Source organism: Astyanax mexicanus, chromosome 21, assembly GCF_023375975.1.
Source record: "Astyanax mexicanus isolate ESR-SI-001 chromosome 21, AstMex3_surface, whole genome shotgun sequence".
Classification (NCBI taxonomy): Eukaryota; Metazoa; Chordata; class Actinopteri; order Characiformes; family Acestrorhamphidae; genus Astyanax; species Astyanax mexicanus.
The window spans coordinates 40,673,662-40,817,840 of NC_064428.1; the positions used below are offsets into that span (position 1 = coordinate 40,673,662).

A 144,179-nucleotide genomic window follows, 5' to 3' on the forward strand; every position below is an offset into this window, starting at 1 on the left:
ACAGAACCAGGTAAAATAATCCACATTTGAAGATCAATAATTATAGTTTAAAGAGTTTCATTCACCTTCTAACACCTTCTTCTGAAATTTGCTGATTGTCTTTTTCTGCTGTTATATCCTCAACGTTTGACTCAAAAACTGGGTATTTACATGGTATTTACATGTTGAAAAAAGTACTGAAATGTTTAACTGAATACTCCGACAGTTTAGCTTGGTTTGATTGTTACTTTCATTTATTTACAACTTACAATTATTTACAATTAAGTTCAGTATGTCCAACTTAACTTACGTAACAAAACAAACCATGATACTGTGGTGGCTCTGGGTTGTGTGTGTGGCTGCCTGTAGGCATGTTTCTGTTCTCCTGTGTGCGAGGATGACAGGGGTGGGGCATCTCCCTTGGGAGGGGTTATGCAGAGAGGGTGGGCACCACTCTGGATCTGCCATCTGGGAGACACACAGCTGGGTTGGTGGCCTTTGGGCTGTTTGAGCTCTGTGGGGAATGGTTTTAGCTCTCCTAGTCTTGTTAAAGACTGTAAGTGAGTGGCAAGCCTGTTAAATAAAGGAGCTATTGAGCATTCAGCATGAGTCTCACGGGTCTTCCTTCGTCTTCCACACCGCATTTGGTGTCAGAAGTGACCCTGCTGGAAGATATTGAGCTGCTGGCAGGGGAAATCAAACGGCTGAGGAGGAAGACAGCGGACCAACGGACTAGAGGCAAGGCTCTCCAGCGGAGTGGACTCGGACCTGACGGCGCCAGCGGGCTGTTCGGAGGTCGTGGCCGGGGAGAGGATGACGCGAGCACGGCGGCGCTGGTTCCCAGAGCGGATGGGGTGAGGACGGCGGCGCTGGCTCCCAGTGCGGACGGCGCGAGGACGGCGGCGCTGGCTCCCAGTGCGGACGGCGCGAGGACGGCGGCACTGGCTCACGGAGCGGATGGTGCGAGGACAGCGGCGCCGACTCGAGGAACGGACGGCGCGATGATGGCGGCGCAAGCCTCTGGGATGGCGGGCTTGACGGCTCAACCCCGCCTTACCCCCTACGACGGCAGCGCTGACTGGACAGACTTCGAAGCTCAGCTTGAGATCGTGGCAGGCGGTGCGGGCTGGACGGACGCCGAGACAGCAGCCAACCTCTGCCTGGCGCTGCAGGGCGACGCGCTGAGGGTACTGATCGAGCTCCCCGCTGAGTGCCGCTGCGAGCTGCCTGAACTGACGCGGGCGCTGAGAACACGTTTCAGCCGCCAACCGTCGGAGGCGGCCGCCAAAATGCTAGTGCCGGACAGATGCAGAGACAGCAGCCAACCTCTGCCTGGCGCTGCAGGGCGACGCGCTGAGGGTACTGATCGAGCTCCCCGCCGAGTGCCGCTGCGAGCTGCCTGAACTGACGCGGGCGCTGAGAACACGTTTCAGCCGGCAACCGTTGGAGGCGGCCGCCAAAATGCTAGTGGCGGACAGACGCCGACAGCAGGGAGAGACACTGGGCGTGCTGGCATCGGAGATGGCCCTGCTAACCCGCCAAGCTTACCCAACGTTTCCGCGAGCGGCCCAGAGGAGGCTCGCGTTGGATCACTTTCTGCGCGCCCTCGAGCCGAGCGAGCTGCGCAAACACGTGAGGCTGGCCGACCCGCAGACCCTGGAGTCCGCGGTGGAGGTGGCGGAGCGGTCCGAACTCATCCTCTCAAGCCATCCTGGACCGTGGGGGGCGTCGCCGGTTGCCCGTGATTCACAGAGGTGGGGTCGGAGCCGGTCTGATGCCCAACTGGAGTGCTGGCGCTGCGGGGGGCATGGCTACAAGCGAGCGCACTGCAGCCGGCCGGGAAACGGAGCCGGGACCACCCAGTGAGGGTTACGGTGTCCCCAGGAACGCTATGCTTACCCTCAGGATCTGTTTCCGGAACTGCCGGACTCAGCGGCTACTTCCTGAGATGCACATTGAATGGAGTGACGGTGAACGCGCTGGTGGACACGGGCTCGTCAGTCTCACTGATACGGCCCGAGCTCGCGACGGAGGTGGCGGGCGAGTTTGTGACTGACGACAGCCAACGCATCGCTCTCTCTTCAGTCACCGGGGATCCTATAGGTCTCCTAGGATTAACGGAGTTGACGATTGATGTCGGCAAGGGGCCCTTTCAACAACAGTTCTGGGTAGGACGCATCAACGACCCGTGCATTCTGGGCAAGGACCTGCTCTCACGCGTTGGAGCTATCATTGACTGTGCACGGGGCTCGGTGCTGGTGACTGGACTCCCCGTAGAGATACGCGACGAGTTAGGGGTAAGTGAACTGGTGGGAGGGAATGTGTGTGATTCGGTGTGTGATACGGTAGAGGGTCCGCTGGATGCGGGGTTGAGTGTAGATCCGATAGAGGAGATGCTGGATCGCAGTTGTGTGGGTTTATCTGGTCCCCAACAACTCCGTTTGCGCAAAATGATCGGCCGTTTTCGCACGAGTTTCGCTGTGTCTGAGCGCGAGTGTACTAAAACTAACCTTGCGGTTCATTCGATAAACACGGGTGATGCCCAGCCCATCAGGCTGAGGCCGCACCGTCTGGCGTTAGCAAAGCGTGTAGCGGCAGAGCAGTTAGTCCGCGAGATGGCGAGTACGGGCATTATTGAGCCTTCGAGCAGCCCGTGGTCGGCCCCGGTGGTCCTTGCGAAAAAGAAGGATGGAAATTGGCGCTTTTGCGTGGATTATTGGCGACTTAACGCTGTCACGAAGCTTGACTCCTACCCGCTCCCCAGGATCGACGATACGCTGGACCAGCTGTCTGGCTCAGCCTGGTTCACCTCGTTAGACCTGAGGAGCGGATATTGGCAGGTGCCCCTCGCGGCGGGGGATAGGGAGAAAACCGCTTTCTCGCTCGGCTCAGCCCTATGGCATTTCACGGTGCTTCCGTTCGGATTGTGTAACTCGCCGGCTACTTTTGAGCGTCTTATGGAGCGTGTTTTATGCGGGGTTCCGCGGTCGTGCTGCGTCGTTTATTTGGATGATGTCTTGGCGCACGGAACCGACTTTGACTCCGCACTGTCTCACCTTGAAATGGTGCGCGGCGCGATTCAGGCGGCTAACCTGAAGCTCAATCCGGCGAAGTGTAATCTGCTAAGGCAGCGCGTGAGCTTCCTGGGCCACGTAGTGAGCGGTGCTGGCGTGGAAACCGATCCCAAAAAGACGGAGGCGGTCCGTGACTGGCCCACACCGCGAGACGCAAAAATGGTTCGCAGCTTCGTGGGGCTCGCCTCGTATTACAGGCGGTTTATTAGGGGGTTCGTGGACGTGGCAGCGCCGCTTCATGCTCTGACTAAGCCTAGTGTGAAATTCCGCTGGTCTGACAAGGCGGAGTGGGCATTCGAGGAGCTAAAAAGCCGCCTGTGCAATGCTCTGATTCTAGCGTATCCAAAGGTGTCTGAGAGTTTCATTGTGGATACTGATGCGAGCGACCACGGCCTTGGAGCAGTCCTGTCGCAGGTTCAGGACGGCTCCGAGCGCGTAATAGCGTACTATGTTACACCGTCGTGTGGGGAGGTGGTGCCGCTGGGCCCGATTGCTAAGGCGTTGCGCTCCAACTGGGCTAGTTTTAGTTTGTCCGACGGCGTGCTGTGCCATACCTGGGAGGATCTGGCGAACGGGCGGCGCGGCGAGAAGATTCAAATCTGTAATTCAATTAAAAATGTTTAAATGTGTGAAGTGTTTCTGCTAGGTTATTACTCTTAAAACTTTTAAATAAATACAACTTTTGAAACTCTTAAACCAATAATGTTTTTTAGCAATTATTATCATCATTTCCTAAACAAATGTGGTCTAACTTTATATTGCTGTATAGTGAAAACACAATGTTTTATTATGTAAATCAAAATATGTCCTTTTCATCACGTTTACGTGCATTAATCTATTTTTGATTAGTTTAGCAATTAGTGGTATTGCTTAGGGTTGGGGAAGTTGGTGGATCCAAGTGCAGAGCAGATGGGAAGATTCAATTTTCCTCATATATGTTTTTAATAAATATATATTTATGTGTATACATGGAAAATGAAGAGGTGTAAAGATACATCACTACTTACTTTTTTCTCTTCTCTTTTTTGTTTTGTTTTCTTTTTTTATTTATTACTGTTATCTTGTCTTGTCTTCTCTTCTATTCTCTTTTACTCACTGTTACTGGTCAACCCTCTACAAAGGTGCGATAGAGTGGAGTCTGGTTTGACTGTGGTTTATATAGAATGCTGCACAGGTGCCACTGGTTGGTGCTAATCACGGCTGGGGAGTCTGGGAGTTGGAGTTTGGAGATCCAACTCTACCATTTACCATGTTGTCACCTCAACTTGTGACTCACAAATGGCTAAAATAATTCAGAATCATGTTATTTAATGGTATTTACATGTTGAAAAAGTATTGAAAGGTTTAGCTAATTACTCCAGCACTTTAGCCTGGTTTGATTGTTGCTTTCATTTATTCACAACCCAACAGGTTCAATACAAAAAATGTCCATAACAAAACAAACCAAGATACAAATAAAAACTCTTAAAAACTCTAAAAACTCTTAAAACTCAGAAAACTCTAAAAAACAAACTGCACTCTCTGCAGTAGATGTGAAGTAATGGGTAATGAAAGTGGTGAATGTCATGGTTTAACTTTCTATGGCATGAATTTTACATTTTTGGAGGAAAATAATAATAACCACTGCTTTATTAGCATATTGTTGCCCTGAGCAGACAAATGACAAAAGTAAGTCAATCAAAATACATGTGAGTAAATATCGACAAATAAACAGAGGTGGAAAAAATTTAAATTAAGTAAAAGTACCTTTACTTTGCTAAGATTCTACTCAAGTAAAAGTAAAAGTACCCATCTAAAAATCTACTCGAGCAAAAGTAAAAAGTACTCAATTTAAAATGTACTTTGAGTAAAAGTTACATAGTTACAAATCATAAATTTATTTTTTTACACATGTTTTTTTTTTATTCAGACACATTTTTTTTCCCCAGCATTTTATTTTTACTCAGTAACGGGGAGTTTTCCAATGTAGCAAAGTAAATTACTTGTGTCAAAATGTACTTGAGTAAAAGTAAAATTACCTATTTTAGAAACTACTTAAAAAATTACAAATTACTCAAAATCTAAAATCTGCTCAATTACAGTAAGTTGAGTAAATGTAATTAATTACTTTCCACCTCTGCAAATAAAGCATGATCATTTTTATAGATTCATTTAGAAATCAGTAATATTTGCTGGGGTTTGTTAAGGTTAGTTTAGAGCAGATGAGAAGATTGTATTTAGATTATATATGTTTATATATTTATGTGTATGGATATTATGGACATATTTAGTAGATTCAACAATATACCCATTCCTTAGTCAAAAGAAATTATCTCAGCTGGATAGATGGTGGCGCAATAGAGTAATGTTTTGTGTTTGGGTGAATATCTCAGTAACTGTGATATCTAGCGTGAAAATTCTTTTTGAATCTTATTCTGCATCAAAGACTCGTTATAAGTTGTTGCCCCAACCACATTCACTACTGCCATATTTAGCAAAATCCACAAAAGTCATTTTTTTCTACTGCTTGTGAAAAACATAGTTAAGTTGGATATTTGATGAGTGATTTACTAAGGACAGCTTAATAGTTAAAAAAATTGGATGCAGTTGATAAAATATTGAAAAACAATACATTTTAAACTAGTCTCTGGGTTTTTATTAAAGGTTTGCAAATCAAGTCTGAAAACAATATTTGAAATGTCTACAAACGTATTGCTGCTTCCAGCTATATTACTTATTTACTTCTAATAATATTTCTAAAATAGTGAGGTTTTAAAACTGACTGTGCAACTGATTCTCCACAAAGGAGGCTGGAGAAAAGGAGGAATAACAAACATGGCAGAAGAGGTGTAAAAAAAAGGCAGGAACCAGAACAAAGTAAATGCCACAAAATGATGCATACAAACAAAAAACGGCTTTCAGCTACTAATAATCCAATAAACTAAACAAACTAAAACACAACCAATAAACCAATAGGGTGTTGGAATAGTATATCTTTATACTCCTCATCCAATCACAATCAGATTCACTCTATCTGGATGAAGAGTTTTATCTGGATTGGGGTTTTATTGAAAAATAAAGGTGAATCTTGGCTTCTGTTACAGAATATGATTGTCCGAATCTAATTATCATATTTAACAGACTGGAAATTTTTGATTGGTGTTTGGGCTCAAGCTCTTACCTTCATTCTTTCTTTGGTTGTAATTTCTACAACCGAAGGTTTTCTTTATTATCTTAGATTACAGTCCAAAAACTGGAGTTATTGGGTAACAATGCAGGTCAGAGCTCAAATTAAGTGTTTAAATTATTTGTTATTGGACAAATCTCAGAAACCTCAAGTATCCAACCAAGTCTTCACCACTACCACCAAACCAAAGCTGGATTATTCCTTTTTTTAATTCAGGACAATGAACAGGATTGGTGGATATTGTTCTAAAGGACTCTCAGAGAAAACTCATATGGGTTTAGTCTCTCACAGAATGAATCTGATTGGTTGGTGTTGGGGTTTATTCCCTCACAGACTGAATCTGATTGGTTGGTTTTGAGGTTTAGTCTCTCACAGACTGAATCTGATTTGTTGCTATTGAGGTTTAGTCTCTCACAGACTGAATCTGATTGGTTGGTGTTGAGGTTTATTCTCTCACAGACTGAATCTGATTTGTTGGTGTTGGGGTTTAGTCTCTCGCAGACTGAATCTGATTGGTTGGTGTTGGGATTTAGTCTCTCACATACTGAATCTGATTGGTGTTGGGATGTAGAGTGTGGTAGATTGAATTTGAATCTCTGCTTCTGGGATCCAGGTCCTGATAGACTGAATCTGATTGGTTAGAATTGTGTTCAATGTTCTGGTGAATCGGACCCATCCTGATGTTCCTCTGGTTTCCTGGCAGATTATTTTCATAAACCTAAAATTAGAGAATGAAACTTTTATGAATACATCTCTATACATTCCATGATCTACAATGGATAGAATTGTATTCGCATAATATTTAGAAGATAAGCATGATTAAACAAGATATTTTAATAATTATCTGATCACTTACTATTTCATTAGTTTCTGATCTTCTAATGGTGATTGGAGAGTCTGCAAATAAGAGAAACCGTCAGTAGTAAACAAGATATTTTAATTTATTCTATTCTTTTTCTATTCTATATCATTTTTCTCTGTAGTTAAGAGAATCTGTGTAATCATTAATTTTTGAGAACCCATTGGTGTTACATTAGACTGAAAGGCCCTGCCTTCTGTTTTAAAACAGAATCTCTCTCTCTCTCTGTCTCTCTCTCTCTCTCTCTCTCTCTCTATATATATATATATATATATATATATATATATATATATATATATATATATATATTATTTTTTTTTTTTTTAAGTCTAACAACATAAACTTGCATTTGCACTCTTCTGTTGTGGATTGTGTTTTAAAAAAAAAAAACATATTGAATTAATTATTGCTGAGCACAAAAAATGGTTAAGTCAACCTTAATTGTAGTAATGTTCTACTAAAACCATTTCATTGCAGTGATAATATAGTCCATTATCTAAAAATGTATAAATTAACAACAGTAACACTTTTTTATTTTGAGTGTCCATTGTTTAACCTGCATAGACCTTGAACTTACATTCAGTTGAATGTCTATTGGATGTAACTTTAAACCCAACTCTAATCTTAAAAAATTAAGGCTAGGTTTAGGTTTGGATTTAAATTTTAAGTTAAGGGTTGGATTAGGATGCAGAATAAGTTAAGATTTATGGTTCATATTAGGCTTAGTAGAATGGAGAATCTTTTCTATATGTAACTTTGGTTCCAGTTCCGTTGAACAGAAGTGCAGTTAAATGCTTTTTGAGCATCTATGAGGCATCTATTTGGACCATATAAAAATGTTACCTGAATAATGAATTCCTGGGAAATTAGAATACATTTCTTGGTGAGTTACTCTTTTTGTTGAGTGAAACAATGAAAAATTAGTCAAGAATACAGATTAATATAATGTATCAGATTATAGTAACATCAGTACCTTTAGTCTTGAAGCATCTCCGTTTGTAGATCAGTGTTAATCCTCCAATCAGCAGCAGAGCCACACAGATACTCACAGAGATGATGATGATGGTAGAGGAACCTGGAGCTGAGAGACAGAAAAGATCAATACCAGTTTAACCAGTTACCCTCCAGCTTCACATCTGTTCCAGTTCCTGCTGTGGAGCCTAGAGTTCTGAAGTTCTGCCTAAAATCAAACCCTACACCTAACCCTAACCTTAACCCTTAATCAACCCTAAAATCTAACCCTACACCTAATTCTAACCTTAACCATTAATCAACCCTAAAATCAAACCCTACACCTAATCCTTACCTTAACCCTTAATCAACCCTAAAATCTAACCATACACCTAACCCTAACCTTAACCCTTAATCAACCCTAAAATCTAAACCTACACCTAACCCTAACCTTAACCCTTAATCAACCCTAAAATCAAACCCTACACCTAACCCTAACCTTAACCCTTAATCAACCCTAAAATCTAACCCTACACCTAACCCTAACCTTAACCCTTAATCAACCCTAAAATCTAACCCTACACCTAACCCTAACCTTAACCCTTAATCAACCCTAAAATCTAACCCTACACCTAAACCTAACCTTAACCCTTAATCAACCCTAAAATCTAACCCTACTCCTAACCCTAACCTTAACCCTTAATCAACCCTAAAATCTAAACCTACACCTAACCCTAACCTTAACCCTTAATCAACCCTAAAATCTAACCCTACACCTAACCCTAACCCTTAATCAACCCTAAAATCTAACCTACACCTAACCCTAACCTTAACCCTTAATCAACCCTAAAATCTAACCCTACACCTAACCCTAACCCTAAATCAACCATAAAATCTAACCCTACTCCTAACCCTAACCTTAACCCTTAATCAACCCTAAAATCTAACCCTACTCCTAACCCTAACCTTAACCCTTAATCAACCCTAAAATCTAATCCTACACCTAACCCTAACCCTTAATCAACCCTAAAATCTAATCCTACACCTAACCCTAACCCTTAATCAACCCTAAAATCTAACCCTACACCGAGCCCTAACCTTAACCCTTAATCAACCCTAAAATCTAACCCTACACCTAACCCTAACCTTAACCCTTAATCTACCCTAAAATCTAACCCTACTCCTAACCCTAACCCTTAATCAACCCTAAAATCTAACCCTACACCTAACCCTAACCTTAACCCTTAATCAACCCTAAAATCTAACCCTACACCTAACCCTAACCTTAACCCTTAATCAACCCTAAAATCTAACCCTACTCCTAACCCTAACCTTAACCCTTAATCAACCCTAAAATCTAACCCTACACCTAACCCTAACCCTAAATCAACCCTAAAATCTAACCCTACACCTAACCCTAACCTTAACCCTTAATCAACCCTAAAATCTAACCCTACACCTAACCCTAACCCTAAATCAACCCTAAAATCTAACCTACACCTAACCCTAACCTTAACCCTTAATCAACCCTAAAATCTAACCCTACACCTAACCCTAACCTTAACCCTTAATCAACCCTAAAATCTAACCCTACACCTAAACCTAACCCTAACCCTGAATCAACCTTAAAATCTAACCTTAACCTTAACCCTTAATCAACCCTAAAATACCCTAAAATAACCCTAACTCTAATCTTAACCTAAACTTTAAATCTAACTCTAAACCCAATCTTCAAATGTTAAGATTAGATTTTGGGTTAAAGTTGGATGTTGTGTTACATTCAATAGAGAATCATTTACTTTCACATTTCAGTTCAATTATTTAATAGACATGAAGTTACTTGAGCATCAAATGGACCATCCAAATAAAGTGTTACTGAAGTTTTATACATATAAAAAATATATTATATCAACTATAATTTTGAGTTGGCCTAAAAACTCAATCTAGTTCTCTCAACTTTTTGTAAACAGTGTATCTGAACAGTGAGAAGAGCTGATGTAACTCACCTTTAACCTGTAGCTGAATCCCTGTGAACAGGATGTCAAAACTCACTGGTCCATTGTCCACTGCTCCATTCCATGCTGCACAGTAATAAACTCCTCCATCATCTTCTCTCACATCACTGATTCTCACACTGACAACATTAGATCTACTGTTATCAGACATGGAGAATCTGTCTATCTGAGACGTTGTAGAAAGGAAACTTCGAGGAATATAGTCATCATCCCATTTGTAGATGGTCTTGGTGTTTGTCTGAAACTCCTCTGGATAGGAACAGTTGATGGTGACGGTCTCTCCCAGATAACCAATCACAGTCTTTGGTCTTAAACAACATGGATCTGTCAATCAGAGACAATAATTTATGTCAAAAACTTCACAAGAGCCCATCAGTCTATTTTCACTCCTTCCTCCTGTCTGGTTTAAATAGCAGCAGAGCTTCTGAATATATCTACACTGATGGGCGTGGTGTTCTGGAAATGAGGTGTGTTCAGGTACATTTCTGGAGTTTTGCTTGTTTATCTTGGTAACAAAAAACACAGGAGCTCCACTGACTGAATACAACCTAGACAGACGCCAACAGTCAGACGTTCATCGCTATCTTGGCAACAGCATTAACAATAAACAGAATAGTAAATAAAATAACATTGCTGAAATAGCACAGCGTCAACCAGCAGCTCAGTTTCCTCTGCTGAGAAGAGTTTGTTGAACATGTCCAGGTAGCTGCACCGTTACAATAGCAATCCACCAAAGTCAGAGCTCACCTGATCTACTGTTAAAGAGAATGATGAGCAAAAGAGACGCTCTGATTGGTTTATTTCACATTACGCCCAAAATAAACCACACCCATTATTAATTAAGAGAATTAGTACATGCCTTTTGTGCTTGAGTTTCGAGCCGCACAAGGTGTACTTTTCACATCATTATGATAGCAAAGACACACTGACACGCCCTAATTAAGGTAGAGTAGATGGTTTTAGCTCAATTACAGATCATATTATATATAGTATTTAATGTTCTTCACCTGTTTTCACGCTCAGATTCACTGTGTAGTTCCACAATCCAGTTTCTCCACACAGATATAATCCAGCATCTTCTAACCTCAGATCTCTGTAGAAAACTCTAAGAGCATCAGTAGAGTAATATAGATAAACTCTGTCTTCACGGACCCATGAATGCTCTGTTTCTGCATGGAAACATTGCTTTGGTTCCTTTCTACAAAAATACTTAGCAGACCGTCCATTCTGTTGTTGATTACAGAAGATTTTGATGCTGCCTCCCGAGTAGCCAATAACATCGAAGCAGCCCACTGAACCTGCCAATACATAATCAATGAAAATCAATACAAAAACCAAATCAGTGGCGGCTCCTGACAAATCACTTAATGGGCAAATGTTATGATGATATGGTGTTATGGTAAGCGTTCAATAGTTAACTTAATTCCAAAAAAATAGACCAACTTAACCAGATAACACAGATGTTTATTATCTTACCATTTATCTTATTATCTTACCATTAATTCAGATGTAAGGATTCATTTAGGTAACAGGACAGAGTGTTAAGATTGAGCTACTCAGTAATAGTTACAATACGATCAAATATACAGAAAAACTAATGAGGGAACTTAATTTTTGTCTTCCCATGATCTTCAGAAGAACCAGCTGATGTCACTTCCTGTTGTAGATGTGACTCGTAGAATGTTCCAGATGTTTCAGATGATCAGGGTAATGTATTACAGTAACAGGACTGAGTGAAACCCAGGAACATAACTAAAATGCGTATTTTAACTTAAACATGATGGATTTATTATAGAAAACATTTTTTAAGCATAGATAAATATAAAGCATAAAAAACACACTTCTGAGGGATTTTAATAATTATATTTCATGGTAAAGTTTATAGTAAGAGAGTGGGGACAGTGTTCTAAGTATGGATGTTTTAATGAATGTTTTTATTACATATCTTACTTTTTGCAAATATATCAATATTTGAACACAAAACAAGACATGCTTCTTAATAAAATGTATTTTAAAGTTATTTTGTGTGCACATTTATACATGGGGGCCAAAATGGTACTGATTTGGTGGAATGGAACATAAAGCTTCACACTAACCATTTATCTCAGACTTTATCAGACAGTACTTTAATTATAGGTGCAGCAGATACAGAATATAGATTAGCATCAGGGCTGATAAATATGTGAAATAAATGAAATATGTACAATTAAATGATTGAGGAGATACATCACTCATTCAAAACCTACATCACTCAATCACTTGTATTATTATTATTAAATTAGAATTTGGCTTGTCTGTGTTTTAAAGTATTCAAGAGATTAAAGCATGGTATGTGCATTCAATCTGTGTGTTTATGTGTAATGCTAACCGGTAGCCAGGTTAGCGGTGAATGGTAACAGGCTAACTTTGAAATCAGGACAGGAATGTGCGATCGCTCTTTCTAACAGTAGCAAGTATAGTCTTATCTAAAGTATTATGAGATGCCTCCCAGTCCTAATCTGAGATATTTAGAGGCAGGACTGGCTGTCCAGAATAGTCACAGCTAATTTAACACTTGGTTTAGTGTTCTCTAAACTCTTTCCTCTCTCATCCTTTAAAACATGATGAAACACATGAACCTCAATCTGTACTGTAGATAAGATCTAAGATCTTCAGAGTTAAGTAGAATAAATTACCTGAGATCATGCAGATGATGAAGCTGAGAAGGATCTTCATCCTGAACTGAATAAGCTTCTCTGAAGTTCGCTGAACTCCACTCCACCAAATTTACAAACTCTAAAGTTAGCTATTTCTCGTCTCTCTGTGTTTAAGAGTCTCTGACTTCTCTTCTCTTTGATTTGGTTTGTTCCTCTTTGTCTGGAAGAGTCAGAGTTGCTCAATGTTCCTCCCCCACCCCCTGAACACATGGCTGGTGAGGATGTTGTGTCATTTACTGAGAATTTACATGCAGACGGTTACAAATGTATTTTCTCAAAATAACCCGCTATTTAAAGAGCATCTTGTTTTCTGGACTGCATATGTTTCAATGTCTTAACTTTCTAATATTGAATAGAAATTCAGGTTATTCAGCATATACAATATGTTCTTGCAGCTTAAGGGCGTTTTCACACCAGCACTATTTGGTCCGGTTAAAAGGAACTCTGGTCCGTTTGTAACTTTAGTGTGGTTTGATTGAGCAGGTGTGAGAACAGTAATCGCACTCGGGTGCGGATCAAAAGAACCGGACCGAGACCAGCTAGAGGTCTCGGTCTCGCTTGTGGTGAGAATGTGATCCGGTCTCGATCCGACCCAGCTATTAAATATAGTCCATTTATTTGAGCTAAATGGCTGATAAGAAGCAGTCTAAACTGATATATTAGCCAGATAACGCTAATTACCACAGCTAAGAATAAACGCTGTGTCCATGCGCGCGGTCGTGCTGCATTCACTGCTCACAGCCGTGTAACTCTGTTTACTATGTTTACATCTGCGCTGCACATAGACACACTGTGTTCAAAAGCACAGCGTTCAGTGTAAAAACACATATATGCGCTGGAATACAGAATCTTCTTGCTATATTTACTTTTTTGTATATGTTATTTACTTCCACGCCAGACCACGCTCTGACCAATCACAGCACACAGCCTGCTTGCGTGTTTATTGGTGCGCATTTTGGTGCGTTTACATTTATGCCTGTGTGAAACCAGACTAAACAGAGGCAGCATTTCGTTGGGTATAAAAATATATTTTAATATACTGTACTACAATTTTTGGCTTGTTACAAATTTATCTTATTTTTTTATTAATTAGTAGTAGTAATAATTACTACTTCTAATAATAATTTATTAGGTCCCACTTTATAATAAGTGTCCCTAAGTACTATGTAGTTACATGGTAACAATCCATGTAACTACAGTGTAACTACTGATGAAGTACACATTGTTACAGATTAACTACATAGGTACAGGTTATGTAATTACACATGTGTATTAAGGTTAATTTTGACTTGTGTAAGTACACATGTGTACCAGGGGGAGTGTACTTACACAAGTAATAGAGCACATGTACTTACACTTGTGTAACAATGTGTATGTACTTACACATGTGTAATAGTGTGTGTGATAAGTTGAGTGTAAACTTATCCAACAGATATTGTCTGATATGTAATTAGGGCTGATTGAGTGTTTTGAAAACTAAAATATTTTTTTAGATTTGATCATGGGAAGAAAAGGATGTCAGCATATCATCCCCTCAGGGGGAAAGTACTCATTGATATCCAGCACATTACCTTACTTTGTTAGCTCACCTAAAGACTCCACTTATGTTCATTCAGAACAAAAACCTACAGGTTTCCATCTTATAAATCAAATCATTAAACACTCCTTCTTTTAATATTTAATGTAATGTTTAACTATACTTAAAATGTAATATAATTAAAATGTTTCTAACCTTTATCTAGTTTTAATGGTATGATTATGTTGCCATCACATTATCAGGGATCAACCCCTCTATAACCTTGCAGATCTATAACAGCAAGTTTCAGCAAACTGAATTGTAAAGATAAAACTCCTAAATATCCTATTTATTACACTATCCCAAAAGCAGTACTCTGATTAACAACCTGTAATTTACCAGTACTTACATAATAACTACACAGGAACATTTTAAAGTGTAACATTAAAATGCTATATAATAAATATTTTTAACTTTGGTACATGTATATCATATTTAACAGCAATGTACATACACAGTACTTACACAATAACTACACAGGAACATTTTAAATTGTAACATTAAAATCCTATATAATAAATATGTTTAACTTTGGTACACATATTTCATATGTAACAACAATGTACTTACACAGTACTTACACAATAACTACACAGGAACTGTCCACTTATTTTAAAGTGTAACATTTAAAATACTTATTTTCGAATAAATGTATTTAGGTTTGGTACACATATATCATATGTAACAGCAATGTACTTACACTGTACTTACACAATAACTACACAGGAACATTTTAAATTGTAACATTAAAATCCTATATAAGAAATGTTTAACTTTGGTACACATATATCATATGTAACAACAATGTACTTACACAGTACTTACACAATAACTACACAGGAACTGTCCACTTATTTTAAAGTGTAACATTTAATGTACTTACTGTGGGATACATATTTTTAACTTTGGTACACATATTTCATATGTAACAGCAATGTACGTACACAGTACTTACACAATAACTACACAGGAACTGTCCACTTATTTTAAAGTGTAACATTTAAAATACTTATTTTCGAATAAATGTATTTAGGTTTGGTACGCATATATCATATGTAACAGCAATGTACTTACACTGTACTTACACAATAACTACACAGGAACTGTCCACTTATTTTAAAGTGTAACACTTACTCTGACAGATCTGCGTTGGATTATAGTATCCTAAATAGTAATTTAACAGTCACTACCTAATAGATCACTTTATGAAAGTACACAATCACAAACATACAGAACACAATAGAAATGTTTATCCAATGTTTTAACAATAAAATTATCATGATAAAATAAAACATTTCCAATGAACCTCTATTTCCCTACAGCAAAAACAAACAAAAAAAAGCTCATGAATTCATGAGGCATGAATAAAAGTTCAGCATCCCTGCTTGAAGAAGCTATCTTATCATTGGAGACAATACACCTCCCACTTGTCCAACACCTGTAACACAAAGGAAAAGAGAAGTTAGAGATGATGCAAAAAAAATAAACATTTTTTGGACAATAATGCACAATTATTCATGAATTTTACCTGTCAGGTATTAAGGATCAGTAAACTCAAGTGGTGTACAGCGTTACAAAGGAGTTTATAAAGGAGCAGTATCAGCATTAGCTAACTGTAGCACTAGTTTTTTCGCTGTGCAAAGGTGCGTCATTGCTGTTTTAAAACAAGCTACATGAGATGACCTGGTAACTAATATCGGCCCGGCCTACCGAAACATGCAAGTAAAGGTGACATTAAAAAAACTAGACAAATAAAACTAATGAAACTAAAGGTTTGGAGGACATGACCTGTTTGATTTGTATTCAGGAACATGTGGATTTTAAAATGAAGTTCAGGAAAGAGACAATTTTATAATTTTATTTGTTATATTTTGACATTAGCAGATTATTATTTTTTTATTTTCTATTACAATTACAATTACATTTTTCAGTAATGTTCCTTATCAAACATGAAAGCTTTTTATGTAATGACTAAATAGAAATCCACGAGATTTAGTGGTGTAATGCTAGGCAAACAATTAACAAAAATCCCGGCCTGTTAATCTACATAAAAGTATAAAATTGCAAAATTTTCAAAACATGAACTACATCTCACATCATCTTTTGTGCACATTAATTAGATCAATTTGATAAAGGAGAGATCACTTGAAGTAGAGAAATGTCACATCTGGTGCTGTAGGCGCTTCTGTTCCTTCCACACTGAGCTCCAACGGAGGTTTTCAGTCTAACAACTACACTACCCAGAACGCACCACCCGCTGACATCACACACACACCCACTCACGTGACACCTCACCTGCTTCCTCCAGGAGGCCCGTAGTATTGATTACCTACCCTATTTAAGGACACTGCGCGCACACACCTGTGTCGCGTATTGCCTGGTTTCTACCACTTTACAAAGCGTTATTATTCTGTGATTGTTTTCCGTGAATGACCTTGCTTTTTGTTCTCGACTTCACTGTGGATTATCTCGTGTATTACCTCCCGACTCTGATATGGTCTTAGCCTCCAGGTATCTGTTTGCTGGCGTTATATGCTTTCTGTTTTGACTATCCCTGGACCCTGTGGATTTTTAATAAAATCTCAAAACTGGTTCCGTGAGTGTCTGTATTCCGTCCCCATCATGACAAGAAAGCTCAATTAAGTAGAAACATCCACTAGATCAAGTTTTTAGTTTGGACAAATATGAATCTGAAAAACTACAAATAAATGCTTTTTTATATAAAAAAAATACACTTAAGTCTAGTTTGCTTCTAAAAAGAAATGGTGAACAGGGCTGGACAATATGGCAAAATGTAGTTATTGTATTGTGGTGGATATGTTTTCGATAGCTGGTTATAAAGGCAGGTCTCTGAATGAAAACACACAGATCAAACCCACACTGCAGCTTGAGTCAGTTAGCTTAATTTTGGAATTGGCTAGATAGGGAGTCCAGGTTTAAGAAAAAATAAACTATATCTATATATATATATATATATATATATATATATATATATATATATATAATGTTCAACTTGCCCTGATGTGCCTGATCATTTAATTTTCAAATTGTGTTTATTAATTTGGAATTGCAGGACTGTGATCTATAATGAACGAAAATTAATTTAGCTAACTAGTTAGCTAGAAGCTGGATGTAGTGGATAGCCATAATTTAGTACAACACTGTATGTTGGTAGTTTAAAGCAGTTTTTAAACCCTGGACACTGCCCTAAACTGATTAGCTAAAAAAAACAGTCCTTTACTGAGTTTACCTGTTATCCCTTAGCCCCCTATGGAGCTTCATGTTTCTCCAGCAGTGTGTTAGACACATCATACCACCACTTACCTTATTAAGTGCATTTATAGAAAGCTCTATAATATGTTGTATAATACAATGCTGTAATCTGACTTCTGTTCATTTGTAGTTCACAGTAAGACCACATGTCCTGACTTCTGCCAAAAATCTCTATGAAACGAAAAGTTACTTTCTTTTACATAAAAGGACACCATCGTAAGAAGTGCACTTAGAATAAACAAATTAAAAGCATAGGACCCAATGCTTCTAAGTATTTTTTAAGAGTGAAGAAAATGTAAATATACAACATATATTGTTATATTATTTTAAATATTAGGTGATAACTGATCAATTTTAATAATATTAATATAAACATATTTTTTTCTATGTAAATGTAATGTGGAGTAACATAGAGTAACTTAGGTTGTTAAGTCACCGTTACTTGCATGTAACTAATAATAAACAGAATACAGAAAAAAAAAATATTTTTTGTGATTAAAAGTAATTGGGTGTCTGCCAAACCCCCCCCCCCCCCCCCAAAAAAAAAAAATCAAGCCCGCTCCTATGCCCTTGTGTATTTGTGTGCCAGCAATGAAGTAGCTAATTACATTCATTAGAATTAATGTCCACAAAATTAATATATAGCGAGTATTTTATGTAAACATTATATATTTAAAAAAATGTTTGGGGTTATATTACACCAGCCAACTAGTCCAGTGTTTTAATGTTTTGTGTGGGCTGATTAACTCACCTTTTTCCTCAGCTGCTCTGGCAGGCATCTTTTTCCTTGCTGGTCTTGGAGGGGCCATTTTATGAAGCATTAGCAGCAGCAATCTAATGTAAACATGCAGGAACATTTACTCTTATTTCAGACAAAGTTCCAGACTCAAACACTGCAGCTTCTCTCCTCCACCGTCAGCGCGCGTGCACACACACGCACACACACACACACACAAGCGCGCCCGCGCGCGGCTCTGCTCGCAAAAACCGGGGAAATATCGCGTTGCCTCAACAGCCAATCAAATCCGTCCGTGCTCATCCAATCAGTGGAAAATACCGGGAAATTCAAAATCCAAGTCCTCCACTAAGGCGCGCGGATCGTCAGAAAAAAGCGAAAATAACAGAGTTAACGCGGATAATGCTGATATATTTTAAAGTACAGCATACGATGGTTTGTTTAATTCACTGCTTTAAAAACGGTAAAGGAAACAGACGACTAATTAATTGGTTTTGTAAGTCAGGACTGCTGTACAGAGATCCGCCCTGCTCCTGCTGCTGCTGCTGCTGCTGTGGGAGGAAGATGAAGCTTCAGCACACTGCAGATCAGACGGGCTTAAACGGTAAGATCTTTCATACACTATCACAATTACACATTACAGCATTCTACACAAAATACTGCTTTTAGAACTGCAAGATGTCTTCTTCTTTTTTTTTACTGGCTAAATTATGCTATAACATAGTTAATATATTGACTGAATGAAAGTGTATAAATTTAAAGTTACAAAGTTATAAAGGTACAGCGTATTATTATTATTATTATTATTATTATTATTATTATATTGTTTTATTGTTTTATTATTACATTTTTATGGAAACAAAAAAGGCAACAACAGTCACATTTTCCATGAACAATGCACTGTACTAAATGGCTCTAACTAACTTTCTAACTACTAAAGATTTCCTCCATAAAAGTAAATCTGCTAATGTCAAAATATAACAAATAAAATTATAAAATTGTCTATTTCCTGAACTTCATTTTAAAATCAACATGTTCCTGAATACAAATCAAACAGGTCATGTCCTCCAAACCTTTAGTTGTATTAGTTTTATTTGTGTAGTTTTTTTGTCTATTTTTAAACCTGCAGAAATTGGGTTGATTCCTGTTACTGATTTGGAATTATTAAGTTGAGTAGAGAGAAAACAAACCCTCACATTTTCACAATATAAATAACTTACTTCACTGCAAAAATCACCTACACCTTTAGCCCGTATACGGGACAAGGCATTATAAGGGGTTATTTTACACTAAAGCCATGTTCTTGCATAAAGTTTAATGTCTAAAGCAAAGTTCTCTTTCTCCAATAGAAAAACCTGACAGCTATCTGGACAGCTATCTGGACAAAAATATAAAATACAGAAAAGAGTGAATATTAATATAAATGAGAATGGGTGTGCAAACCTATATGTATATAGAGCTCTGGAATAAAATTAAAAATGAATTTAATAATAAAAAAAAAATTCTGAATCAGTTTCTGAGTAAAATGAACATTGTTGTTTTATTCTATAAACTACAGACAACATTTCTCCCAAATTCCAAATAAAAATATTATCATTTAGAGCATTTATTTACAGAAAATGAGAAATGGCTGAAATAAAAAAAAAAGATGCAGAGCTTTCAGACCTCAAATAATGCAAAGAAAACAAGTTCATATTCATAAAGTTTTAAGAGTTCAGAATCAATCAATATTTGGTGGAATAACCCTTACTTTTAATTACAGTTTTTATGCATCTTGGCATGTTCTCCTCCACCAGTCTTACACACTGCTTTTGGATAACTTTATGCCACTCCTGCTGCAAAAAATCAAGCAATTGATTATATTCCATAGGTTTTCATTTTCTTTCTCTTATTTCTTTCCAGAGCTGTATATAGTACCAGTCAAACGTTTGGACACACATTCTCATTAATGTTTGTTCTTTATTTGAACTATTTACTGCATTTTAGATTAATATCAAACACGTTTGCAGGTAGTTATTAGACAAAAAAGTGTTTGGTTTTCACAAACGCTTGATACAAAAACTCAACCCAAGTGGTTTGGGATGAATTGGAGCTCAGATTGTGTGAGTGAGTAGAACTAAATGAAAAAATTACATTTTCAGGGCTTTCAGAAAACAAAGCATGGTTCAGCATTATTTATTTGTAATATATTTTATTATTATTTTTAGTAAGAAACATGTAATTCAGCATGTATTGCTGCTGGGAGCGATTCTGCGAGAATTAAAAAATGCTTTTTTTAATTCTTAAAAAAAGCATTTTCTTTTAAAGTCAAACGAGTGCTGGATGTTAATGTACACAGATTTCTCTCCTGAAATTTGTTTTTTAAACGTAGGTTCTAACATTTACTAGCACTAAGCGCTACTAACGACTGCTGAGTGTTTCGGTAGGCCGGGCCGATATTAGTTACCAGGTCATCTCATGTAGCTTGTTTTAAAACAGCAATGACGCACCTTTGCACAGCGAAAAAACTAGTGCTACAGTTAGCTAATGCTGATACTGCTCCTTTATAAACTCCTTTGTAACGCTGTACACCACTTGAGTTTACTGATCCTTAATACCTGACAGGTAAAATTCATGAATAATTGTGCATTATTGTCCAAAAAATGTTTATTTTTTTTGCATCATCTCTAACTTCTCTTTTCCTTTGTGTTACAGGTGTTGGACAAGTGGGAGGTGTATTGTCTCCAATGATAAGATAGCTTCTTCAAGCAGGGATGCTGAACTTTTATTCATGCCTCATGAATTCATGAGCTTTTTTTTGTTTGTTTTTGCTGTAGGGAAATAGAGGTTCATTGGAAATGTTTTATTTTATCATGATAATTTTATTGTTAAAACATTGGATAAACATTTCTATTGTGTTCTGTATGTTTGTGATTGTGTACTTTCATAAAGTGATCTATTAGGTAGTGACTGTTAAATTACTATTTAGGATACTATAATCCAACGCAGATCTGTCAGAGTAAGTGTTACACTTTAAAATAAGTGGACAGTTCCTGTGTAGTTATTGTGTAAGTACAGTGTAAGTACATTGCTGTTACATATGATATATGCGTACCAAACCTAAATACATTTATTCGAAAATAAGTATTTTAAATGTTACACTTTAAAATAAGTGGACAGTTCCTGTGTAGTTATTGTGTAAGTACAGTGTAAGTACATTGCTGTTACATATGAAATATGTGTACCAAAGTTAAAAATATGTATCCCACAGTAAGTACATTAAATGTTACACTTTAAAATAAGTGGACAGTTCCTGTGTAGTTATTGTGTAAGTACAGTGTAAGTACATTGTTGTTACATATGATATATGTGTACCAAAGTTAAACATTTCTTATATAGGATTTTAATGTTACAATTTAAAATGTTCCTGTGAAGTTATTGTGTAAGTACTGTGTAAGTACATTGCTGTTACATATGAAATATGTGTACCAAAGTTAAACATATATATCCCACAGTAAGTACATTAAATGTTACACTTTAAAATAAGTGGACAGTTCCTGTGTAGTTATTGTGTAAGTACTGTGTAAGTACATTGTTGTTACATATGAAATATGTGTACCAAAGTTAAACATATTTATTATATAGGATTTTAATGTTACACTTTAAAATGTTCCTGTGTAGTTATTATGTAAGTACTGGTAAATTACAGGTTGTTAATCAGAGTACTGCTTTTGGGATAGTGTAATAAATAGGATATTTAGGAGTTTTATCTTTACAATTCAGTTTGCTGAAACTTGCTGTTATAGATCTGCAAGGTTATAGAGGGGTTGATCCCTGATAATGTGATGGCAACATAATCATACCATTAAAACTAGATAAAGGTTAGAAACATTTTAATTATATTACATTTTAAGTATAGTTAAACATTACATTAAATATTAAAAGAAGGAGTGTTTAATGATTTGATTTATAAGATGGAAACCTGTAGGTTTTTGTTCTGAATGAACATAAGTGGAGTCTTTAGGTGAGCTAACAAAGTAAGGTAATGTGCTGGATATCAATGAGTACTTTCCCCCTGAGGGGATGATATGCTGACATCCTTTTCTTCCCATGATCAAATCTAAAAAAATATTTTAGTTTTCAAAACACTCAATCAGCCCTAATTACATATCAGACAATATCTGTTGGATAAGTTTACACTCAACTTATCACACACACTATTACACATGTGTAAGTACATACACATTGTTACACAAGTGTAAGTACATGTGCTCTATTACTTGTGTAAGTACACTCCCCCTGGTACACATGTGTACTTACACAAGTCAAAATTAACCTTAATACACATGTGTAATTACATAACCTGTACCTATGTAGTTAATCTGTAACAATGTGTACTTCATCAGTAGTTACACTGTAGTTACATGGATTGTTACCATGTAACTACATAGTACTTAGGGACACTTATTATAAAGTGGGACCATTTATTATATTTATATATACAATCCACAGACCACCTCCAAAGAGCTGCAGCATCATCTTGCTGCAGATGGTGTCACTGTGCATCGGTCAACAATACAGCGCACTTTACACAAGAAGAAGCTGTATGGGAAAGTGATGCAAAAGAAGCCATTTCTGCAAGCACACCACAAACAGAGTCGCCTGAGGTATGCTTTTGCACTTTCCCATACGGCTTCTCCTTGTGTAAAGTGCGCTGTATTGTTGACCGATGCACAGTGACACCATCTGCAGCAAGATGATGCTGCAGCTCTTTGGAGGTGGTCTGTGGATTGTCCTTGACTGTTCTCACCATTCTTCTTCTCTGCCTTTCTGATATTTTTCTTGTTCTGCCACTTCTGGGCTTAACAAGAACTGTCCCTGTGCTCTTCCATTTCCTTACTATGTTCCTCACAGTGGAAACTGACAGGTTAAATCTCTGAGACAACTTTTTGTATTCTTCCCCTGAACAACTATGTTGAACAATCTTTGTTTTTAGATCATTTGAGAGTTGTTTTGATGAGCCCATGAAGCCACTCTTCAGAGGAGATTCAAATAGGAGAACAACTTGCAATTGGCCACCTTAAATACCTTTTCTCATGATTGGATACACCTGGCTATGAAGCTCAAAGCTCAATGAGGTTACCAAACCAATTCTGTGCTTCAGTAAGTCAGTAAAAAGTAGTTAGGAGTATTCAAATCAATAAAATGATAAGGGTGCCCATTCGTTTGAACCGGTCAAATTTTGGTTTAATGCATATTACACTTTATATATTAGTACAATAAAATTCATTTGAATCCTGAAATATTACTGTGTCCATCAGTTATTGGATATATCAAACTGAAATGGCTGTTGCAAACACACAAATATTTAGAACTAATATATATATATATATATATATATATATATATATATATATATATATATATATATATAATAAACTAAGTAAATAAATAAAGAGCATTGTTTATTGTGAACTGTCTCATTGGCGCCGCCTAGTGTTTATCAGAAATGTTCATGCCACACCTTTAGGAATAGGAAGTGGACAGATTCCTCTTTTAGACCAAACCCAGGTTGGAGTGTTGGAGATCTGAGGAAAGTGTTTTTTTTTAGTGAATGATCTGCATGATCAGCAAATACATTAAAATAAATTAAATTACATACTGGTGAACAGCAAAACATGGAGTTTGGATCCTGTGACAAAAAGGAACTAAAGAAAACTGAAGGTAACTATTGATAAACTGTGGTGATTCACTGTGTTTTTGTTTATTACAGGGCTTATTAATATTATGCAGTATTTCTACACACACACACACACACATATATATATATATATATATATATATATATATATATATATATATATATATATATATATATATATATATATGTGTGTGTGTGTGTGTGTGTGTAGAATATATATATATATATATATATGTTATTGAATATATATATATATATATATATATATATATATATATATATATATATATATATATATATATTCAATAACAACAAGTATCTTTACAGGAGAGAAAAAAACCTTCTAAACTTTAAATGGTAGTCAATGTAAAAAGATTTTTGAAGTTTTTATTTTTGGCACTCTTTTAAAAGTGGAAGATCAAATCCCTCAAATGGGAAATAAAAACAGATAAAGTCATAAAATTAAGATAATATTGGATGAATAGTTCACAAAATAAAATACAATAAAATATAACAGTCACAATTTAACATATTGTATGGAATTTGGATAGTTTGAAACCTTCCTTAACATGTGCCATTATTTTTGTGTATTGAAAAAAAGTCATATTTAACCAATTTAGGGAATATAAATGATTAGTACCTGCAAAAAATGTACTACAATAAACAATGTGAGTTCAGTTCAGTTTAGAAGTATCACATGTGACCATTCAGACCAAGATTAGCCATTACATTACATTCTCTCTGACAGTGATATAATTACTATATAATTATCAGCTGCTCTTCAATATCCCAATATTGCGAAATCTTTTATAAGGATATGTTTTCTGTTGAGAACACAGTTAACTGAGGTTACACCCAGTGGATCTGCAAGTTTGTTTGGTTGTAAGAAGGTGTTGGCTCTCCTTAGTCTTCTGAGTTTCATTCATTCTTCTGTACATCTGCATTAATTCTGTGTTTTGGGTTCATTGCTTTGGAACTGTGTTCTGTGGAATTATATTTTTGGATGGGTAGTGATAATCATCTAACAAAATCTAATAGCAGTGCTTTAAAATATAGTATTTAATTTCTAATTCTAGTATAGAAGAGATCCTAAACTTTTGGGGCCATATCTTAAACACTGCACAAAGTGTGCTGTGATGCTCATCGCTATCTTATACCCCGCCAACAGTCTATTTTCACTCCTTCCTCCTGCCTGGTTTAAACAGCAGCAGTGCTTCTGAATATATCTATACTGATGGGCGTGGTGTTCTGGAAATGAGGTGTGTTCAGGTACATTTCTGGCATATTGCTATCTTGGCATACAACCTAGACAAATGGTAACAGTCAGACGTTCATTGTTATCTTGGTAACACAGAACTCAAGGCAGCACAAATGCCAACTTTTTCATCAACAATAAACAGAATAGTAAATAAAATAACATTGCTGTTCCCGTAAATGAGCTGCTGGAGCTCCTTCACAGCGTCAACCAGCAGCTCAGTTTCCTCTGCTGAGAAGAGTTTGTTGGACACGTCCAGGTAGCTGCACCGTTACAATAGCAATCCACCAAAGACAGAGCTCACCTGATCTACTCTTAAAGAGAATGATGAGCAAGAGACACTCTGATTGGTTTATTTCACATTAAGCCCAAAATTAACCAAGCAAGGTGTATTTTTCCCATCGTTACGATAGCAAAGACACATTGACACACCCTAAATCAAGCGGTGGGGATAATGACTCGCCCATAGATTGCTAAAATAAGACTTTTAGTCTTTAAAGAAACAATGAAGAGGCTGGAGACTCTCAGCCTTTCTCTAACACTCACACAGCATTTCCTTGTTCCTTGTTGGAATATGCAAAAATGTGCAATATTGTATACGCTAATGCACTAGTGGTTATTTCATCCATTAAAGCTTAGTAACTCTCTCTTTTTCTCTCTCTCTTTTTATCTCTCTTTCTCTCAATCTCTTTCCAGTAAAAAGCTGATGAGAAGATGACATCCCCTTCCAGTCCTATGGAAGCCAACATCACTGCTCAGGGTGAAGGACAAGCGTTTGCTCCAGTGATAGTTAGAAGTGTGTTTAATGGTCCAGTCACCTTCAGTTCTGACTCAAAACGCCAAGGTAACCAGTGTGGAAGCTTCATCAGACCTTCTACAAACTTACTGTCAGGTAGTTTTTTTTATTTCTGCAATAATACAGTATATCACTACAGTATGTACGTCTAATCCATCAGTTTTCACCAGGCATCTGAGATATTTTCATGTTTAAACAGCAGTTCTCGCTCTAATAGTTTTCTCGGATATTCTTTGAGAAGTTACAAAAACATCTGCAGAAACTGGGGAAAGTCATCTGTCTTCATTACAGTGTTTATTATGAACTCATTTATATAAACTTTATTATATGGATCAATTAAGGATTAATACTAGTCTTGTCTTGAACTACACAGCATTTTAAATGGGAATTTTCCATTATAAAGGAGAATATAGTACACGACTATAGTCATAATCCCTGTTTGGAAAAACAACCCTTTCAGTTTACATTAGTATTTAATAGAAATGCTCATTATTTTGCCATAAAATGATTGTTTAACATATTTTTGTCATAAGACTGTTGTCAAGTTACATGTGAATAATACATTGTAATAATATTACATATATATATATATATATATATATATATATATATATATATATATATATATATATATATATATAACATAATAATATTGTCCAGCCCTATTTTTTGGAAAGTATTATCTGCAAAGTTATAGCCATTAATATTAACATTTAGTTCAGGTAATTTATGAAGTATCACATGTGACCATTAGACCTCCTACTTGTTTAATGCTGTTATTTCCCTGTATTGTTGGGCGGAAGACTAATCATTTTTGCAGCATGGTTTAAACCTGACAGATTAGATTTAGACTCATATTTCAATATTCTCATATAAATATATATCTATATTTGCTCTATATTATATTAATGTTTGGATGATTTTTAAATGAGAATATTGTATTGTGCTGAGTAACTGAGTTAAACTGAGAGCTTTAATGGAAGAAAATAAATGCTAGTGTAGCAGGATGTAGTTCCTTTTTTGCATATTTCAAGAGGAAATGGTTTACCTGCACACATTTGTAAAAGCAGACCAGGCCATTTGGATGAATGTTCTAAATTTAGCTGCTTTAACCACAGAGGCAGCTCCTGTTCATTTGCATTTTAAGTTCCACAATACTTTGATGTTGTGTTGTGTTTAAAGGTTAGTTAACTGTGGCATAAACAGCTTAAAATAATGATAACAGGCATGCTGGAATGTTGGGTAGACATACCCAGGAACTTTATGATCACCACTGCTGTCTACGTCTGTAGATACTGGACTACAGTGCATTCAGGAAATTCTGACAAACTATTGAAAGTATGAATTCATTTACAATTGCAGTTTGTGTCATTGTTTGTAAATTTTATATCTAAGCTGATAAACTCTCCTTTGTTACACAGTAATACCTGATGGAGGTGCTCCTTCCACGCCAGTCCAGTCTGCTGGGCTTCAACTCACTTTTGCGAGGAGTACTAGACAAAGAGAATGTATGTGCTTTGTTTATTATATTGTATTATGCATTTTATGTTTTTGTTTCTGGAGAAATATTTAAGATCATTATCAGCCATTACACCATAATTTTTTGATGCTCCCTGTCTATTGATTAGGTGATTATACGGATGTAAGCAGCAAGCTAAAAGACAGTCTGAAAGAAGAATTTGAGCGCATACTTGATGGGAATTCACTGACTGGCCACAGAAGATACCTGAATGAAGTCTACACAGAGCTCTACATAGTGGAGAATGAAACTGGTGGAGTTATTCAGGGGCACGAGGTGAGGCAGATGGAAGCAGTCTCCAGCAGATCTGCAGGGAAGGATGTTCCAATCGAGTGCAATAATATTTTCAAAGTTCAAGCTGATGGGAAAAGAAACAAAAAAGTTCTAACCATGGGGATCGCAGGAGTGGGCAAAACTGTCTCAGTCAACAAATTTATACTGGACTGGTCTGAGGGAAAAGACAACAAGGACATTGCCTTTATTTTTCCTCTTCCCTTCTGTGAACTGAACCTTAGAAAAGAGGAAAAGCTAAGTTTAATAGAACTCCTACAGGAGTGTCTCCCAGGTTCTACAATGGTTGACTCTCTTCCTCAGGGTGATGGAAAAATCTTGTTTGTTTTTGATGGACTGGATGAATGTCGCTTTCATTTGAACTTTAATGACAGTGACAAGCTAAAGGATGTAAACCAGGAAGCGTCAGTGGGCTCAATCATCACAAACCTCATCAGGAGAGATCTCCTTCCTTCGGCTCTGGTTTGGATAACCTCTCGACCAGCTGCAGCCCATCAGATCCCCCGAGATCATATTGACCAGGTGACAGAAGTGAGAGGGTTCAATGACAATCAAAAGGAAGAATACTTCAAAAAATACTGTGGCACAGATGTTGGGAGTACAATATTCACTCACATCAGAAAGTCCAGGAGCCTCTTTATCATGTGCCACATTCCGGTCTTCTGTTGGATCTCGGCCACAGCACTTCATTCGCTATCCCAAGAGGAAGATTCGAAAACCCCCACAACTCTCACTGGAATGTATATACACTTCCTAGTTCAGCAGGCAAACCAGGTGAAAAAGAAGTACGATGGCTCACCTCAAGACATCATTCTGAAGCTTGCAGAACTTGCATTTTACCAGCTGGAAAAGGGAAACCTGATATTCTACAAGGAGGACCTTGAAGCATGTGGGATTGATGTCAATGAAGGGTCTGTCTACTCTGGACTGTGCACTCAGATCTTTAAAATGGAAAAAAAGTCCTCTGAACGAATGGTGTTCAGCTTTGTACATCTGAGCGTTCAGGAAGCCCTCGCCGCCATCTATGTGTTTTACTGTCACAAACATTACAAAAAGAATGTGTTCATTCAGGACCTGAAACACAAGTTTAAGTGGCTCTTGAGACGTTCCAGCTACAAACTTCACAAATCTGCAGTAGAAAGGGCTTTACAGAGTAAGAACGGGCACCTGGACCTCTTCCTCCGCTTCCTGCTTGGACTTTCAGTGAAGTCCAATGAAAGAAGCCTGGAGGAACTCCTCCCTGGACTGAGGAGAACATCTGGGAGAGTGCAGAAAACGATCAACTACATCAAGGACAAAATTAGGTTGTCTGAATCATCAGAGAGGACCTTCAATCTCTTCCACTGTCTGAGCGAACTGGAAGATGATTCCATTATAAGTGAGGTCCAGAACTTCCTGAACTCAGGAGATCTGTCAATGATGGAACTCTCATCCACACAGTGGTCGGCTCTGGTGTTTGTGCTGCTGATGTCAGATGAGACACAGGAGATGTTTGAGCTGAGGAAATACAGAGAATCAGATGATGGACTGAGGAGACTGTTACCAGTGGTGAAGAACACAAAAAGAGCACTGTAAGTAAAGTCAAGCCTCATTGCTAAAAAAAATCTGTTGTTCCTCCCAAGCTTTGTTCCTTATTTTGCTTCAGCTTGTTCACTAGGAGTTTTAAGTTGTGTGTTTTGTTTGATCCTTTGTCCTGCTTATGGTGAACAATGTAGGAACATTGAATGCCTAAAAAATGATAAACAAAGCTGAAGAAAATTATAGTATTATAATATTGCCTAAAACTTCCAAAGTAACTTTTGTTCATGATCTTGATTAATCCCACAAGTTCATGTGTGCTGTAGATATTTGGCAGTCAGTGAATCAGAAGTACATAGTATGCCATTATTTTTGGTTGAATTACCCACAATTCCTTTACTGTGCACACTGATTTTATATTTAACATGCACTAGATTTTATAATATACAGCATATATTGCAGTATTCTTAATGGTCTTAGTATCTTCTACACAGGCTTGATTGCTGCCATATCACTGAGGTGAGCTGTGAATTACTAGCTTCAGTCCTTAAATCACACTCTTCATACCTGCTAGAGCTGGACTTGAGTAACAACAACCTGCAGGATTCAGGAGTGGAGCTGCTCTCAGAGGGACTGAGGAGTTCGCAGTGTAAACTGCAGATACTGAAGTATGTAGTTCTGTATTGATCAGCACAAAAAATGTTCTGTACTTCACAAAAATATATCCTGTCCATTTCAATGTTTAAAGCTATTGTTTTGTAGCTCAGTTGGTATACAATGTATACTCATGTATAGCTAATTAATTAGTAATATTTTGTGGATAGTACCAGTATGAGTTAGGTTAACCATGTCATACTAATTGTAGTACAAAGTGAAAGATTTAACAGATTGTTATATTATGAAGTCTGTCCTGCCTTATCTGTGCAATATGGTAAAAATGTGCAGTTAGGCCTTGCAAGCTTTCTTTTTTTTTCTTCAGCTGTATTGTTGAAATTACCTAAATAAACCTAAAGCAATGAAACAGTAGTTACTAACATAGGATATTATGCTAACTTAAGTATCTGGCGATGTCTGAATCCACTGGACATTTTGCTTAACATATCAATCAGATGTTTAATTAAAAGCCTTAAGCTACAATTAGTATTCCTTAATAGTGTATTTTTATAGACATTTTAAGAAAAGTCATCAACACAATAAAAGCGTTCCATAAAAACGTGTCTAGCCTAGCAAACATAGCTATATGTTGACAGACTTTCAGTGGGTCAGTTGCTTTTGTTTACTTCATTGAAAGTAAATAGACATTGTCATATTTTCACTGCAGACTTTGTATTGTTACAGAGGAAGGCTGTTTTTTTTCTGGCTTTAGCCTAAAAAGCTGTTGTTCATCCCAAGCTTTCTTCCTTTAGATGTGTTGCGTCCGCTGTTTCACTAGCGGGTTTAAGTTGTATGTTTAGTTTGATTCTTTGTCCTGCTTATGGTGAACAATGTAGAAACATAGGGTGCTTACAAAAGGATGAATAAAACCGAAGAAGATGATGGTAAAATGACTGATTGACACCATAATCAACTTCTTGGCAAACATATCAAGTCAAGTCAAGAGGCTTTTATTGTCATTACATCTGAGTACAGGTACACAGTGTAATGAAATTACGTTCCTCCGGAACCATGGTGCAACATGGAACAACAAGCAATAGACGACATAACGTGCAGGAGTGACGACAGTGCAACACAAAATTATAAAATTATAAAATTATTATAAAATATATTATATATTATAAAAAAAACATATGCATTAAATATTATAATATTGCCTAAAACGTCCAAAATAACATTTTGTGGAAAACAAAAACATGATCTTGATTCATTACTTAAAGCTAATTTGTGCTGTTGATATGTGGCAGTCAGTGATTCAGAAGGTACAACAGAATTACCTAGGGCTTAACTGTGCTATACCAGTCCATTGATACAGGTCCATGCATGCCATGTAACAGAATGTAGGTTAGAGAAAGTTTCCACTGCATCTCTTTCATCTCCCAAATATATTGGTAAAACTTTGTTTGGATATGACACTTTAGATGCCTTGTCAACATACCGTTTACTTACATTTAGTTATTGGAGTAAACCTCCTAGTGGAAATATCTACAATCCCTTTAATATGTACACTGATTTTATATTTAACATGCACTAGTCTTTATATTATACAGCATATCTTGCAGTCTTCTTAATGGTCTTAGTATCTTCTACACAGGCTTGATTGCTGCCATATCACTGAAGTGAGCTGTGGAATACTGGCTTTAGTCCTTAAATCACACTCTTCATACCTGATAGAGCTGGACTTGAGTAACAACGACCTGCAGGACTCAGGGGTGGAGCTGCTCTCAGAGGGACTGAAGAGTTCACACTGTAAACTGCAGATACTAAAGTATGTAGTTCTGAATTGATCAGTACATAAAATGTTATGTAGTTCACAAAAATGTATCCTGTCCATTTTAATGTCTAAAGATATTGTTTTGTAGCTCAGTTGGTTTACAGTGTATACTCATGTATAGCTAAATAAATAGTTATATTATGTGGTTAGTACCATTATGAGTTAGGTTAACCATATTGTACTATCTGTAGTACAAAGTGAAATATTTAACAGATTGTTATATTATGAAGTCTGTCCTGCCTTATCTGTGTAATATGGTGAAAATGTGCAGTTAGGCCTTGCAAGCTTTCTTTTCTTTTCTTCAGCTGTATTGTTGAAATTACCTAAATAAACCTAAAGCAATGAAACAGTAGTTACCAATATAGTCATCTAAGACAAATAATATTCATCTACTGTAATACAATATATTTAGTGAATAATGGGACATACAGCTGTAACACAGATGTGTAAATAACACCAAACATTATTTTTAATTAAATATATATAATGTAATTATATATATTTATATATAAGATGTATAAATTATAGCTCAGATCCAGCTCTCTCATTGGAGATCCTCATGTATGTGTCAAGTTTATATTTTATTTGTGGTTTTACAAATGTTTCTATTATGAATGGAAATATATACATTATATATATATATATATATATATTTATATTTATTATATACATCTGGCAATGTCTGAATCCACTGGACATGCTGCCCAACATATCAATCAGATGTTTAAATAAAAGCCTTAAACTACAATGAATATTCCTTAATAGTGTATTTATATAGATATTTTGAGAAAAGTCATAAACAAAATAAAAGAGTTCTGTAAAAACCTGTGTAACCTAGCAGAAGTAGCAGTATATGTATTCAGAGTTTTGGTGGGTCAGTTGCTTTTGTTTACTCCAGTGAATTTAAATAGCATTTTCATATTTTCTCTGCAGGCTTTCTGGTTGTATGGTTACAGAGAAAGGCTGTTTTTCTCTGGCTTTAGCCCTGAGCTCGAACCCCTCACACCTGAAAGAGCTGGATCTGAGCTATAATCATCCAGGAGAATCAGGAAGAGGAGAACTTAATGAGAGACTAGAGACTGCAAATTTCAAATTGCAGATCCTCACGTATGTATCAAGTGTATATTTTATTTGTGTTTTTACAAATGTTTCTATTATGAATGGAAATATGTCAGTCCTTACATTTAAGTTAATTAATTAACTAAGACTAGAAATACCTAAATAATAAAATACCCCAAAAGACCAGAATGGAAATCTTCTTCTATTCTGAGTTTAGGTTTGTAACCTAGTTAATCTAAGACAAATAATATTCATCTACTGTAATAAAATATATTTAGTGAATAATAGGACATATAGCTGTAACACAGATGTGTAAATAACACCAAACATTATTTTTTATTATTATTTTTTGTTTTTTAGTTAGTAACCACTTATTTAATTGTAAATTCATGATCAAAGTATATTATATGGTATATTTAAATTGTATAAACATTGTTTAATTGCATTTTCTGATTTTGGTTTCTTTCAGCCTTGATCATGCAGGAAAGGAAAGAATCAAACCAGGACTACAGAAATGTATGTAAAAAATTATGAAATAAATTAATATTGTGAAAAACCCTGAATTTAAAAATATATATTTAACTGCTGTTTAACTCTATTGAGTTACAAATCAAGATAGTTTTTGTTATCTGTTTCAGCCCTGGTTTGAGCAGATTGGGGATGTTAAAAAGTTACTATTTCTTAAATATATTATAATTATTTATTTATTACTGTTTTTGAACCTGTTTTTGAACCTGTATTTGAACCTTTTCCCACAGGTTTTACAATAATGTTTTTTGTTGTTCTTGCTCTAACAACTTATCAGTGTAATGATGAGCATGATGTTTTTCAATTTGTAGATGCCCGTAAACTCACACTGGATCCCAACACTGCACATGTAGATCTGTCCTTGTCTAAAAGGAACAGGACGGTGAAATGGACAAAAGCGGTGAAAGAAAATCCACAGTCTCCAGATCATCCTGAGCGTTTCGATACCTGGTGCCAGGTTCTGTGCAGAGAGAGCCTGTCTGGACGCTGTTACTGGGAGGTGCAGTGGAGTGATATGGGCGTTCATATTGGAGTGACGTACAGAGGAATCGGCAGGAAAGGTGGAGGTAACGAGTGCTGGTTCGGTCAGAACGATCAGTCGTGGAGTCTGGACTGCACGAAGGTGAACTACACAGCCAGACATAACAGCGCTAAGACCGTTATTTCAGCTGAAGGTCGCTGCTCCTATAAGATTGGAGTTTACCTGGACTGTTCGGCTGGAAGACTTTCCTTCTACGACGTCTCGTCCAACAATGAACAGCAGAAACTTGCTCACCTCCACACGTTTAACGCCACGTTCACCGAACCTCTCTACACTGGCTTTATGGTGACCGATGCTACTGTTACTCTGTGTAACCTGGACTATCCCTTAGTTTGCTTTAACCCATGGGAGTCTAGAGTACAAAAAAAAACTTAATATCTAACAAAAATAAATTCTGTAAAAAACTTGTGGAGAAAAGTGACTCTTGCTGACTTAAAGAGTCACTTTTTGTTTACTCGGTTTTCTACATAGTTTTATTTTATTAATTTCCTTACAGAAACATTTCATAATTTATTTGCTTACAGTGCTGAGGGGGAACATACTGTAAGAGAGTGCCTTACTCTTTTTTTACCTTTAAATCAAAACAGCCATTAAATACTTTTAGGTAAAATGGAAATATGTTCATATACTAAGCTTTAACATGTTCCATGTTATATTAAAATTTGTGTATGTTGTGTTTTATATCCATTTTGGGCTAGCACATGCATTATTTTCACGTCACTGTGGTATTTGAGGTGTTTGATAATGTTTTCCTCATAGGTTCCTTCTGAGCTCTCATCTAAAAACACATGGCAGATGAATTGCCAATACTAAATTGTTTATGTTGTTGGTACTGTGCAATGGACTGTTGGACTCATGCCCTGTCATGGGATATTCGTTGGATGAATGAGATTTTGAGCTACTTTAAGGCCATAATTTTAACCACTAACTGACTTTTTTTCGCTACATTTTAGTTTTTACTTGCTTTTTATTTTTATTTATTTGTTTGCTTGTTTTATTGTTAGTTTTTATTGGACATGTTTGGGAATGTTAGGCCCAAAACACACACAGTTGTATTCGATATTTTTAACACAATTAAACTATGTAAAACATTAGTCCTAAAATTATTCTATTTATTTTTAAACAGCTAAAGGCTTAAAGGTCATTTACACACAGGCCTTATAAAAGAATGTGCTTACTATGTATATGTGTATATATAAAATATATCATACATATCATGCTACAACTTTTTTTCTATTTAATACAAATTTAAATGTATACTGTTCTAATTTTTCGTATATTGCAATTTCTTGCATCATTAATTTCTGGTAAAATCAATATATTGCAAAGACATTTATATCAAGTTCTACTTTCTTTAGAATTGAAGATCAGGAATACAAAGACAAAAAAGTATATGCATTTAGTCTAAGGGTGAGTGCTGCCACCTTGTGGCCATAATGCACATAGTTCAAAAACACTTAAATGCTCTCCTCAGTTGTTTTTATACCAACCAATCTGCACGCATCAGTAGCTATAATTTCATCCAATTAGCAAATTAGATAAACAGACAGAAATACAGACAGACAAACAGACAGATAGACAGAAAGGATACTTTGGCAGATAGATACAAATATAACAATAACATGAACATCAAAAACAAAGAAGAATATTGTGTATCTTGTGTAATGTGCAAAGAGCAAATATGATAAAGTGCATTTTTTCTACAGTATACAGCAATGCAGATAAAGTGTCAGACCAAGATACCAGTAGATAAGAAACTGCTCAATTTTTATTGATTTTAATTCCAATTGAGCTTTTTTATTGTGAACTGGCTCACTGGCGCCTACTACTGTTCAACAGTCTATTTTTTTCTAAACTTGGAGAAAAAGGAAGTGGTCATCTTCCTCTTTTAAAACACCGCCCCCACCCAAACCCAGGGTCCGCTAGTTCTGCTGGAGTTGGTGTTAGAGATGTTTGGGCGATGGTTTTAGAGGGAATTAGCGGCATAATTGTTAAATACAATGAAATCCCGTGTTTGGTGTTTTTAAGAGGAGCAGCAGAAGACTGAGTTTGGACCACATGAAACCGAAAGTAAACGCAGGTAAGGAAAACTTCTGATCAGTTTTCCGATCTACTCATATACATATGTACAGTAGAAGTTCTTCATCCTGTACAATCATTCTCAGCAGAGGTTTCTGCTGGTAACTGCTGGATTTAGATGGTATAAGCTGGACTTTGAGAACTTGCTCTTCCAGAGGAAAACCTCTGTTTAGTAAACCAAGTTTACTATAGTGCCACACTAACTGTTTTACCAACTCTGGACCGGTGTTCTGTTGGGTTTGGCCACCTTCAGACTGTCACTTTAGTTTACTTAAGTTAGATGACTTTGGACAAACTCAACTACAGTGATCTAAACTACCTGTGATACTGCCACATTTTGGGACCAGTGATAATGGTTATTAGTAAATACAAAAGTTACATGTAAAGTTCTGGATCAACTATGACTAATAGAACTACTCATTGACATACTGGAAGTTTTTTTTTGCCTGATATTCATAAATAATTTATGAAGTTTTCTTTTCTGAATTTTGCTGTCATTTCCTTTTTGTCTGGTGGTTTCTTTTGAAATTTATTTAAGACCAGCATTTTTAAAACATCTTTAGCCAATTGTTAGGGATATTGGGCATTTTGGTCTTTGATTATTTTGATTAGTATTTTTTAGAACTTAGATTCATGCTCTTTCTTGGGTTGTGGTGGAAGAAATGCATATTGTGTACTAGTATTGCCAATTTGTATCCATATAAAAACTGTATTTACTTCTCCAGCAGTGTTAGTTTTTTAATCTCATTTGCATGTAAAGATATAGTTAGGTAACTTGGCAGAGCTTGAGATTTATAGATTAGTGTAGTAACTAAGCCTAAGGCAAAGCCTCTTGTAATTCTGTGACCTTTAGAATAGAGATTAATCACATGGGTAAATAAGTACTTAGATTTTATGCCATTTGTATTCAGACTAATATTTAGGTGCAAGTAAGTATGGTAAACATGGTATCCTAATTTTGTTGTCTTTCCTTTTTGCATAATTTTAATTTGTTCTTTTAATTGTGTCAAAATGTGGAATGAGAAATTAACCTTTTGTAAAAAGACATGACTTACCCCCATGTAAAGATTTTTTTGTTGTAGTAAACACTGTAACTTGTATCTGGGTTCTAATAGCATGTGCCTTTTATTTATAGGTTAAAATGTGATAAAACATAATAAAACATCTGCTCCTGGCAGAAGTATCAAAAGTTTGGATACACCTTCTCATTCAATGTTTTTCTTTATTTTATTTCTTTTCTACACTGTAGATTAATGTTTAAGACATGAAAACAATAAATGGGACACATAGAATTACGTAGTGAACAGTAAAAAAGTGTTACAGGTTAGATAAACTCCATAAAGCTATTGAGATTTACTCTATAAAAATGTGGACCTATCATCTATGGTTTCCCCTAGACAGTTAAGACCGTTACTTACTTTTAGCATAATTGACTTTGAAAGAAATTATGAATTGTATTTTTTTCTGTACAGTTTGTGTAATTGTCTACTTCTCTACCCAACCTCCTTCTTTCTCCAGTAATAAGCTGATGAGAAGATGAACCCCCTGCCAGGCACCGTGCACGCCAACATCAATGCTCAGGGTCAATCAAAAGCGTTTGTTCCCACGATTGTTGGAAATGTGATTAACGGTCCAGTCACCATCACTTCTGTCACAAAATGCCAAGGCAACCTATGTGAAAGCTCCATCAGACCTTCAGCAAACATAACATCAGGTAGTTTGTTATTTTTGCAGTAATAAACAAGTGCCATGCAGTAGCAGATCATTACACTGGTGCCAATATCTCACCTTACTGCACACATGTATTATTACATTTATACCACAGTTGTTTTCCTGATATTTAAGTCGTTAGATTTGCTTGTGATTTTATCCCAATATCTTGTATGTGAATGGTGTAATGTAGACATTTAAGGTTAAGGCTAATTTATACTTCTACATCGAACATACGCCGTAGATAAGGCTAACCCTATAAGTAGATTGTGTCACTATCGCTTCTTGCTCCTGAACAACTAGACCAGCTACAATGGTTTGCAGTGAAAAATCTACTAGTCTTTTTGTTTGGCAGCTGGAAACAATCAGAATCAGATGCAAAATGCAAACATTGGAAAAAGATATTGGAAAAGGACTATTATTGGTGCAACTGTGGTATAACTAGTATAGATAAACTTGCCATTTGTTTTCTTTTTCGTTTATACAATTTTGTGTAAGTTTAATTTCATGTCTAAGCTGTTCAACTCTATTTTGTTTCACATGAACAGAAATCCCTGATGCCTGTGTTGGTTCCACTCCAGTCCAACATGTTCCTGCCAGCTCTATCACACAAAGTAAATGTATGCCCATTGTATTTATTCTTTATTATTATGGATCATTTATGGTTGTTGCTTTTGTAGTAATATTACACTTAATATTTTTATTAATAGTATTGGCAACCTAAGAAAAAAAATCCAATATTATGTTACCATAACCCAACCAGTTCTGTAGTCTCAGATTTATGATAATTATTCAGAATGAGAGTGATTATATTTTTATTCGTATTTTGTTTTTCAACCATTCATTTTTCTATTCCATTTCTATTGACTAGGTGATTATACAGATGTAAGCCACAAGCTAAAAGACAGTCTGAAGGAAGAATTTGAGCGCATACTTGATGGGAATTCACTGACTGGCCACAGAAGATACCTGAATGAAGTCTACACAGAGCTCTACATAGTGGAGAATGAAACTGGTGGAGTTATTCAGGGGCACGAGGTGAGGCAGATGGAAGCAGTCTCCAACAGACCTGCGAGGAAGGATGTTCCAATCGAGTGCAATAATATTTTTAAAGTTCAAGCTGATGGGAAAAGAAACAAAAAAGTACTAACCATGGGGATTGCAGGAGTGGGCAAAACCGTCTCCGTCAACAAATTTATACTGGACTGGTCTGAGGGAAATGACAACAAGGACATTGTCTTTATTTTTCCTCTTCCCTTTCGTGAACTGAACCTTAGGAATGACGAGAACCTTAAGAAAGACGAGAAGCTCAGTTTATTAGAACTCCTACAGGAGTGTCTTCCAGGTTCTACTAAGGTTGACTCTCTTCCTCAGGGTAAAGGTAAAGTCTTGTTCATTTTCGATGGACTGGATGAATGTCGCTTTCGTTTGTACTTTGATGACAGTGAAAAGCTTAAGGATGTAAACCAGAAAGCATCAGTGGGCGCAATCATCACAAACCTCATCAGGAGAGATCTCCTTCCTTCGGCTCTAGTTTGGATAACCTCTCGACCAGCTGCAGCCCATCAGATCCCCCGAGATCACATTGACCAGGTGACAGAAGTGAGAGGATTCAATGACAATCAAAAGGAAGAATACTTCAAAAAATACTGTGGCACAGATGTTGGGAGTACAATATTCACTCACATCAGAAAGTCCAGAAGCCTCTACATCATGTGCCACATTCCGGTCTTCTGTTGGATCTCGGCCACAGCACTTCATTCGCTATCCCAAGAGGAAGATTCGAAGACCCCCACAACTCTCACTGGAATGTATATACACTTCCTAGTTCAGCAGGCAAACCAGGTGAAAAAGAAATACGGTGGCTCACCTCAAGACATCATACTGAAGCTTGCAGGACTTGCATTTTACCAGCTGGAAAAGGGAAACCTGATATTCTACAAGGAGGACCTTGAAGCATGTGGGATTGATGTCAATGAAGGGTCTGTCTACTCTGGACTGTGCACTCAGATCTTTAAAATGGAAAAGAGGTCCTCTGAACGAATGGTGTTCAGCTTTGTACATCTGAGCGTTCAGGAAGCCCTCGCCGCCATCTATGTGTTTTACTGTCACAAACATTACAAAAAGAATGTGTTCATTCAGGACCTTAAATGCAAGTTTAAGTGGCTCTTGAGACGTTCCAGCTACAAACTTCACAAAGGTGCGGTAGAAAGGGCTTTACAGAGTAAGAACGGGCACCTGGACCTCTTCCTCCGCTTCCTGCTTGGACTTTCAGTGAAGTCCAATGAAAGAAGCCTGGAGGAACTCCTCCCTGGACTGAGGAGAACATCTGGGAGAGTGCAGAAAACGATCAACTATATCAAGGACAAAATTAGGTTGTCTGAATCATCAGAGAGGACCTTCAATCTCTTCCACTGTCTGAGCGAACTGGAAGATGATTCCATTATAAGTGAGGTCCAGAACTTCCTGAACTCAGGAGATATGTCAACGATGGAACTCTCATCCACACAGTGGTCGGCTCTGGTGTTTGTGCTGCTGATGTCAGATAAAACACAGGAGATGTTTGAGCTGAGGAAATACAGGGAATCAGATGAAGGACTGAGGAGACTGCTACCAGTGGTGAAGAACTCAAAAAGAGCACTGTAAGTAAAGTCTATCTGTAATGCCAACGCTTTATATACATTTTTAAATAGTGGTAGTAAAAAATAATATTTGAATGGAAGGAGTGGCACACCAATTAAGGACATGAACAAAATGTTGTGTCTTTTGTTTGAGTAACTATCTGTACTATTCTAGGAAGGCTTTCAGTTAGATTTTGGAACATTTTATGTGGGGATTTGATTGCATTCATTGAAAAGGGAATTAATGTTGGCACCTCATTAATGGAAGGATGGATGGATGGATGGATGGATAGTTTATTGGTCCCGAAGGAAATTTAGGATTGATTGGATTTAGCATTTTTGTTCCAAAGAAGACTGTTTTGTCCACTGCTTCATTGCTACATGGTCTTAGGCATGCTCCATGGGATTCTCTTCCTCATTAGAAAGGGTGTCCTTAAACATTTGGGCATTGTGTAGAAGTGTTGGGTGTGTACAGAAGGACCAATAGGGGTGCAATAGGTGATGTTAAACTAATTGACTAATTACTGCCATAATTAACTTCTAAGCCAATAAAGTTACATACAGTTATGTTCAAACTTACCACATTATATTTTCCTATAGAAAGCTTCTTCTCTCAAAATATTACAAATATTACACAAAGTAACTAATAGTACATTTTGTTTCCAGGTTCAGAATTTTCAAATGAGATGTTATTAAGGCTTCACAATCACTGCAATTATGAATCCAGTTTGTCATTCAAAATACATTAAATTAAATTTTGTATTGTAGATATTTGATTATCTTAGTCTGGAAGAGATTGAAGGTTCTCTCTGATGATTCATCAGAATTACACTGTAAATGAGTTTGCCCAGTCCCAACATATCCCAAGGGTATACATGCATGGGTACAGCATCTTGGTTATTGAATTATTGTAATTAAAATCTAATGTGTGCCCTTATTTTTTAGGTGGAATTCTCTAAAAACTCTTTTATACACTCATTTTTGACAAAAACATGCACTAAAGTTTATATTGTTATATTGTGTTCTTATTGTGCTATACACAGGCTGGACTACTGTAATATCACTGAGGTGAGCTGTGGATTACTGGCTTCAGTTCTTGAATCACACTCTTCATACCTGATAGAGCTGGACCTGATTAACAATGACCTGCAGGACTCAGGAGTGAAGCAGCTCTCAGAGGGACTGAAGAGTTCGCAGTGTAAACTGCAGATACTGAAGTATGTAGTTCTGTATTGATCTCAGCATTTTTAATGTTTTGGATAGCCTAAGGTAGTAAATGTTTTGTAGTTACCAAAATGTAATCCAGTCTCTAACATTTAGATGTCTAACACCATTTTAATATAAACTTGTTTACAGTGCTTGAGTCAACCAAATAAATCTAAAGCCATGCTACAGTAGCTAATGTATTACATAGTATAGGCTCTGTTGCCAACCTGGCTATCTGGCAGTGTCTATAGACACTGGACATTCTACTTTACCTGTCAATACATTTTTTTATAATTAAACACAATATACTCTACTTAATATTCATATAGAGTATTTCCATAGGTATATTTTTAGAATTGTATTGAATAATACACAGCATTCTGTAAAGCTTGTCTGCCTTAGCAAGTGGGTTAAGTTTTATTATATCATCACTTTTTTTCACTTTTACACTCCCAGTGTGTTTTTTTTATTTCATTATTTTAAAATGTTTTACATGTTTGTAGATTAATAGTAAAGTCATTCAAAACAAAGTTGAAAAAAAAGTTGAACTCTTTAAGAGTAATTATATGAATTTCTTGTCTCTTAATGTGTTTGAGAGCATCAGTCGTAAAGTTGTGAAGAGGTTGATTTGGTATACAGTGAATAGCCCTGTTAAAGTAATGTCCTAATACATGAACGTGCAGTCACAAAGACCATAAAAAACTGAAACTAACTTTTTTGACTGTTATTGTAATTTAAATACACAATTATTCTCTTTGCAGGCTTTCTGGTTGTATGGTTACAGAAGAAGACTTTTCCTCTCTGGATTTAGCTCTGAACTCAAACCCCTCACACCTGACAGAGCTGGATTTGAGCTACAATCATCCAGGAGAATCAGGAACGAGAAAACTGCGTGAAATACTAGAAAACCTGAATTTCAAATTGGAGATCCTCAAGTATGTGTCAAAGGCTTGCACGAGTGTATACTTTTTGTTTTTAATTTCAACATTATGAGATGGAAACATGATGGCATTGAAATTTAAATTGTCTGTGAAATTAATAGTCAATAATTAAATAAACTAGAATACAACTCCTCTTCCATTCTAAGTTAGAAGCTTAGAACAACTGGTTAGTCGTGGACACAATAATATTTAGCAGCTAGGTTAGAGTTTTATAGATGAAATTACAATACTCTCTCTCTCTCTCTCTCTCTATACACTCTCTATACATACATACATATATATATATATAACTATGTTTGCTGCATGTGATTAACATAGTCAAAAATAATATTAAAATATGTGAATTACAACACAAAATGTTTTTTCCAATTTTGTTGAATTTGTAGCAAATGTTTATAACAATATGACACAATGTTAGCAAATAATTTAATAGTTTTATCTGCCTTTGTTTTGTTTCAGGACTGAATATGGAGGAGAGAAGAGGATCAAAAAAGGACTGCTGAAATGTAGGTTTAATTACATTTATTTACTAATTTTACATTGTGAGGAACGATGAATTTAACTTTTATTTGTCATGTTACTAATCAAGATTAATTTGATCAGGTTTATTAGTTCTGGGTATGGGAGGTTTTAGTGAATTGAATCTTTATAAGCTTTGTTTTCTTCCTGTAGCAGTTTTTTTTCTCCAGTTTCCAAGAGTCTTTATTTGAAGGTGTAGAAAACAGTACTCGCCGCTCTCTGGCTTCATCTGTAATTTCTCTAAAGAAAAGAACTTCTACTTTTAATAGTTACACAGTTCTCTGTGTTTCTGTGTCTTTTTCTAGTTATTATGATGATGAAAGTATGAATGTGCTGTAAGTGTGTAAATGCTACAGTAGAGAGTAACAGCAGTAACACCATCTGTTCCACCACTGCTTTATTATATTTATAATGCTACTTACCAGCTGTAAGCTGTTACCCAGTGAATTATTTGCTAAATATCACAACTTTTTTTTAACAGTATATGATTTTTCTTTTTTTTTTTTTACCTTACTAAGTGTACTTGTTTTCAGGTGTTAGTTTATTAGTTTTATTTAAAAGCCTTGGCAGTTCATGAATATATTTTTTGCACTGGATTTTATACCATTTTAAGATAGACTGGACCTGAATAGCTCAAATGACTAAAATAAAGGAGAAATGAACAGGGCTGTTCTAAAACCTTTTACCTGAAGTGTTCCTCTAGTGTACACTATGTTTTAATGTTGTCAGTGTAATATGTATATGGGTAACATAATGCATGGTCTGTGTTCTTTCAATTTGTAGATGCCTGTAAACTCACACTGGATCCAAATACTGCACATGTAGATCTGTCAGTGTCTGAAAGGAACAGGACGGTGAAATGGACAAAAGCGGTGAAAGAAAATCCACAGTCTCCAGATCATCCTGAGCGTTTCGATACCTGGTGCCAGGTTCTGTGCAGAGAGAGCCTGTCTGGACGCTGTTACTGGGAGGTGCAGTGGAGTGATATGGGCGTTCATATTGGAGTGACGTACAGAGGAATCGGCAGGAAAGGTGGAGGTAACGAGTGCTGGTTCGGTCAGAACGATCAGTCGTGGAGTCTGGACTGCACGAAGGTGAACTACACAGCCAGACATAACAGCGCTAAGACCGTTATTTCAGCTGAAGGTCGCTGCTCCTATAAGATTGGAGTTTACCTGGACTGTTCGGCTGGAAGACTTTCCTTCTACGACGTCTCGTCCAACAATGAACAGCAGAAACTTGCTCACCTCCACACGTTTAACGCCACGTTCACCGAACCTCTCTACACTGGATTTATGCTGATCGATGCTACTGTTACTCTGTGTGAACTGGACTAGACTTCAATTTGTTTAATTTATGGGAGTCTAGGGCAACAACTCAATGCATTTAGGCATGTAGACATGGCCAAGACAATCTGCTGCAATTCAAACCATCAGAGCATCAGAATGGAGAAGAAAGGTGATTTAAGAGACTTTGAACATGGCATGGTTGTTGATGCCAGACGGGCTGATCTGAGTATTTCAGAAACAGCTGATCTATTGGGATCAACCGAGGTCTGCAGAAGAAGAGCATCTCTGAACATCAGCACAACACGTCCAACCTTGAGGCGGATGATGAGCTACAGCAGCAGAAGACCAAGATCACACCCGGTGCAGCTCCTGCAGATAAGAACAGGAAACTGAGGCTACAATTCACACAGAATCACCAAAACTAGACAATAGAAGATTGTAGAAGAAAAATGTTTCCTGGTCTGATGAGTCTCTGATGATTTCTGCTTCTACATTTGGACGGTAGGGTCAGAATTTGGCGTCAACAACATGAAAGCATGGATTTATCCCATCCTGCCTTGTATCAACAGCTGGTTCAGACTGGTGGTGGAGGTGTTTAATGGTGTGGGGGAGATTTTCCTGCCACATTTTGGGCCCATTAGTACCAATTGAGCATTTGTATAGTTGCTGACCATGACCATCCCTTAATGACCACAGTGTACCATCTTCTGATGCTACTTCCAGCAGGATAGGGCTGTCCCTAACGATTATTTTTTAAACGATTATTCTAACGATTATTTTTTTCGATTAGTCGACTAATCTATTCATTGAGAAACATATTTAAATAATTATTATTTTTCGTTTTAAAGCAAACGATAAATTACTATATTTATATATAATAACAACAACAACAACAACACAAGCCTACTAAACCAAACCCCACACTTATAATCACTTACATGTACAGCACGTTGTTTAGATCTATAACGCTAAAAATGGATAAGCTCCCATACACCACAACCGTGTGTTGTTTTCTGTGACCGCTAGATTTTGTGACCACTGGCAAGTAGTTCTCAGCAGACCGGTGCACTGGCCGATTCGAAACGTGTTCGTTTCTAATGTTTACCCCGACTGGCCAAAACGGTTCAGTTTAGGGCTGAGGGTAAGGTGTAGGTATAGAAAGCTTCCGTTTTGCCAATGAACGCTCATAACCGTGAGCACTGGTCACAAAATTCCGACGGTGACAGAATACGGTGTGACACCGCAGCGCCGACGGCGCTAGCTAAAATAACTTAAGGCAGCTAGCTTAGCTAAACACCTGAACTTATGAATAATGCTACTGTTTCTGGAAACTATATATATAAATATAAACCACAAATGTATAATTTCTGCCTGTGGCAGGTTTAAAACCTTTGGTAGACAGTCTTAAGTCTTTTTAAGGACACCCGCGGAGACCCTGATGTAAACGGTAACTTACTGTGTGACCCTGTTGACATAGTGCTCCTGGATTTTTGCGCTTCAAGTGCTCCTTTTGCACATATGGCAGAGGACCACATTGTTGCCCTTTTGCGTGAAATGCTCCCAAACTTTAGATGCCCGCTGGCGTTTTTTTGTAGCTGGAGATTGCTCTCCGGAGTCCAAGCTCTCTAGAGCTTAGATTCTCTGCCCGAACCCGACATGACCCGAGGCCCGCCCGTAAATCCGACCCGGGCTCCAGAAAATAGTCCGAGATGTAGGCGTCTGTTTTTTAATTATATTTTTATTTAAAAAAAAATAACGAAAACTGAAAGTGAAACTAAACTAATTTATTTATAAGCGCTGTTTTCACTACCGCAGTTCTACAGCGGGGGTGTTGTGCCGATTCTGTCCGCGAAGCGGGAGTCAGATTCAGCAGAGAGTCGGATTCGGCACAAACGCGGCGGCACCTCGCGGTCCGCGGTGTCAGTTGTAAGCGCTCGCGCTAGCCGCAAAATACGGCAGAAAACACTGAGGGAGCTGCAGAATTATGAATGGGACTAGAATAGGAGCACGAGGAGATCAAAGAGAACCTTCACCTGTGAGTAGTTCTCAGCAGAACACGCAAATCTCTCTCTCTCTCTCTCTCTCTCTCTGTGTGTGTCTCTCTCTCTCTGTCTCTCGCACGTGAACTCCTCCGCGTTTGACCTGCAGAACTGTGTTTAGCTGTTCTTAAAAATCATTTTAATTAAATAATAGTTCTATGCTTCTATGTTACCGTGTTAATTAACATAATTCTGATCATATTTCGCTCATTAAAACAGCCCGAAAACAGCCAGTTGGAATTTTTGGGCCCGATCTAACCTCTAATGCTCTCCACAGGTGCCGCCATGTTTACGACGCGCCGACGCACGTTATGCAAATCGATGTATTTTTGTAATCGATGACGTCGATTATGTCGACGCGTCGCCCCAGCCCTACAGCAGGATAATGTCATGTCCATGTCATAAAGCGCCAATCAATATCAACATGACAATGAGTTCTGTACTGTACTGGAATGTCCTCCACAGTCACCAGATCTCAATCCAGTAGAGCAGCTTTGGGATGTGGTGGAACAGGAGATTATCTTCATGGATGTGCAGCTGATAAATCTGCAGTAACTGCCTGATGCTCTCATGTTAATATGGACCAGAATCTCTGAGGAATGTTTCCAGTAGCTTGTTGAATCTGTGCTATGAAGGATTAAGGCAGTTCTGAAGGCAAAAAGGGCTCCAACCTGGTACTAGCAAGGTGTACCTAATAATGAAGTCCCAAAAAGAAGTTCTGTAAAGAATTTGTGGAGATTTCTGTGCAACAAAGCAAAAGGCTGATTTTATATTTTTGACTTTGGTAATGTGAATCACAGAGTCATTTTTGTTTACTGTATTCACATGAACATGTCATAGTTTATTCTATTTCAGTGCTGAGCCAGAACATCAACCTTCCAATCAAAAAAGCCATTGAACTAGCTTTTCACATAGTTTTTAATTGGAGAAGTTTTGCATTTATATATAATTTCAATATATGTACAGTGTTACAGTAGGGTTGCATATTTATCACCAGTAAATTATTTACACCTTTCAACAAAGTATTTGTTCATGAGAACAGAAAAGCATAAAACTTCTAAAAGAAACATTAATATTCTCAGATTTTTAAATAAAAGTAGCAGGACACTCTCTAAACTTTTTTAGTATGATGTATTATAGACATACTAGTGTGTAATTTTTTTTACAACACTTTAGTATTTTGTGTTACATTACAATATTTTTTATGTCACGTTATTTATTTTTATGTTTTTAGGTTTTCATGTCACGTTATTTGTTTTGTATTTATTATTTTGTACAAAAAGTCTTGTTGTTTACAAAATATACATTTTTTTGTTTCTACTGAATGTTTAAAACTATTTTTATACAAATTTTATAAAACTCCCAGTATTATATTGTTAAAAAATAATTCATATTTTTAAGTGTTTTTATTTGTGCTGTATCTCTTGGAAGTAATTCATTTATACAGTCAGGTTAACAGCAGAGTTCAGGAACAATGGCGCCCTCATCTGGACATACTGTGAAATAAAAAAAAAACCTCTCAAATTCCATGTATTATTGAGAGGATACATAACATTAAAATATATAATGTAGCGTAATAATTAACTGAATTAACAATATAAAGGAAATATTTAATTGGGAAACAATTGCAGCACAATTTATACAATGGGTTTTATTGTTTTTTATTACATCTAGTAAATAAACAGGAGAAGGTAGAGAAAAACCTTACTTTTAAGTTTGTCTAAGTAGTTTCCAGGGCTGTGCCAAATTCTGAATGTGTGAATTAAATTAAATTCCACAATTTAAAAGTTTAAATGTAACATTTTTACGAATAGAGTATGTTTTTGCTAAATACACCTTAATTATGTAATTATAAATTTCTACTTTCTGCAATTTAAATTTGAATTATAATTACGCTTGTTTACAATCTCTGTTTAAATTCACACTCAAAAATGTAGTTGTAATTTATGGATCATTCTCAGTTCAACTATGAATTTTGTCCACCGTGGAACATTAATATTTGCTCAATAACAAGTGATTCACATTGAATTATGTCTAAAAATAGACATAAATGATTCAATTTGTAAATATGCTGTTAACAATTCAGTTGTCTTGATCATGTATACAGCGCCCTCCTTTACAGTGATTTATTTTCTGGTTACAGAGTCTGCATTTTCTGTTTTCTAAACGTAAAAAAAGACATTGTGACATTATCTTGTTGTGGATCAGTTTTCCTAGCGGAGATGAGAATCACTTGACTCGTCTGGTGAAACAGGTGCTTATTGGATGAGTCACGTAATAAACGGTTCTTCACTTATTCTTTCATTGAGCTGTCAGACAGATCTGCCCTGATGTTCACAAACTCTGAAGAGATAGATTTCACAGATACCTGTGGCCTTATGTACTAAAGCTTGGTACTCAAAAAAACTTTGCATAGGCCACATTTTACCCCACAACGGTTTCATTTTGTACGTTTTTGTAAGTGTTTTAGTTCTTTGAAATTGAGAATAGAGTTTTCATCTCTGAGTGTATACAAGCAGATTTTTCTTTGTAATTATAACTTATTTTTAAAAAACCTTACAAAGTCATGAAAATAAGTGATATAAGAATTAAATCAAGCAAAAATCCAGTATTTTGTGGTTTAAATTTGTACACAAGAATTAGAATAACTTGACTGGTGACTTTTTGTGCTTATTTTGGTGAAAAAGGTGAAAAACTAAGACTGAATGGGATAATTATTCCCAAAATAATAAAACACATCTATTGCTTACCAGTCATATCTCAGCATCTCAATGCTGAAAGGACAAATGCTTATGAAGTAAACACTGCCATCACTACCATAACATTTTTAAAGATGGTTCACTGATAACTTCAGGGTTACAGGGGTTACTTTGCTGCCTCCAGCACTGAACCTGAACCTGCTTTGAACCTGTGCATGTACAATAAAATTAGAAGATTCAAGGCGTGAACAGACATTTAATGAGTAAACTGTACTTTAGGGGTTCTCTAGAGGTCTTGGTTCCTCAAGCAAGGGAATGACACAAATCAGAGTTACAAAAGAACCAGGAATGGATAAGAAGAGAATTTTGAAGTGAAATCCAGATCTGGACCAAAAATGGTTCTAATTCCCTCCAGGACTACATTTATACAGTCAGGTTAAGAGGAGAGTTCAGTGCCTCAACAATGTTTTCAAAGTTTACTTGGACAATCTAGTTAAATCAGGCTGTTTTTGGACTTCATTTGGACATGTATCCATACAGGAATTCTGGAACAAAACAATTAAACCAAGAACCTTGGGAAAATAAAATGAAACCAAAGAGTGAGAACATGATCTGACCTCAAACCCACCCAACTCTCCAGTATATTCTGCAAATTTCAGCTAAACAGCTCTTCTTGACAGTTAAACTGGTATATTGTTCAGGTGAGTCCTTCATTTTTCATGTTAAACACATCACAGTCTTCCTCTATTCACTCTATTCACTATTAACTGACAGCTTTTGCCAATAAGAAGAGAGAACGTTCTCAACAATGTGGTTTATAATAATGCATTTTGCTATGCAATGCAATGCAACCTGTAAATCATAAAACTGATTGCTCCTGTGCCCTTCTGTTGCACATCTAATGTAAATGTTTTTTTTTTTCTACATGCAAAATGCTCCACTCGGCAACAGGCATCATTTAGAAGTGCAGATTTCCATAGAGAGAAATGCAATCCGGTATGGAGATAAGAGCTCCTCCCATGCAAATTATATTTAAGAATGGAATTTGCTTTCGTCCTCCAGAGACTTACAAAGCAATAGTAGATGAAGGTTAAATATAAGAAGCATGCTGTATCACTCTCAGGATTACTGTTTATTAATAGTCTACATTCACACTTGGTTACAACATCACATCAGCCCACCTCTATCAAAAGTCGCTTTGGATTAAGAGTGATAAAACCAATGAAAGTAGCATTTGTTGTGTTTGGAATTTGTTGGTCATGTTTTGTATGCTGGTATAATGGTACCGGTTGAAAAGTTCAACTCAAGACCAATTTCTGGTCAAAAACATGAAAAAATACTGTTAATATTGTTAAGTATGACAAAGTTGGCTGATCAGCTAATCATTTTAGCACCAGGAGTGGCATACGTTTATCCAAAAGCAGTGTGTAAGATTGATGGACGAGAACATGCCAAGATGCATGAAAACTGTGATTAAAAACCAGGATTATTCCACCAAATATTGATGTCTGAACTCTTAAAACTATGAACTTGTTTTCTTTACATTATTTGAGGTCTGAAAGCTCTGCAATTTGTTTTTGTCATTTCAGACATTTCTTATTTTCTGCAAATAAATGCTCTAAATGATAATATTTTTAATTGGAATTTGGGAGAAATTTTGTCCACAATGTGCATTTTACACAAACATAAACCTATAAATAGCAAAATCAGAGAAACTAATTCAGAAACTGAAGTGGTCTCTTAATTTTTTCCAGAGCATTTTAGTTTGTTTAACACTTTTAACTGGTATTTGCTTAATTGGGAGTATTTTATCCTCTTCAATAACATGGATTCTGTATGTAATGCAATATATATTATATTACATCTAGTAATGGCCATTATTTTGCTGTTGTTTTGAAATCTGGCCTGACATTTGAGCTCCAAACCAGTGTAAAATGTTTTTTTGAGGTTTATAAAGTAGTATATAAACCAGATTATCAGTAACTAACCTCATTGGTCCAGATAATTTTTAAAAATCAGATATTGTAGATATTTGTAGAGGCTGAAATAGTCCTGATTTCATGTTTATTAAACTAATTGCTCCGCAGAACTGCCTCACGCGCGCAGGCCTTTGGCCAATCACAGCGAGTTAGAGTGAGCGCTGAGCCAATCGCTGCTCTTCAGATTGAGCAGAGGCGTGGCGTCGGGACGAAAAGGAGTGCGGAAAAAAATTGTACCGACGGGTTTTCGCTCTCATTTTATCCAATCGCTGCGATGGAGGCGGGACGTCGGTGGCCAACCGTATTGCGCCTTGAGTTTTATCGCGTCGGAGGCGGGACATAGCCAACCAGTTACGGCGAGGGGGGCGGGGCTTACTTGAGAACAGGTGGGTTTTGAAACACCAACGCCTGCCTCAGCAGCAGCGCCAGCAATGATGGAATTGAGGGAGGCGTCCTTCCTCTCGGACTAATCGGATGTTTTTGTATTTATTCACAGTTTTATTGAAATCGGGGAGTCTTTTCTTATCGTCGTGCGGTCGTATACCTTCGATTGGACGGTGAAAAGAGATCAGCTTGATCGGTGGATTGAGATTTACCTCAGAATCCTGCATATTGATCTGGTTAACGCTGACTGGGACTGGGACTGGCGCTCCGTGCATGGAAATACAAATTATAGGCATTATTAATATATTTATATATATAGGAAGCGCGATGGGCTTGGAGCTTTCTGAGCGGTTGAAATATTGGAAATCGTGAGCCGCACTGAGCCTGTATATGTTTTAAAATATATATTAGATGGGGAATATTGTTACGTTATAATAGTGCATTTCTATACTATAATAACCCGAACCAGATATTAACAGCGTCGTGCTTTTTAGACTATAGCGACTGTTTTTAAGTATTAGTATTAATTAGCGTTATTATACTCTTCTTATAGTTATTATATTGTTATTATCTTTATTATTGTTCCACATTGTATGCAGGCCCGTTTTTTTCCCAGGGTGTTGTCGTGGCGCGTGCGTGCGTCTACATTATTACCATTAAACCCACGCCGCAACCCTTTTAATTGATTAACAGTAGTAATAATAGCTAATAAAATCAATCGTCGGCATTGGTCTTAATTAGCGGTTATCGTTGTTTGTTGTTTATTGTTTATTAATCTGTTCTGACCCCACATACAGAAGGACGCGGTGCAGGGAATTAAATAAATAAATAAAATAAAGCAAATTAAATAAATATATACGAATAAAATAAAGACGGGGTCGGAAAAAGAAAATACTCATCTCAAGCCCAAATCAAACAATCAACGGAAATGTGATTATCGCTAACAGGCTTAATATAAACATTAATCGCAGTCCGCTCTTCCGATTGAAGCGATCCGAAATCTCCGATCAAACGGATCGATAAGGTGATCGGCTGGCTGGCAGGAGATGGAGGTGGTCCCGTGATCAGAGGGTGAGGGTGGTACCCGGGGTGGTGCTGGGGGGTTGCTGAGTGGTGTAGGTGGGGTCGGGGCTGGTTGGGGTCTGGTTTGGTGTGTTCCTGCCTGGAAGATGGCAGCTTATTAAAAATTAATCTGTTACGCATCGGCGCGACGAACAGAAGAGGAGAGAAGAGGAGGAAGAGAAGAGAAGGAGAGGAGGAGGAGGTGGAGAGGAGGAAGAGAGGAAGGATGGACGACAGGCATTGAAGCCCCAGAAGGGAGGAAACAGGAGCACCAGAAGGTAAAACGCAGCTATTGTGGATTAGTGTTAGGTGTGAATGGGGAGTGTGTCGATCTGTCTGTCTGTCTGTTGGTCTGTCTATTGGTCTTTCTGTCTGGCTGCCCATATGCCTATTGGTCTGCCTGTCCCGTAGTCTGTCTCTTCATCTGTCTGATTATCTGTCTGTCTATATGGCCAATGGTCTATAATTCTGTCTATTTATTTATCTATCAGTCTATCTCTTGAAATGTTGATATATCTGCATTCTGGTCTATCTGTGTATTGGTTTGTCATCCTATCTGTCTCTCCATCTGTCTGTCTATATTTCTGTCTAGTTGTACATTTATGTACATTAGTATATCTGTCTATTTGTCAGTTGATCTGTCTGTCTTTCCATGTGTCTGTGTATCCTCCTGTTGGTCCATTATTCAATTGGTCTATTATGTCTATAAGTCTGTCTATTTCTCTATTGGTGTATCTGTCCATTTCTCTATCAGTCTCTCAATATAGGAGTCTGTCTCTCCATATGTCTGATTATCTGTCAGTCTATATGGTCTGTAGTTCTGTCTACTTATCTGTCAGTCTATCTCTCAGCGTGTTGGTATATCTGCCTTCTGTTTTTTCGGTGTATTGGTCAGTCTGTCTATTTTCCTATTGGTGTATCTGTCCATCAGTCTATCTCTCCATTAGTCTATCTATCTATGACGTTCTGTCTGTCTATATTTCTGTCTAGTTGTACATGTCTGTACATTCACCTATCTGTCTATTGGTCAGTTGGTCTGACTGTCTTTCCATGTGCCTGTGTATCCTTCTGTTGGTCCACTTGTCGGTCAACTGGTCTATCTTCTTCTGGTCTATCTGTGCATTGGTCTGTCTGTCTGCCCGCCTGTTGTTTCTTCTGTCTGCCCATATTTCTATAGGTCTGTCTCTCTGTCTGTCTATTTCTCTATTGGTGTATCTGTCCATCTGTCTCTCCATCTATCTATAACTATCTGTCTGTCTATATGACTAATGGTTTATATTTGTCTATCTGTCCATTAGTCTGCCTGCCAGTTGGTTCATCTCTCTGTCCATATGTCTATTTGTCTGCTGCTCAGTATGATTTTTAAAAAGTTCTTGTAATGTACTTTTTTCCATGCTACCTAGAACCAGACCCTAGCTCTGTAATCCTCTTTACTAATGAACCCTTGAAAAACCTTTTATTAGAAGTTTTAATTATAAGAGAACCCCTCTTGTAAATGGTTGTTTCAAAATAGTTTTTTTTTAATTATTGCAATTTTGAGTATAAGGCATTGTGTAAATACACTGGTTCTGAATAAAACCTTTTTGTTGTGTTTTAATGCTTAAATAGTATTTGCATAGTGCAAACTCAATAAGCGTCTGTACGTTATTGGTGTACAATATGGGCAAGAAATGTGATGTGCGATAATGTGGTTGGATATGCCGATATCAATGTGGAAAGTGAAAAATTAAGATCATAAATTTAAATTTAAGCTTCTCAGAAGTTTTTCAGCACTTGGCTTGGTTGCACTGATTTTTCTGTGGAAAATATTTATTATATATTAGTTTATTAGGTGTGAACATTCATTGTGGACCTCTACCTCACTCTATCTCACTCTACCTGACTTTACCTCAATCTGCCTTCATCTACTTTGCTTTGCCTTACACTACCTCACCTGCCTTACTGTAACTCTCTTTACTTCTTTCTACCTCATTTTATCTTGCTCTGCCTCACTCTACCTCCAGCTTCATTATATCACATGGGCACAGTCTGCAGTAGGGGTGTGCCATATGGTATGCGATATAATCGTCAACATTTTTAAATACCATGAACGATATTATACCCTGAAATATGGTGCCGTATCACGCACCCCTAATTATCACATCAGGGTACTACTTTTTTGCTATTTTTAGAAAAATTTACTCTGTTCTCATTTCCCATTATATATCTACTAGAGACAGATTATATTATGTTTACTTAAATCCTGGATATATGGAGATATTTGGAGTGCATTATTATTAGTATCATGACATTGTGGATCATTGACTTCTGTTACAAATCTGGTAAAATTCTTGTATTTTTTAATATCTCAGTTAGGGGTGTGCCATATCATATCAAATGCAATAGTAAAATGTAATATTAATTTTGTTGCAGCAGTGTATTCTTGAAATAATTTTTTAATTCAGTATTTTGTCAAGAGTCGCCAAGAGTATCGATATCACGAAAATACCATGAAATATCGTGATGTTATTTTAGGGCCATATCGCCTACCCTTACTCTGCAGAGCAAAGAGTGCCATATGTTGTTGTATTCAGTAATGCGGTTTGGGTTTGGTAGTATTCAAGGTGTTATGACAGCTCTATCGATGTGTTTATCATAAAAGCTAATATCGCGATAACGAAAAAAAAAAAAAAAAATAATATCTTACAGCCCTACTGTACTATATGTGCATATCTATAACGCTCTATATATAAAAATCTATATATACCTTACATATATGCACACAGGGAATTGTGTTTGGTATTGGAAATCGAGCCTCGGGCCTGCACACCGAATCCTGTAGTGCGTGAGTGTTTTATAAATGGGTGCTCTCTCGCTTTCTCTCTCTCTCTCTCTCTCTCGCTCTCTCTTTCGCTCTCTCTCTGGTTGTAGTAGGCAGCAGTGAGATCACAGCGCTGAAGAGCGATTGCGAGCTGGTGTGTGTGGTTGACCGAGAGAGAGGGAGGGATGGAGCGAGGGAGGGATGGAGGGGAAGAAAGGAGGGAGAAAGAGAGGGAAATCGTTACAGAGGAGCAGATAATTAACTCTCTGATCTTCTGGATGGATAAACTACGACGATCCTGCCTGGCTCGGCTCGGTTCAGCCAGTCACGCTGGTTCTATCGGTGCCTTCACGCTCACTTTTTCACCATCGCTCAGACGCCGGCGGCTCGGCTGAGCGATAGTTCTTAGTCTGTCAGGTTGGATGTAGGTGAGGATGTGGGTGGTGCTGGTGCTGGTAGAGCATTGCTGCATGAGGCAGGCGATTGGTTCCTGCTCCCCAGAGCTTGTTAGAGCTTAATAGCAAAAGCAACCAGTGTTTCCAGTACGATTTCTAAAGTGACCAGAGCTCTCCATGTGTTCCCTGAGGGACCTCGTTTAATGGAGGATGGATGGTGGGAGTTCTGACTTTGCTTTGACCCAACATCCACCATTCTAAAGCTGAGGAACATGAGATTGGGGGTTTAATGAAGGTCTGGTTGGTTTGGTTTGACCCAAAATCAGTCATCCTTAAGCTGAGGAACATTAGATTGAGCTTTTATTAGGGGCGGCATGGTTACTTTGCATTGTAGAGATGATGGCTTTGGTTTGACCCAACATCTACTGTGCTGAAACTGAAAAGGCTGAGCTGTAGGTTTATTAAAGGTTGTATGGTGGGTTTGGGAACTTTGCTTTGACCCACCTTCAACGCTTCTGAGGCTGAGGTACATGAGTCATAGGTTTAATAAAGGTTAGATTGATGATTTTTTGATGCAAAATCAGTTTTCTTAAAGCTGAGGAACATGAGATTAAGGTTTAATGAAGGTTTGAATGGTTTGGTTTGACCCAAAATCAGTGATCCTAAAGCTGAGGAACATGAGATTGAGGTTTAATGAAGGTTTGAATGGTTTGGTTTGACCCAAAATCAGTGAAGTACATTATTGTAGGTTTAATATAGGTTGGACTGTGAGTTTGGTAAAGTTGCTTTGATGCAAAATCAGTCATCCTAAAGCTGAGAAACATTCGATTGAGCTTTTATTAGGGGCTGGATGGGTGTCATGGTTACTTTGCGTTGTAGAGATGATGACATTGGTTTGACCCAACATCTACTGTGCTAAAACTAAAAAAGCTGAGATGTAGGTCTAATGAAGGTTGTATGGTGGATTTGGTAACCTTGCTTTTGTTGCTGGCTTTGAAAATCAGTCTTCCTAAATCTGCAAAACACTAGATTGAGATTTAATTAGGGGCTTGGTTACTTTGCTTTGACCCAGGATCAGTGTTTCTGAATCTGAGAAACAAGAAGGAGGTCTACCAAATGGATGGTTGGATGGTGAAGTTTATGGTTTTCGTTTGACCCAAAATCAGTGGTCCTGTTGTTGAGGAACATGAGATGGAAGTCTAATGTCGGTTAGATGATGGAGTTGGTGACTTTGGTTTGACCCACCTGCAACGCTTCAGAGGCTGAGGTACATGAATTGTAGGTAAAGGTTGATAAAGGTTGGACTGTGGGTTGGTAACCTTGCTTTGATGCAATATCAGTTTTCTTTAAGCTGGGGAACATGAGATTAAGGTTTAACTGGGTGGTGGGTGGTCGGAGTGATAACTTTGCTTTGACCAAACATCCACAGTTCTACAGGAAAGGAACATGAGATTGGGGTTTAATAAAGGTATGGATGGATCAGTTTGACCCAAAATCAGTGATGCTAAAGCTAAGGAACATGAAATGGAGATTAGATGTAGGTTGGATGGTGGGCTTGGTTAACCTTGTTTAACCCGAAATCAGTCATCCTAAAGCTGAGGAACATTAGATTGAGCTTTCATTAGGGGGTGGATGGGTGGCATGGTTACTTTGCATTGTAGAGATGATGATTGGTGTTGGTTTGACCCAACATCTACTGTGCTGAAGCTGAGATGTAGGTTTAATAAAGGTTGGATGGTTGGGTTTGGTAACTTTGCGTTGACCCAACTTCAATGCTTCTGAGGCTGAAGCACATAAATTGTAGGTTCAATAAAGTTTGGATGGTGGGTTTGGTAAACTTGCTTTGACACAAAATCAATTTTCTAAAAGCTGAGGAACATGAGATTGAGGTTTAATGAAGGTTTGGATGGTTTAGTTTGACCCAAAATCAGTGATCCTAAAGCTGAGGAACATGAAATGGAGATTAGATGGAGGTTGGATGGTGGGCTTGGTACCTTAATCTGTCATTTTAAAGCTGAGGAACATTAGATTGAGGTTTAATTAGGGGGTGAATGAAGAGTTGTGACTTTGGTTTGATCCAGCTTCAGTGGTTCTGACGCTAAGGAACACTAGATTGAGGTAACATGTAGGTTGGATAGTTTTGTTTGACCCAACATCTACGGTTTTGAAGCTGAAGAAGATGTGACGTAGGTGTAAAAAGCATAAGTAGAGGGTGTTGTGACTTTGCTTTGACCCAACATTACAGATTTGAAGTTGAAGAACATGAGATAGAGGTTTAATGAAGGTTTGACTGGTTTGCTTTGACCCAACATCTGCTGACCCAACTTAAGCTGAGGTGATAAAACATGAGAAAAACGTCTAATAAAAAATTGGATGGTAGATTTGGTGGTTTTATTATCCTCCTTTTTTATTATCCACTCTGCACTGAAACAATATACTTTGGACCAACCTAAAAAAAACTCTAATTTGTTACACCTAAATATATTAGTTTTTTTTTTATCTTATATTTCTGATTTAGTTAAAACCTAACATTTTGATTTAAAATAAATCAATGTATTATTTAACCCAAATACCAAAAACTTATTTAAAGCAAAGTACTACGTTAAAGCCACACAGTAAATCTCTGGTTAACTCACTGTTGCAGTATTTGGTCTTTGCCGCCCTGATATCCCGAGGGGCTGCAATATGCAAATGAGCCCTTTAAGAAATCTCTGAATGTTTTATTGAGTGCCGTGAGCCTCCTCACTAACCTTGGGAGCCTCTGAAGGGCTCGGGTTGCTGTTTTGATGTGTGGCGGCATGTACTATACCTTAGCAAATGTGATCATTTAAAAAAGTCTTGTTTAATATGTTGGGAAATATTTATGGAGCTCTTCTACTGCAGCATTGAGAACCCAGATTAGGTATAATATCCAATAGAACCAGACGATATGGTCATGTTTGAGTAAAATAAACATTGTTGTTTTATTCTATAAACTACAGACAACATTTCTCCCAAATTAAAAAAATATATATTCTAATTTAGAGCATTTATTTACAGAAAATGAGAAATGGCTGAAATAACAAAAAAGATGCAGAGCTTTCAGACCTCAAATAATGCAAAGAAAACAAGTTCATATTCCTAAAGTTTAAAGAATTCAGAAATTAATATTTGGTGGAATAACCCTAATTTTTAATCACAGTTTAATTTCATGCATCTTGGCATCATGTTCTCCTCCACCAGTCTTACACACTGCTTTTGAATAACTTTATCCATCATCCTCTTGATTTTATTCCAGAGGTTTTCAATTTAATAAAATAAAAGAAACTCATAATTTTTAAATCCTTTTTTTATGTTTCTACAGAGCTGTATATGCTTATATTAAGCAAAAAAAAATATGCCAGTGGGGTGAGCAATTTTTTTCTTTAAATGTCAAATTTCTTTAAATAAGCTATGATCACAAACTTTTAAAATGAGTAAAGTAAAACTTAAAGTCAATAAAAAAATCAATTTTTTTCAGAATAACTTTGAGTCCAATTACATAAAATTCTAAGTAAGACTAATAATTAAGATAATTATTCTTTAAATAAGCAAAATAATAAATCACACGATGCTAAGTAAGACAAAAAGTCTTATCAGAGAAGAGAATAAGATTTATTTCCTTAACTTTTAGTTTAGTTAATTTTTTTACTGTGTGTTACCTGATATTTTATGATCTTGCTGATTGAAAATCCATTAGCTACATTAAAAAAAATGTAATAAAAAACTAATCAAAATAAGTTAAGAGACTTTATAATTTTTTGTCTTTCAGCTCGGGTTTTTATGATGGTTTATTAAACTTTAAAGCTATAGCTCAAACGTTTCCCATTGGTTCTTGCAAACATTTTATTTGCATAGTGGGTGGGACTTCCTCTCCCTTTACTCACCATCAGTGTGTAGTTGTTCCCCAAAGACTATTTTTTTTTCATGTAAAGTTTGACTGACCATCCTTGGTGTTGATGGCTGTAAGAGCAAGTTACCATTGGCTGTATGGATAAGTTTAGTGTAAAATCATAAAAAACTCAGTATCATACTCAAAATTTACTTAAAAAAATGTACTTAATAAACTGTGTAGGAATCTGTCCTTCCAGGAATTTATATAAACTTAAATAGATTAATGGAACAAGTGGATATAAGTCATTTTAAGATGTTATCAGTCTTTTAAATGTAGAGAAGAGTCGAAATAAATAATAAATCCACATTAATTTAACATAAAACTTATGAGAGAAAGCTTTGAAACTCAAACTCAAAGTTTTTTTTTTTCCTGTTGAAGCTGTTGATATTTTTTACTTTGTACTCTTAATTTGAGAAGTAACGTTGGGAAAGCAGGCGTCCACATAATTTTGGACATATTACATAGATATTAGCATTCAGTTTAGCTACGGATTCAGAATATTTACAGATATTTTCTATTCCGAGGGCGACGTTTCTCCACAGCCTGTCCATCTCATTAATTAAATGATGCAATAGAAGAACGGTGCGAGTGGACTGCTCCACTTTGAAGAAGCAAAAGGGGGAGGGGCTATTTATAGCCTTTATATTATGGAGATATGAAGATATATATATATACACATCATCAACAATCCACCATCATAACCATATAATACAGTATATTTAATCAGTAGTAAACCAGTACAGAGTCCAGAGCAGAGGGTTTAACAGACGTAACAGGAAGACTTTTATACTACAATATGGTATTTATCCATATCATGCAGGCCTGGCTGTGTTTATCCCTGAGGGAGCGTATGCTGCCCTTTACTGGCTTATATTGGTGTGTTACTGTGTGAAATGAGCTGCTACACTGCGAGTGATCACTGAGAAACTGGCATATAAACAGAAATACACAGGCCTGGCAAAAAAAATCAGTATTGCAATAGAGATATATTTAATAGTTTCGTATATTTTATAGTAGAATGTGTATTTTTTAGGACTTGCAGTAAATTCCCTGCTTTAAAATCACAAGCAAAGCCATATTTCACTGGTTTTAGACGCTCCAAGCTGATATTTTTTCTTAAAATTAGCTAAACCTCACTAGTGGCCCATTATAATGCCAAATGCAATCAAATCCTCACAGCAATGCGAGTACAAAATGTAGTAGAAAGTCTTCCCTGGATATGTAGAAACATTTACTCTAACAAAAGCAGAATAAACTCTTTTTAATACTCTTTATTTCAGAAGAAAAGGTGAAAGAACATTTCAGTTTGTATAGGGTATTTCAAAAAATGTAAAGCAAAATGTTTGAATTTTTAGAGAAGATGGCATATAAACAGAAATACATATGAAAAAAGAAATAAGGCAAGTGAGTATAGTCAGTATATATCAGCAATATATTGTACATATATTTATTGGTTGGTGTAAATTTTATAGTAATAATTTTGAATAGAGGGTTTAATTTTCCATTTTCTGTTTCATGAGAAATCAGTTTTTGCTTTCAGTTTTTTTTAAATTACGCTTTTATCGGTCTCGCTTTCAGTTTGAGATCTTTCTCGCTTTTCTATGTGGTATTCTGTTACAAACATGATTTTAAAATTCTTGATATGAAAGAAAATCCTTTAGTTTTCAAATTTAAAATTCTTGATTATGGATCATACTTTTGGTTTATGGGTCATAGGAGCAGTTTCAGTGCCAGGTTCCTCTCACAGACAGACTCAGGAGATCCTTTGTCTCGAGAGCCATTAGACTGTTCAACTGTTCCCAGTCTATCTATCTATCTATCTATCTATCTATCTATCTATCTATCTATCTATCTATCTATCTATCTATCTATCTATCTATCTATCCATCCATCCATCCATCCATCCATCCATCCATCCATCCATCCATCCATCCATCCATCCATCCATCCATCTAAACATTTCACTCCATTTTGACGCCATAGGCCTCAATGTACTTCTGAGTCAAAATAAAAATTGATTGATTGATTGTCACTGTTAATGCTTGCAATCAAATCCTCACAGCAGTGTTTTAGATCTATCCAGTAGAAGGTCTTCTCTGCAGTTAACAGTAGAGACACAGATACTCCAACAAAAGCAGGATAAACTCCTTATAACGTCCTTAATTAAAGAAGAAACAATACGCTGGAGATCAAGCTGATCTTGTTTGGGCTTTTTAGCTTTTATTAAAAATTAAAATGCTTATCGTGGTTGAAGCTGATTATTTGGCGAGAGTGTGTGTGTGTGTGTGTGTGTGTGTGTGTGTGTGTGTGTGTGTGTGTGTGTGTGTGTGTGCTGCGCTGATGAGTGTGGTGTGTTTGTTTGTGTCTGTATCACAGAGTCTGAATCGGAAAGAGAGGAGTGAACTCAACAGGGGGTTTAATCATAGCAATTACTCCAGTACCCATGCCCACACACACACACTAACACACACACACTAACTCACACACAGACACACTAACAAACACACTAACACACACACTCTAACACACACACACACACACACGGAAATTATCCTCCTGCGGTGGTCATCAGCCCCACTCCTGGAGATCTTTCTCCAAACACTATATGTGACCAAATATATTAGGACACTACTCTTTATTCACTGTATTTTCTAAAATTACGGTTATTAAAGATCTTTTTTACTATTTTTTATTCATATTAAAATATCTAGTTGTGTCTCTAGTATGAATGAAGCCATTTGATCTGTTTTTGTGAAGAAAAAAAAGGGTTCTGGTGTTTCTGTTTAGCCCTGCTTTAGTTCACTGGATTAGTGGTCTCTGAAGAAAGACAGGATTTCGGATCTTTCTTATGAATATTCATACATACAAATACAGTATATCGCCTCTGATTGGCTAACAGGACTGCAGCAGGGAACGCCTACCTGCCTTCTCCTACACAGTCAATTTTACAGCTCTAAAACTCAAAGGACTATTTTTTTTCAGAAATACAGCCTTAGTTATAAATATATAACACTTAATAACATTTATTTCAGCTAAACTAACGCTAATAAACTCTTACCTCAGACTTGGAGATTTGGTGTTTAGGCAGTTTCACCATGTCGAAGCCCCAGACACCACTCTACCTAGTTTAATAGCTTGGTAAAACACAGAATCCACCGGAGATCCGATTTAAACCTAGAGTTACTACTTACACAAGATAGCTAACGCTAACTAGCTGCTGTAAACAGAGCTGTAAGCTCTTTAGCTAATGAGAGACAGTGTCGGCTCTGCTGCAACCCGGCTTCAGCTCTGCCTGTGGGTGGTCGCGAGCTGAGGTGGGCGGGGCCATGAATACTAATTCACAAGTTGACGTAGTAGACATGGTGCTTTTCCTGATCGACAATAGGAAATTGTGAAATGCAAAGCAAAGAAAAATACAATTAAAACTGTATTTACTGTCTGTAGCATTTTTAAGATCTTTGAGGATGGATTTAAGACATTATGAGACAAATTAAGAGCTTTTTTGATAAACTTGAATTTAATACCTGGTGTTAGACCCTGGTGCTTATCCTCCTGGTTGGATTCCAGTGGTTTGGTTATTTTTTGGTTACTCTGTGGTTTATGGGTCACCACACCTGAACAAGCCATGTGAAAGCTCTAGCTGTGTTTGTTTGTTTATGTATTTATATATTTGCATTTGTTTTTGTGCTCAGATCCCAAAGTTGTTTTAAACCTTCAACTGTTCTTTTAAGGGCTCAAATCCTACAAGTATCCTATCTGTTTGCATCTTTGTGGTGTTCTGTACCTGTTACTGTAATTTCTATCAATCAATCAATCAATCAATGAAATTTTATTTAAATTCCTTCATTTACAATGTATTGGAGCTAATACATAGAAGATACAAAAAAAACAGCATTGTATTAAGATATAAAACAAATAAGGTAAAAATAAACATTTAGGAGTAGAAAAGGGCAAACAACAAGTAAATAAATAAAACTTAATACAAAAACGAGTAAAGTATACGTAAGCAATAACAATGAATAATTTAAATAAAAAATACATTTAAAGGGCAACAACAGGTGAATAAATAAGACTCAATACAAAAATGAGTAAAATATAAATAAGCAATAACTAAAACAAAAAAAAAAATTAAAGTATGTCAAAAAGGTAAAAAAAAGACAATATCAAAATTTTAAAAAGGTTAAAACATACCAAAATCATATAAAAAAAAAATAAAAATCTGCTCTTCTGTACATTTTCCAGAGTTTAATCAGATCTCATACACTAAAAGTGTTGATTTAAAACAAAATATGTTTATATATTTTAATTAAAAATATAGTCGTTGTTATCTAATCTATCTAATCTAATCTTGAATGTAGGTTGTGTAGTAGATTAAACTGGCCGATAACCAAAAATCGGTGTCTTGATAATGCTGAATGTCTACTTCAGTTTGCTGTAGAACATTAAGTATTTCTGAGTATTTCTAGATATTTCTACTGTTTTTATTCAGTTTGAAAATGCTGACAGGCACATATGTAACAGCAGCTCATTAACAACCTCAGATAACAAAAATTCAGGTTCCCGTATCCTTTTAAAAAGCTGTAAAACTCAGTAGATATTTGTTTGCAGAAGAAGTCACACATTATTGGGCAATTTTCTTGTTTTCCTAGAAAGTCGTTGGATTGGCAGCTCATTAGTCCTGTTTCTCCATAGCCAGGCTGACATGTTTGGTAATGAGGAGAAGTCAGGCTTTGCAAATTGGGTTTTTCTTTGGTAAAATCTGCTGCAGGGATGTCTTTCATTTTTAAACAGAAGTGTGGAGTGACCCCTCTCTGGTTTATCAGCATTCAGAAACGCTAATCACCGCTCTACTCTACTGCTTATTTATTCTCAATACGTCTGTTTTTACTTTCTGAAGTCTTAGTACGGTTCTGTTTAGTCTGAAAAAGTTTAAAAAGTAGTAATTTCCTGATGTGATCTAGACAGTTTTAAGGCTGTTTTTAGCTTGATACAGCTCAGATCCTTTGTTTTTACCGCTGTGCTCTAATACTGTTTTATCTGGGATCCTTTAGGCACTATAAAACCTATGGGGTTTACTAACTATCTAACTAATCCAGTGTGTTAAAGTTAGTATTCACTTATATTTCTATTCTAATAGATAATAATAACTTTGCAATAGTTTTGTTTTGTAATACTGACCAATGGAAACTTGGGAAATCAATCTAAAACATCTTTAAAATGCCATTATAAACCTGTGAAATGTCTTTAAATCCTTACCAATTAAACGCACTTCTTCAATGAGGTCAAAAATAAGGAGCTTGGGGCAAAGTGGCAATTCTAAACATTTTTCATAACCATCAGGAATGTGAATTAACAAGAACTTAGATTTACAATAAATGTCACAATACAGGGCTTATGATTCAGTATATAACCATAAATTCTGATACTGTAAGCTTGTTCAAATGAAATGTTAGGAAAACACTAAAAGGTAAAAACACAGATCTTATTTTTTAAATAAAAAGAAAAGCGTACATTTCATCTAATCATAACAGTCTCATGATTCAATATAAAACAATAAATTCTGATACTGTAAGCAATGGAATATATTATGTTTGTTCAAATTAAATATTAGGAAAACTCTGTTAAAAACTTAACAGTCTGGTTGATTTCTAAATCGATCATTGGAAAGCAATGCTGTGTTTTTGAAAATCAATACAGTATTTTTAAAATTACATATATATTATTCAAAATATCAATATTTTCTTAGCCCGCGAGTTTGAGGACGCAAGAGTGTAAGTAATGGACATTATTTCCAGCTCACAGCAGTAAGGACAATTCTCATAAAGCAGCAGGTTGTGTTTGGCATAAACTTTGTTTGTCATTTCTTCAGTTTCTTTAAAATTTCAGAAGGTTATCAGTTCCAGTCCTCCAGAGCAAGCCTGGATATTTTTCTGCTGTAAAACATCTACAAAACCTGATGACTACATGCAGAACTGTATAAACTGTGCTCGTGCAGAAAAGTCACTGAACTTTACTGATCTCCAAACTTCCAAAAGCAGAACTGTTAAACTGTTGAGCCAAAAAACAGGCTGTAGACTGCATAACTGTGTTGCAAATAAAATAATCCAGAAAGAGGCATAAGAACTAAAAACTGTTCTGTTAAAAGTTCAATTTCTTTGAGGAACTTTTGAGAATTGTTCAAGATTATGGTAGAATGCCTTTAAGGGGTTAAGGTATGGATAATTATGGTTAAAGTATGGATAATAAAGGGCTGATGAAGGGATGGATGATGAAGGGATGGCTGATGAAGGGATGGATGATAAAGGGATGGATGATGAAGGTAAAGGTGTAGTAAAGAAGGTATAGATGATTAAGGTAAAGGTATGGATAATGAAAGGATGAATAAGGTACGGATAATGAAGTTATGGATGATGAAGGTGAAGGTATGGATAATGAAGGTATGGATGATGAAAGTTTGGTGATGACAATATGGATGACAATGGTTAAGGTATGGATGATGATGGTATAGAGTAGACAATGAGACAATGATGATTGTAAAGATAATGAAGATATGGATGATGAATGTATAGGTGTCGAAGATATGGATGATGAAAGTAAAGGTATGGATGATAATTGTGAAGGTATGGATGATGAAAGTATGGATGATGAAGGTGAAGGTATGGATGATGAAAGTATGGATGATGAAAGTATGGATGATGAAAGTATGGATGATGAAGGTGAAGGTATGGATGATGAAGGTGAAGGTATGGATGATGAAGGTATGGATGATGAAGGTGAAGGTATGGATGATGAAAGTATGGATGATGAAAGTATGGATGATGAAAGTATGGATGATGAAGGTGAAGGTATGGATGATGAAGGTGAAGGTATGGATGATGAAAGTATGGATGATGAAGGTGAAGGTATGGATGATGAAAGTATGGATGATGAAAGTATGGATGATGAAGGTGAAGGTATGGATGATTAAGGTTAAGGTATGGATGATGACGGTATGGATGATGAAGGTATGGATGATGAAGGTGAAGGTATGGATGATGAAGGTGAAGGTATGGATGATGAAGGTGAAGGTATGGATGATGAAGGTGAAGGTATGGATGATTAAGGTTAAGGTATGGATGATGACGGTATGGATGATGAAGGTATGGATGATGAAGGTGAAGGTATGGATGATGAAGGTGAAGGTATGGATGATGAAAGTATGGATGATGAAAGTATGGATGATGAAGGTGAAGGTATGGATGATTAAGGTTAAGGTATGGATGATGACGGTATGGATGATGAAGGTATGGATGATGAAGGTATGGATAATGAAGGTGAAGGTATGGATGATGAAGGTATGGATGATGAAGGTATGGATGATGAAGGTATGGATGATGAAGGTATGGATAATGAAGGTGAAGGTATGGATGATGAAGGTATGGATGATGAAGGTATGGATAATGAAGGTGAAGGTATGGATGATGAAGGTATGGATGATGAAGGTATGGATGATGAAGGTATGGATGATGAAGGTATGGATAATGAAGGTGAAGGTATGGATGATGAAGGTATGGATGATGAAGGTATGGATGATTAAGGTTAAGGTATGGATGATGAAGGTATAGATGATGAAGGTATGGATGATGAAGGTATGGATAATGAAGGTGAAGGTATGGACGATAAAGGTATGGATGAAATCAGCTAAGGGTTTCCTTGTGAACTCGTTCTTCTCCTCCATCTCTATGAAAGTTAAGGAGGAAGTCTTTTTGTCGATTTCTTTGGGCTCAATTACGTCCAGAAGAGTGGAGATGTTACGGGTCTTACTGCTCACAGCACTTTGTAATGATAGGCTTTAAGTGCAGCAGGCGAGGAGTTATTCAGGGAAGTGGCCAATAGCTTCAGATCCTGAGTTCCTGAGTTCAGGTGATCGATTTGAGGAACGCTGCTACAGAAGACTCCAGATTCTTCAGGACTTCTGTAGGAACTATAAAGGAACTGATAGTGAAGATTCAGTGTTTTTCATTTCTGCATTTTACAATCAGAATTTAAATAAATATTAAATAAATAAATAAATATTTTCTTGATTTTTCATTTTGTAACCAAAAAAATCTGACCTTGATTTTTTTTAATTAAAGGTATTAAAAGAGTTTATTCTGCTTTTGTTGGAGTAACTATCTCTACTGTCCAGGAAACAAGGCTTTCTATTAGAGGCTTGTAGAGAATTGCTTCGAGGGTTTGATTGCATTCAACTTCCTAACAAAAACATATTAACCTTTTTTTTTTTACTCGGTAATACATTGAGTGTAACCCACATTTTCCTTGCAGCCAAGCATCCAGCAACAGAAAAAAAAAATCAAAAATCAAAACGAGTATTTAATCAGGTTAAGCTAAAATAAGGAAAATCATAAACAAAACAAAAATAAAAAATAAATAGTAAGGGTATTAGAAATACAAGCAAACAATATAAAATCTGAAAAAACATATGTAATAATTTAGAATAAATGGTTAAGTGTATAAGCTTAATGTTGTCGTTTACCACTGTCTCTTTGCTGTGAAGATGCTTGAAGATGAGGAAGAAGACACCGCAGACGTTGCCTTAAGTGTAATACAATTATTTATTACAAACACTAAAACAATATCTACAAGGCTTCCTAGGCCAGCCTTTTAGAGAGATGTTGCCCGATCTGATGTTCCTCTTCTCTCTCCCGTACACTGTGTCGGGACCCCTTTTAAAGGTCTGTGGTACACATCTGGAAACACTTAAACCTACACAGCCATACATAGCCATAGGCGGAGCCTACAGTACATGCATTATTGAAAGAGTATAAAGAGAAATAAAAGAGAATATAAAGAGAATACATATGCTGAAAATATACGTCAATGTAAAGCAATAAATAGAGTAATAAAAAGAAAGAAATAAAGAACTAACAAATTAAGTACCTAAAAAAATAACACAAAGATTATAAGTATTGAGTTTGCATCTATATATGTTACAAAAGTCCATAAGGTAAATTTTGGAAAAGTCCTGTTCTATTGACAGTACAGTACAGTTGCAGTTGCACATTTGTGTCAGCAATGAGTAAAAAATGGCAATGATATTTATATATGTCCCGGATATTTTCCCAAATCTATAATCATAATGACTGCTTTATTCCCAGCTGTGAAGACGTTTGATGCTTTGGGCTGGATGTCTGGTAGACATTGAGATTCCAGAAGTTTCCTCAGTAGACCAGGGTCTGTTGTGAGTTCTGAAAATGAAAGGACGGGTTCTTTAACATGATAATGATCCAGATTCAGTAACAGAGCTGCTTTGTGTGAGTGATTGCAGCATTTCCTGTTTATATCCAGAGTCTTAAAGCTGGCCGAGTGTGAGGTCATAGCAGAAACATCTGAAGAACTGACCCTACTGAACTTCTGGATGTTTACACTGGATTAGCTGTGAAGTGCCTGTAGCTGGACAGAGTTCCACACTGCAGAGATATAACACCAGGGGTGCAGTTTTAGAGATTCTAATTCTAATTCTCTTAATAAATGATGGGTGTGGTTAATTTTGGGGTGTAATATGAAATTATAAACCAATCAGAGTGTATCTTTAAGCTCATCATTCCCTTTAAGAGTAGATCAGGTGAGCTCTGACTTTGGTGGATTGCTATTGTAACAGTGCAGCTACCTGGACGTGTTCAACAAACTCTTCTCAGCAGAGGAAACTGAGCTGCTGGTTGACGCTGTGAAGGAGCTCCAGCAGCTCATTTACGGGAACAGCAATGTTATTTTATTTACTATTCTGTTTATTGTTGATGTAGAAGTTGCCAAGATAGCGATGAATGTCTGACTGTTGGCGTCTGTCTGACACACCTCATTTCCAGACCACCACGCCCATCAGTGTAGATATTAGAGGATTTATTTGCAAAAAAGGAGAAATGGCTGAAATAACAAAAAAAAAACATGCAGAGCTTTCAGACCTCAAATAATGCAAAGAAAACAAGTTCATATTCATAAAGTTTTAAGAGTTCAGAAATAATCAATATTTGGTGGAATAATCCTGGTTGGTTTTTAATCACAGTTTTTTTCATGCATCTTGGCATCATGTTCTCCTCCACCAGTCTTACACACTGCTTTTGGATAACTTTATGCTCTTTACTCCTGGTGCAGAAATTCAAGCAGTTCAGCTGTGTGTGTGTGTGTGTGTGTGTGTGTGTGTAGGGGTGTGGTAGTCTCTTGTGTTTGCATGCTCTAAAGTAGAAGGTGTTATTTGCGTGTCTCTTTACCCTTGGGTGCAAGGAAACCCACAAGTGTGTGTGTGTGTGTGTGTGTGTGTGTGTGTGGAGGAGTAGAGGGATGGAGAGGGAGAGATAATGGAAAGAGTGAGAGAGAGTCATAAGGGAGAGAGAGAGAGAGAGAGAGAGAGAGAGAGAGAGAGATAGAATCATGCACCTGTTGAATTGTTTTGAATAAAACGTGTAAATCGTGTGTGTGTGTGTGTGTGTGTGTGTGGTTATGTGTGTGTGTGTGGTAGTGTGTGTGTGCGTGTGTGTGTGTGTATGTGTATCCACTTTAACATCAGACACAATGCTGTCTCTAATTTCCATATCAACCAACTCCCCTCCCCTCATTTGATTACAACCCTGCCTCTGTTTAAACAGATAGATAGATGAAAGAATGGGGTGATGAGGGATGAGGTAATGGATTAGTGGATGGTGGGCTGATGGAGGCATGGACAGATAAAGTGATGAGGAGTGGAGTGATACAGAGATGGAGAGGCGGAGAGATAAAGGGATGCAGAGATAGAGGGGTGAAATGTTCGATAGTTGAAGAGATAGGTAAAGTGATAGAGGGATGACATGGAGGGATGAAAGGGTGGAGGGTTGTAAAGAAGCTGTTCAGATATGGTTTAAAGGTGTAGGCCGAGCTGAAGGAGGAGTGGAGTGATAGAGAAATGGAGATGGATGAGTGGAATGACAGGTAGTTAAAGAGGTAGGTGGAGTGATGGAGGGATGAAAGGGTGAAGGCTTTTACGCAAGCTGTTTAGATGTAGTTTGACAATATAGTGGAGTGGATGGAAGAGTGGAGCAATAGAGAGATGCAGGAATGTAGAGATGAAAGGATGCAGAGAGCTGAAGAGATAGATGTAGTGATGTGATGAAATGGAGGGATAAAGGATGGAGGGTTTTACAGAAGCTGTTTAGATTTAAAGGTGTAGACCAAGCTGAAGGAGGAGTGGAGTGATGGGGATATGGACGGATGGAGAGATGAAGGGATACAGAGATGAAGGTGAAGAGGTAGATGGACTGATGGAAGGATGAAATTGAGGGATGAAAGGGTGGAATGTTTTACAGAAGTTGCTTCGATTGAAGATGAAGACAAAGCTAAAGGAGAAGTGGGATGATAGAGAGATGGAGAGATAAAGGCATGGAGATATAGAGAACTGAACTGGTAGATGGAGGGATGATTTGAGGGATAAAAGGGTGAAGGGTTTTGCAGAAGCTGTTTACATGTGGTTTGTAGATGTAGGCCAAGCTAAAGGAGGAGTGGAGTGAAAGAAAGAAGGAGAGATGCAGAGAGGAAGTGATGGAGAGGTAGAGTACTGGACTGATGGGTAGTTAAAGAGGTTGAGGGACTGATGGATGGATAAAGCAGATAGGGAAAGGTTGTATGCTTTTACAGAATCTGTTTAGATGGGGATTAAAGATGTAGTGGAGTGAAAAAAGGAGTGGAATGACAGAGGGATGGAGAGATGAAGTGATGAAGAGATAGAGAATTAGATTGATGGTAGTTGAAGAGGTAGGTGGACTAATGGAGGGATGAAATGGAGGGATAAACGGGTGCAGGCTTTTAGAATCTGTTTAAATGGGGATTGAAGATAAAGTGGAGTGGAAGGAGAAGTTGAATGAAAGAGAGATGGAGGGATAGAAAGATGAAAGGATGTAGAGATAAATTGTTGGAGAGGTAGAGGAGTGGACTCATGGGTAGTTTAAAAGGTAGGTAGAGTGATGGAGGGATGAAATGGGGGGATAAAAGGGTGCAGGCTTTTACAGAATCTGTCTAGATGGTGTTTGTAGATGTAGGCCGAGCTGAAGCCTGGGGCTGGAGTAGAGGTCCTGCCCTGTTAGCTGCTGCTCTCCTGGGGCAGGGCTGGGCGGGTCTGTCCCCCGGGAATATGGAGTCTTCTTCAGTCTGTGGGAATTTTACTGCTGTGTGAGTGGGTGGGTGTGTGCATATTTAAAGGGTCTGTAGACTGAAAAGAGGATAACGTAGAGAGAGAGAGAGAGAGAGAGAATGAGGGAACGAGAGAGAGAGAAAGAACGAGAGAGAAAGAAAGCGAGAGAGATTTGAATGCAATACTGCTGCAGCTCTCGTTGCAGTGTTGCTAGGTTACTGTGCATCGAGAGCCCGGGCACCAGCGGATCGATACGTGGTTTACGCGCACACACACACACACACACACACACACACACACACACCGAGCATTCCAACCCTGGAACCCTGCATATCTGTCAGGAGTAGAATTGGGCGAGAGACACTAAAAGCGAAAGAGAGAGAGAAAGAGAGAGAGAGAGAGAGGATGTAGGGATGCAGAAGGAAACATAGGACTGACACATCCATGCCCCGCCCATAGCTACCGTTGCCGTGCATTCACATCAGCAGGAGGGGCACCTTCACTTCCATTGTGTTCACTATGGAATGCTGAACAGCACAAAAGCGAATGCAGGGTCAAATGCAACATTCGCCTTTATTGTAGACAAAGAACGATATTATACCTATTTTAAAAGCTAAAATAAACACGTTTATAAGGTTCTTTGCAGAAAATCACTCTCACATAATGATAAAGATTTCTGATTGAGCCGTTTAGGGCTCTGTAACAGACAGTAGGTACAGATCCCTCCATCAGACAAAGTCTACTGGCTAATCCTGCTGTTTACCATTTGTGGTTCTCAACTAGCTAACCGAAATGACTGAAATGCCGTTTTTTTTTTAAACTGATCTATGGGGTTTGGCTCTGGTGGGAGTTGACGACTTAGGGGTGGAGGTTTATGTCTTGGTTTATTGTGATGTCATAAAAAGGGAGGAGCTAATCAAATGTCTCATAGAAGCAAATGGTTCCTGACACCAAACTCTTTCAGCTGATTTACAGAAAATGAAGAGTGTTTGGAGTGTTTTTAGGGGCAGTTGTAAAAAGTATGTTTTGCCTAATATGTTCCCTTTAAACCGGTCAGTTTGATAAGCATCTGTTCATCTTCTTGTCTTATTGTCTTCTAAAAGCATTTGTAAGGGCTTGTTTTTTACACCTAAAGGTCTGAAACAAAGTCTAAACCAGGGTCCATTGTATTCTGTACATTTAATCTGGTTTGTTTTGTCCGATTTCACACTGCAGTTTAGAACTTCTATTGTTTAGCGTGTGATGATATCGTGCCTCAACTACCCAAACCATTTAGAAAGATGTTTCCAGCTCTTCCAAAGTGTTGGATGGAGCTTCATTATTCCAGAGATCACCACAGTTCCAGTAGAAGTTCCAGTGCTCTACAGGTAAATGATGGGGCTTTATAGCCCTCTAGCCCACCATTAGCATTACTAGCATTGGAACTGTAATAAGGTCTTGAAATGCCCAATAGAAAATTTCTCACCCAATGAGAAATTTTCTCTCAGTAGTATCTGGGCAGATAGAACAAAGTTAGCTTTTCATTGGTCAGTCCTTCAGGAGCAGGACTGAAGGTCCTGCAAGTTAGATTAGCCGCCAGCATAATTGAAAAGATAGGAATCACGATTATGCTAATGCTAATGCTTATTATCACAATCCTCAGATGCAACATATGAGACGCCTTGACGATTCAGATGTTTGTAGTGAATCTAGACCAGCTGGAAAATGACTAGTTGCATCAGTGTTAGCTTCAGGCTAACATATTACTTGAATTTCCACTGGGATGCTAGCAGAAGTTAGTTTTATTATGAAAGGAGGTTTGGCCTGAAGTCAGAGTTCGCTTCTGCTGGATAGGAGGTTTTAACATCACGCTCTTGTGTCGAGTGTGTGTGTGTGTGCTCCTGGGGGTCTCTGAGAGTAATGATGGGCGACAGAATTGGGTCATCAATCCGTCGGAAAACACACAGCGACACACACTCTCGTCACACACACTCTTACGCTCTGGTGTATTTCTCTTCCAGCTTCGTCTAAACCGAGAGGGAATCCGAGTGGCTGACCCCGCCCACTCCGCCTGGCCCCACCCTTTACCCACCTGTCACCATGGCCCTGTCTCTATGGCTGCTGTGGATGTGTGCTTCCACGCTTAGCAACATCGCCCCCTCTGAACAAGGTAGGTACTGCGGTACTAAACGGATAAATGTATTGTTTTTTTGTTTTTTTTTGTAAACAGTCAATTCGGTTTGATTTATAGACTGGACAGTAAATGTATACAATGTTTTGATAAGTGTTCATTAAAATGCATTTAAGATTTTTTTTTGTTCACAAAAGAAGCACAAAACTCATTATTTAAATGTTCTTACATCCTTGTACATATCTCACGTACTTGCCACAAACAGTAGGTACAGATCCCTCCCTCAGACGGATACGGTATATTCCCGAGTTGTTGGAAGGTGGCTGCTATAGAGTTGCTTAGTGGTTGCTAGGGTTTTACTAGATACAGTAGTTGCAAGACATTATGGCTACTATGGTACATTAGTTATTGTGTCTCATTTATTAGCAGTTATTAGCGTAGTTTTGCCAACTGGCTCCTGTGATACTCCATGTGGTTGATTGGGTGTTACTGGTGTATTACTTGCAGCATTAGGCCATGAGTTCATTTCTATGCTGGAAAAAAATCAATTCAAAAAGTCTGTCCAATCAAAACCTGAGTCACATAATCAGATTGGATCGATTTATTGAGCCTTGGGCACCCATGACCTTGTCGCCAGTTCATTGGCGGTCCATGCTTGGAGCACTTTTGGTAGGTATTGACCACTGCATACCCCATAAAACCTGTTTGATGTTCTTACCCAGTTGTCTGGTTCTGATTATCAGTTTGGATCTTGTAGAAGTGTCTTCAGTTCTTGCGCTTGCCCACTTTCTTAATTAAAAGGCAGGTTTGAAATGATTACAGTATAATTTCTTGCATAAATATTTGAGAAAACATAGTTTTTATCAATCCCTTTAGCTTTTTATTACTCAGGCAATAAAACATTTCCATTATCTTGGTTTACTCTACTGTATCAGAGGGAGGAACTGTACCTGGGGGCTAGTCCACACCTGTAGTGTATCTCTGTGGTCTTTGCCAAGGGGCTGATTTTATCCCTGGAGATGCTTTGTGCTTTCCATGCTCTGTGGGGTGTCTGGGTTGGTACAGGAGGTCCAGAGAGTGCAGGGAGTGTTTGCGAGTGTTTCTGGTGGTGAGGTGTAAGTGGAACCGTTCCTGGGGATGTAGAGGGGGGGCGGCCTGATGATTCCTACAGGTAACGGGGACCTGAGTGTGGTGGCGTTTTCATCCAACTCAGCACTTAACAAATACGATATCTTCCATGCTTTCTTGGATATCCTTTCTTTCTATAAACACAAATACCTTATTTTTTGTAAAGGTGCACTTAAAATTCTTTAATTTTCCCAAAAATTGTCAGTGCTCCTTATGTATGAATTCTACGAGTCAGGTATTAAGGAGCAGTAAAGCCACTCTGCTGAAGGACAGTGTTATACAGGAGTTTCGGTGAAGTTTTTTAGTACTAAGGCTTGGTGCAGCAGCAGCATTAGCATTAGCCTCTAACCACACTAAGCACAAGCTCTTTCGCCATTCAGAGGTAAGTATATTGGACTGTAGTCTGCGTGTTTACTTTGTTAAAACAAGCTACATGGGACGAACTGCTAGCTGATAGCTCTCTGGCTTACTGGAACACTCATGGTTCCTTAGTGTAGCGCTGTTGGATGGCATTTACTAGTGCTAAGGGCTGCTAACCTCAAGTAACCACGGCTAGCCCTGCAAACCACGCTAAAATTCTGGAAATCTAAGCTTACTGTAAATAAACATTCTCACCCAAGTTCCTCGACAAGTTCCTTCAAAGCAGAAAATGAACATGAATCCTGTGTTTATACGATACTGCTATAGGAATACGATGTCTGCTATAGGTTGTGGGAGTTTGGCTGAAGACTCAACCCTGCAGCTGTTCTTGAAGAGATAATCTCTTAAAGAGGCGAAATCCCTGAGATGTTAAGAAAGAAGTTGATTTTGATAGGAAGCGTAAGGAGATTCTCCTGAACAACCTGAACAAGAAAGGTAGAGGGAGTTGGTACTTCAGTGGATGATAATGCACTATAGTTCGTCTTTCAAGAGGCCTACCAAAAATGTCTTCCAAAATGTGTCTTTATCTCTTCATTAATCTCTTGTATTCGAGTCAGACCTTGGTAAAATCCATGAGAAGATAATGGAGACCTTTGTGAGGTAATAGTCGTTTTTATGAGCATTCTCTTATGAACACTTTATATAGTGTATAAATCTATTGGTGCTTTAGAAGTTTGATTTTTGGTTTAGTTCATTCATTTGTAATCGCCTGGTGGGCCTGCATTGGTTTGTTGTCACGATAAAAACGTCCATGGAAATGCTTCCAATTGGAATTCCTTCAAAGCAAATCTTGAGTACTATGTTCTAAAGGCATATGATGTGTGCTGTAGGCTGTGGGTGTTTGGTTGAAGAGCCAATCCTGTTCTTTCAGACATTTTATAATCTTAAGGTATTTTCCAACTTGGCCCATCGAGTTGAGTCTATTCCAAGGATTGATTGTGGCATTGTTCGAGGAAATGGCTCATTATTGCAGGTTTGGAGAATTCTTTAATGGCATTTAGAAGTGGGTCAGAACCTGCCAGCATCCATGAGATGATGATGGAGATGTTGAGGTGTTGGTGCTTGTCAATAAATAGCTTTTTCAAGATCTCTGCACTAGCAATTTGGCAGAATTATACTGTTTAAACCCAGTTTCTTAGAAGCACAAGACAATGAGTGATAGGATTTGTGCTGTAGGTTGTGGGTGTTTGGCTAAAGATTGAATTTTGAAGCTGTTCTTTTAAATATGGTAAAGGATTACGGGAATTTCACATATAGTTAAGTCCCACCAAGAACTGATTATGGGATTGCTTAGAGGAATTGCTATGCTATGCAGTTTTGGAGTCTTCCAATTTGTGGGTTGACTTCAAAATCCCATACGCTTCAATCTGCTAAAATCCCTGTTTTTTACAATAAATGGACCACAATTGTCAGTAGTCTTATACGTATACTTCTATTTATTGTTGTTATAGTCCTTTGGAAGGTGAATGAGTGTGTAGCATGTCCTTGAGCAAGAAGCTGGCTGCAAATAAGGAACCATTCCAAGAAGTTTCACCAGATCCATTTTTTTTACAAGGAAAGCTTGAAAAAAATAAGTAATGTAACAAAATGAACAAATCACTGTTTCTAAGTGCACAGCTTTCAGCAGCTGATAGCTTTCACTCCCACAGCAGACCATACAAGGTTTCACTTGAATTTCCAGAAAACACCAGGGATCAGTACTCTGGACAGCTCCTGAGATTGAAAACAGCTTTCGCAGTCTGCCAAACATCCCAAACTCTCTTGGCAGAAGGAGCAGGATCTGCAAGAATGCTTAAGTAAAGGCAAGGGTGCCAGTTGGAACCAACAAGGGACCTTTTGGAACAGGGCCTTAGAAGAACTTTCTGTTTCTGACCCAAAGAACACTGTGGTGTACATCATTAGGAATCTTTTTGGCATTTAAATAACCTTTATTTCGCTAGCTTTCTTGTTTGGACCAGACCATCAACAGTATAGAGATTGGAGAGGGCTGGAGTTCAGGTGGTGAGTTATTTTGCTTTTTCCAGAGAGATAACAGAGATGAAAGTTGAGTTGAAAGGAGGTAAATGGGTTGGTGGAGCAGGCGAGACTTGTCATGGACATGTGAACATTGTAGAGATTATATTTATAGTAAAGCAGAGGTAGGTTTGAACAGCTCCAGGAGCCTAGGGTTGTGGACTCGATTCTTGATTCCAGTCTGCAAGGAGTTTGGCTTGTTCTCCATATGCCAGTATCGGTTTCCAATGAGTACTCCAGTTTCCAAACATATATAGGATAGGTAAACTGGCAAATGCTTAATTGTCCCTTAGGGGCATCAATGGACTGGTGCCTTGTCCAGCGGATGTTTCAACCTTGTGCCCTATAATTCTGTGTAGGCTCTGGACTACGCTCAATCCTGACCAAAGAGAAGCAAATAAGATAATGGATTGCGGTAGATTTGTAGGAAGGGCTAGAGACATGTTTTAAACACCTATGTCCTGATAATTAAAAATAATTCTCTCAGGAACCAAATATTTTGTACCATATTTTGGGCTCTTTTATGGCATAGGAATCTTTATTGCTGGTTTGCTTTCATGCCATACTTCCATACGTTCATACTTTTCTGTGTGTAGGATTGCAAAATGGTGGGAATAATAATGCTGCCTTTATGTTCTAGTCAGAAGATCCTAAAGTCTTCTAGACTAGCAAAAAGTTGGGAATACGGGATACGGTGCTGTATAGGGTTCACCAACTGGATAAAAATTGTCATGAATGGCCTGGTTAGTCTGCCCATCTAATGGAGACGTCCACCAGTAGGTTTATAGGTTCCCTCACAATGGGGTAAACTCTATAGTACTTTGATTATATTTTGAAGACAAAGTACATTGTTATTAACAATGGGACAATGTTTTAAACTCATACCCAGTTTTAATATTGGATCGATTTCATCTATGCAGTAGGCGCCCTTTTTAACTTTTGCCTCTGTCCTTTACAAAGCCTAATCTGTCATTGTCAAAAATACCAAACTTGTGGAGGTAGTGCTCCCAGATCAAAAAATGCTAGTTTAAAAAGACAAAAAAGATTTAAAAGTCAGTATGTTGAGCCCTCTTATATGTCACCTGTGTTGTTTCCTGGTTCTCCTATTGTTCAAATTCTTGTTCAGGTGCCTCTAAAAAAAGACAATGGCTTGGCTCTTCGTCTTAAGCTGCTGGATCTTCTGTCAGATCTGGTCTGCATAGCCTTTCTCTCTCTCTCTCTCTCTCACTCACTCTCTTTTTCTTTATCTCTCTCGTCCATGAGAAGCAAAAGGGGGTGGAAACGATGGTGTGGAACTGGAGCTTAGCCTCTAGGCTTTCTTCCTCATTTTTTGTATCATACATTACATCCACCTCATAAAGAATCCAGGCTAATTTCATTGCACTGGACAGAAGTATGTCGAGTTTGGCTCCATTCGCCAATAACATCAGTACTATTAGCAACCTTCTGCATGAGGTCTGAATTCTGTCTTTACTTTAATCCATGTCCTACATAACACTGAGTTATGCACTGTTAGAAACCACATTACCAAGTCTATTAGAGGCTATTGAACACCTCTATATGGTTTCATGATTTAGCCATGCAGTAAGCGCCATGCTAATTGGTTGCTAATTGGATCGGATAGATTAGATTTTTACTTTATTGATCCCAGAGGGGAGTTATTTTGTGGATGCAGACACTTGCAGACGTCAAATTCCGCAAAACAGAGAGATATAATAGAAAAATGGTGCTACATTTTCTGATTCTACAAATAATTATGTTGAGGAAGGCTGAGTTTTAAATTATGCCACAATTATACAATTAAATTCTGGTGTTTATTGCTGCTGCTGCTTCAGAAGTTGAGGAAATGTCATGGAATCCCAATTATAGAAGTTGCAAACAATGGATACAAGAAGTGAAGGTGCACTGAAGCAATTCCTTATCATTCTACAGCGCCCCATGCAGTTTGTATTTGTATAGTACTACATTAAATTACAGCCATATGAAGTACAGAAAGCCGCAGTTGATCACAAGTGAGGGAAATCTTACCAGACATTTGGTAAAAAAATGTTTTAGATTATTTCATTTCTATGGAAGCTCATTTGAGCCACTTGGAAAAGTCCTACACTAAGTCATAATGATGAGACATAAGTTATAATTATGAGGTACTAAGTCATAATTATGAGATACTAAGTCATAATTATGAGATACTAAGTCAAAATGATGAGATACTAAGTAATAATTGTGAGACATTAATTCATAATTATAAGATATAAAGTCATAATTATCAAACACTAAGTCATAATAATGAGACATAAGTTATAATCATGAGGCATTAATTCATAATTATGAGATACTAAGTCATAATTATGAGACACTTAGTCATAATTATAAGACACTATTTCATAATGATAAAATACTAAGTCATAATTATGAGACACTATTTCATAATGATAAAATACTGTCATAATTATGAGATACTAATTCATAATTATGAGATACTAATTTATAATTATGAGAAACTGAAGAAAAACATTATGAGACATTAATTCATAATAATGAGATACTAAGTCATACTTTTTAATTAATTTAATTAATAGTGATGAGACACTATTTCATAATGATAAAATACTAAGTCATATTTTTGAGATACTAATTTATAATTAAGGGATACTAAGTCATAATTATGATATTTTCATTTATAAATATGAGATAATTAGTAATAGTTATTAAATATTAATTCATAATTATGGGATACTGAGTTATTATGAGATACGAAGTCATAATTATGAGATGCTAAGTCATAATCATTAGATAGTAGGTAATAACTATCCGATGCAATGTCATAATTTTGTGATACAAAATCATAGTTATGAGATAAAACCCCCAGACTTGTGCAGGTATGAAGCTCTGCAGATATTTGCATTACTATAAACAATGCTCTGTAAGGTGTTATGTGACTTTTACTACATCTAAAATCATCCTCTGTAACTTTAGGTTGTTAAACACCTCGCTTTGTAACTTGAAGATGGATTTCAGTACTTTGATACAGAGCATTCTTTAGCCGGTTTATATAAATATTCCACAGGTTTGGATCAGGAGGAACCGGGTTCAGGTTCTTGTTTGGAGGAAGTCTTGTTGGAGGCTCAGCAGTGTGATAGGGAGGACTGGGGTTATGTCTGATGGTTTTACCGTTAGCGTGGGTAAAAACTGGACGCCGTCGGTCTGGCTCTCTTTGTGTGTGTTTTTTTTCCTTTGTCTGAGAGCTCTTGCACTTTAACTGGAAACTCCATCTCCCGCACTGTTCTGGTCTGGTTTCCATGGCAACCTGTGGGAATATGGCCGCAGGCTGGCATCTCACAGGCTAGCGTGAGTGAATTAGCCTCCTTGCTTCAATCTTTGTTTATCTTTTTTTGTGCTTCTTTTTGATTCCGGACGTCTATATTTTGGTCCGAGCTTTGAGCTTGAGGCTCACGATAGACGACAGAATGTGGTAATTGGACGTTGCTTGTTTCGCTGGTTTTTCCACTTGTTTTCCTCACTGAAGTCTGGGGGGGATTTTAGCGGGCCGAGCTCATTTTATGTTCCTTGTTGAATTTATACAGTTGATCACTGTTTTATTTTAAAATAAGTCCAAAAGTTTGTGGACAACCCTTGCACCTATTGACTTATTGACACCTGTTTACCCAGTGTCAGACATTGGTCAGGGCTCAATTTCTGGAAAATGCTAAATGGATATAAAAAATATCCTTTCTGAAATAGGCTAAATAAAGCCTCTTCTCTGGAATAAACTCTTTATAACATAAAGGTAAAATATTGCTTTTTACAGGGTCAGATGTTCCCTCTGAAGTACAGAGTCTTTCCTTTTTTATTTCAAAAGCCAGACAATTTTGGATCATCAAGTTCTTGAGACATATTCATTTGATGATAATGTTTATAATGTTTATAATCTTTACTGGTACAAAAAAACATGGCTACAAAAAAGAACTTTCACTGAAAGAATTCACTCAATATAAGGTACAGCCCCAACTTTTTTTTTTTACTTTTTCTCTCTCAGGTCTGAGCAGGGCAGCCATGCCGTTTGGTCTGATGCGAAGAGAGCTGGCGTGTGAAGGCTACCCCATAGAACTCCGCTGCCCAGGAAGTGATGTCATCATGATAGAAACGGCTAATTACGGCCGAACGGATGACAAAATCTGCGATGCAGACCCCTTTCAGATGGAGAACGTCCAGTGTTACCAACCAGATGCCTTCAAGATCATGTCTCACAGGTGGGTAAACCTTTATGTGTAGATTTTATGCATTTAAAGGTGTTTTTGTAGTACGACACTAATGCAGACCAATGTGACCCAACGCATTCCATGAGAAAACGTGTTTTAAAAAATGTAGTCAATATAGCATACAACTGCAATGTATTGAAAGTAGGATGGATGGGGTTGTGTTTCGCAAGATTTTGGCCAACAACCTCCTTTCCTCAGTTGGAGCATTAAAGATGTGCTGTGGCTGGGTCTTCCAGCATGACAATGACCCGACATACACCCGAGACACTTTCACAAATGTTTGTAGAAGTAGTCCCAGCATGCCTAGCTGCTGCCTGCTGTTTTTATTATATATCTGTGGGCACGGAAGAGATTCAGGAACACCTCAGTTCTGAGTTCAGTGATCTTGAACGAATATTTTTGGCCATATAGTCAATATAGGGTAGGGTAAATTTGAGGATGGATGGGGGTTGTGCATTCAAAAAATTTGGCCAACAACCTCCTTCCCTCAGTTAGAGCATTTAGGATGTGCTGTGGCTGGGTCTTCCAGCATGACAATGACCCGAGATACACCCAAGACACTTTTACTAATGTTTGTAGGAGCAGTCCCAGCATGCCTAGCTGCTGATTTTATATTATATACATGTGAAAACAGAAGAGATTTAGGAACACCTTAGTTCTGAGTTCAGTGATCTTGATGGGTAAATTAATATTTTTGGCAGTATAGGCAATATAGGGTAGGTAATTCGCAAGTTCCGATCATTCTAATGGTAGCAGCACCCGAGCGATAGCGTAGCCGTGCACTTGAGCGCGGTTAGCGAGTCTATAAGTGTGTGTGTGTGTGTGTGCCCACACTGGCGCCACGGTGTCTCCCTTCTGTTTGTGCTGCTGCTGTTTCCTAGAAGAGCAGAAATCAATTCCTCCTCACTCTCCTCTTACAGAGAGAGACACACACAAACAGATTAGCACATTAGCTTCATTTAATCGCCCAGCAAAGAGCGATGAGCAGCGAGCGGGCGAGAGAGAGAGAGAGAGGACGGAAAGAAGATAGATTTCCACGGCCGGGAGAGAGGAGAGATACATGCTCCCGCTCTCAGTCCGAACCCATACAGTAATGTAATACAGTACTTTAGAAACCCGAGCTTTACCCTGCCGTGACCCAGTAACATTCCTGCTCCGGCTAACAGTCGGAAACACCAGCTATACGTCCACTTTACAACTTCGTTATTTGCATAAATCATGGCGAAATTTTTCTTGCGACAAATGTGATCAAGGTACAACTTCGTCGTGATGCTCATTGCTATCTTACACCCTGTCAGCAGTCTATTTTCACTTTTTCTGCATCATTTAAATAGTAGCAGAGCTTCTGAATATATCTACACTGATAGGATTATTCTGGAAATGAGGTGTGTTCAGGTACATTTCTAGAGTATTGCTTGTTTATCTTGGTAACAGGAAACACAGCGTGAATGAGCATTGAACACATCCAGGTAACTGCGCCATTAAAATAGCAATCCGCCAAAGTCAGAGCTCACCTGGCTCTGGCCCAAAACCAACAGAATTAGTACATGCCTTTTGCGCTTGAGTTTCGAGATGCGCAAGGTGTATTTGTAAGGAGGCACGGTGGATTAGTGGTTTGCACAATCGCCTCCCAGTGCTGGGGTCTTGGGTTCAAGTCTGGATGGGTTTCCTTCTTTTTGGGAGCCCAAAAACATGGGGATCACTCTAAATTGCCCAGAAAATGTAATACTTTAAATTGATTGGTATTGTGTGTATATAAAAATGTATGTATGACTGTGCCCAAATATGCATTGGCACTGTGCCCGATGCAGTCCTCCAGGTGGATGGTTGTTTTCCGGTTTAGAGTATGCTGTGCGCTATTGGCTGCCGCTTCTCAGCGGTGTGTGGAACGTGTAAATTGTGAAGTGGCCTTGGGTTTCCAGAAAAGCGCTATATAAGAGTAACTTCATTCATACATGCATACTTTTCTCGCTGTTACGAAAGCAAAGTCGACACTGACGCATCCTAAATCAAACTAGCTTTTTAGTAATAGTTTGCAATATTGTATCATAATTTTGTTCAGCATGCAGGCTAGAAAAAGTAAGTGAACCTCCCGAGTGAGCTGAATGACTGCATTAATGATTGTTTATTATTATTAATATTAATAATGATGAATTATATATTGCAGGTGTAATAACCGGACGCAGTGTGTGGTCGTTGCGGGCGCCGATGTGTTTCCTGACCCCTGCCCCGGAACCTATAAATACCTGGAGATCCAGTATGAGTGTGTTCCCTACAGTAAGTACACACACACCTACACACACACCTAAACACACACAAACATACATCTACACACACATGTACACTCTCACATTTACATAAACATTCATATATAAATGAAAAAATGCAGTGATCATACACACTCTCTCTCTCACACACACACACACACACACGTACAGGTGTGTTTTATGCATACACAAACACAATCACACCATGCTTACACACTCGTTCTCTTTTCCACATGCAGATATGCTCACATGCACTTTAAGCAATCTCTCTTTCTTCCCTCTCAAACAGTCCCTCATCCATCCACCCTTCCTCTCCTCCTCTTCCTCTCTTCTTCTTTTCTATTATCTTCTTTTTGTCTCTTCTTTTATTTTCTTTCCTCTTTTCTTGTTTTCACCTCGTCTCTTTATTTCTTGTCTCTTATCTCATCTATTCTCCATTGTCTTGTCTCTTTTCTTTTATCTTCTGTACTTACTTTCTGTCTTCACTTCTTTTGTTTTGTTTTCTGTCTTCTCTTCTTTTCTCTTACTTTTTGTCTCTTTATTTTTTGTCTCTTCTCTCTATTCTTCTCGCCTTTTCTCATCTCTTTTATTGTCTTCTCTTTTCCTCTTATTTTCTCCTTTTTTCTCTTCTTATTACTTTCCTTTCTTCTCTTTACTTTTCTTCTCTTCTTTTTTATTCCCCTCTATTCTCATTTCTTCTCTTATTTCATTTATATTCCCTGCTTTTCTATTTCCTCTTATTATTATTCTCTCCTTTTCCTCTTTATTTCTCTTTTTTTCCTCACTTATTCTTTTTATCATCTTCATTTTATTCATGGTTTTCTTCTCATCACCTTTTTTTTCTCCCCCTTTCTCACCTCTTTTTATCCCTCTCATCCCTCTATCCCTCCCTGCCTGTCTTCGCCCCCTCCCTCTCTCCACTCCTCCACCGGGTGTAGTGGAGTTTTTCGGGTATGATCTGGGTTTAACTCCTCCTTTTTCCTTCCTTAGCGGAGTGTTTTTTTTTCTTTTTCTTTTCATCTCTAACTCAATCGCTCTCTCTCTCCTTTCTCTCTCCGCAGTTCAGGGTGTGCAGTAACCCAATCACTCATTCATTTTTATCTTTCCTTCATCCCTCTCTTCCTCTCTTCTTTTGCACTCCGCTGCCCGTGCCGTACGTTCTGTTGCAGCGTTCCTACAGCGATTCAATCTTTTCCTGTTTTATACTCAGGTTTGATGGATCAGTCCTGATCTGAGTTACTTATAATTATATATTAATAATAATAATGTAAAGTTTCTGATTATAGATGACTCCGCCCACCTCCCTCGCTGAGGATCAGGGGGGTGTGGTCCAGCCAGGAAGTCCCGCCTCCCTCAGCTCTTTGTTTCAGCCTGGCCCGGTCCGGACCCTCCTTGTTTACTCTGCTGTTTGTTTTTGTTTTATAGACTTGGTCGTGACACAACTTTCCTAATGTCCTTTTTTAAAGTGTGTGTGAAAGAGTGTGTGTGTGTGTGTGTGTGTAAGAGTGTTTGTGTGTGTAAGAGTGTTTGTGTGTGTAAGAGTGTGTGTAAAAGAGTGTGTGGTCAGTTCCAGTTTTCTCTTTCTGAGAAGACCAGAGTGTTTGTGACAACTTCTCCCGTTCCCCCGGGAGAGCTCTCTCTCTCTCATGCTCTTATGCATGCAAGTGTGTGTGTGTGTGTTTGTGTATTTGAGAGTGTGTGTTTATGCACAAGAGAGAGTGTGTGATAGTGTGTACGATGTGTGTGTGTGTATGTGTGTCAGCGTAGATTAATGTCACTGTCGGAAAGCTGACATTAGTTTTCCCCGTCCGCAGTTCTGTGTGTGTGTGTCCATGCAAATTACCATCAGTGAGAAATGTTGACATGACGGTTCTTTGCGAGTGTGTTTGAGGGACGGGCTGCCAAGTACTGATGATTGGTAATTACTCCTCTTTATGTGTCATGTTTTTAAAAAATTAATTAGTAATTAATTTTATCAAAATTTCTATCCAATTTGAAAGGCCAATTCCCCAATCTCTGTTTAGATGAACACATTACCACATTGCCACAACCACACCCATGACCACACCCATAACAAGGGCTGGGTATCAGTTTAAAAATGTTTGATACAAATAACGATACGATACTTTGAATTCGATAACAATACACAAACAACACTTTTTTTTATACCTTTTTCATATTTATTTAACAGCCAACACTCTGTTATACTAAGAAATTTTAGTCTGTGCCTTTTTTGTATTGAATTTCGGTGCACAGATGATGACTCGTCTATAGTCTAAAACAGGAAACCTAGTGTTTCTAATGTTTATAGTGTTTTCAATGGCAGTTCAGGGGAACTGTGGAAGTCAGAATGAGATCTGGAAGACAAGGAAAACCTTGCCCCTCTGCTACACTATGCGTCCAAATGTTTGTGGACACCCCTTCTAACAAATAATGCATTCAGCTGCTCTTTAATATTGTACCCATTGCTGACACAGATGTGCAAATGCATACATACAGCTTGTATAGTATTTTATAGAGACTTACTGCAAACAGAATAGGACTCAATTTCTATTAAAAACCTGCAGCCAATCAAATCCTTACAGCAAATCCTTACAGCAATTTCCGGGAAAGTAGATACAGTTACTTCAACAAAAGCAGGACAAATTATTCTTACTCAAAGTACACTTTGACTTTGACAAACAATCAATAAATGAAGTCTAATGTCCTAATATTTATGTCCATGTCCATGCAATTATAGATACATTAATTTACCAATTTTTTGATTGAGGTACTGCCCGTCATCATGATCCACTGATTGAATGTTCTTCTATTACTATATAATGACTTAACTACAATCAATTTGTCCTCCTCTCTCTTCAATTCTCTGTGTATTCATTCTTCTCTCCCCAGCTTTAGCTCGTCACTCAACCAGAAGCGAGTGGAAGGATGGATGGATGGATTGATGGATGGGTGGATGGGTGGATGGATGAAAGGAGCGGGGAGGGGCGGGGTGAAGGGTTGGAGAGAGAACAGGGGTGATACAGGATCCAAAAAAGGGAATATTCCAAGTTTCCGTAAAAAATGAACAAATCAGCGATTCCCACTTCCCTCCCCGTTTCTTCATTCCCCGTTCGTTTCAACCTTTTCTTTTGCTCTCTACCTCTATCCCCCATTATATACCACCCTGTTATACCCCCTTCCTCTCTCTCCTCCTCTTCCTCCTCCTCCTCTTCCTCCTTTTCTCCTCCACTCTCCACGCAGTAGGAAATTCCAACTCTAATTCCACTTGATTTCCAACTTTTTAAGCTTGAAAAGAAAACGGAAGACTGCTGTGAAAAAGTGAATTATCTCTAAATATCTCTTTTTTTCTCCTTCGTCTTCTCTCTCTCTCTTTCTCTCTTGTTCTCTATCTCTCTCTTTATCTTTCTTTTCTCTGCTGCTCTCCTACCTTCTTGCTCACTCTATCTATCTACCTCTCTCTTTTTATCTCTCTATCTCTCTTTCTCCGACGCTTGAATAGAAGTGGATCAAAAAGGTAAAGATCATTAACGCCGAAGTTTCTCCTTCCTTCTCCCTTTTTCATTCTCTCTCTCTTAATATATCTCTCTCTCTTTATTTTCTCTCTTGATCGCTCACTCACTCTTTCTCTCTCTCTCTCTCTTCTCCGTTCTGCAAATCCCTGGCCCCTGTGATGTGGTCGAGTTTGATGTAACTCCTCCTCCTTCTTTTTCCTCCTTCTTTCATTTTTCTCTCAGCAAAACCAAAACTCTCTCTCTTTATCTCACTCTTTTTCTCCAAGTCTCTCGCTCACTCACTCACTCACTTACTCACACTTTCTCACTATCTCTCACACTCTCTTACACTCTCACGCACTTTCTCAGGCTCTCTCGTCCCTCCCGTGCAATGCCAAGTCTCTCTCTCTTTCTTTCTCTTTCTCTTACACACATACACTCATTTTTCATTGTTTTCATTTGCTTGCTCTTTTCTCAAAACGATAAAAAAGAAAACTCTGAACTCAGATTCCTCAGATCCAAGTGAATCCTCCTCCTTCTCTTCTTCTTCCTCATCCCTCTTTCTTCCTCCACTCGTCTCTTCTTCATCTTTTCACCCCTTTGCTTCCCCCAGGACCGACCTGTTGTTTGTTTCTTTTCCTTTTTATCTGGTGGTTTAAAGCCAGCGAGTCCGGCTCCTCCTCTTTGATCAGTTTGATCAGTAGTCACGTGATTATTAAGGTGCTTCTGAAGTTCTCAACCCCATTACATGTTTTGTTTTTTATTTATTATGGTGTGCGTTGGATGAGTGACTGAGTGTGGGTGTGTCTGAGAGCCTGAGTCGACCAATCGGCAGGTCCTGAGTCGAGTCAGAGCCTGAACCCAGCCAATAGTGGCCCTCTGCCTGTGCACTAACCCGCATTTCATTCAGATCCAGAGGAACTCTCCCTCACAGTCTGATTCTACCTCAACCTCAACCGCAACCTCAACTAACCCAGATTTATATGTAGCAGATTATCTATCTATCTATCTATCTATCTATCTATCTATCTATCTATCTATCTATCTATCTATCTGTGTATGTATCTGTCTTATCTACATATCTACAATACACTCATTGGTGATAAATCTGGGAAACTTGCTATGTGTGGGTGAGCATTATCCTGCTAAAATATGCGATGCTCCCCAGATTATTCATTACACTATCAGTTTATAGTGTGAACTCTTCAGTCCACATCAGCAGTTTACAGTGTGAACTCTTCAGTCCAGGTTAAAGACAGGACTGAAGCCTTCGTTATGAGTCATCTATATGCAAACCATTAAATCCCTGAATTCATTGCTAACAATGTAGCCGTCCATGTTTTTTCTTCACAACACCAAAGCCAATGAAGATGACAGTGGCTGGTTACAAATAAGTGGCTTAAATGTTAAGAAATTCATAAAAACAACCATCCAGCTTCTCTGAGTGCAATGAATATACACTTAAAAGATCTTAAAGTCTGTCAGCTGGGTGGAATGGACTGTGCAGTAGTGGAATGTCTAAAAGTCAACAATCTCTCACCAAGAGGTACACTACCCAGATATTGCCTCTTAGAGCCTTCTTATATCTCACAAAGAGAAGCACTTGTATTCTATCTATCTATCTATCTATCTATCTATCTATCTATCTATCTATCTATCTATCTATCTAACATCCACACACTCACGCTCACGCTGTGATGCTCTTGCTTTAATCAGTGTTTTTCTCTCTTTCACGCAAAACAGGCACACACACACCAACCAGCCAGCATGGAAAGAGCAGCGTGTGGGTGTAAAAAAGAATGTGTGTAATAGAAAATGTGTGTGTGAGTGTGTATAAGAGTGTGTGTGTATGTGTACAGGATAGAACCTGTTGATTACCTCTATACCTCCCCGTCTCTTCTTTCTTTCCTTTACTATCTTTTATTCTCTCTCTCTCAGTTTTTGTTTGTCCTGGTACTCTGGTGCGAGTGCTGGATGTTAGTTCGGTGAAGGAGGCGGAGCATCAGTCTGGAGCCTGGTGTAAAGACCCCTTGCAGGCGGGTGACCGGCTCTACGTCATGCCCTGGACCCCGTACCGCACGGACATGCTGTACGAATACGCATCCTGGGACGACTATCGGCAAAACAGAGTCACCACCACATACAAGTGAGTGTTCTCACAGATTAATCACTAATTAACTAGCTAAAAATAATGCTGGTGACCAGTGTGGTCCAACAGTAGGACGACCATCATGACCATGCTGGAGACTAAAGGCCCCATCTTAAACCTAGACAAACGTCAATAGACTTTCATTGCCATCTTGGCAACACAGGCACGCAGCAAAAAGAACTAGTGCACAAACCCAACTTTTACATCACAATAAACTAAATGCTAAATAAAACATTCATCACGTTCAGGTAGCTGTGCCATTACAATAGCTTATAGATCACTAAAATAAGGCCTTAAGAATGTGGTCAATTTGGTTGACCATTATCATTAAACTGGTCTCCATTACGACTAAGTGGATGCACCAAAAGAACTTATATATACAAGATAATAATTAATATCTCCAAGCTGGTTCATCATTAGTAGTTGGTCCACCAGAATGGGCAAAATGATCAAGGCAAAGACCAGCTTTGTTAAGACAATCTTGATAGTACATCTTGATTGCTAGTTTACTGAACTCCTTTTTTTTTATGTATTTTGTTCTTAGGTTGCCGAGTCGAGTGGACGGGACGGGTTTCGTTGTGTACGATGGCGCCGTGTTCTACAATAAAGAGCGAACGCGAAATATCGTAAAGTACGACCTGAGGACTCGTATCAAGAGCGGAGAGGCCATTATCACCAATGCCAACTACCACGACACCTCGCCCTACCGCTGGGGGGGCAAGTCCGACATCGACCTGGCCGTGGACGAACACGGCCTGTGGGTCATTTACGCCACGGAGGCCAACAACGGACGACTGGTGGTCAGCCAGGTGAGAGAGAAAGAGAGAGAGAGGGAGAGAGATAGTAGATTGAAAGAGATAGTAGAACGATAGTAGTAATCTGTTTTCCTCTGTAATCTGATTGGCCCTGGTCCTTGTCTGCTGCCACTGTCTGCTATGATCTGATTGGCAATAGTCACTGAGTGCTGTAATCTGATTGGCATAGTGTCTCGTCTACTGAAATCTGATTGGCTGAGTGCCCGTGAGTGCTGTAATGTGATTGGCTGTGGTGTTTATGGTGCAGGTGAACCCGTACACACTGCGGTTCGAGGGGACATGGCAGACGAGCTTCGAGAAGCGAGTGGCGTCGGACGCGTTCGTGGCATGCGGTGTGCTGTACGCTGTGCGTTCGGTGTACCAGGATGACGACAGCGAGGCTGGGGGGGACCTAATCCTGTATGCCTACGATACCCGGCGTGACGCCGAGCGCCCCGTCCACATCCCCTTCCCCAACCCGTACCAGCACATCTCCTCCATCAGCTACAACCCCAGAGACAACCAGCTCTACGTCTGGAACAACTACAATGTCCTGAGATACCAGCTGGAGTTCAGCCCGGCCCAGCCCACCAACGGTAACCGGGACCACGACAACTACGCTTCATACCATCTTACTAGAGAGAATGAGATAGAGGGAGAGAGGGGGGGGGGGGGGAACTAAAAGAAGAATCATATAAGCAATAGAGAAAAGGAAAGAGCAAGAGATAGGGATAGAGAGAAAAAGAGAGGAACAAGTGAAGGAAAAGTGAGAAGAAAAGTCAAGAAGAAAATGTATGGAGAGATAAAAATAAATAGAAGAGCAATGAAAAAAGAAAAACAGGATAAATGGGAAAAAGAGAAATAAAAAAAAAACAGAAATGTATCAAAGGAATGGAGAAACAGGAAAAAGAAAGACAAAAGCTTAAAAGAAGAGAAAAAGTTTAAAAATAGAAAAGTTGAAGACAAATAAACAGGAAATGGAGAGAAAAGGGAAAAAGAGAGAAAAACAAATGAGAAAAAGCAGAAAGTGAAAGAAAAGGTATGGACATATGAAGAGAAATAAAGGAGAACGTGGGAGAACACAGATAGTGAAAAAGAGAAACAAGGTCAAAAATAGAGAGGAAAGAGATAAATGGGGAGATAGAGGAGAATAAAAGCGAAACAAATAAAAAACAATAAAGAGAATCAAGCAAGAAGGTAGAGAGAGAAAGAAACAAAACTGGAAAAGAAAGAAACAATTTTATTTGTTGATGTATTGTTTAAAATGTGTTATTTATTTAGTCATTGTTTTATTTCTGTTTATTATAATTGCTTTGCTAATAACAATTTATTTTTTAAACTATTAATTAAAACTAATGCTGATAATGTAATAAATGTAATGATTGAGTTCTGTGATATTTATAGTCTCCCTCTCTCTTTCTCTCTTTCTCAGAGCCCCTCTCCACCCCTCTCCTCTCTTCATCCCTCTCTCCTCTCTCCTCCACCGTCTTCCTGTCCTTCAGTCCCTCGCCCCCACCCTCCGTCACCTTTAACCCCGCCGGGGCCATAAACCGAGCTCCGGCTGGACGACCCTTCACCGCCACCGTCCCGGTCACTGTCCGGCCACGCCACACACATACCCACACACACACTCCTCACACTCGGGTCTGTGAGGGCCGGGTCAGCCGAGGGGTCCAGTGGCCCCCGACCCACAGAGGAGAGACGGTGGAGAGACCCTGCCCTAAAGGATCGCTGGGTAAGAATGTGTTTTAAAAAGAGATGTTCCCTAAAACATCTTTTATCTGATTTTAATTGATGTAAAGAGTAATTTGGTTAGTTATTATGGGTATATAACCGTGTAACTATAGATATAATTCACCAACATCATAATGTCGTTTTAGCGACTGAAAGTTTTTTAAATACTGCATTTCAGATTGTCTGACCTTCATTTCTTAAAGTATTTGTTTCTTTACTTAGTTGAGTAGTTCTTGCCATAATATGGACTAGAGCATTACTCAAATAGTTATTCACTGTATGCCAACTCTACATCTTCACAACTTTACAACTGATGCTCTCAAACACATTAAGAAGCATAAAATTCAAGTAATTAACTCTGTACAAATTCAGCACATATTTAACTAAAAGCCTGAATTCCAGGTGGCTCCACCTCATAAAGCTGGCTGAGAAAATCCAACAGAGATGTGCGAAACTTATCATCTAAACAAGAGGTGCTACTTTAAATAATGTAAAATATAAAACATAATCTGGTCTGATTTTTTTAATAATAAAGGAAACACTGAACTTAAAGTGTCCAACTGTGTAACTGACTGCTACTGCTAATAGAGATATTGCCCTCAATGATTGCTTCTTTGGATGCTAATGGGTATATTATGATTTATCAATAGAGATAGTACCCTAAAGGATCATTACGATTAGCATTGCCTATTAATTTAGTGCATCCACTAAAGCATCATTCAATTTGTGATGTTAGTAACAATTGAAATAGTGTCATAAAGGAGCAGCTGGCCAAAATTTGGGGGCGTTTAACTGCTTAGAGATGGAGAAATCATGTTTACATGCCCTAAATCAGGGACTCTTCAACATTGGGCATCCGTGGCTTTATCCCTTTGTGATTGAGTCAGGTTGGAGTTGGATTACTGGTTTGAGAACCCCCTGCCTTAAAGGATCAAAGGGAGGGAGAAAGCGAGAAAGTGAAAGCGAGAGAGAGAGAGAGAGAGAGAGAAGGAAAGAGAGAGAGAAAGATGTGTGTATATGTAACAGTGTTACAAGAATGTGTTTATGGTGTTTTCATCTTCAGCTGTTCATAAAATTGCAGTCTGGTGTCCTCTGAATGAACTTGCCTGGAGAGAAAAAAGAGAGAGAGAAAAAAGAGAGAGAGAGAGAGAGAGAGAGAGATGTAGGAGGAACCAAGGCGATAGCAACAGCGAGATTACAGAGTGGGTGTTCACATACACACAGAGCCAGGGGAGATCAGAGCCGCCCTCATCAGCACCATCACGATGGAGATCACAGTCGGGTGGATTTTAATTGAAGTGGCGGCTTGTGTGAGCGAGTGAGCTAGCAAGACAGAGAGAGAGAGAAAGATGGCTGATCTTCTGCACTCTGAATGAACCATATTCCAAACTTTACTTCTATAACCATGGTCACACCAATCTACAGGTTCTTGAGGAAACAAATAGGCTAGTTCTTTGGGAAATCCACCCGTAATAGATCAAAAATTAGGTTCTAGTTTAGACCCTGTTGGATCCTCTATCCTGGATATAAGATGAAGATGGTTGGGTATGGAGGTTCTACAGGTTCTGTATGGACCTGAAGCACATTTACCCACAGATGTTGCTACAGCTGGGCCTGTAGATCCTGTGGCTCTACACTCATAGGTTAAAGTTGAAGCTGCATCCCAGCTGCTCCATAAATGCTGGATTGGTGATAAATCTTGAGACCAGGTTGCCAGTTGGAAGTTCTGCAAATATATGAGCTGTTAATGTTCCTCATATCTCTACTAGGGGTGACTGACTGTCAAATGAGATGCTCCTCAGATCATCAGTCACACCAGCAGTTTACAGTGCAAACTCTTCAGTCCAGGTCAAGGAACCTTAAACAGAACCCTGTTCCGTCTTTGATACGATTTTCACTCCATATCAGTCCAGGTTTCTTCTGTTAACAAGTGTACAATTGATTTGCTGCTCCTAGACTGGAGAAGATATGCAGGATCTTTTACATTACATTACATTACATTACATTTGGCAGACGCTTTTGTCCAAAGCGACTTACAATAGTCAAGTACAATGTAAAATAAGTTTAAAGGTAAAACATCTTTGGATAGGGATAAAAGGAGGACAAAGGGGAATAATAGGATAGAGGAGTGAAGGAGAGGAAGAAGGAAATGAGGATAGAAGTAGTTAGTGTGTTAGAGGTGTTTAAGAGAGTAAGTGCTCTTTGAAGAGCTCTGTCTTCAGGAGTTTCTTAAAGATAGCGAGAGATTCTCCTGATCTGGTAGTGGAAGGTAGTTTGTTCCACCATTGGGGAACTCTGTATGAGAACAGTCTGGATTGCTTTGTGTGAGTTTTTGGCAAAGCGAGGCGACGTTCACTGGAGGAGCGCAGCGGCCGGGAGGTAGCGTAAGCCTTCAGGAGCGAGTGCAGGTAGGAAGGAGCCTGTTCTGTCATCACCTTGTAGGCGATTGTAAGAGCTTTGAATTTGATGCGAGCATCAACTGGTAGCCAATGGAGCTCAATGAGCAGCGGGGTGACATGTGCCCGTTTTGGCTGGTTGAAGACCAGACGTGCTGCTGCGTTCTGGATCATCTGGAGTGGTTTTACTACACAGGCCGGGAGGCCAGTTAGCAGGGCATTGCAGTAGTCGAGGCGTGAGATGACGACCGCTTGCACCAGGAGTTGGGTGGCCTGTTGCGTCAAGAACGGTCTAATTTTTCGGATGTTAAAGAGCGCAAAGCGGCAGGACCGAGCAACCGAGGCCACATGGTGCGTGAAGGAGAGTTGGTCATCAACCAGAACACCCAGGTTCCTAGCAACCTTTGTCGGTGAGAGAGAGAGAGAGTCGATACTTATAGAGAAGTTGTGTTGAAAAGATGGTTTTGCTGGTATAACCAGAAGTTCAGTCTTTGAGAGATTTAATTGAAGGTGATGCTCCTTCATCCATGAGGATATGTCAGAGAGACACTGCGATATCCGTGCGGAGATTGAGTGATCTTCAGGTGAGAACGACAGGTATAGCTGGGTGTCATCAGCAAAGCAATGGTAGGAAAATCCGTGTGAGCGGATAACCTGACCAAGAGAGGTGGTGTATATGGAGAAGAGAAGGGGTCCCAGTACCGAACCTTGGGGAACCCCAGTGGATAAGGAGCGGGCTGAGGACAGCTGTCCTTGCCACGACACCTTGAACGAGCGCCCAGTGAGGTACGATCTGAACCATGACAGCACATTGTCTGCGATCCCCATGTTTGAGAGTATAGTTAGGAGGAAGTCATGGTTGACTGTGTCAAATGCGGCCGAGAGGTCCAGCAGAATGAGCACTGAGGACTGACCTGCAGCTCTGGCAGTTTTCAACGCTTCAGTCACAGACAACAGAGCCGTCTCGGTAGAGTGTCCTTTTTTGAACCCAGATTGGTTCTGGTCCAGAAGGTCATTCTGGGAGAGGAAGCCAGAGACCTGATTTAAAACAGCTCTTTCTAGTGTTTTAGAGAGAAAGGGTAGCAGTGAGACCGGTCTGTAGTTGTCAACCTGGACGGGGTTGAGAGAAGGCTTTTTAAGCAGTGGTGTCACATGTGCTTGTTTGAAAGCAGTCGGGAATACACCAGAAGTTAAAGAGGCATTGATCGTGTGAGTGATAGCCGGAATGATTGCAGGTGCGATAGTTTGCAGTAGGTTTGAAGGAATTGGGTCAAGTGGACACGTAGTAGGACGGCTACGTGTCAGGAGAGCCAGTGTCTCGTTCTCAGTGAGAGGAGTGAACGAGGAGAAAGCAACGCCTTCGGTGGAGGGACACCGGGCTGCAGAGGATGAAGTAGGACTGCTACATTGTGCATCAGTAAACTGGTTGCTGATGGCCGCCACTTTGCCAGTAAAGAATGAGGCAAGTGTTTCAGCCGTAAGGCATGTAGCCGGAGGAGGAGGCGGAGGGTTGATTAGTGATTTAAATGTAGCAAATAGTTTCCGGGAGTCTGTGAGAGAGCAGAATTTATTGTGATAAAATTCAGCTTTAGCAGTAGTGAGGTTGGCTGAAAAAGAAGCCAGGAGCAGTTGGTAATTTTTTAGGTCTGCTTGTTTTTTGTTTTTTTGCCATTGTCTTTCGGCAGCTCGGAGTTTGGAGCGTAGTTCCCTGAGTGTGTCATTTTTAAGCCATGGCTGCGGTTTGTTTGAGCTAATGGCTCGAGATGTAAGAGGACAGAGGTTGTCCGAACAGGAGCTTAGTGTGGAGCAGAGTGTATCGGTGGCATCATTTACATTGAGTGATGAAAATGAGCCTGGTGGAGGCATGTTGTCAGTCACCAGCGAGGAGTACTGGTCTGCTGAGAGATCTTGAAGATTTCGGCGGAACGAGAGCATAGTAGGAGTAGCCGTGGGTTTTTTCGAAATGCGAACGTTGAGTTGCATGAAGAAGTGGTCTGAGAGGTGTAGAGGAGTGACAGTTAGAGAGTCGGTGTCACAGTTACGAGTGAAGATCAGGTCTAGTTGTTTGCCAGCTTTATGTGTTGGAGGGCTGGGGACCTGCTCCAGTTCGAAAGACTGCATGAGGGATAGGAAGTCCTGGATCTTCCTCCAGGATTCAAGGAGACTTTATTGTCATTCGTATCACTTGTGGTACATGAGGTGGAACAAATTGTAATCTCTCCGTCCAGTTCCACCCAAAAGAGCAATTTTTATGTAGATCAAATACATGAAGAAATAATTAAACTCAGCCTTACCAGATTACTATCAACACTGGTATAGACTAAGATTAAACCTAAATTTAATTTTTAAACTTATAATTACATTTTAAATAAAATAAACAAATTCAGCAGTGTCTTTTTATGAATACCACTAGAAATATTGTCAATGGGCCAGTTTTTTAAATATTTTATGATTTTTTTATTCATTATATATATTGCCCCTTTAGGTCACTTTTTTATTGTTAAAATTATATTCCCTATCCATAGCAATCCTTTAGGGCACTTTTTCTATTGTTAAAAAATTATCTACCTATACTTACTTACAAAGCAGTCCTTTAGGGCACTTCTTTATATGGACAATTCCTTATAGCACGAATTATATTATAACCCATAACCAGTAACAGAACAATCCTTTGGGGCACTTTTTATATTGTTAAAATGTTATATAACAACACTCAAGAACTGTAATAGCATTATGATTGGCAAAAACTAACATTTTTACAATGACATCAATAAACCTCTGCATATACTGTATATTTATAAAAGTAACACCTATAAACAGGGCTGGTAATGTGGTTCGGAGCCTGGATTCTGTAAACATGATCTTTAGTTAATCCTATAATTATAGTATGATATTTCTTGGCCATTATGTAAACATGTAGACCCATCACTGGACTCAGTGACTCCCACGAGACGGCTGCCCAAACCGTTATTCATCCACCAACACATTCAAAGTTTGGCATCAGACCCTGCGGGTACAGAAGGCATTCTTTGGCATCCAGCAGCTCAGGATGAGTTGATGAGTATGCGCATGATGTAAATCATATGCTGAGGTTTTCACTGTCACTAGATATAAGGCCAAACCTTGTGAACATCTACTGAAAGAGCCTCATGCGCTTGCACTTGTTTTACCTTGCTGCTATTTCCCTGCTTCACTTTTATATTGTGTATTAATATTGTTATCTATTAAATTCATACTATATTTTATACTTTTTATTCTTTTTTATTTAACAGTGCATTATACTGAATTTGGACCTTTTTAATCAGATTGATTTGGGAAATCAGTGTTAACACTCAGCCTTATTGTATAGAATACTGTTTGACTTAAGGATTAATGAATACATACATGAATAAACACTAAATATTCATAATTTTTCCTCTTTCAGGTATCGCCTCCTATCACTGCATGGCTGATGAAGTGGTGTGGAACCCTCGTGGTCCTGACCTCAGTAACTGTACATCACCCTGGGTCAGCCAGGTCGCTCAGAAGGTGGGTTCAGGCCAAAGGCCAACATTCAGAGCATGGAAAAGTGAATGCTTAACAAAGGCTGCTATTTGCTATTCAGCTTGTTCAACCTCCATTTAAATTATTTTATAATTATGGGAATTGTAATTCTGTTCAGGCCTTAGTTCTAAACTTCCACTAAAAAGCAGAAAAGTAAAGCTAACATACTGTATACTAAAAACATTTTAATTTACTCATTTATTGTTTCGCAACCTGCCAAATCATCCCATCTAAAAGTATTAATTGGAGCTCCATTGTTCATCATCAGAAAACACAGTTAAAGTGTGTTTTTGTAACACATACATAAGCATTGAATATGTGTGAATGTGAATGTACCTGAAAACACTTAATTTCCAGACCACGCCCATCAGTGTAGATATATTTAGAGAGTAGTTTTTGCAATGTATCATAAATCTAATAATGAAAGACCTCTCTCTTTGTGATGTAGATAAAGAGTGGGGAGAACGCCGCCCACATCGCCGCTGTGCTTGTCAATCACACTCGGGGACATGTCTACGCTGGTGATGTCACTTCCTCTGTCCGTCTGATGGAGCAGCTATTAGACATCCTAGACTCGCAGCTTCAGGCTCTGCGGCCGGCCACTAAAGATTCAGCAACTCGCAACTATAATAAAGTACGTACGCAATTCACACTATAGTGTATAGTACCAGTCAAAGGTTTAGACACACAATAAATTCATTGTTTTTTAGTTAATAAGTAGCACCACTTGTGTAGATGATCAGTTTTGAACATCTCTGCTGGATTTTCTAAGTCAGCTTTATAAGGTAGATTCACCTGGAATTCAGGCTTTCAGTTAACAGCTGTGCTGAACTCATCAAGAGTTAATTACTTGTATTTCTTGTCTCTTAATAAAGTGTTTGAGAGCATCAGTTAAAGTAAAGTAGTGAAGAGGTAGAGTTACAGGTATACAGTGAATAGTGAATATTTGAGTAATGTTCTAATCCAGGTTATGAGAAGAAACAACTTAACTCAACTAAATAAAGAAAATATGATTAAAAAAAAAGGTCATTCAATCTGAAAAATAGGATTTCAAGAACTTATCCTCAAGAAAGTATCCTCAAGTGCAGTTCTTTATCAGCATTTTCTCAGATAAGGTGTTCCTTTGTATTCTGGATCACTTCAATAAAAAATAAAATGAAAACATTAAATGAGAAGGTGTTTCCAAACTTTTGACTGGTACTGAAAAAGGTGTGTAAATATTTATGTATAATTTCTTTACTATGTTTATAAAATATAACTAGTATCTTTTTCCCACATCTTTAAATAGATTTGTTAAGTCTTCAAACACTCATCTTTTTATCATGTCGTCTTGCAGCTTCAGAAGCGAGAGAGAACATGCAGAGCGTTTATTCAGGTGAGAATAAAGAAAATTCATATTTAACATTGTATTATTATTATTAAACAACTGTCTATTTATTAAACCCCAAATTATATCTTAATATTTTCTGTATTTTTTATGGAGTAGTATCTTGTTTTGAAACCCAAGAGCTTCAGAGAACATGCAGGATGCGCCATATTGTTGCTGGTGTGGCTGAAAACTAAAAAAACTAGTAAACAGCAGGTTTTCAAGGACAGTATGTGATAATTTTAGTCGAATCATCACAAGGTGTGTTTGTGCATGGGTGTGTGTTGGGTTTTAGCTGATACAGCTGTAAAACTGTCCTAGTTGCTAAGGCCCGTCTCCTGGTCCCAAGTGTATGGTCAGTAAGAAGCTTCAAAAAGCATATTTAGCTCATAGTTCAGTGTTTGGAATTGATTATCAGTAAAATAAGAATGCCATATTTTGAAAAATAAATTATTATTATAATATAAAGTAGGTTAAGATTATGTTTATGTTTAATTTTTGTCTGCTTTGTAGCATGTATTTACTTATGGTTTGATCTACTTTAAAAATCAGCCCAAATATTAGTTCTACTGTAATCTAATCACTAAATTTATTTTTCATGAGTAATAGTTTTAGCTTATTTCTGTAAACTTAATTTCCCCTTTCTAAAGTTTGGTAACATTTTAAGGAGATTGACATATCTAATCAGATATTGCTTCAGCTCATATACTAATCTCCAAAAAACTCTCCAATTACAAGTAATTCTAAGTCTATGACTTTTTTATGTTTAAGGTGATCAAAGAAAAGCCACAGTTCAAAAATATGTTTTTATTTATTACTGTCAGTGTCAGAAACTCTAGTTTAAAATAAAAAAGTATTTTCTCTGATTTAATAAAAAGTGGATCATTAAAAAGTGTTTAATGATCCACACTGTGCTCTCGCTTATTTAAAAAAAAATACAGTGCACCCTACAAGAACAAAAATCTCTTTAGCTTAAAGTAAGCTCAACAAAGAGAATGTGCATGTGCTGTATGTTTTTACATGGGTGATAATCTGCTAATATCGAACCAATACATTTCTATTCCACTAATCAATTGGCCACAAAGGGGGCTGCAGGACAGGAATACCGTAAATGGGAAAATCACATTATAAGTGAAGCTACTGGACAGTTACTGAAGTCTTAATTCTTTATCTGAAGTGTGTGACTGATCGTTTTACCCCGAATCCCAGGCTTTAGTCCAGACGGTGGATAATCTCCTGCGCTGGGAAGCTCTGGACTCGTGGCAGGACATGAACGCGACCGAGCAGTCCCACACGGCCACCATGGTGCTGGACGTCATGGAGAAAGCCTCCTTCCTGCTGGCCAACAACCTGTACGAGGGACGCTTCAGCGACCGGGCGCCAAACGTGGGTGAGTTGGGAAAACAACGACAATTTATTAAAGTTAAAAACAGGATAGAAGACTCAGGTTTGCACGTTTTTAAATAATTATTTATTTAGCCAGACACATACTGTCATAAAAAATAATGATTTTCTACAAAATAATTTAATTGTACTAGCATATTAAATTTTATTTAGTAATAGTGGCAGTAGTAATAGCAGTAGTAATAGTAGTAGTAATAGTAAAAGTAATATGAGAAATAGTAATAGTACTATTAGTTGTATTAACAATAGTAGTAGTAGCAATAGTAGTAATAGTACTTTAATAGAACTTGTAGTAGTAAATGTAGTAGTAATTGTAATAGTAGCAGTAGTAGTGGTAGTAGTAATATCAGTATCAGTAGTAGTAATAGTATTAGTGTCAGTATCAGTAGTAGTAGTAGTCATAGTAGTAGTAGAAGTAGTAATACCAGTACTAATAGCAATAATAGTAGTACTAATAGTAGTAGTAATAGCGATAGTAATAGCTGTTGTAGTAGTAGCAGTACTAATAGTAGTAGTAGTAGTAATAGCAATAGTAATAGCAGTAGTAATAACAGTACTAATAGCAACAGCAGTAGTTATAGCGGTAGTTATAGCAATAGTAGTAGTAGTAATAGCAGTAGTAATAGTAATAGTATTAGTAGTATAGTAGTAGCAGTAGTAGTATAAGTAGGTGGAGTAGTAGCAGTAGTAGAATTACATTAGTTTTTGCTATATACTAAAAGAGAAATAAGACATGAGGAGACAGGTAGTTAAATATAAATATAGATACTAGTATAGATAATTTATTCTAATCACAACCCTCAGCTGTTGCTGTTGGAGATGTTATTCTCCTCACACTCGTCTTTTTGCTGTGTGTGTGTGTTAGATCTGGAGGTGTATGTTCTGAACACGGAGATGGACATCAGAGACCTGTTCTTCCCTCACTCGTACGACAGCGACAGCACCATCCAGCTCCCCTCGGCTACCATCAAACAGTACAGCCGCAACGGTCAGTCGCTGTCTCTCTCTTTTTTCTCTCTCTCTTTTTTCTCTCTCTCATTTGCTCTACACTGTACAGGTAAGTGGAACGGAAGGTTTCAGTTGTCATGGTAACCGTCACCACGGTTACGCTCGCCATGGTCACTGTCCTGGTGGTTGCCTTGGTAACAGCACGGGGGCACCCGGTAGCTTCCATACGTGCCTTTGTGTCTCGGCACTGGTGTCGATGCTTGAGAACCATGCTTGAAGTATCAGAGGGAACGTTAGCGATGATGCTAAAGCTAGTCATGCTAGATTTGAATAGCTTCATTAGCATACAGTGTAATTAGCGCTGGTTCTTCAAAAAATACCTGGAATTCTGATCAGTCTGAGCACAATACACTTATGTAATGGTCTATCCATTATCCCAGATTCCTCAGAGTCCAGTAAAGAAGTGGGCGGAGCTTCTTCTGGTCATGGTGAACATAAGGCTCGTGTTGTGTACAGTAGTAAAGTTGTAGTAAAGTGGTATTAGTGAATATAGTAACTCTGTATTGTAGTAGAAAAGTAGGCGGAGCTTCTTCTGGTCATGGTGAACATAAGGCTCGTGTTGTGTACAGTAGTAAAGTTGTAGTAAAGTGGTATTAGTGAATATAGTAACTCTGTATTGTAGTAGAAAAGTAGGCGGAGCTTCTTCTGGTCATAAGGCTTGTGTTGTATATACAGTAAAGTTGTGAGTGGTATTAGTGAATATAGTAACTCTGTATTGTAGTAGAGAAGTGGGCGGAGCTTGGTTTTTACCCCTTTCCATCTTTCTTTGTTGCTGGCCCATTTTCTTGTCCCAACGTTTTCTGATTTAGGGTCTGGATGTCTGTTTCTCTAATCTGAATCTACTTTTATTGTTTTTGCTTATTAAACATAATGCAAATTAGATGTGCTTTGCTTCTACAGGTCAGGTGAAGGTCGTCTTCGCTCTCTATAAGAATCTAGGCTCTTTCCTGTCCACACAAAATGCCACAGTGAAGATGGAGGCGGAGGTAAAGCCAGGGGGCCGTAAACTGGCAGTCAATTCACACGTAATCTCCGCCTCCATGAATAAAGAATCCAGTCGTGTGTTCCTGACCGAACCGGTCACCTTCACGCTCCGACACCTACAGGTATTTTTTACGAATTCTGCATTAATCTACTTTAAGTTGCAGCCATTGCTGACACCAATGTGCAAATTTCAACACATTTCCACAACTTGTCTAGTCCCTGTAGAGAAAAATATAGAGCTTTAAAAAATTTAAAAGATCCTTTTGACGCCATACCTAATGTCAGTTTTGGGATACTGAGGGGTATAAAGCGAGTTGTGGAGCAGTGGAACTGTGTTCTCCGGAATGATGAAGCTCCATACGATATAATATTTGTTTTGGATGGGATGAGTTGAGGATTTGGGGATGAGTTGAGGAGTTAGGGATGAGTTGAGGGTTTGGGGATGGGTTGGGGAGTTGAGGATGAGGTTGGACTTTGAGGATACGTTAAGGAGTTGGGAATTAGTTGGGGATGAGGTGTGGATGAGTTAGAGATGGGTTGGGGATCAGATGTGGAGTTTGGGGTGAGTTAGGTAGGTGGGGATGAGTTGGGGATGTGTTGGGGAATCAGGGATCAGGTGGTGAGTTAGGAATAAGTTGGGCAGTTAGGGATGAGGTGGGGATGAGTTGGGGAATTTGAGGATGAGTTGGGGAGGTGAGGGGGAGTTGGGGATTAGGTGGGGAGATGGGGATGAGTTGGGGATGAATTGAGGAGTTGGGAGTGAGTTGGAGATAAAGTGGGGATGAGTTTGGCAGTTGGGGATGAGTTAGGGAATTAGGGATGAGTTAAGGAGTTGGGGGTGAGTTGAGGAGTTGGTGGTGTGGTGAGGAATTTGGAATGAGGTAGGGATGAGTTGGGGAGTTGGTGACTATTCAATCAAAGTCTAATAGAAAGTCTTGCCTGGACAGTAGTAGCAGTTATTCCAACAAAAGCAGGGTAATCTCTTTTAAAATAGCCTTGATTTTAGAAAGAAAAGTACATGAGAAAGTGTCCCAATATTTTTGTACAGGTTTGTAAGTTTTTTTCTTCTATGTTAAAGTATGGTATAGTAACTTTTTATAGTTTAATGTTGCACAACCGTTAAACTTTTGCACTTTGTTTTGTCTATTGTTTTGTTGTTTCATGTAATTTTGTTACACTGTGTACCTGTACCCAGATGTAATGACTGTAAAAGGCTTTTGACTCTTGACTTAATGTTCATGTTTTTCAGTTGGAGAACCACTTCAGCCCGAACTGTTCGTTCTGGAACTATTCAGAGCGTTCAATGACCGGACAATGGTCATCTCAGGGCTGCAAGCTGGTGCACACCAACAATACCCACACCACCTGCTCCTGCTCACACCTCACCAACTTCGCCCTGCTGATGAACCACCAGCAACCTGCTGTAAGTCTTTATGTAAATATACTGTAGGTAGTCTTATAGTTTTATCGTCTTGTTGTCTCATTAGAGTATACATGTGTACACTGATGGGCTGAAAAAATAAGACTACTGCTTCCTCTAAATATCTTGTCCTTTTAAGGTGGTTTCTGTGGGACCTGGGACCAAGGCCCAATCCCAGTTCCTCACTTAGCCCTGCATCCCTAGGGGTAGGGTGCCCTGATTCTCGTTAGGCTGGAGGGTTAGGTTAGGGAAAGTGTTGGGGCTACATGGTCCTTTAAACACAGGAATATGAAAATCACTGGCAATCACTGTGTTTGAGTGCTTTCCTTGTTAAAATGTACAATAACCACTATATTACCATTGTTTAATTTGTAGTTGTATGGCCATTGTTTCCATGCCAAGCATAAAAAATAGTAAGTAGTTAATCTCAGTAGCTAGCAATCTAACTTTTCTCTTCCAGGTGGACAGGGAAACATGCCTGTCTATTTGGACCAGACCTACTGTGTCTTGTCCTGTTTCTGTAGATATGCAGCTTAATGCACAACAGGGGGCACTGCAGTGTGTTTTTATACATTTTTCCAGTAACTATTATTAAACAATTCAGGTTTAACCTGGGTGAAAAAGCTTTTATAGCACTTGCACATCAATATGCTTCACAATAAGGCCTAAGCCTCTTACGTGAGGTTTAGATTGTTATGTCCAGAAAACTAGATGTGGTAACAGTTCTGCTTGTGAAGGTCTGGGTCCTGGTGTGCAGTGGTAAACCAACCACCAGTTGGGGTTTCTGTCTCTCCTTACACCACTATCGTTTTGTAATGTTATCTGGCAGCCCCCCACAAGCTGTTGGGAAGATGCTCCTACCTAGTCATATGGACATAACCAACAATGGTCCAACAAGGTATACTTAGTCACCAGTTAAAGTTCTTTCCTTGCTCAGATTACCTTCAGTAGGTACTGCTGACCAGGATCCCCCTTAAATCCTTGGAGTCAGTAAGAACTGCTTTAACCTAATCATCTGGACATAACTGACATTGTCACCGTTTGGTGTTTTAACCTTTTTAGGACCACTGTCGTTAGGTACTGCTGACTGTGATTACCCCCCCCCCTCCCAAGCCTTGGAGTTGTTTTGGAGATGCTCTGACTCTGTAGAACACAACCTGAAGCTTAAAGAGTCTCAGATCTCAATCTAAAAGGTCTGAGACTTTAACATGTAACCCTTTGACCAACAACAATAACTGCCAGTGCCACTAATCAGTGTAGGGTGTCATAATGTTTTGTCTCATTAGTGCCTTGTTACATACCATTGTACAGATAAATATCTTTCTCTGACTTTCTTTTTTCTTGCTCAGTATCCCGGTGGAGTCCAGGGTCTCATCCTCTTTGTGATCACCTGGGTCGGGATGGTCATTTCTCTGGTGTGTTTGGCGTTGTGTATTTCTACCTTCTGCTGTTTGAGGGGTCTCCAGAGCGACCGAACCACCATCCACAAGAACCTGTGCCTCACACTCTTCATCTCCCAGCTCCTCTTCCTCATTTGCATGGAGAACAAACACTACACTGTAAGTACACGGGCACATTATCACATCATATTTAGGTTGGGCTGGTTAATCTGCTGTTTTGATTATTTGTTCTTATGTGTGTGTTTGTAGGTGGTTTGTCCGGTTCTTGCCGGGTTCCTCCATTTCTTCCTGTTGTCAGTGTTCTGCTGGCTTTGTGTTGAGGCCGTGCAGCTCTACGTTCTTCTGGTGGAGGTGTTTGAGAGCGAGACGTCTCGCAGGAAGTATTATTACCTCTCTGCTTATGGCTTCCCTCTGCTGGTGGTGGCCATCTCGGTCGCCATCGACTACAGGAGCTACGGTGGCAGTCCTAGAGCGTGAGTCCACTTGTTTATGATGTGATGATCGTAGTAATCCAAACATGTTTTCTTAATATTTAGGCCTCAGTTACCCCTAGTTGCCCCAATTCCTGACAATCCAGAGAATCAAACCAGCAACCTATTGGTCCCAAACCTCCTTCTATAATCTTTAGGTCATGGCTGCCCAAAATTTACATGGGATTATACCAGTGACCTACTACTTTAAAAGCCCACTTCTTTAGTCTTTAAGCAATGGCTTCCTCCAATGTGCCAATGTGACTGTTCCTTCACACTTTGCCCCTACACGGTCTTGTAAAGGGGCTCAAACCTGTGACCTTCTGATCCCAAGCCCACTTCTTTAGTCTTTAGTCCATGGCTATCCCCAAAGTGCCCAATCTGATTGTCTTGACCCCCTTTGCCCACAATTCTTTCCTTTCCTCGAGGATCAAACCAGCAATTGTCTGGTCTTAAGCCCTCTTTTTAATATTAGATTCATGGATTGTCTCAAATTCCTGCTTATACAGGAGAACAATCGGGAATCTTTTGGTTTCAAGCCTGCTTAAACCCAATCTTTAAGCCTTGGCTTCTCCTTCACCCCTTGCCTCAATTCCTGGCAATCTAGTTAATCAAACCAGCAACCCATTGGTCCACATATCACCCCTAACACATGTCTGTAATGGGATCAAACCAGTGACCTTCTGATCCCAAGCCCAATTTTTAATCTTTAGTCCATAACTATCTAATCTTTAGGCCAAATGTGACAAGTGTTGCTTCACTCCCCTCCTCCTCAATTGATGTCTATTCTCAGGACCAAACCAGCAATATTCTGGTCCCAAGCCTACTTCTGTCATCATAGAGCCATGGATACCTCTGGTGTGCCAAATTTAACTGTTCCTTCACTCCCCTCACTCTAATTCCTAAATGTATTCAACCCAGAAAACATTTGGTTCAAAGTCCACTTCTATAATCGTTAGGGCAAATGTGACTGTTCCTTTACTCCCCTTGTCCCCAAATTCTGTCTATTCTTGGGATCACACCAGCAATCTTCTTGTCCAAAGCCTAGTTCTTTATTTTTTGTGGCCATGGTTGCCTCTGGTTTGTCAAATTTGACTGTTCCTTCACTCCCCTTACTCTTATTCCTAAATGTCCATTTATTCAACCCAGAGACCTTTTGGTCCCAAGCCCACTTCTTCAATCTTTAGGCCAAATGTGACTGTTCCTTCACTCCCCTTGCCCCCAATGCCTGCTTATTCTTGGGATCACACTGCAATCTTCTGGTCCAAACCCTACTTCCTTAATCTTTAGGCCATGGCTACCCCTGGTGTATGAGTGCATTTGTGTATTAATGTGTTTACCTGTGTTTTGTGTTGTAAAGGTGCTGGCTCCGTGTGGATAACTACTTTGTCTGGATGTTTATTGGGCCAGTCTCCCTGGTTATCTTGGTAAGAAATTAGCTGATTGGCATAAAATAAGATTGATTGTATGAATAGATTTGATTGTGTTCAGTCAAAAGTGCATTTTTGAGGTCAGAATGTTAGACACTTAGCACTTCCCCTCAAACCCAACTCTAGTAGAAGGTCGTCTCTGTACAGTAGAGAGGCAGTTACTCCAACAAAAGCAGAATTTTTTATATCCTTAATTTGAGAGAAACAATGAATGAGTAGGTGTCCAAATACTTTTGTACTTAGAGTTTTAGACAGAGTGTTTTTCAGAGGGAATTAGATGCCTATGTGTGAAGATTTGTTTGGAAGTGTGTGATCTTGTGTGTGATCTCTGGGTTTGACCCGTAGCTGAACCTCGCAGTCCTGGTCATCACTGTGCACCGGATGATCCGCCACTCCACCGTCCTCAAACCCGACTCCAGCCGATTCGACAACATCAAGTACGTACACCGGGGTCACCAGGCGGTCAGCAGGGGGATGGGATGGAGGGATGGAGAGGGAATAAAGATAGAATCACTGTCTTTTTTCCTTTTTCCTTTTCCTTTTTTAGTCATTCCTTTTATTTCATTACAATTTTATTTTCTTTCTTTCTCCTTCAATTCTTTCATCTTCTTCTTTGCATTGTTCTCTTTGTCTTCGTTGTTTATTTAATTGTTCTATTGTTATTTTATGTATTAGTTATTCTATCCCTTCTATACATTTTTGATTTTACTTGAATCCTTTTTATTCATTTCATTTTCTTCCTTTATCTTCCCCTTCTATTTTGTGTTATTTTTATTATTTTTCTATTCTTAAACTATTTTTTTGTTTATTTTTTAATTCTAATTATTTATCTCTTCCTTAAATTTTAGCCTGACCATTTATCCTTTTATTCTGAATTATTTTTTTTCTTTAGGCTTTAGCCATTTAATTTTTATTGTATTATTTATAAAGTTTCTTATTATATCTTACCCTTAAAATTAAGATGCTTGATTTTAATTTTAATGCTTGGTTGAACTGAAAATTAGGGCTGCCCTCAATGTATTACAGAGAAAAATAAACGTTTATTGATTGAGTTTCTGTTTTGTTTTTTCTACTATTACCTTTTTCTTTACATGTATTGTTTCCATTCGTTGCATTTTTAGGTTTTTCCTCTTTTTCATTTTCTGTTCAGTATTTGAAACATTCAGGTGTATCTCTCTGGCTCTCTGTAGGTGTTGGACTGTCAGTTCGGTCACTCTGCTGCTGTTGGTGACCCTGACGTGGATCTTCGGGCTGCTGTTCATTAATGAGAACAGTGTGGTGATGGCGTACCTCTTCACCTCCTTCAACGCCCTGCACGGCCTTTTCATCTTCATCTTCCACTGCGCCCTGCAGAAGAAGGTGGGTCTAGTCCATTTGGCTCCTCCCTCCAGCATACACCAGGTTTACAGCATCCTGGGAAGATCAAATTCTCCTTATAGATTATTAGTTATTGATTTTTGATGATTGCTCAGGTTCAGAAGGAGTACGGTAAATGCTTCCGTCAATCGTCTTGCTGTGGCCACGCCTCCTCCACTGGATCTCATGGTTCCCTCAAGAGCTCCGCCCACCGGGGCAACAATCGCTACTACAGTGGCAGCCAATCCAGACATGCCCCCGCACACAGACAGGTAACACACATACACAATATACAACGTGTACACAAACACATCAAACATGCCCCCTTTAAGAATACTAATAAATAACTTAAAACTTTAAAAAATAACAAATTTTCTTAAAATTATTGATGTATCATTTGTTTGTGTTTGTAGAGTCGTATCAGGAGGATGTGGAATGATACGGTTCGCAGGCAAACAGAGTCTTCCTTCATGGCTGACCTCAATAACACGCCAACCATCAATAGAGGTAACATCTCATCTATACATAGATTTATATATCTGTCTGTTTGTCTATCTGTCTGTCTACCTGTCTGTCTTTCTGCCTATATAGAGTTAGGGCTGGAACGATTTATCAAAATTCATTAAAACTGACATTCAGAACACATTTTTGTGTAATCAAGGCTCACTTAACCTTATCTGTAATTTCTATTGATTGTTTTTCTTTATGCTCTTCAGTCTGTGGCAGGGTATCTGACCACTATGCTCCATGGAGTTTTCCACCATAAGCTTTCCAGCTTTTGTTTGCTTATATTTCTATTTCACCTTGTGATTTTTAATGGTTCTTCTTAAGAAATCTCAAATCTTTTTCAGAGATTTTTTATCATGCTCTTAGAAAGTTCACCCTTTAAGAATCAATCCTTTCAGTGGTTCTTGTACACACTCTTAGAAGGTTCTCTGTTTTAGCATTGCTTCTTGTCAGTGTTTTATTCAAATGTTCTTGGGGAGGAACTACTTTTGTTCATCAGGCTTCTATGAAGGTTTTCTTTTTGAGTCTTGGTCACCAGCAAGGATGTCATAACGCAAACTCTATGATCCATTTTCCTTTTAAGTCTGTTTTAGTGGTTCTTTAATATTTTCCTTCATTTAAGTCTGAAATCTTATCTTTGGCTCTTCCTTATGGTCTTCGGTAGGATTTCTTCCTTGCATTTGTCAGGTTTTTAAAAAGTCTCTTTTTTAATGCTTAGTTGTCTGATTGGTTCATAATACACTTTTATGGAAGCTGTCCTTTTGGGGGCTAAGTTCTTCTCAGTGGTTGTCTCTCATATTTTCAAGGAGGTTCTTCTTTAGCATTTAAGTTTCTTTTGATGGTTCTTTCTCACACATTTACATAGGTTCTCCCTTTGAATCTTGGTTGGGTTAGATTCTTTCCCAAACCTTGCTGGTTCCTACGTACACTTCAAGGGAAGTTCTTCTTTTAAAGAACTTGGTTCCCAACAGTAGTACAGAGTCAAGCTGTTAAGTAGGATCATCTTTTAAGTCTCTAAGTCACTAGAAAGCTTCTTCTTTAGGTTCAACACGATGCCCTTGTAAAGTGTCTCCTTTTATATATTGGTTGTCTTTTTATTGTCCCTGTGCTCTTTGGGACTTTTGTGGATGTTTGCTTAGACTGTAGACATGAAACAGAATTTATATGTATTGTTTTGGTAGCTGTCATTGGATATTTTCTTAGAGACAAGTTCCACAGTGACATCTCTCGGTCTATCTGTCCAATCCTCTATCCATCCAGCCAACTGTTTGTATGCCTGCCTGCCCATCTGTCCGTCTGTCCAAATGTCGTACATGTCAGTGTCCATCTGTCTGTTCTGTCTGCTCTCCAGCCTTGCAACCTGTATCTGCCACTCTTCTAGATTATAACTGTCTCTCCATTTGGTCCCGTGAGACTTTTAACTCTACATACGCACTATATGGAAGAAAGTGTTGATGCAAATTGTTATTTACACTCGTTGAAAAAAGGTTTATTGGGGGAAAATTCTACAATTAAAATGAGCATCTACCTTGGATACATGAGAAGATTCAGATGGTGACAATTCCCCATGATTGACCTGTTACAACACTTTAAAAGATTGGCTGACATTGGATTTTAACTGTATTTAAATCTCAGGAACTATGGGTAATCATCTGCTGGCCAATCCCGTGCTGCAGACTCGCTCTGGCTCCTCCCCTTATAACACACTTTTGGCTGAAACCTTCAACCCGTCTTCACCAGCAGTCTTCAACTCCACTGGTCAGTTTGTGTGTGTGTGTGTTAATGTACTGTAGTGCGTGGCTAAATGTATTTACTATATCTGTTCTCAATTTGTCCTCTTTTTCACATTTTATCTGTTTGTCTATGTCTCTCTGCTACTTTTCTCTCTCTCTTTCTGTCTGTATGTATGCCTCTCGCTCTCTCTCTATCTTTTATTTACAGGAACCTTCAGAAACTCAAGTACGGATCATCTGTTATGGTTTTTCTGTTGTTATATTTATGTATTTTGACTGTGTTATCGAACATTATTAACAGAATTTCACTCTCACACGCAACTGCAATTGCTTGGATTAAAAAGTTGTGACCCTGCAGGGCCACTTTGTTCTACACATTTTTCAGTTCTGCACATCTCTGCTGGATTTTCTCAGTCAGTTTTATGAGGTAGAGTCACCTGGAATTCAGGCTTTCAGTTAACAGCTGTGCTTAACTCATCAAGAGTTAATTACTTGGAAAATATCCTCAAGTGCAGTTGCAAAGATCATCTTCAGGATCACCCCAGGAAAGGAGGAGCACAAGTTACCTCTGTTGCACAGTGTATTTTAGTTTGTCTAACCCAAGTTTACTACATGATTCCTTTATTGGTTCCTTTATAGTCTGGATTACTTAAGTAATAATGTATTAACAGTTTTGACTGGTACTGTATCCTAATATAGTTTTTAAAAAAATGGGGACCAAATTGTGTCCCCAATTTACTGGTGTGCACTCTGAAATGTGTCCCCAGTTTTAATCTAAGCAAGTAAACACATACATGCACACACACATACACACTCATCCTGCTCCTCTTGTGTGTGTTTTTGTGAAATGTGCATGCAGCAGTCTGATTGGCTGTTGGTGGATCTGCGCTCCGTCTCAGTCGTATTTAACTCATCCCCATAATCTACATAATCTAACATCTCCATCAGATCCAGAGGCTGCTGACATTATATTACTGTGTTTTGTGAAATATACTTAAATCATATTTGCTGTATTGATGTAATGCTTTTGTGATACCTGTTGGGATTTAGGCCAAAAGTATGGAACAAGCACTGTAGAACTTTCCAATACCGTAGAAAATAAATAAAATTTAATTTAGCAGTTTAAACTGATATAAATAACCTTTAATAAAACCTACAAACTCAATAACCTAAATACTTATAATATAAATGTATAAATGTATTACAAATTTAATTATATTATATTTAATAATATAATTGTTAGTGTTTGTTTTTATTTGTTCAATTTTATTATTATTTACTGTTGAGGGAAGTAATTTAATAGCATTGCTGTAAGGATTTGATTGGATTCAGCATAGGCCTGCACAATATATTGGTTCAGCATTCATTGCAATGTTTACATGCGCAATAACCAAGGTATTGTAATTGGTTTTTGTTAAATTTTTAATAATTCTTTGTGTAATATTACTAAACAATTTAGTTTTTTTACACAAATTGTAATGCATTTTAGTAATTCTTTGTGTAATATTAGTTTTTTTTTGCACCTCTGCGATGATAATTTACAGTACTTTTGCATTATTAGTATTTTTTTTACATAATTAGCAATATTTTTAGCTTAGTGATCTCAAGTGGGTTGTTTTTTATTTTTTTGTAACTTGATAAGAACTGTAGTACTTTCTCATAATTTACATAATTAGTAATTTATTACATTTAAGGTTAGTGATCTGTAGTTGTTTTTTGTTGCATTTTTAGTAATTCTTAACATAATAATAGTATTTTATTGCACATTTAGAATCGCCATTTGTAGTACTTCTGCATTATTATTATTTTTTACATAAATTGTAATGCATTATATTTTCAGTTTAGTGACCTTTAGTGGGTTTTTTTGTTTTTTTTTTGTAATTTATTAGTAGTTTGTTGCACTTGTAAAATAGATTTTTTGACGGACATTTTCATAATTTGCATAATTAGTCATTTATTATATTTTAGTTTAGTGATCTGTACTGGGATTTGATTATCTTTTTACTATTTAATAACTGTAACTTATTAGTAATTTATTGCACTTTCAAAATTGTCATTTATAGTACTTTTATAGTACTTTTGTATTATTAGTATTTTTTTATATAAAATGAGTCATTTGTTACATTTTAAACTCATTTTAACATCATTTCTAGTATTTCTTATATTGTTTGAGGACTATAATTTAGTCAACCCTAATATAGTTTAATATTATTGATAATTCAACACATTTTCAGATTGTTCCAAATTATGATACAGTTTTTATCAGTTTGCTGTTTCGAACTTTTAGTCTGTCTCGAGTGGTGAGGTGTTAGCATGTTGAATGTCTTTAACGGTCCACTGCACTTCTCTCTCCGTCCTGTAGAGGGCACTCTGTCCCGCAGCCGCGAGTCCTGTGGGTTGGAGGGAGTTCGTCTGAACGGAAACTACAACAACAGCTACTCGGTACACGGCGGCAGCTCCGACCTGCTGGGGGGCGTGCCTGTGGGGGCAGGGGGCGTGTCCGGAGATGCTAGCCCTGCCCTCCTGACCCCCAGAGGGGCAGAGCCTCCAGGAACTGGATTGAGGCGAAACCTTTCGGACGCTGCGGCTCTGGAGAAGATGATCATCTCAGAGCTGGTCCAGAGTAACCTCCGCCCGGCTACCGACCGATACGGAACCACGGCACCGGAACCGCCGGCGGAACGCCAGGACTTCCTGTCCTCAACTATCGGACACAGGTAAGATCATCATCTACAGATTTAACCCTTATGTAGAGTCACCTGGAATTCAGGCTTTCAGTTAACAGCTGTGCTGAACTCATTAAGAGTTAATTACTTAAATGTCTTGTCTCTTAATGTATACTCAACTATATAAAAGAAAAAGTAAAGAAAAATTCAAGGTCAGTTCATCTAAAAGGAAGAATTTTAAGAACTTTGAAAGTATCCTCAAGTGCAGTCGCTGCAAAGACCTTTAAACATTTAAACATTATAATAATGAAACTGGCACTTATCAGGACCACCCCAGAAAAGGAAAAGTACCACTAGTTAATAATTAGTTTAATTAATTTAATTAAGTATGTTGTTTATTTTATTAAGAAAAACTAATGATTGATATAATCGGGAGTGATATATGAACAGCACTGTGGGTGAAATTGAATTTAAGGGGCTAATTCTAATGTATGCTGTTTATAGTTTTTGTCAAATAATAATAATTATCTTTCTTATAAAATTCTATAAAATTAATATAAATGTTTTTTTATATAAATAAAATTGATACAATAAATTACAATAAAAAAGAGAACTTATACAATATTGTACATATTATAATAACAAGATTAACAGGTAATTTATATAAAATGCATTGAAAACATTAATATCGTTTCATTTGCACCTGACAAATAACAATGTGTGAATAATTAATATATATACATTTTGAATATTTTTATTTCCTTCTAATAAGCTCAAACAGCTAAGAACAGCTGGTTTGTATACATTTATGTGAACTTCAGCGATGATAATATTGTTACAAATAAGTATATTAAGTAAGCATTTTATTTGTGCAATTTTATGTTGTTATTGTAGATCATTAACTACGTGTTTTAGCTTTACTTATCATTAACATTACATATTATTAGTAATTAATTAATGTAAAGTAAGTCACAGTCTCAATAGGAATACCTACATATTAAATATTAATTGTTAATATTAACTAATTAATTACTATTGAGACTTATTATCATTTTAACGATTATGTTTAACATTCAGTCACAGGGAGCCGCCACAGCGTCCTCTGCCCCGCCCACCACCGCCGCCTCCGCAGGACGAGGACGAACCGCTATACAAGGCTCTGGAGAAGCCACGCCTACCGGAGAAGCCCCGTCTCCCAGAGAAACCCCGCCTCCTGGAGCATGCTCAGTCCGTGTTCTACCAGAGTGAGGAGGACTCCGAAAGCTTCTCTGCAGAAATCACGGACAGTGTGGGCGGAGCCGGACCTGACTCCTCCTCCCTGTACGCAAGGGACAGGGACTCGTCCTATCCCGACAGCAGCCCCGAGGGTTTAGGGGCGGAACCTCGCTCGGCCCTGCCCCCGGACGAGCTGTACTTTAGCACGGGACGCCACGCCCACGTCTCCGCCTTTTACCAGCCCCCGCCACGACGGACCAATGAGGAGGCTCGGCTGGGGCTGGAGCAGGCCCACGGCGAAGGAGACGGACAGATGCAACTGGTGACGAGTCTGTGACTAGGGCGCTGGTGACCAGGACATGGAGATCTGGGGGAGGAAGAGCTGGTGTAATTATACCACCATCATCATCATCAACATCGTCTTCATGTACTCTACAGGAGTACAGATCCTGAAGTTTATAAAATCCATCAGGAGATCTTTATATAAAATCCCTTAGAAGATCAATTAGAAGATGTTTTGGAGATTCTTGAGAAGGACCTTTAAATTGCCCTTTACAAAAACCTTTTATAAGATCCTTTTGTAGGGTCATTTAGAAGATCCTTTAGAATATCTTTTTATAAGATCCCGTAGAAGACCTTTTAGAAGATCCTTTAAAAGATTATTTTAGGAGATCCTTTTAAATATTGCTTTATAGATTATTTAGGTGCTCCTCTGAGAGATTCTTTATATCTTTTAGATGATTCATTTCTAAGATCATTTAGGATATTCTATAGAAGATACTTTTGGGAGATTATTTAGAAAATCCTTGAAGATACTTTAGAATATCCTTGGAGAGATTCTTTAGAAGATCATTTAGGGTATAATTTAGATTTCTGTTTAGGAGATTATTTAAAAGGATCCTTTAGGAGATATTTTTAAGGGATCTTTTAAAAGATTATTTAGGAAGCCTTTTAGAAGGTCTTTAAAGGGATCAGTTTAAGGGAAATCTCCAGAAGACCATTTAGAAGATTCTTTAAAGATCCTTGGAGAGATTCTTTAGAAGGTTATTTAGGATATCATTTTATCACTATTTCTTAGGTCTTCAACGTCAAAACTTGGTATAAATTCTGCTAATACAATTATTGCTAGACACCCAATTTCTGAGAGACACCCAATAGGAATTTAATAGTAATTTCCATTTTAATTAGCATTAAACTAAGCTAGTGAGACACTTGATTACCCTTAACTTTCAGCCAGAACAAAATACAGGACAGGAACCAAGATTTAGGTCTAGATTTGTAAAATTATGCGTATTCTTTATTGGCAAAACACCTTTTGTTTTGCAGTATTGCCGCTTATTCACTAGAAAAATTATGATAATCACATATTTGAAAAAAGCACATCAACCAAGAACTTAATGATGATGATGATGATGATGATGATGATGAGTCCGAATAATAAGAAGATGATAACGATAGCTTCCTCCTCCGTGTCTCTGTCTCTTGGTCACCCCCAACACCCACCCTGCCCATCTCACTGCCATTCATACTCAACCTCTCTCTCTCTCTCTCTCTCTCTCTCTCTCTCTCTCTCTCTCTATACTGTATATTGTTCTGACTGCCTGTATTCTCTATATATTCTACATCTCTCTTAGTCTAGATGAGTACAGATATTTTTTTTGGAGCTATTTGAAATACTTTTCTCTCCCATCCACAAGAGGGCAGTGTTTTATTAAATATCTACTGACTGTAGTATATCAGTTATATCAGGAAAGCAGTGTAATAGCACAATCCCTGTTTTTCCTGTTTAAAATTAGCTGTTTTTAACCAAAATCAATTTTTTTTGTATTTCTGCCGCCATCTTCAATTCCTATCCACCTTCACTGCATGCATATCCACCAATCCCCTTCTTTACTTATTTTTACCTGTGTAAACTCACCCATACTCAGTCAAATGTTTGGGCACACCCTAAATATAGTGTTTTTTTTTATCATTTTACAATGTTCTGCACAGTAGATTAATACTAAACTCATTCAAACTATGAAGAAAAACATATGGAATTATGTAGTAAACAAAAAAAGTGTTAAACAAACCATAATATATTTTATATTTTACATTCTTTAAAGTAGCTCTTCTTGGAATTGAGGCTTTCAGTTAACAGCTGTGCTGAACTCATCAAGAGTTAATTACTTGAATTTCTTGTCTCTTAATGTAAAGTTTGAGAGCATCAGTTAAAGTAAAGTAGTGAAGAGGTAGAGTTACAGGTATACAGTGAATAGTGAATATTTGAGTAATGTTCGAATCCAGATTATGAGAAGTAAGAACTACTCAACCAAGTAAAAATAAAATTGGTAACACTTTACAATAAGGGTACAATAATTAACAGTATTTACGACAGATTTTAATTTAAATAATGTTTAATAATGTCTTAAAAAGTGTCATAATGTGTCAGTGTAATAATATAATTAGTTGAGGGATTACATAACCATATACCAATGTTTATTACTGTTGCACATACTGTTAATTAATGTACCCTCATTGTTAAGTGCTACCATAAAATGACTTTAAGAAAAAATAAAGGTCAATCAATCCAAAAAAAGAAGAATTTTAAGAACATTGAAAGTATCCTCAAGTGCAGACACTGCTAGGACAATCAAAAACGTTATAATGATGGAACTGGCACTTATCAGGTGGGCCCAGGAAAGGATTGAAGAGATAGAAATTTCTTTGTTGTAAAGGATAAGTTTATCAGAGTTACCCAGAGTAACTTTTAAGTTGATACATGATTTCTTATGTGTTCCTTCATAGTCTGGATCACTTCTCTATTAATTTACTATGTAGGAAAAATATATAACAATAAAAAATTCACTGTATTTGACGGTACTGTATACCCACCAATATCTGCCCAATACCTGTTCCTACACAACCAATCATTTTATGGCGTATCATCCTTTATTTTTGACCATTTTAAGAAGTAATCAGAACTATCGTTCATGTGGACAAGAAATATTTAAAGAAATTATTCCCAAAAATATCTGGATTTATCTGGATGAGGCTTCGCTCTTCCATTACCTCTCTCTATATTCTATCTCTTTTTCTCTCTGTTCCCTCAGTGTTTATCTTTCTTTTTTATCCACCCATTCTTATCTCTCTCTTTCTTTTTTTTGTTTTTCTTTCTCGGGGTGGAGTGGTGGATTAGCGTCCGAATCCTTTTGTTCGTCCGATTATTCGTTTCCCGTCCTGAAGCCCCTTTCAGAAGAATGTGATACACCTTTACCAGAGACACCAGTTCAAAAAACAAAAAGAAGAAGACTTTTAACATTGCCAAAAATCCTTCCTTTGAAAGGGAAAAACACACAAAACACTCGTACACACATGCACACATATATACACACACACACACTTCTTTTCTTCGTTTTGCTTTCAGTGTCCGCTCACTGAAACTGAAATCTTCACCAGTGGGCGGGGCTTGAAGAGAATGACCAATTAGAACCAGACTTTCTGTGAGCGTTCTGCATTTTGGTCAATCTAAACCAACAAAAACAACACAGGAACTATCTGTGCTCGGACCTCCAGTGCTTGGACCCCTGTGCATTGCCTCGTACCCACCGGCCTCAACCAATCAACCAAGCTCGATTCTGAGGCCCCGCCTCCTTTTTTGGACCCTGTGCCGGCCACAAGGAGGCCGTTCATCCTGTATCTCCTGTAAATAGTAAAAAAAAGTCAGAGAACAAACGTTTGAGGATGTGCTTCTTGTATCTCGACGAAAACCATGAAATCATAAAAAAAAGTTAAAGGATATGTAGAAGACCTTGGATGATACTGTCTCTTCTCTTCCTCTCTCACTCTCTCTCTTTCCCTCTCTCCCTCTGTCACTCTCTACCCTCTTTCTCCCTCTCTTCCTGTCTTTCTCTCCTCTTTCTCTCTTTGTTTTCTGATCTTCCTCTCCGAGCGGGTGACAGACGGACAGGGTTTTGTTAAAGAGAAAGACGAGAAATGTTTTGTATAAAAAAAAATAAAACCAAACAAATGTGAGACTGACGGTGTTTTTTACGTATTTCGCACAGTTCTTTTAGCGATGTCTCAGAAAAAAAACACTTTGAAAAGAGATTTTCATTTCTGAGAATTACCTGTAAGAAAGCGACATGTACCGCCAACCACCACCAGCAGAGGGCCTGGGCACTGCAGTAGAAGAGCTGGTGGATCTGGGATAAAAAAAAAAAACTCCAAGTCCCAGAATCCTCAGCGGTAATCAGTGCAGACCAGGTTCAGCTGTAAGAAACAGCATAAAAACCCCAGTCAAACCTCAGTTCTCTGTTGCACCTTTGTAGAGGGGTGAACTGTAAGAGTGGGTAACAAGAAAATAAAGAGAAAAGATATTAAACAAAGGCAAAGAAACCTTAAAAGAAAGCATTCTTTTTCTTTTTTTAAAGAAAGTTGACTGCTTAAGGCAAGTCTTCCCAAGTGTACTTTGTCTTTTTTAGGCCTTATTTCAACTATTGCACACAGTCCCAGTGGTGTAGTGGTAGCATGGTGGCCTACAGGAGTTTCAATCCCACCTTGGGCAGCACCCAAAGTTCACAATCACTTTAATCCTATCTACAACAAAATATGTCAGCAAATACATAAATAAAATAAATAATATAAAATATACTTTCCATTACCATTATTTTCTTGATGCCAAAAGTGAAGTGGCACCCTAAAAAACTCTGCTGCTTCCATTAAGAACAATTATTAACAAAGAGACTTGTGAGTATTAGGAACTTTATAGATTTTTTATGAACTTTAATCTATTTTATTAATAAGCTGGTGGCAACAAGTATAAACAACTTTTCAGTTGTTAAAAAAACATCTAAATTCTTTTAGTGAAACCAAATACTTAAGGATTATAGTTTCGATAGGTTTATGAGCATGAAGATCATTTTAAAGATGTTTTAGTCACTTTAATTTTATTTAGTTAGTTACCAAAACTGGTTCCCTTTTTCTTAATCTGGTTACTTTTGAAGAGATTTGTCAGTGTGAATGTTTGTTTGGAGAACTTTCAGAGGGTTTATCTAGTGCCACAAAGAGTTATTTGAGTTATTTATACCATTTCTGGTCCAGTAAAGAACCTTAACTAAAAAAGATTTGTGGGTAAGAAGAACACATATAGATGTTTTAGAATGTCTAAATCATTGTATGGCTTCATAAAAGGTGTCAAAAACAGAAATGATCAATGATTGGTTTGAAAATACATGATGTTCACTGTAATGGACGCAGGGTTTGAAAGTCTTAAAAGACACAACAGCCAGGCCATGGTTAATTTGAATATACCAACAGGCTGTGATTGGCTAGGAAATTCAACAGCTTGTCTGTAATTGGCTGGAAAAGGCTGTGAGAGATTTCAGAGGGCTGTAGTTTGGTTCAGAATGCTGTTTGGTTTCTGAAACTAGAGAATAAGTTCTGAAAGTCAGCAGATGCTGGGTTCTTCATGTTCATCTCTGAGAAGTTGAGTTAGTCTGATCTTTGTCTGGGTAACAGACTGTGAGTGGGCTTGACCGTTGGTTTGCCGAGGGATGAGTTCTGGACAAACTCGGCCAAGATCTGGACAGCATGGACACCAACAAGTGGGACAAAAAGAGAGAGAATGTACAATCAACCAAAAGCTGAGGAGAAGAAGCAATTGAAAGAATCACTGTGAGGAGAACCAAAGATCTGATCTCATAATAAATTAAACACATTAAGAGACGTATGAGTTAATACTGTTATATTTACTAAACCCTATCTAGACAGGATTAGTTTCTCAGGGGGTTCTGGGGTAATTCTCTCTTTTATGGGGTTTTTATCCTCTGTGATTTTATTCCCGTCCAGAACGATCATGTATTTGTTTTTCTCAGACGTCCTCTGAGAAAATTACAGTCTGAATTATCTACTGTTTATCTACTCCGTGCTCCTCCGGTAATTTTAGTCCCGTCCGGACGCACATCTCTGAATTTCGTCTCCTTGTGTTTAATAAAATAGCTATTTGTCCACTGCCGCGCACCGTAATTACACTTTGGCCGCGCCATGGTTTCCACGGAGATCCACGTAAAAACACAACAGCGAGTGGAAATGGAGGAGCTACTGAACGTGATGTCATGTGAACGAGAAAGCCTGAAAACTCACTGATCCTCCCGTTTTTTCAATTGCAGTCCGGATGCAGGAGTTTTATCACTGAGTAGAAGTGTGAAATATTTTTATAAATAAATATTATGTATATATATATATTTACATATATAAGATATAAATTATATATATATATATCTGTTTCTCTCTCTTTCTCTTTATTCCTCTCTCTCTCTCTTGCCCCTTAGAGCTTAGTGCTCTTTATTTTTAAATGTGTATGTGCTAAATAGAGCATGGTGTACATTGTAAAGAAAGCAAGGCCTCTGAAAATAACTTACAGCGCATATTACACACAGACACACACAGACACACACATACACACACACACACACACACACACACACAGATGAATGATTTGAGTTTACAAGTTATACAAATGTTCAGTTTATTCATTCTCCACTAGAGGGAGTGTTTGGCATCAGCCAGGTGTGAGGAACTACCGAGACTTTTATTAAAGAAAACTATAATAAACACTAACATTTAATAAATATATAATTCAATAGTTATAAATCCAAAAGTATTACAGTAAAACATACTTTATATTTCATACCACATATAATATAGTAATGAACAAAAACCTACAGCCCAGCTAACAGACAACATCCTAGAAACTTTTAGCAACATTTTAAAAAGGTTAGCTCGTAATATTAGTTACTAGAAGGTCTTTAGAACATTTCTCACAAATACTAACATTATAAAAATGTTAAAATTAACATTCCCAAAACTGAAAACTTGAATTATGAAACAATATTAGGACACCTTAGACAGTGTTGGCCATGTAGCAAGACAATGACCCCAAGAACACAAGTGATACCAAAGAATAGAGCCAAGTCAAAGTACTAATTATAATCCAGTAGAAATGTTGTGGGCAGAGCTAAAACAAAAGTTTATGGGAGGAAACAATCCAACATAACAAAGCTGAAGCTACTCTTTTTGGAGGAATGCGGCTGAACTTTTTTATATAATTTGAACTTAAAATGATCTAAAATTACCTGTAACCATGTTTTTCTTTGAAAGATAAAAAAGACTTTGTGTTCAGTAGTAAATATTAAAGATTAAGGGGATGATAGTGGAAAGGGGTGAATAACTGTGGATTGTTTATGCCTTCTGTTTAACACTAGGTGGCATCAGAATCCAGATTAGATCCATTTCCTCGCGTATACTTCTCAACATCCCATAATATTATTTTTTTCATGATTCCCCTGATAGATTCAGCTCTGCAGATGTTTTACTACATATTTTGCTTTCACTATCCCAAAGTCCAGCCCAGCTATAGCTTTTGTTTGTTTGTTTGTTTTTTTACATTTGTTGTAAATATTGGATTACATTTTTAATTCTTAATTAATGTAGCTGCTAAAATATGTTTATAATCATAATCGATATTAGAAAATAGTTTTGCAAGTATGGCAGCTTTTAGAATTCTGAAATACATTTATAATGTTGTTAATTTTAATAGTACAGTAACATTTGGATTCCTTGTGGCGACTAGAATACTAGAATTTCTACATTTATTGTGATTATAGGAATACTGTAAAATTTATCTCATATAGAATACTGAAATACTGGAACATTTACAAATGTAGTATCTCTAAAAATGCTGAAATCTTGACCTTTGTTGTTTCTCTTGGGATGTTTGTGGTTCATTTTTGTGGCTTCTGGACTTTTAGGATGTTTATGGTTGTTATTGAAATCTAAGAGCTAGAATTCTAGAATGTTTCGAATTATTGTAACTTTTGGAATTATAAAATGTTTGGTATTATTGTAACTTTTGGAATTCTGAAATGATTCAAACTTTTGTATCTATATGAATTCTGAAATGTTTATAATTATTGTAGCTCATGGAATTCTGGAATGTGTAAAATAATTGTAACTTTTGGAATTCTGAATTGTAGCATACTGCATATGGGAGCATATTTATTATAATTGTTGTTGGAAAGTTCATACTGTAGTGTTTATATTTGTTTTGGGCACTGGAATAATGGAATACTGGAACATTAATGAGTGTTGTAGTGCTTGGAATACTGGGATGATTATCTTTTCTGTGACTTTTGGAATTTTTGTGGTAAATTGTTTTCCCTTCTGGAATATTGGGAAGTTAAATTCTGCTGTGGCTCTAGTAGTATTGGAATGTGTAATTGAGATTTATTGAGTTGTAGTTAAATAAGTAGATTTGTTTAGGCTTGTTTAGCCTTGTGTGAACAGGAATGTTGGGATGCTTATATTGTCATGCTTTTTTATTACTGTAGATCTTGTAATACTGGATTTTCTCTTGTTGGAGTTTTCTGTGAGCTGTTGTAATGTAGGTATCCATCTGCTTGCTGAATAACTTGCGGGGGACTGTGGACATGGATTTGCAGGATATTTGGATCTGTTTAAGCATGTATATAATAAGGGTGTGGTTTAGAAATCAGAAACAGCAGTTTCTTCTCTGTTTCTTTGTTTTTTTTCTGAGGGTAGTTTTGGGTGAGAACCCCGAGGGATCACATGCTGAGGGCTGATGCTTGATCAGCTCAGTGACGCTGGATACGGAAAGTAAAACACTGTACTTTCTAACTTTCACTTTCCTAATAAAGAGAAAAACATACTGCGAGAGTGTGAGAGTGAGACAGCTGACCCTGCAGTCACTCTTTATAATGTCTCTGAATTTCAGGATGAATGGGCCAATAGAAATCTTCCTGAATAACTCTATATCATAATAGTGCTATACAAAAAATTGAACATCATTGAAAAGTTACTTTATTTCAGTACTTCGGTTTAAAATGTGAAACTCATATATTATATAGATGTATTATACACAAAGTGATCTGTTTATTTTATAGTTGATGATTATGGCTTTCAGCCAATGAAAACCCAACCTTTTGGCAGTGTGGGCAGTGTGCCAATTCCTGCTGGAAAATGAAATCCGCATCTCCATAAACGTTGTCAGCAGAGGGAAGCATAAAGTGCTGTAAGATTTTGTGGTAAAACAAAACTGCACTGACTTTAGACTTGATAATAAAACACAGTGGATCAACACCAGCAGATGACATGTATCTCCAAACCATCACTGATTGGTGGAAACTTCACTCTAGACCTCGAGCAGTTTGGACTGTGTGTCTCTACACTCACATCCAGACTCTGCTCCCTTGATTTCCAAATGAAATGTAAAATTTACTGATGATCAGTAAAGGTTTGGGAGTGGGAAGAGGTGTGTCCAAACTTTTGACTTTTGGTAGTGTATATACACTGTAATGTCACTATTTGTGAGTGTACCCCATGCATATGAGTTTATCTATTCAGATATCAGGTTACTGGTTGGGTTGTTTCTGGTCGTATGTTCCTGTACACTTGTCTTACACTGCTTGTCTCTGTTACAGACTGAACTCTTCTCCTGGTCATGAGAACTTAGGTCCTCTTTCTCCTCCTGTACTCAGGAGTTCTGAACATGGTGCAGTGTTCTACAGCTGGGGTATGGTTTTAAGGCGATAGTTTGGAGTAAAATATCATAAACTATATTCAAATAATGTAAAAGTATAGAAGGTAAAATCAATGGAATCAGTAAAAATTATGTTTAGGAGCCACAAAAGCAACTACAGTCACTGACAACACAATAAGCTACTCCAGGTAGTGTACCACCTGGTGAGAGATTGTTGACTGCAAGTCATGTATCTAAAATGCACTCAAAGACTTTGAGAGGGAGCATCACTAGACTGAGAGGATGTATTATATGTATTATTGTTTTTTGATGAATTGCTGCCATCTAGGCTCTCTGTTAGCTAGCCCTCATCCCATCGTTTTCAGTGGTGTCTGTCATAAATGAGCAACCTGGACTCCAAACAGATTGGGATTGTTTTGATATTAGTACCAAATCCAGGTTCTGTTTTCTAACGGAAGACTTTTAAGTTTGAGAATGGAAGTCACAATCACTTTAATTCTGCCTTCGATGTGGACTGAAGAGTTTGCACTGTAAACTGCTGATGTGCACTGAAGAGTTCACACTGTAAACTGCAGGTGTGGACTGAAGAGTTCACACTGTAAACTGCAGGTGTGGACTGAAGAGTTCACACAGTAAACTGCTGGTGTGGACTGAAGAGTTTGCACTGTAAACTGCTGGTGTGGACTGAAGAGTTCACACTGTAAACTGCAGGTATGGACTCAAGAGTTTGCACTGTAAACTGCTGGTGTGGACTGAAGAGTTCACACTGTAAACTGCTGGTGTGGACTGAAGAGTTCACACTGTAAACTGCTGGTGTGGACTGAAGAGTTCACACTGTAAACTGCTGGTGTGATTGATGATCTGAGGAGCATCTCAAACGACAGTCAATCACCACTAGTAGTAATAGGAGGAGCACTAACAGCTCAGTGATACGTGCACAACATTCTGCAGATATCCTGCAACTGATAGCATTTTAATTTTTTAGCAGGATAATGCTCACCCACTCACAGCAAAGGTTTCCCAGGAACGTCTCCACCAGATTTGAAGACAGTGGGTAAGAGGGTATTTTCAAACATTACTCAACTATTTTGATTTAGCTGAACATTTGTGGGCACATATACAATCAAACAGAGATCTTTGAGGTGAATTAACTTATAAATACTGAGGTTAGTCTGTTGCTATTGGCAGCTTCTTTTCCATTAGCCTCTGGAAACTGAAGTGGTCTTTAATTTTTTTCCAGAATTGTATAAAGGAAATAAAATAAAGTAAACTTTTGTAGTTTCTGTTGCTGAAAGTGAAGATTTGTAAAGAGGATTTGATGTAAATGATGTAAATGGTTGTTGGTGTAAATAAATTGATCACTGATGGATAAATTCATTGAAAAATTAAAGCTGAGTGTCTGACAGACTTCCTCTCAGACTGTGGGAACAGAGCCAGCTTTCTCTGTTGATCAGGTTTAGACATGACCGAGTTTAGTCCTGTCAGTTAGAGAACCGCAGGAAGTGATGAGTCTACATGTGTGATCATTTCCACATCGAGAGAACATCCTAAATACACTGAAGACATGACGTATTCACAAGCTCATACATTCCTATTACTCAAATTCTACTAATATAACACTTACATATTGGAATTTACTGTTCATTTTTTGTTGTAACCTAAGAAATTTTATGTTCATATAATATCATTTTTACATTCAGTGAATTTAACAAATATATACAGCTTTGTAAGAAATGAAGAGAGCATTTCAGTTTCTGAATCAGTTTATCTGATTTTGCTATTTATAGGTTTATGTTTGAGTAAAATGTTTTTGTTTTCATGTTTTAAAACACATTTGTTTTATTCTATAAACTACAGACAACATTTCTCCCAAATTTGGTGGAATAACCCTGGTTTTAATCACAGTTTTCAAGCATCTTGGCATGTTCTCCTCCACCAGTCTTACACACTTCTTTTGGATAACTTCATGCCACTCCTGTTGCAAAAATTGGTATGATGGTTTGTGATCATTCATTTTGTTTGTGATCAAAATCAAAGAAACTCATCATTTTTAAGTGCTCTCTTATTTTTTCCAGAGCTGAAGTATCGCTTATAGAATAGGAATTTCTGAAGCTGATAAATAGCCATGAATCTATTTTGTTCCCTGGAATGATGGTGATTCATCCAATCTTGTACTTTAGGAACATTCTGGTCTGACCTCACTAACCTCTGACCTCACTTAGACTACTGAAGGGTTATTTTAATAGACAGTAGAGACAGATACTCCAAAAATAGTAGGATAAACCCTTTTTAATAGCCTTGATTTCAGAAGAAACAATGAATAATAAACACGTGTTTCTATGCAACAGTGCAACAGTGAGTGCACTGCAAGAAAGGAAATAACCTAAAGTCAACATGATTCATTACAACAGTATGAGAGCAGGAGACCCACCTTCCCCGGACTGACTGTATTGCATCACAGTGTTTGGAAGATGCTGATTGGCTGGCTGAGCTGTGTGATGCAAGCGGTGACAAGGCTATGGATAAATTTAGAGCTATTTAAGAAGATGGACCAGGCTGACACAAATACAACTGAATGACTACCCGTATCCTCATGACCCAAAAATAGTAACACTGAAAATTGTACTAGTTCTTGCGTGGTAAAGAAATTCCATTCATGTCCCACAGAACTTGTAAAAGATTTTGTTGCATTCCACTGAGGCAAGTTCACACAAAACTCAGCACTTACTCTAACATTTACCTCTAGAGTTAATGTCCATTTCTCTACATCTAAACTGTCCCATGATTCATATTTTAGATCAGTCATATCACTAAATTTGACATCACTTAACTTATAAATATGTTAACGCTCATAAATCATAACTTTATGGTTTATATATAGTAAAGATTACATTACTGTTTTGAGATTATATTTTTAAAGTATCTCAATTTCAAAAATTCCTTACATACAGTAAATATATAATAAGTCTATAAACAGTATGTCTAATATACAGTAGATATACAGGAGGCCTACTATACAGTAAATAATAAGTAGCTCTATATCTACCTACTGTAAATATATAGTAGGTCTACATACTGTGTACATACAGTTGCTATGAATATAGTAAATATACAGTATGTCTACATACTATACATATACAGTAGGTCTACATCTAATATACCTAATTTAGATATATAGTAGACCTATTATATAGTAGATACTGTATTTTTTGCACTATAAGGTGCACTGTATTCTAAGGTGAATTATGCGACACTAGTAAGGAACAGGGGTGTCACCATGTTTTATTTCTAATTCTTTATTTCCAAGTCTCACCGCTGGGTGGTGGGGGGCTAGTTTACTAAGTTTCATAAGGCTAAGCTAATTAAACAAAACTGTAATTCTTAAAATTATGTTTTTGTTTTTTTTGCGGTAAGCCAGGGCGATATTATCTAGCAGTTTGTCCCACATAGTTTGTTTTAACACAGTAAACATGCAGACTACACCTCTTTATACTCATCTCTAAATGGTGAAAGAGCTAACTAGTGCTTAGTGCGGTTAGCAGTAAATACTAATGTTGCTCCAGTAGTGCTAGCCGGGGTAAGCAGCAGGCAACAGGCCGATAATACTCACCACTGAACAGCTAAAGAGCTAGCACTGTAAATGCTAATGCTACTCTAGCCCTTCGCAATCTGACAGGTAAAATTTATATATAAGGAGCACCACATTATAAGGCACACTGATGATTTTTGGGAAAATGAAAGGATTTTAAGTGCACTTCATAGTTCGGAAATACAGTATACAGTAAGTTTACATCTACTATACCTACTGTTTTATGCAAAACTATTGCCTTTTAAAGTATTAAACTGATGTTTTTCTTTAAACTATGAACTCACTCATACTGTCATTTATTTGACACATTTTTGAAGGGTTGCATCACTTTAAACAAATACAACTAAATAGACAATGTTTCCTCATCATACTAAATGTAGCATTTGGTCATGCATGGGTTAAGATGACATCACATTTACGGAATTAGGAACAAAAACACATTCTGTGTGTGTTTGTGTGGGTGTGTGTGTGTGTTTGTGTGTGCAACTTCCATATTTTGTCTCAGAGTTTGTGACTGTACATCAGATGACCTGCAATCATTAGAAATCTTTCCGGCGTGAAAGCCTCCATGTTTACATCATTACCAGTAACTCATTGGGATTGACCACGTGGTGCCAGGCTCACCATCTACTGGAACCAGCTCAGTAATTCCCCCTGTTTATGAGAGAACCACCATCAACAACCAGCATGATCTGTCTGCTGAGTGAAAGTGCAGGAGAATCTGTAAATAATCTGATAAGATAAACCTCAGTCTGAAACAACTATTTCACAATGTTTTCTTCTGAAATCGAGGGTACTAAACAGTTATTAAAAGTCTTTATCAAACTAACTCTCCTGCCCAGAAGAAAAATACATATCTAGTATTACCCTAGTGGAAAACTACAAAAATCCTCTTGTTCTTGTTGTTTGTGAAATACAGTAGGTCTCTCTGAGTTGTTTATGATGCTGCACATGATGAAACTCTTCCTCAACCTCTTCCTCATTGTCTGCAGCAGCAAGTAAAAGAAAACATTCAGAAAAACGAGTCGATCAGGAGATCAGGTGTCTACATCAACCCGTGAATTAGTATTCGTGGGCCCGCCCACTTCGGCTCGGGAACACCCGCAGGAAGAGCTGAATCTGGGCGGTGACGCCGTCTCGTCAGATAGGAGCTAACAGCGCTAGGAACAGCATGTAGTTCATTCCTGTGTTATTTGTGCGAATATTCAGAATATCTAAAAATCTGAGACTCTTATAATGTTTGAAATCACATCGTAATTATGTAGTGTAGTGTTAACACTTCTTGTATTTATAGTGAACAATCAAAAATCTAATAAGTAATGGTTAAAAGTTCATAATAGGCCTTAATTTGCATTGTTTAAACCATATTAACTAGGATCAAAAAGTATTAACCTTTAATAGAAGTCAATGTATAAAAATCTAAATTCATGCCATTTTGAAGCACTTCTATTTGTCCATTTATGATGAAATTCTAATACAAAAAGAAAATTAAATTCTTAATTCATAGTTTAATATTGTTAGATATAGTTTCTAGAACAATTGTTAACTGGTATATGAAATAAAACATGACATTTTTTGGGTTTTTACTGTCTGCAAATATATAAAAGTCAACTTAAGTTTTACTTTAAAAAAAGATTTAATTATTTTAATTTAATTATTGTTTCCATTTTTCTTACTTTCTACATTTGCCAAAACACAAAGTCAGCTCACACCCACACATACGATCCACCGGGATTCCTAGTTTCACTACCACTAAAAACATGTCTAGACCATCCCAGTCACTCCTGTTCCTGTAAGATCAGGAAATAGTGATTAGTGAAGGACTAGAGCCAATAAGATCCTGGTAGGTCTGACTGACATTCAAAGAAAAATGTCTGGGTGATGTCTGGGTCACAGCTTCTCAAAATCACAGAGACAAAAAAGTTTATTATTATTATTATTATTGTTATTATTTTATCATGATAAAGGTCTTGCTTGCTTACACTTACAGTGTGGTAAACAATATTTACTATATATAGAGTTATATAGTTATAGAGTTATAGAGTTATATACTATATAGAGAGGTTTACAGAATGTTCCTGGAACATTATTTCTAGAACGTTACAGGAAAACCTTCCTAAAACCTTTTTAAAAATGTTGCTAAATGTTCTCTGTAGGATCTACTTGAATGTCACGTCACATCAAAGGCAGGACTGAAGAACTCGAACAAAGTCTGGATTCATCACTAAAGACGATACAGTTCCTACAAATTTATAGTCCAGGTTTATATAAAAAATAAGAGAGCACTTAAAAATGATGAGTTTATTGGATTTTACCTAAATGTAAAACCTCTGGAATATAATCAAGAGGAAGATGGATGATCACCAGCCATCAAACCACCAAACTGAACTGCTTGAATTTTTGCACCAGGAGTAAAGCAGCATAAAGTTATCCAAAAGCAGTGTGTAAGACTGGTGGAGGAGAACATGATGTCGTAGTTTATAGAATAAAACAACAATGTTCATTTTACTCAAACATAAACCTATAAATAGCAAAATCAGAGAAACTGATTCAGAAACTGAAGTGGTTTCTTGTTTTTTTTTTCAGAGCTGTATAAGAGGAACTTATGGTTTAAAGGTTTAAAGAAGTTATTGTAAAGGTTATTTTAAAGGTTGTTCACACCCACAGCTTTTTTGGTTCTTTATGGTTTATGGTTCTTCTTTGTGTCACTCACCTTAATTTTTTATAGTTCTTCACATAAACAATTACACAAATACTTCAGTAATTAGAGTATATTTATTGACACAATGTAGTTAATATTATATTTTAATGTTAATGTTATATTTTATGGTTTTATCCTAGCATTTAACACTTTATACGTAATGTATGTAATGCACTTACAAATAACGATTCAATTAGTAAATAAATATTAATTAATTAATATGGATTATTAGCATTTTTTAAGTCCATAGCAGTGACATTCTTTGTTTAATATATATTTTTTAGTTTATATAATTTTTATATAAGTTCTTCTATTTCATAAAGTATTCTTAAAGAGTAACATACACATCATAACTTTATGGAGGAAAAAATGTGTTTACTCATTATCTGGGATGCTTATTTTTTAAGTGTTAAAGGCTAAAATGCTGTTTGATTGGCTGATAAATGTCTATTCTGATTGACGATAGGTCTCAATCTGTGTTAAGTGCAAAAATACATAATATTCATTGCAATGAACACAGAGTTTGAAGGGATTAATAAATCTTTATAAATTGCCATAATGTACAGGCTGTCTTTGTAATATATAGTAAATATACAGTAAATTCCCAAATCCACAAAACTTTTGCTTTAAACTACTTTAGATATTTAGGCACAATCCTGTTTAAATTAACACAAACAAGCTGCGGTCATTTAAAAACCTTGTATCTCAAGTTTTGTCATTATTGACCGATCAGAATTACTATTATTTTCACATTTTTAAGTTAATTAATCATAAACAATAGTTTTTAATAGTTTGCACTTGATGAAGCAACTATGACTTTGACTTCTGCTATGTTTCAGAGAATTCTTCAGAAGAAGTTAAAGTCAGCTCAGATCTTCGTGATGAAGCTAAAGCTGATTGGTGGGTGAGTCATGTAACAAGACAATGACCCAAAAACACACAATCAGGTCATTCTCACAGCAAGTCTGAACTTTAGGAATGACCTCATCTAAGAACCTCATATAAATGCTATAATAGGATCTGAAACACTCAAAACCTATAAATGTCAATCAGTTCTGCAAGGAGGCGTGGCCTAAACCCCTACATAGGGTTGGGAGACACTAACTAAAAATTCTAAACTATCCAGTATTTAGAGTATATCTATTGCATACAATATAATTAACATTACATTAGTATTTGATTGTTTTTTCCCAGCATTTATTCAATATTTAGTTAACATATTAAACATAATAAACTATGAAAAAACACAATACAGGTACACTGTAAAAAACAGATTTTTGAACTTATAGTTTATTTAAGTACTGCATACAAAAATAATCTAGTACAGTCTAGTTACTTAAGAATTTCACATAAAATTATTATTTTATGCACTACTTGCTGCACTTAGTGGGGTTTTTTTTTGCAATTGTTTGTAGTCAATTACATTTGTAAATTTAAGTCTAATTGCCAAGATTTTTAACGCATGTTCAGTGGTTGAAATTACGCTAAATCTATTTTTTATCTATTTTTTATGATTTCAAAGTGGTTTTGAAAGCATTTTTTAATTTCATTTCCTTCGTAATATACATGCACACTCTGTCCGACGATCTCCATTTTATAGAATATCATGTGGTGCCACCATCAAGAAACTACTACTTTGGGACTTTTATGTTGAAAACAATTTGAAGACAGGAAGTTGCATCATTAACCAGTTTGCCAAGGACCCATGGAAGCAGCAAGCATGTTTTTAACTCTATCTGATATATATATATTTTTTGGGGTGCAGCAAGTAAGAATTAGTAACAAGTTGAACATTTGGTTAAAAGATAAATCTCTCTTGTTTTACCCTTGATGTTATTTTTTTTGACTGGTAAACAAAGATGCATTACTTTATTGGGGCAAAACAATAAAATATTTTTGAGTTATAAAAACTTGTTGTAAAGTGTGTTACTTCAAATCTGTGTTTTTTTGGAAATTATATGCCATGTATTAACAGTTACTGAATCAGCATAGTTTCATCACTTTCAACTCCAAGAAAAACTTTCGACCACAGTGAACATTGGTCTGGGCACGCTAGTGGTGTCTGACGGCTAATTGCTATGTGGTAATATGCTTTACCTGATCAATTACAACAGACTGAAACTGATTTGAGCATGATAAAGACGCTTGTAAAATCATATACATCACAATTACTCAACCAGTTATATTTTATAGGTATATAAATAAAAAAGGAGAGATTAAAGCAGTATTCCTATGATTTTTAAAAAATTAAAGCAGCACAACTCATGAGCAAAAACTACAAACTTACACTGTGCCTTATTATTTTCTCCTGTAAAGTTGCTGTTTTAGAGATACTTGTTTTTCATTGGACAGTAATGATATGTAAAATGGAACTTATTTTAAGCAGAGAAATATGCCAATGGGCTAAGCTTAGTTTTCTTAAAAAGATTTAATTTAAAAAAAGCAAGTGCGAAGTTAGTGAATAAAAAGTAGTGAAATAAGTGTTAAAAAAACACTTTTTTGCATAATTTTGGACCATAAAATGACCTAAAATATGTAAAAATCAGAGTAAGACTGATTAAGGTTAATATTCCTAAAATGATCAAAATAATATTATACTTACACAAGGCTTAGAACGACAAAAATTCTTAACAAATTAAGATTTGTTGCTTTGAAATTATAAATTGTATAAAATGTCAGGTTAAAATGTAGTAGTTCTCCAAATGTCAAAAACGTACAGACTGTCGCTTTAACTTTAAATGTACAGTGAATCTCAGAAAATTATAGATTAATTTTAACATATAGTAAATACCCAAATCCCCCAAACATACATAATATTGCTTTATTTTATACTAAATATCCAATTGTCTAAAACTGTGTATAAAAGTATACACACACTCTATCTATTTTTTTAAATTAAGCAATCATAAAAATTACCATTTACATTATTGTGTATATATTATGTAAAAAAAATAATTTTTTAAACATGTTTTTAATAGTTTGCACTTAATTAAGGTCAGGTCACATCAGTTATCTTTGTGTTGAAGCTAAAGCTGATTGGTGGGTGAGTCATGTAACAAGACAATGACCCAAAAACACTCGATCAGGTCATTCTCAAAGCGAGTACAAGTCTGAACTTTAGGAACGACCTCATCTAAGACCTGATCGAAACCTCATAGAAATGCTAGAATAGGATCTGAAACACACAGCAGAGGCAGTTGAATTCCAGGAGACTCTACCTCATAAAACTGACTGAGAAAATCCAGCAGAGATGTTCAAAACTGATCATCTAAACAAGAGGAGACACTTTGAAGAAAATATAAAACATATTGTGGTTTCCTTCCTCTAAAATCCTCTTGTTCTTGTTGTATTGTGAAATACAGTGGGTCTCTGAGTTGTTTATGATGCTGCACAAAACTCTTCCAAAACTTCCATTCTCTGCAGCAGCTAGTAAAAGAGAATATTCAGAAAAACGAGTCGATCAGGAAAAGCACTGTGTCTACATCAATCCGTCAATTAGTATTTATGGCCCTGCCCACCTTGGCTCGGGACCGCCCACAGGCAGATCTGAAGCCGGACGGTGACGTCCTCTCGTCAGATAGGAGATAACTAACAGTGCTAGGAACAGCATGCAGTTCATTCCTGTGTTATTTGTGCGAATAACACATCAGTGTTTATATACTTTACCCTGTAATTCAGAGCTAAGAAACAAATGGTTAGAATTACTCTATGGAGGAAAAACACCACCAGCCAAGTACAATTAAGATAGGTAGGTGTTTAGATGTTTAGAACAGTTCTGTTTACACTAGTTAAAAGTAAAACTCCATTCTGAGATGGATTTTTAATTCCTGGACCTGGACTACCCACCTCTGTGTGTGAGTAACTATAGGTTTAAATAGGATCTCCGGTGAATTTGGTGTTTTATAGACACTCTAATACTTGGTCAGTGAGTGAACTGAACTTTATTACACATTTTGTAAAGTAACATATGACATTGCAAAGACTGTTATTAGTGTAAAAATGCCTTTATTTAAAAAAGTTTCTAACTGTTTTTCGTCTCGCTACCTTCTGGTGTCGCAGTGCTGTTAGCCAATCAGAGGCGATATGCTTGCATGTATGAATATTCATGAGCAAGAGCTGAAATCCTATCGTTTAAGAGGAATTCATTCATACTAGAGACCACAAATAGACATTTAAAAATTGATAAATAAAAGATGGTATGAGACTTTTAACACTTTTTTGTTTTATAAATAATTAAATACATGTTTTTCCATAGTTTGGATGACTTTTAAGTTTTAATTATCCAATGTTTTGACTGAGAGAGCTGAGGAATTCCTGTTTGAGCTCCTCTGTTGGGGTTTCCAGTGAGTAAAGTCAGTGTTTTACTGTTTTCCCATTGCTGAACATCACGAGTTCAAACAGAGTGAAGCTTTTAGTCCTTCCTGAAACTAACAGCTACTTTCACAAGGGAAGAGAGACTTAACCTCTCTCTCTCTCTCTCTCTCTCTCTCTCTCTCGCTGAGTAATATGAGTAATGTAATGAGTGAATGGTAAGTCTTCAGTGTCGCACAGAAGCTATTTCCTTTATCTTCCCCACTTTTTGCATTTCCCTTTAACCCACTGACACTGTTTCCTGACATACCCACACCCACCCACACACTCCCACGCACCAATCAACCATAACGCTAACATTTTATTAGCATTAGCATGAATAATAAGATCCCTGCATATATCTAAATGTATGTGTTAAAAGTGTAAAACAACAACTAGAAAGTGAAGTAAGTGAAACACTTAGATTTTCTGCAAGTTTTTGAGTTAAGTGTAGGATTATTTTTACCACTAAACCACTCAAATAAAACTGAAACTTTTTAGATTTTAAAACCAAATACTGATTTATTCACATCCATCTCCTCATTTCCACTGATCCTATAGTTCACTCTGTAGCACTGCATTGAACTAACCAGAGCAAAACACTACTGCACTGAAATGACCTCACAAGAAGTGGATATTCTTACAGTGATCAATCATAACATTATGACCACCCCAGTGTCCTGTGGGTGGAGTCCTTTGGCCGACGTCTTGTAAACAGTTTCCTGTAGCCAGTAAACTGGGGATGGCGTCCTGTGTGCAGTACCATGTGAGCATTGTCCTATAGACAGTGTCATGTAGGCAGTTTCCTGTAGGCAGTTTTCTTTGAGCAGTATCCTGTGAGCAGTGTCCTGTGGGCAGCATCCTGTGGGCAGCATCCTGTGGCTGGCATCTTATTGACAGTTTCCTTGTGGGTGACGTCCTGTGGGCAGCATCCTGTAGAGAGTATCCTGTGGGCAGCATCCTGTAGACAGTGTCCTGTAGTCAGTGTCCTATAGGAAGCATTCTGTAGAGAATACCTGTAACTGGAGTCCCTGTATTTTAGATTAATCTGAATCTGAATTAAATCCCTTCAATAAAAACATGTGACGTAAATGATTAATCTGATATAATTTTGAGTTCCTCAATATCATTTAGATGATCTTTGCTGCTAAAATATGAGAACTTCACTCTTTACAACACATTAGATCATCCATATCTCTTCCACATTCTTCTTGTGTTGATTCAGATAAGACAAGATACTCCTCTCTGGGGAATCCCAAGGTTTTGTGTTCTTTTTCCTTTCTTTAAAAAGTGCTGTAGTAGTGTGAGAGTGATGACCCAACCAACCCATTTCACTGCAAACAACTTGATGATGAAGTAAATACAACAAATATCGCAACATATGAGCTAATTCTGTTTGTTTCTTTCTGTTCTGTTTATCTAAGAAAACATTATATTAAAATACATTTTAAAACAGTCCTAAAAAATAGTTGTTTTAGTCACAAGATCTCAAATACTTTCTTTATAATGAGAAATTTCTGTTTACCTGTATCTGTTACAATATTTCTCACCCTATAAAGTTGATAATTGTAATGTATTTGAAGCTTTTTATGTGTAAATGTGTAAGAAATGACAATATAGTGATATAAAAAACTAAATATAAGAATTACAGAAAATCGTCAATAATGTTACATGGATAACCTTTCAGCAAATTTACAGGAGAAGAAAAAAATGTATTCTTAATTCTTGATTTGCAGTAAAAGTTAGAAGTGAAAAGATTTGATCCCAAGCAACTTTGGATCATTTCTATTCTCCATTTTAATAGTTTATTTATTCCCTTATTAAAACACTAATATTAGAATAAATGCATAGACATTCCTGCACAAATTAGTTGTTTTAGTCACAAGATCTAATACTTTTTTCAAAATGAGAATTTTATGTTTAACTTATCATATTGTAATATAAAATCTTTAATATTGTTAAATATATAACTTTACAAATTTACAGGAGAATAAAAATAAGTATTCTTGATTATTGATTAGCAGTGGAAGATCAAAGTGAAAAGATTTGATTGATTGCAAGCAAAATTGGATAATTTATATTCTCCATTACATTACTTGTAAAATTCTGCTAAAGTGTAATGATAACATTGCCATTTATAACGACTGTCAAAAATGAAGGTACGAGATTTTTCAAAAGCAATGACAAGTAATGTGTAGAGAATAGTAAATAAATAAATACATGTAATATTCAAGTTTTTATAACTTAAAAAAAAGCTAAAAAATAAAATAGAATATCTGAATAAGTCATTATTTAGTATCGTTCCCCCTCTGTCAGATACTACAGTCTGTTTTGGTCTCAGCTAAACGTCTTTCTGTTCTCGTTTTTGGTATTTTCACTCTTCCTTCGAGAAAGCGACTCTTGCTGAGATTTTCCTGATCTGTTTTGCTGATCCGCAGGTTTAAGATCCACCCACACATGTTTTTAATGATCTTCAGATCAGGGGACTGAGAGGGTCATTCCAGGATCTCCAGCCTGAGTTTCATACAGTTCTTTATAGAAGATCCTCTTATAGAAACCAGATGTTTCAGCTTCACTTTCCTGAATGACTGACTGATACATTCACTTCCAGAATCAGCTGATCACCAGTAAGTGAAATTAATTTTATCTGGATATCATTTTACCTATACCTGGCAACCACGCAATACCAAACATCCAACCCCATGCTTGACAGCTGGTGAGTGTTTTTTTGATTCATTCCTGTTAATTCCTTATTTATTTCTTTTTGTGGTTTGAAATAATTATTAATTCCAGCTTGATCTGTCCTTCCTTCAGAAGTATAAAAAAACTGATTTTAACCATTTTTTATATTTGTAAAAATATTATGGGTAGGAATTTCATGTAAAGGGGGTTACTTTGGCTTTCAGAATGGTCTTTCGATCATCATTTGACTTCCACGCTTCCCCTTAACTGCCAAGATAAGTCATGGAAATGCATTAAGGTTTATATAGCTTTCCTTGCATTGTAGCATGAATTTGCTGTGCCAACTATTCAGGTAAATTTTATTTAAATTAATTAAATGTAATTGAATTTTTAACAAAAAATGTTTTAGTATTATTAGTATTTAATAAACAACAATTTGTTATTTGTGTAAATAAAATGGAAAAAAATACAGATGCAAGGTTTTGGTTTAGTACAGTAACAATACAGTGCATATACTAATGTAATTATACACTTGCATGCTATTCTTTAAACATATCTTTATCTGTTCTATCTTTGCAAATGAATTCTTTATATTATTTTCACTTTCAGACAAAAAAATGTTTTTTAGTTTTTCTATTAAGTATGTATTGTAAGTTCTGCTGACCTATCCTTTAGGATAAAAACTAACAAAAAAAATTAAGTTGTGTATACAACACGTTTCAGCTGACTTACAAAGAACACTTTAAATTTTTTTACAGTTTACCTACCAGTACCTCTCAAAAGTCTTCACGAAAGAATGACCAGTCATTAAGTTGTGTCTACAGCACGTTTTACATTAATCAAATGCATGTATATGGCCAAACACTATATATTTGTTAATTTAAGTTGGCAACTAAAACGCCAACTTGGCCTCAACTAGGGTTCAATAACAATCTGTACATTTTCCAACACAGAATTTTATAGTTCAGTTAACTTTTAACAAGAAACTTGATAAAGTTTTCTAGATTTTGTGGTGAAATTCTATATTTTTTGTTCAGCTGACTTAAAAAAAACACATTAAGGAGAAACATTTTAAGTTTTTTTTTTTTTACAGTTTACCTCTCAAAAGTCTTTACAAAAGAATAACTAGTCACCTGGCAATAGGGTAATTGGGGTACCCTTGGTTTATTGGTGCTTATGGAGGCTATTCTTGGTGCCAGATACCCCTGGACACCTTCTGAGGTCTTGTGGAGTCGAGTCCTCAAGACCTTGACCTGTACAATATTAGGCAGGTGGTCCTAATATTATGGCTGGTATGTGTATCCAATTCTAACATGTCTTACAAATAGATGAGGGTGATATCCCAAGAGCTAGGTCAGTGTTTATTTACAGTTATTCAGCCCTGAAGTTCACACTGATGTCACTTCCTGCTGAATCTTCGGGAGTTCTCTGTCCTTTTAACGCTTTGTTTCACTTCACCAAGTGCGGCCTTCTCACAACACACCCACGCCTAAAACTACATTCCCACTCAAACACACCCACCAACACACACACACACCAAGGGTATTGGCTTACAATGGTCCAGAAATACCAGAAGCTCATCCTGGTGTCTGACACGACCTTCAGATTCATCATCGCTTTGCTGCAAACCACATTCACACCACAGTCACTGTCCATATGTCAACACCGTCTAGAGTAGAGGAATGCTCGCTATGTCATTCCGTGGTCATTATGTGGTCATTGCGTGGTCATCTTAGATCAGTAGTTTAGTTGTAAAATGTTCATTTGGAGATAATTATAGTCATAGTGATTCAATATTCTCCAGTTGACCAGTCAAATTTCCTCTCAAATCCTGAAAACCTCAACTTCTGACTTACAGGATTCTACAGACCATGTTTACACACCTGGCATCAATCTGTTTCCTGGGTCATCCAATCATAAGAGTACAGCTCACTGTTCTTGCCGGAACATACCATGTATCAACCATGACACCACACCGTCCACCGTCCGAGCGGGTTAGCTGAGCTACATGCTACAATACCAAGCTAATGAATAAAGGTGATACTTATGTCTGTAGAACAAGCCAATCTACCTACTCATCCTGATGTGAACTTAGGACTTCCAAAGAAAACTAAGACTAAAGACTTCAACACAAATTATGTAAGTAATCCCATGCATATTGTTGAAGCCTCCAATGACCCTCAATGGTCCCAGAGTTCCCAAAAAGACAGAAATAGTCCCTATGGTCCCCTGTAGGCTTCTTTAATGTAGCTCTTATCTCCTAAAGCCTTATGGTCCATGTCTCATGTTTCCTTTCTAATGTCCCCTGCTTCCCTCAATGCCAGCTTCTGCCCCTGATGTCCTTTCCTGTCCTCTGTACCTGACCTTGCTCCCAAATAATAATCCCTACTTCTCCTTAATGCCACCTTCTGCTCCCTGATGACCTTATCTGCCCTCTGTACCTGACCTAGCTCTCAATGCCAGCTTCTCCCCCCTGATTACCTTTGCTGCCCTCTGTACCTGACTTTGCCATCAATGCCAACTTCTGCCCCCTGATGATCTTTCCTGCCCTCTGTTACTGACCTTGCCCTCAATGCCAACTTCTGCCTCCTGATGACCTTTCCTGCCCTCTGTACCTGACCTTGCCTTCAATGCCAACTTCTGCCCCTGGTGACCTTTCATATCCTCTGTATCTGACCTTGTCCACAATGTCCCCTACTGCCCTGTGTCCCCCCATACTGATGCCAACTAATGCTAGCTATTCCCTCAATCTACGTTTACCCTTCAAAGCCTCGGGTGGACCCTACTGCCCCTAATTCTTCCTATTGACCCTTATTGGCTCCTACTGAACCCTAATATTTTTTTTATCGACCCTTAGCAGATCCAATTGCCCCAATTGGTTTATAATGACCCTAATGCTTTAGATTGACCCTTATTGCCTCATACTGACCCAAAGTTCCCTTTATTAACCCTTATTAGTTGTTATTGAATCCCAATGCTTTATGTTAATTCTTACTGTTTACTAACTGTCAATGCTTCCTACCAAGACATATTGTTAATTTTTGACTTGTAATGATTACTATTGACTGTTAATAGTTGTTATTGACCTTCAGTTATTCCCAAACATCTTACTGGTTAATATTGATCCCCAATACTTTTTATCTACATTTAGCATTTCTAGTTGGTTCATATGCTTTCCATTGATGCTTACTGTTTGCTTACCCTTAATGCTTCCTACAAAGACATATTGTTTCTTTTTGACCTGTAACGATGAACCTTGCTTACAATGCTTCCTATTGAGGCTTATTGTTTCCTAATGAACCAAACACTTTCTTTTGCTTCTATTGCTTTCTTTGCCCTACATGTGTTCATATTGCCCATTAATTCTCCCAAATTAGCTGTATTGTTTCTTATTGACCTGTAATGCTTGCTATTGACCCTTAATGGTTTATACTGTCCCTAATGCACAGTGCACAGAGTCACGGAGATTCTGCAATGGGACAGACTGATGGAGGGACGGTGGGAGGAAAGACACTAGGCTCACACCATCGCTAGGTTCCATGTCCGGGTGCATAGTCAGTTACGCAAGAGCAAAGCAGAAAAAAAGAAGAAGCAGTAGAAGGAGTGGGAGGGGGAGGACGCTGCGGAAAGTCTGCAGGTTTTTTTTTCTGTTCTCGCTCTCTGCATGTTTCGCGTGACGCAGCGAGGGGGCCTGGCCGAGGGAAACCCGTTACTTCCTCTCTTGTGTGGCTTATAAACTTTCAGAGGCGGGCTGGCTGTCAACAAAGAGTGCAGAGTGTGAGAGAGTATATATAGGAAGCAACATACAAACAGACGACAGTTACACTTCAATACCCTCAACATCAACACCAGCAACATGTCATCAACAGACCTGGAGAGCTTGGAGAGCAGGAATGGGCGCTCGAGGCACATGGACATGTGTCTAGTGGGATCCGTGGTTGTGCTATTTGTGTTAGTTATCTCGGGTTTCGCTGTGCTGTTCGCATGGAACCTGAAGCCTGGAGCGGAGATTGTACATGAATTTCCACAGGCTCTACGGGGTGAACAAGACGACATGAGCTTGCGATACAAGGTAAGAACATGCAACTTGCTTGGTTGGTGTTTAATGCTTGTTTGGTTGGGTGTGTTTTTGGTACCACTGTAGTACTTATGTCTATGTGAGTAGTCCACTAAATAGTAGTCCTGATGGGTCTCAGTGGTGTAACAAGTGATCTGAATCTGGTTCTAATGGTTTGGTTATAGCCATGGTTGCTTTAGTGGCTAAACAACAGGTCAAATTGACAACTTTAGGCTTCTGGAGAACTTTCCAGTCCTAGCTAAACATATTTTTTGTTAAAATACGTAATATGTTCCTGTCTCATCTGTGACCAAAAGAACTATTAGAACCATAAGGATCCGAATGGAAATCTTTCCAAATTTTATTTGAACCAATCACTAAGCTCACTAAGCCAAAGGAAATGTTTATACCTATTAACCTATTAAGCAGAACTGCAATAAAATCATTGATCGTTATGCTTTTGAGTATTGTGTAGTAATACTATAAACTATTAGGATCTACCGAGTGTGTCTAGAATAAGTCACAAATCATATATTTTACATACAGTAAGCAAATTTATTTAGATGCAATTAGTAAATCAACAGTGCTAATAAGTCTGGACATGTGCAACTGTAAAAAAAACACCATTAGACCCACTAAGATTGACTAGGGTTTAAACTAGTTAAAATTTCTTATGGCGATCATTTTATTATATAGTTAAATCTACCTAATACATTCCTAATGCCAGTCCTGTAGTCTACCTGCATTCTACACACCTGAAAACTGACTTGGTTCAGTGTGAATAAGGGGAGTTGTTGCATTATTGCTTTAAACTGCAGGTAGAAAACACTAGAAATCTACAAGTTTCTCACAGTTCTTTTATTTCTTTTCTTTCAGGGGCAGAACTTTGCCTATCTGCGGGCCAGCATAGATAAAACTGGTAAGTTAATTCCTTTTTAATCTTTTTTTTTTATCTGTTTTTTTACCTAAAGAACAAGAATGGCCAATTAGGACAAATTATAGTGAAACTTTTATTAACTATTTGTTGAGAAATCTGTAGAGAAGTACTATATACTAATAATACAACAGGACTTTCTGGAGAAGATAAACCTGATACTAGGTGTGGGCTAGAGGGGTATGAAGCCCTCAAAAGATGGTGCTCTATCCAATACCCTCACTTATGGCTACAAAATGTAGTAGAAAGTCTTCTTTTTTGGAAAGTAGAGAACGTTATGTCTACAAAAGCAGGATAAACTCCTTTTAATACGTACCTTTAAAATTTAGAAAAAAAACTGTAAATGAACATATAGTCCATATAGTATAATATCTACTTTATGTACATCAAACTGATTAAATCATCTTTTATTCAGGCAAGATGTCCAAAGGTGTGATGGACTGGGAGCCTATAACCTACGGAAACGGCAAGACCCTGGGCTCGGGATACGAGTACGATGCTAATCAAAGAGTGCTAACAGTGAAGCAAGCAGGAGCCTACTTCCTCTACGTTCAGTTCAACGTGTCCTGCAACCACAAGTGTAAGAACGAAACGCTCACCATCACCTTCACGTTTGACAACGTTGAGCAGCTCACCTGCACTTTAGAGCTACCTGACTACGAGACAGTGGCCAAGAAGTGCTGGACGGTGATCCCACACATGGACAAGAACAGCAAACTCATGGCCAGGATACATTCAGACGAAGAGCTCAGATCTCGCGTCCTGGAGGTCAACAGTTCTGGATTTGGGATGTTCCGCGTGGACGGGCCGGGGACGGACTAAAAGCCAGGGCTTTTATGGCGAATGCTTTGATATAGTACTGTACGTGTGATGTTTATGGACATCATCAAAAAGACCTCAAGGGTCCTGACCCTATGCACTTTGATCTACTCAGGATGGACTCTCAGGAAGCACTATTTATGAACATTTTTATATTCCTATTAACTATTTATGTCTTATAGCCGTTTTTATAGATATGTTATTTATGAGCTGTGTAATTTATGTGTTCAGTTGTTGTTGTTTTTTGCTATTTGTGCAAACTGTTTCCTGTAAGACAGTGAAAAGATGTTTACTGTTAGACAGTAGCTGAGAAGTAGACGTCACTACGGATTAGCCACGCCGGTGGCTGCATCTGGGCTAACAATGGACCTGAAACTTGAAAACGGACTCCGTATTGACAAAGTGCCTCGGAATGGGATTGCAGATGTGATAATATCCAGCATTCCTGGATCCATTTCACAGGGTGATAAAAAGACAATGTTTCTAAGGACCAGGCTGCCTCATAGAGAGCAGTATCTCCAATGTTCATAT

The 144,179-nt window shown here is 37.6% G+C and overlaps 5 protein-coding genes across 6 annotated transcripts in view; all 5 read left to right on the top strand.

The window, feature by feature from the left end:
• The first annotated feature begins 23,864 nt into the window (after nucleotides 1-23,864).
• On the top strand, nucleotides 23,865-35,034 carry LOC103031348 (protein NLRC3-like). The gene is given in 9 exon segments (XM_049469661.1): nucleotides 23,865-24,028; nucleotides 25,957-26,152; nucleotides 27,478-27,564; nucleotides 27,685-29,437; nucleotides 29,879-30,056; nucleotides 31,460-31,806; nucleotides 32,746-32,919; nucleotides 33,341-33,387; nucleotides 33,711-35,034. Coding segments are annotated over 8 exon segments (3,369 nt in total). The 5' UTR covers nucleotides 23,865-24,028; nucleotides 25,957-25,974; the 3' UTR covers nucleotides 34,316-35,034.
• Nucleotides 35,035-35,831: 797 nt separating this feature from the next.
• On the top strand, nucleotides 35,832-45,029 carry LOC125785663 (NLR family CARD domain-containing protein 3-like). Its single transcript, XM_049469639.1, has 8 exons — nucleotides 35,832-36,020; nucleotides 37,538-37,733; nucleotides 38,278-38,349; nucleotides 38,601-40,371; nucleotides 41,394-41,567; nucleotides 42,318-42,491; nucleotides 42,957-43,003; nucleotides 43,800-45,029. Exons 2-8 carry the CDS (start codon nucleotides 37,556-37,558, stop codon nucleotides 44,351-44,353), a joined length of 2,970 nt encoding a protein of 989 aa, XP_049325596.1. The 5' UTR covers nucleotides 35,832-36,020; nucleotides 37,538-37,555; the 3' UTR covers nucleotides 44,354-45,029.
• A 6,253-nt stretch (nucleotides 45,030-51,282) lies between these two features.
• On the top strand, nucleotides 51,283-118,992 carry LOC103031661 (adhesion G protein-coupled receptor L1). Of its 2 annotated transcripts, XM_049469633.1 has the most exons (26): nucleotides 51,283-52,746; nucleotides 73,713-73,861; nucleotides 81,420-81,633; nucleotides 83,810-83,919; nucleotides 89,342-89,549; nucleotides 90,097-90,361; nucleotides 90,615-90,942; nucleotides 91,779-92,081; nucleotides 97,901-98,004; nucleotides 98,468-98,653; nucleotides 99,356-99,394; nucleotides 100,595-100,775; nucleotides 101,655-101,777; nucleotides 102,698-102,903; nucleotides 104,031-104,204; nucleotides 105,551-105,760; nucleotides 105,851-106,074; nucleotides 107,432-107,498; nucleotides 107,847-107,938; nucleotides 108,692-108,860; nucleotides 108,974-109,129; nucleotides 109,271-109,364; nucleotides 111,000-111,122; nucleotides 111,306-111,323; nucleotides 113,460-113,814; nucleotides 114,841-118,992. In XM_049469633.1, the coding sequence occupies exons 2-26, from the start codon at nucleotides 73,792-73,794 to the stop codon at nucleotides 115,313-115,315; spliced, it is 4,494 nt and encodes a 1,497-aa protein (XP_049325590.1). In that variant the 5' UTR covers nucleotides 51,283-52,746; nucleotides 73,713-73,791; the 3' UTR covers nucleotides 115,316-118,992. The 2 variants fall into 2 exon arrangements, with proteins under 2 accessions (XP_049325590.1, XP_049325591.1); XM_049469634.1 differs by lacking the exons at nucleotides 111,000-111,122; nucleotides 111,306-111,323 and having other exon boundaries at nucleotides 51,285-52,746.
• On the top strand, nucleotides 65,165-66,822 carry LOC125785625 (germ cell nuclear acidic protein-like). The gene is made up of 3 exons (XM_049469555.1): nucleotides 65,165-66,232; nucleotides 66,335-66,457; nucleotides 66,758-66,822. Exons 1-3 carry the CDS (start codon nucleotides 66,127-66,129, stop codon nucleotides 66,820-66,822), a joined length of 294 nt encoding a protein of 97 aa, XP_049325512.1. The 5' UTR covers nucleotides 65,165-66,126.
• A 22,528-nt stretch (nucleotides 118,993-141,520) lies between the features above and the next one.
• The window catches only part of LOC103025841 (uncharacterized), a 2,706-nt gene continuing 47 nt past the window's right edge, over nucleotides 141,521-144,179 (top strand). The window contains exons 1-3 of the mRNA XM_007236283.4: nucleotides 141,521-141,910; nucleotides 142,772-142,814; nucleotides 143,245-144,179. The exon at nucleotides 143,245-144,179 is cut by the window's right edge and continues 47 nt beyond it. Of these exons, the coding sequence (XP_007236345.3) occupies nucleotides 141,695-141,910; nucleotides 142,772-142,814; nucleotides 143,245-143,651 (666 nt within the window). The 5' untranslated portion in view covers nucleotides 141,521-141,694 and the 3' untranslated portion in view covers nucleotides 143,652-144,179. The remainder of the gene's footprint in view (nucleotides 141,911-142,771; nucleotides 142,815-143,244) is intronic.

Bases quoted from the DNA above. Each gene is read 5' to 3' on its own strand.
- LOC103031661 (XM_049469633.1), top strand. From the start codon at position 73,792: ATGGCCCTGTCTCTATGGCTGCTGTGGATGTGTGCTTCCACGCTTAGC. The intron at 90,362-90,614 runs GTGAGAGAGAAA...TTTATGGTGCAG, and splicing joins GACGACTGGTGGTCAGCCAG to GTGAACCCGTACACACTGCG. The intron at 98,005-98,467 runs GTGGGTTCAGGC...TTTGTGATGTAG, and splicing joins TCAGCCAGGTCGCTCAGAAG to ATAAAGAGTGGGGAGAACGC.
- LOC125785625 (XM_049469555.1), top strand. From the start codon at position 66,127: ATGGATGATGAATGTATAGGTGTCGAAGATATGGATGATGAAAGTAAA. The intron at 66,233-66,334 runs GTATGGATGATG...TGGATGATGAAG, and splicing joins TATGGATGATGAAGGTGAAG to GTATGGATGATGAAGGTGAA. The intron at 66,458-66,757 runs GTATGGATGATG...ATGAAGGTGAAG, and splicing joins TGAAGGTATGGATGATGAAA to GTATGGATGATGAAAGTATG.
- LOC125785663 (XM_049469639.1), top strand. From the start codon at position 37,556: ATGAACCCCCTGCCAGGCACCGTGCACGCCAACATCAATGCTCAGGGT. The intron at 41,568-42,317 runs GTATGTAGTTCT...TTCTCTTTGCAG, and splicing joins TGTAAACTGCAGATACTGAA to GCTTTCTGGTTGTATGGTTA. The intron at 43,004-43,799 runs GTAGGTTTAATT...TTCAATTTGTAG, and splicing joins CAAAAAAGGACTGCTGAAAT to ATGCCTGTAAACTCACACTG.